Genomic DNA, 122472 nt, shown 5'->3' with positions numbered 1-122472 from the left:
AGATTGGGAGGAATCGTTTGCAATAAATGTATTTTGGTCGTTCCTATAGGTCATCCACCATCACAGTAGTGACAGTGTTATAGTGATAAACAACTCATCTAAGATATCAGTAAGATATCATGTAAGAGAAGCGTATTTCACTGCTGTAACCATAGAAGTTTGATGCTTTGAATGAATTTCCAATATAATAGAGAGCCTTTCTCACTAGGTGGGTGATCCAGCGCTACAAAAACATGGCCACTTTTCTCCCTACTGTTGTCAACAGTTCAGGTGCGGTTAAGCTCTATTTACTTCAATGGAACTGAGTTTTAAAACCCCACCCAAACTGGAGACAACAGTAGGGGGAAAAGTGGCCATGTTTTTGTAGCGCTGGATAACCCCTTTAAGATCCTGAGTGATGGAGGATACGCTGAGGAACCGCACCCCGACACAGATAAAGCCTACTGCTGACTCTAGACAGGACCTGACAATTCTGGGATAACTGCACTGAACACCAGTATACTCACTCCTCTCACTCACTGGAAGCTGAGCTATGGGGAGCTGTTTGTGGAGTAGTAATATGGATTTGTTCCACTGCTTGGTAATTTAGGGCTTGCATGCAGCTGCTCAGCCATGCACACCCATGTGTTGATGAGGTTTGGTCTCTGCAGTCATGGAGTCAGCAGTGCTGGTGACTTTTCTGCCTTAGACCCCTCAGCACCCTGTAACGTTACGCGGTTGTCGTAACGTAACCCTTCCACCGCTCACTATTCCAATACATGCATTGTAGATTGTGAACCTCAATGGGAACGGGGGCAATCTGAGCAATCTTTCCTTTGTTTTATTTGCCTTGTATCTCACCCATAGTGTGGAGCGAGATGGTGCAAATAAAGCCTTTTATGATGTCTATAAACTAAGACACGCCTCCATCTGTCACAAAGCAAAACTGCTGCAAATAGTTCAAATGCCTAATACACAGACGTGATAGAAGCAATGATACATCCCCTATACCTACGACCTGTAAGATTATGGCTATATTATAGACTATTGGTGATTATTATTACTCCGCCATCATGGTTACGGTGTATTCCTCATATATCAGCGCCTGGTGAGGACTTTATGCCCCCCCCCCTTTCTCCAGTGATTGTTATGGCTGAGCCCCCTCCTCCACAGGCCCAGCTCTGGGGCTCCACCAGCACTGTAATAACATATTACAGTCTCCTCTCAGGATTTTCCCTCCTCCCTTTGCTGCCTCAAGTGAAAAACACGGCTCAGTCACCATGACGTCACTGTTGTCATGACACCCGCAGAAGAAGACTCAGGCCAAGCCCAGCGCAATTCATCCTCCCGGAGTCTCCATGACAACGGGCGGGTTGCGGGGCGGGGCTCCCACGGAGTAAGCGCCATCTCCACCGGCCCAGAGCAAGGACGCGCGCAGGCAGCAACTGGATCCAGGGGCGTGGCTAAGAGGAGAGTTGAAATAAAAAAATAAGCGGGATGTTACATTAGCCCCTCCCGCATAGGCGGGGCGTAAGGACATTGCAGCCATAGCGCTATAGAAATAGCAAGGCTTTAACCACGCCCCTTAGTGTCGATCCCGCCCATTGGTTGGTTTTCCTCCCACATGCCATTGTTTCTGTTAGGGGGGCGTGTTTGTGAGAGGTGGAACCGCCTTTTGTCGTGATTGGCCCAGGCGCTCCTGCGGTCCAGCCCCTTGGGTGTGGCTCTGTCGTGTTGTGACGCAGCTCCGCCCGGCTTGTACTGCTCGGCTCTGGTGAGGGAAGCGCAAAATGGCGGACGGAGAGCTGAACGTGGATAGTCTGATCAGCCGCCTGCTGGAGGGTGAGTGACCCGGGCGAGCGAAGGAGGGGGCGGGGACCCGAGGGAGCACGGGGATAAGGCCCGGGTGTGCGGGAGCGGAGGGCGGCTGTGAGCGGGATAGCAGTGGGAGGAGGGCGGGGAGAGGATCCCGGACGAGAGGCCCGGGGCACCCGAGCTCCGTCACCTCCGCGCTCAGCGGTCTCCGGCCGGGGCTGTTACCATGGAGACCAGTGAAGGGAAGGAGGAGGGGCGGGGCAGTTAGGGCAGAAAGTGAGAGGTCAGGTGGCCTGGGGTAATAGAGCAATAGCAAAGACTGAGGTGGAGGGGACCCCGATAGTTTCTGGGGGGCAGCAGGCTGTGAGGTCACGTGACGGCGCCTCCTCTATTGTGTCGCTCCTGTCAGAGGTTGGCGCTGGGGAGAGGGCAGAGAGCACACGGGGGGCTATCACCTATAGGAAGGAGGTGCTGACAGACGCTGTGGTGCAGTACAAGGTGCAGCTAATACCTATTGTAATGCTGTACCCCAGACTCCTTACTACAAAGTACTCACACCCCCATCATCTCTAGGTCACTAATACAGTGAGTGCAGCATTAGAGATGGTGGGAGTATCTATCACAGGTGGATAAGTACTCACACCCCCATCATCTCTAGGTCACTAATACAGTGAGTGCAGCATTAGAGATGGTGGGAGTATCTATCACAGGTGGATAAGTACTCACACCCCCATCATCTCTAGGTCACTAATACAGTGAGTGCAGCATTAGAGATGGTGGGAGTATCCGTCACAGGTGGATAAGTACTCACACCCCCATCATCTCTAGGTCACTAATACAGTGAGTGCAGCATTAGAGATGGTGGGAGTATCTATCACAGGTGGATAAGTACTCACACCCCCATCATCTCTAGGTCACTAATACAGTGAGTGCAGCATTAGAGATGGTGGGAGTATCCGTCACAGGTGGATAAGTACTCACACCCCCATCATCTCTAGGTCACTAATACAGTGAGTGCAGCATTAGAGATGGTGGGAGTATCTATCACAGGTGGATAAGTACTCACACCCCCATCATCTCTAGGTCACTAATACAGTGAGTGCAGCATTAGAGATGGTGGGAGTATCTATCACAGGTGGATAAGTACTCACACCCCCATCATCTCTAGGTCACTAATACAGTGAGTGCAGCATTAGAGATGGTGGGAGTATCTATCACAGGTGGATAAGTACTCACACCCCCATCATCTCTAGGTCACTAATACAGTGAGTGCAGCATTAGAGATGGTGGGAGTATCCGTCACAGGTGGATAAGTACTCACACCCCCATCATCTCTAGGTCACTAATACAGTGAGTGCAGCATTAGAGATGGTGGGAGTATCTATCACAGGTGGATAAGTACTCACACCCCCATCATCTCTAGGTCACTAATACAGTGAGTGCAGCATTAGAGATGGTGGGAGTATCTATCACAGGTGGATAAGTACTCACACCCCCATCATCTCTAGGTCACTAATACAGTGAGTGCAGCATTAGAGATGGTGGGAGTATCCGTCACAGGTGGATAAGTACTCACACCCCCATCATCTCTAGGTCACTAATACAGTGAGTGCAGCATTAGAGATGGTGGGAGTATCCGTCACAGGTGGATACGTACTCACACCCCCATCATCTCTAGGTCACTAATACAGTGAGTGCAGCATTAGAGATGGTGGGAGTATCCGTCACAGGTGGATAAGTACTCACACCCCCATCATCTCTAGGTCACTAATACAGTGAGTGCAGCATTAGAGATGGTGGGAGTATCTGTCACAGGTGGATAAGCACTCACACCCCCATTATCTCTAGTACTACAGTTATTGTCCATATTATAGCTGCAGACTCCTAAGTATTCCCACCCCCATCATCTCTAGTACTGCACTCACTATCATTGTATCACAGGTGCCTTACTAACCTAATACAGTAAGAATAGTGAGCACTGTGCTGGGGATGATGGGGGGTGTGAGTACTTATCTGTTATACACAGTGAGGGTAGAGAGTGCAGTACAGGGATGATATGGGGGGGGGGTGAGTAGTTATCTGTTATATACAGTGAGGGGGTTGAGAGTGCTGGGATGATGGGGGTGTGAGTACTTATCAGTCTAAAGCCTCGGCCGATGGTTATTTAAATAGTATAGCCTTTTGCCTGTAGGATGATGGGGGTGTGAATATTTCTAGTCTCAGCTTCTGGTGTTAGTTACACTGCACATTGTTGACCTTTGGCTGTTGAGCTTACAGTCTAAGCAGAGGGATGAGATTGTGTGTGTGTGTGTGTGTGGGGGGGGTCACCTCTAATTTGTTATTGGTTCCATCATTCCCTGCTGTGTTCTGGGTGTCAGGCTCTTGCCCGCAGAGCTTGCTCTCAGGGTTGTGGTAACGGCAGATGTCAACAATACACAAAGGTCTTGGCTACAGAAGGAGGGAGGTGCCAGGCCCAGATCAGAAATGGTGGCCCCGGAGGAGGAGCAGTGACTGATGTACAGTAACAGGAGGGCAGCGAGGAGTCGGCAGACATTTGTCTCTTGGGGGGGCGGGCATTTTTCTTCGTACCTTAGTGAACCAAAGGGAACACTATTCCTGCACTGGGCCGGGTACAGTCGCATGCAGCAGCAGAGATTTCTGCGACTGCTGTAAAAGTGCATATATTCTCTACAAAAACCATCCCATTCAGGTGAACAGAATTTGCTTTCTGTTGCAGAAATATTGCGATTAAAATGCTGCGTGTGAATTACACTGTACAGAGGACAGGTGCAGGCCCTGAAGCTTGTGCTGCATGATGTAGAAACATGTCCGCGATCATTATATAAGTGTTCACTAAACCATGCCTCCACGGCTATTGCAAAACTACAACCCCCAGCATGCTGCCGGAGCCTGATACTTTATAACCGTAGGGGAATCGCAGGTTGGGAGTTGTAGGTTTACAACAACTAAAGAGCCACTGGCTTTCAGGGCATGCTGGAAGTCGTGGTTGTGTAACAAGATACACAGGTTGACAAGCACTGGGTTACATTGTGTATGCTTGGTTACTCCAGTCACCTGTAGTTTACAGACGGGGGAGGGGCAGTGCCTGATGAAGCAGGGGGTGCTGACAGCTGGGCTATTCAGTGTCCAGACGTCTGTTTAGCCATGTAAACTTTCTGTACCCCTCACGGCTGCTAAGTGTAGCTCCCTCTTATCTGTTGCTGTGGGCCTGGATACTTTGGTGTGGTCACGATCTGTAGTCTGGTGGTCTGTTATCATGGTGGTCCTTCTGCTCAGTCAGCAGTGCTGTGGTGGACGGTCAGATGCCAGTCTGCTGGATGACCTAGCACAGCAGGTGTATAACATAGATGGTACGACCTATCGGTGCTGAGCAGCTGTGGTGTCTGCTGTGCTTTGCTGCATAGCATTTTGGGGTTGTGGAGATGCGGAATGACTTCTCCAGACCCCCTCAGTCCTTATGACTGGAGCTCACCGGTGTGCAAGACCTGGGAGGTTCCTCCGCACAATGCCTCCATACATAGTTACACTGAGACTGTGCTGTAACATCGGGCCCCAGGCGTCTACTGCGCGGCAGGAATCGCTTACATGGCAACTTGCTCATTTTAGGGGTTACCTGCCTGGCTGTTATATTGGGGTCACTGAGACATTGTCCCCGAGAGCTGTTGTGGTTGACAGAAGGTGGGGAAGTGTCCTGTCTACATAGGGAAGATTGTAGCAAGGACTTGGCCAGGGTGGAGTATTCTGTTGGGAGTATACAGCTGTACTGAAGTAACAGGCTGTATATTGGAGCTCTGCTGCTCCAGGTGATCTCCACAGGTTGGGACTTTCGCCTTTTCGCCCAGGTTAGGACTTCCGCCATGTACAATGTACATTCTACCAAATAAGAATGGGTTCACACTACGGAATCCACGCGGATAAGTTCCAGCGGATCCTGTCGTGAGCGGGGATGAGCAACGGAATCCGTAGTCAGTCTCATTACTTGGTGACACGGCTGCATTGCTGACACTGTATGCCCCGACACTATGATCAATGGCTGTGTGACCAGTTGTGAGAATTGAGCTTCCTAGCAAGCACGGACACTACAACTCCCATCATGTTCTGGGGACTGCAGACATCAGTCTGATCCATTTATTTATTTTTTTTATTGACAATGTATCCTAGATACAGAGGGTAATGCGAGGAGCTCGGCAGCCATGGACCATGGTGTTCACAGGGTGTGCGCTGGGTGTGTTTCTTTGCTCAGTGACTGTTTAGTATGAGTAACACAGTGGCTGACTGATACCTGTGGTCATCTTTGATGCCTCCAATGAGTGTTCCCCAGCCTATGCCCCTCCAGCTATGGTAGAAATACTACTCCCATCATGCTCCAAGGACCTGCACGTCTTCAGCTCATGCAAAACTACCATCTTGCCTTGGCAGCCTGTGGATCTACAACTCCCATCATTCAAAAACCTATGGCCTTCCAGCTGCCCTGATGTCTGTGGCTCTTCAGTTGTGGCATACAGTGTCACCTGTGGATATTCATCTTAGAAAAACTACAACCGCTATCTTGGGAACCCATACCTTGCAGTGCCGCTTCTAATGCTTTGTCTATTGGTCTCAGAGTAAAATCTATAAGGACCCTTGTGCGTGTGCCCGGGACCCCCCTGTGACCGAGGAGCTGCACTCATTGTGGACATCACCAGTTACGTCACCACTACATAGAGATGCATATATTTGTGCATTCATTGATTTTCAAATTAGAGTAAACAGGATGACGGATGAAATATAACAGGACTAATGCCGCCAGGACCTTAAGGACGAGCATAGAAAGCTATTGATCTTCATCCTTTGCACCGACTGCAGTTTGGAAGGAAGTGACGTCTCTGGAGAGCTCGGGGCCGAATGTTCTCAGAAGGAGACGCTTCTACTATATTTGGCCATAGTTTGGAGAGAGCTGAGATTCCCTCACGTTTCACATCTCTGAGGTTTCATGTATTTGTCAGCCGTTCCCCTCAGTGTGTCTTTTCTGCAATAAGATTCATGGTGGTAATGCTGTGAGAGCGACTTTCTATTGTTTGTCCATCGAAAAGTAGAAAAATGTTCCTCAAAGTGAATGTGATGTAACTTAGTGATATGATAGAGCACAGAACTGAAGCTAATAGGATTTGTTGTGTTTTGGTGATATTCAAAGAAATCTCATTCTATCCGCCCCACGTCTTGTTACTGGAGGTTTAGGTTCTAGGGCAGGGATAGGGAACCTTTGGCCCTCCAGCTGTTGCAAAACTGCAATTCCCATCAAGCTAAAGCTTTGGCTGTCCAGGCATGATGGGATTTGTAGTTTTGCAACAGCCGGAGGGAAGAAGGTTTTAGGGGTAGGTACTGCAACTGTTACAAAACTACAACTTCCATCATTTCCACCTGGAGAGCAAAGGACTGTCAGGGTATGTTGAGAATTGTATTACAACCACTGGGCACCCCAAGGTAGTTAAGGTTTGATTGGAGTTGGGGACCACTGTTCTAGGGGAAGGTGACTAAAGCTAGCCATGCATGATCCTACGAGATCTGTGTCACAGTGCATATAGACTTATGCTAAGTTTACACGGAGCGATAATTGGCCCGATCACACGATTAACAATTTCGAAGTAACAATTTTTTTTTTATACCGATCCGATCGCCACCCCCGCTTATCTGATCGCCGCCGCCTGGGCCACGAGCATACGTTACCTGCCCCGCGTAGCAGGTCTTCAAATCCCGGCTCCCCTCTTCAGCGCATTGATTGGCTGAAGAGATGAGCCGGGAATTTCAAACTGCTCCTCTTTAGCCAATCGGTGCTCCTCTTCAGCACTGATTGGCTGAAGGGGAGCCGTTTTGAATTTCCCGACTCCCCTCTTCAGCCAATCAGTGCTGCCTTGCATGAGCAGAAAGCAGCTGCGGCTCTGGAGGACTCAATTACTATGGTGTGTATGTAATTCCAGATTTCTTCTGTAGTGGTGGCTGCTGCCAGATCTTACCTTCTCCATGTGAGGTTTGCTGATCTGTCAATGGCTACGCAGCAACTTTGGCTAAGTGGATTTGCATTGCATCTTCAAAAAGTGAATGGGGTGGTACTGCCTATAGCAGGTGACCGCTGTCTCCCGTCTTGCTATCTGCACAGACTTAGGGCCCTATTACACAACAAATTATCTGACTGATTTTTTTTTATTTTTTGTTTTAAGCCAAAGCCAGGAATGGATTTGAAAAGAGGAGAAATCTCTTTCCTTTTATTACCTGGCTTTGGCTCAAATAAATCTGTCAGATAATCTGCTTGTGTAATAGGGCCCTTAGGCTGTGGGCGCAATCACATGCGGGATGCAGCAGGATCTCATTCACTTTTGTTAGCTGCAATGTTGCGTGATAGATTTTGGCAGTACCAGCTATACCACCACACAGCCTAGTTCTTATTATATCCAGAGGAGACTGGGCCTCAATCTGTGCTTTTCTGACTGTAGCACAACCACAACTCCCAGCATGTATGGACAGCCAGAGGCTCCTAGATTTCTGGGAGTTGTAGTTTTACCTCAGCTGCGAAGCCTCAGGTAGAATTGCTCTAATAACTAGTGTGTCCTCCTGACCTGCTGGAGTTGCTAGTTCAGGGATTTCCTAAACGCTTATCGTGCAGTCTCCTATACATGACTCCAGTGTGAAATCTTTCCGTCCTCACTCCTTGGCCGCTCTGTCATCTATCGGTAAATGTCTGCTGGCAGGTTGGTTGCTCAGTTGTAGGCTTGCTGTGCTGTTTTTAGCCCGTCGGTGCGGGGTGCCCTTCATGCGGGCCGTGATGTCGCTGAAATGCAATCCTCCTGGTATATTTAGCCAGCAAGTGACCTCCATGTGTATTTGCTGCTGGCTCAGGGTCTTGCTTACCCGCTGGTGGGTTTTGTATGATGGCACAGGTTGTATGTTGTGACATGACACAGGAAGAAGCGGCAGTGCCCACTACTGACCTGGTGCCAGGTTCAGCGTATTATCCGGCCTCTATCAGGTCTAATGACAAAGTACAAAGTGCACCTATAAATGTCACCTGCAAAGATCAATGGAGGTGTAATCAGTTGTCATAGTAATATGGTCAAAAATACAGTGACACGTATACATGGATCATTATACAGATATATAACACCAGCTGGAGCAGGGGTCATACATTCAATACCCCTAGCTACCCAGTCCCTCTAGGTCTCGCATACATTAGAAGGCCCTCCTGGTTATATAATGCTCTCTGTGATGTCATGATGGCCATGTATGTGCAGCATTACATGTGTGTGCGTTTGCAGGCCATCAATAATGTATTAGGGCTTTAGCCGGCCCAGCTTTCTCCTGGGAACGCCACCTATGCGCCTGGTAATCCTGCTATGAAAGGAGCATTTCACTTCAGCTGATCCTCCAAGAACCAGGCTGGAATTCTTCCCGCTATTACTTATATAGATATTTTTTTTTTCTCTACCCATTTGTTTGTTCTGCACACGGGGAAATATATTTTTTTCACATTTCCCAACCTCTCGGATACAGATCCTTTTAGTTTCATGCAATGGCACAAATTAAAGGGGGTCAGGGACAAGGACCTTACTCAGCAGCTATGTGATCAGCGGATCGGCCTAATCTGGTAAACAGGTTCACGTGGCATCGGGTGTTTATAGAGAAGGGAAGTAACTGAACCTATAGGATTAGAGACTAAGTACCTGGTAGTGTAATTGGTTTATCCGCTTTCATCAAATCAGGTATCCCATTAATAGGGGCCAGGAAAGTATATAAATGCCATTCTATATACAGTGATCAATTACCTCAACTGAGTTACTGTGTGAAGACATTACTTATCCTGTACTGATCCTGAGTTACATCCTGTATTATACTCCAGAGCTGCACTCACTATTCTGCTGGTGGAGTAACTGTGTACATACATTACATTACTGATCTTGGGTTACATCCTATATTATACTCCACAGCGTAGTCTGCTACAAACCAGCCCAGCAGATGCCAGGAGTACACTTTGCAGTGTGTCACATCTATTGGGACAAGCACTGCAGCTTTATTAGTCAGAATTTTTTAGAATATTAACAATAAATTTATTAATTGACAGCTAGTGGAGTTCTTGAATAAAAAGGTAAATTATGAAAGCTTTGGTTGGTCTTCTGGGGGAGTAGACATGGCAGCCAGTATCCGCTTTTGGGGTCCCAACCATAGCTTGTGCTCCTGTTAGCTTACCACCCTGTCTAGTTGTTGTATCTCTGCTGACATCATTGTGGAGCTCCCCTTTTATTGTATGTCAGTGCTGTATATGCAGTGTTATGCCAGGGGTGGCGTGCCTTTGTAGTTAGCAGTCTGGGGGCGACGCGTCTGTACAGAAGGACGTTACGTTTTATACTGGAGGTGTGTATCGGGGTGACGTCAGATCCATAAATCCTCTGACCAGGCCGTCGCTTATTAAACTTTTATTTCCTGTCACACAAACTGCCTCCTTTGTTGTTGTATGTGTCACGTAACGCTGGGCGGCCATGTCTGTGATGGCGCTAGGTGATGGATCAGACCAGCTTACTCTTCTCCTCTTATATAATGGTTTATTCTTTCCTATTCCTGTGGTCCAGCATGGTAAAGTTCCGCTGTCTCAGCCAGTGATTTTCCAGCCGGCTGGACAGAACAATAGATTGGCTCATCCACTGCTGACTGGGGATAGTTACTCAAACTCGCAGGGGTTAATGCAAGACCTTATTGTTCTGGTAGGATGTGAATAGATCACTGATGTGAGTGTTATGCTGCGTTTACACGGAACGATTATCGTTAGAATTTTCGCAAAAAAACTCACATTTGAGCGATAATCGTACCGTGTAAACACAGCAAATGATCAATCGGCGAGCGAGAAATGGTTCATTTTGATCTTTCAACATGTTCTTAAATCGTCGTTCGCTGAAAATTCGCAGATCGCTTCGTGTAAACAGTCTTTCATCGATTTACCCTATGTAAAAGATGGGCTTAAGCGATCTTAAAAACCATCGCAATAACGATTTTTCTTACGAATTTTCAAACGATTTTTCTAACAATTTATTCGTCTAAACACTGATCGTTATAAAAACCAAATAGTTGCTTCAAAATCATTGGGCGAATTATCGCTCCGTGTAAATGTAGCATTAGGGAGGTGTATTACTAATCCAGGGTGTAAGTACTGCACAGGCAGCTGCTGCAAGGCCCCCGGAGAGAAGGGCTCAGTCCAGGCTGATCATATGGGATGGTGAGAACCTGCACTGGGACGTGGGCTCCTGACGTACTGCAAAGGTAGCAACAAAGTGTGCCAAAGTGGTAGAAAGAGGATGGGGGCACCAGGACCACCTGTCCTGACTGGTTAGAGGTTTGGCGTTGTCAAACTGCACTTTAAGTGATACTGTCACCAACCTCAGGGGCGTATTACACAGCTCGATGACATGATGTAAGCAAGCGCCGGTCTGTTAGATCTGCATTTGCTTACTGAGCCCATATACAGCTCAATAATCGTTCAGCAAGGTGTGTGTGTGTATATTATATGTATATATGTGTGTATGTGTGTGTGTATATATAATTAATTACAGGGCTCCAGACTAAAAAATTTACCTGGGAGCCATTGGCTCCTAACCTGAAAAATTTAGGCGCCAAATAGAATATTTGGTCGCCAACATTTTAAACCATGTAAAATTAATGTTATGTTAAATGGGACTTACTGTGTGCAGAGGCCACGGCAGCATCCTCCTTTAGATCATTTCTTTTCTTAGTTTGAAAACGTTCAACATGGAAACTTGCAACTTGACAACCATATACAGTCTGACTCAGTACTTCAGCTTCACTTGGCTAGCCTTTTAATGAGGCTTACTCTTCTGAACTTGAACTTAAAGGGAACCTGTCGACCCCCGTGCCGGGGTGACAGGCTCCCAACCCCCAGTTAGAACCCCCTATATTCACCTCATCGCGTCGGGTCCTGCTTCTGAAGATGGTCGGGTCACTGAGATCTCAGCCGCTGCAGCTCGGAGTGCGCTGAGAGATGAGTCCAACGCTCATAGAGAATGACAGGGAGAGTCCAGCGCTCCGTCATTCTCTATGAGCGTTGGACTCATCTCTCAGTGTGCGCGCCGGGCTGCAGCGGCTGAGATCTCCGTGACCCGACCATCTTCAGAAGCGGGACCCGGCGCGATGAGGTGAGTATAGGGGGTTCTAACGGGGGGTTGGGGGCTTGCAACAGTCTATACATACTGAGCTAGACTTATGACTGCAGCCATAGTGACCCCCCCCAAAAGATGTGTATATAAATAGATATATCTCTCACCTAGTGACTAATGCAAGTGACCCCTTACAATACAGACACCTGAGGGGCCCTGATAATAATAATTGTGCATATATCTATCTCCCAGTGTCTGCAGCCAGTTTGCCCTACACTTATAGATGGCCCCCTCCCCTTATAGAGGACCCCCTCTACCCCCATTATAGTTGCCCCCTCCCCCCCCCCCCCATTATAGATGCCCCCTCTTCTCCCCGGCTTATAGATACCCCCTCCCCTTATAGATACCCCCTCCCCTTATAGATGACCCCCTCTGCCCCCCCCCTTTCCTCTATGGTAAGCAGTATTTAAAAAAAAACAAACACACAAACTCACCTGACAACCCGCTACCCCGGTGATCCTCTTCTTCAGGCGCTGTCCCCGGCTGATGCGCGGCTGCCGGGGGTGTCCCGTCCTATCCCCGGCAGCGCGGCGCGTCAGTGAGCTCCCTGTACGCCGGGGCTGTGACTTCTGACACAGGAAGCGCCTCTGACGTGCGCTTCCTGTGCCGGAAGTCAGGGCCCCAGGCAGCTCACTGATGCGCCGCGCTGCCGGGGATAGGATGGGACACCCCCGGCAGCCGCGCATCAGCCGGGGACAGGATAGGACACCCCCGGCAGCCGCGCATCAGCCGGGGGCCCGGACTTAAAGAGACAGCGCGCCGCCACCGGGGACAGTCGCAAATGGCGCCCAGATTAATAAATCTGGGCGCCATTTGCAAAATGTCAGTCGCATTGGCGACCGTTTTGGTCGCCATCTGGAGCCCTGAATTAGTGTGTAATATAGTTTGTTAGTGATCCCTGGGCAGCCCTTGCCAAATAAGTTTAAAATGATAAACTTCTCCTTTCCTCTCCATGCTCCCTTATGTCCTGCTAGCTTCGGCCTGCTCTCCATGGTGTCTGAAGTGACAGGTCGCTCAGCCACGCGTGGGGAGTGGGCTGAAGCTCTACTATAGAAAGTGGGCTGAAGCTGGCAGGACATCAGGGAATTTATATTTAGGTATATAGTTCTTTTTTTTTTTTTTTTTTTTACACACTGCCATCGGCCACGCATTGCTATTACACGTAGTGATGTGCACCCAGCAGCCAATGATTTTAGGTCAGAATCAACACACACGATCAGCCGATAGCTGTCATCAGCTGATCGCTGTCTTTGTAAGGGTCCATTTACACAGAAAGATTATCTGTCAAAGATTTGAAGCCAAAGCCAGAAACAGACTATAAACAGAGATCAGGTCATAAAGCAAAGTCTGAGATTTTTCCTCTTTTCAAATCCATTTCTGGCTTTGGCTTCAAATCTTTGGTAGATAATCTGTCAGATCATCTTTCTGTGTAAATGGACCCTTACACTGAGTGATGATCTGCTGAATCCGCCCTTACTCTTGCTTCATTTCATCGATAGTGTCGCCTCGTCAGGGCTTCACGACAGTTGGGTCCCATCTCCCCGCCTAAGTGACACTGTCCTCCAATAAAATGAATAGATTTTAGAGCAGAAAGAAGACACTGACAAGTGGTGGTCAGGTATATATTGAATGTGCAGCTTTTAAGATTGTGTATAATGCGGAGAACTGCATATAGATTATGGGGGGGGAGGACAATATCACTTTAAAGGGGGACTTTGCTAATCTCCTTTTTCCTATGTGCTCCACTCATTGTAAATGGGGAAGAGATTTTTTTTTCCCCATGATTGACCCATGTAAGGTGTAGAATCTGCAGCAGTAGTGCCGGGTCAATGTTTTTGTGTGATATAAGGGCTTCTGGGAAACTTACAGGGCTTGTGTCCCCATTAATGCTTATGCTTTATCCACCCAGTAGTGGCTAAATGTATGATCCCCGCAATAGGCGGTCATGCATCTACTTTCTGGATGGAGGGGCGGTAATACCCCATGTGCCCTGCTGTCTATAGAAGTGTCAAAGATATCGGTGTTCATTTTGTGTGCATTTTATCTGTGGGGTTAGCAGTTAGGCACCCCTATTAAAGTGAATGGACTTGCTGTGGGTAAACTTTGGTATATACCACCTATAAATAAACAATGCTGGACAGTATTCTACATATAAAACAATTTTTAAACAATATAAATTTTCTTTGTATGTAATAAAGTATTTTTTGATATATGTAGAATACTGTCCAGCATTGTTTATTTATAGGTGGTGTGCATTATTTAGATGCTTATGGACATAGAACTATTGGTAGTTCAATTTTGTCGGTTAATTTAAACTTTGGTATATGTCTACGTACTGGCATCATCCACCACATACACAGAACTTTTATAATGTGAACATACCCTTACATTTTCTCCAGAAAGTAACAGTTGATCCAGCAATTTAGGGTTAACTTTCCAAACTTTATTAAATGTTCCTAAAAATCGAAAGATAACGCACACATGCAGACACCCCAGGCATCCTAGACGCGTTTCTGGCACCCTTTGTCACATTTCATCCCATGTTTGGGTAACACTGCCAGTCATATGTATGAAAGTTTGGGGTGGTGGGCCTAATGCGTTGCCCTGAGGTTGACGCCATAGGCTTTAGTCACACCTTTGAATGGTTCCTGTCAGGTTTAATTGGGGAAAATAAAGTACAGCATGCAGGGCAAATTTCAGCACTGTCTTGGTTTCTGCTATAATAAACTGATCCTTACAAGTGCTGTGAAGTTTAGTAACACACTTCTATGATAGATGACTGTATCTGCTGTTTGTGTATATCAGTTGTGTGGATGCACATGGGGTCACAATAGTTCTCAATTCTTATTTACCTTGAGTTGTAGATCTAGAGCCGCCCTAATATAGATCCTCAATAGCGTGTGTAGTGTCTGACCTGTCCCGGCCTGTGCACCTCGCCTTGGTGTAGGGTGTCCTCGCTGTATCGCTTACATAGCCCTCTGGCTGCAGGAAACACGAGGTGTTGCTATGGATCTGCCGTCCTGGGTTTATGAATAGCTCATTGTACTGCCGGCGTCCTGCCACACACGCAACTTATCTGCCATCTGCAGGAATGAATGCTTTATCGTGTGCCATACTGGAAGGTGCCAGCGCAGTAAGAAATAAAGGTGGAATTATCCCCTGTACAGAGGACATGATTGCCCACTTACATTATAGGTGTGGAGAATCCAGTGACTAAAAAAACTCTACACAATGGCGTGGATTTAACTGGTCTCATAGGATTGCTATGCTTTACTGGCTAATGGGGTGTGTACAGAGGAGATGTATAGGGAATGCCATATCGGTCAAGATTTTTTGGTTATTGATCGATGTTGTGTCTGGTTTGTCATTTACCCCCGGATTCACCAGGCTCCAGCTATAGTAATATATAATCTTTTATATCTCTTTTTATTAAACTTTCACAACAGCCATATTAAGAGTGTTCCCGCAGATTGGAAGATCTCGCTTTACACAAATATAAGACCTGGACCTATACTTATCGTTGTTCGTTCGCAAATTGTTCGCATTGAATAAGACATTGTTCGGTCGTTCGCAGTAGTGACGAGCGCTATAGCAGCAAGAAGATGACCGCAAGAACGATCATAAGTAATTATCGTTCCATGTAAATGGGTGAACGATTTCAGGTCTTTTGCAATAGCGGTCGATTGAGATTGTTTATTGTTAACGATTATACGAATGATAATCGTCCGGTGGAATAGGGCCCTAAGACTTTCTCCTGAGAGATAAGCCGCCACCAGAGGAACCTGGTATCTGCTTACCCCTCCCCATTCCCAATCAGAATACATAAACTTCCAGAGGAATTGTGAGGGGTAGCTGTCGGACAATAAGAACCTTTTTGTCCTGCCTCATGTGATACTTTGCTTAAGGGGGTTATCCGGGTTGTGAATGAGAATACAAGAAACAAACAGTTCCTTACCTCTCTGATCCTGTGCTCATCCCACATTCAGGCTGTGGTCGGCACCCTGGTATTTTCACTGCTGCATCCAATCAGTGACCTTGTTAGTCATGTGATCTGCAGTAATGGATGCCAGAAGGACAGCATGGGGTTGATTGGCTGCTGCAGTCACATGTTGTTCTCTTCAAAAGTCCATGTGGCACCTGGCGTCTGAGTGTAGGATGGGAGAGGTAAGTAACTTGATTTGTTGTTTTATCTTGTTGGGGCTCTTTTAAAAATGATTGTTTTTTTTTTACAACATGGATAACCCCTTTAGGGCTCCTTTCTCATTACATTTAGGGTGCCTTCACACCTACTGGATCCACAGCGGATCTCACTTCTGCGGATTCGAAGCAAGAACCGCTGCGGATCCGGTATTGATTTACCCCTATGATAGCACATATTCGCAGCGGGATTGACATCCCGCTTTGAATATGTGCTTTAGCTCCCTGGTGCCCGCAGCCCCGCTGTCGCATCCCCCATCCCCGGCGGCGGCACTTCTCCAGCGCGCGGCGGCGCGGCTGCAGTGAGGCTCCCGGCTCCGGTCCTGCTCAGCTGATGGGGGGGGATGTGGCCAGGATGGGGGGGGCTGCGCCGGGGATGTGACGGCGGGGCTGCGGGCACCAGGGAGTTAAAGGGAACCAATCACACAAAAATTGGCTATAAAGCTAAGGAAACGTGCTGGTAGATCAGCCAGCACGCTTCCTAACCATCCCCCTGTCCCCTCCGTCCCCTGTACATAGAGCCCGCAAAGTTAGTTTATTAGTCTCCCGGGCTCTAAGCAAATTACCTTGTAAGTAGTCACGGTGGGCGGGCGGCTTCTTCAAGTAGTCACTGTCCTAGGCCGGCTCCGGCGCTGTAATCACGCCCCTCTGGACGTGTGTAGAAAGCGCCGCATGGTGACGTCATTAGGGGGGGGCGGCATTGCACGTCGGCCTGCCTGACGTCTTTACTAAGCTGCGCATGCGCAGTACTGTGGATGAAGCCGCTGCTGTACTACGCCGCGCAGTACCGCAGCGTCTTCTCCGGTTGCACTGCGCATGCGCAGCTTAGTAAAGACGTCGGCCAGGCCGATGTGCCCCCCCCCCCCCCCCCCCCCCAATGACGTCACCATGCGGCGCTTTCTACACACGCCCAGAGGGGCATGATTACAGCGCCGGATCCGGCCCAGGACAGTGACTACTTGAAGACACCCGCCCACCGTGACTACTTGAAGAAGCCGCCCGCCCACCGTGACTACTTACAAGGTAATTTGCATAGAGCTCTATGTACAGGGGACGGAGGGGACAGGGGGATGGTTAGGAAGCGTGCTGGCTGATCTACCAGCACGTCTCCTTAGCTTTATAGCCAATTTTTGTGTGATTGGTTCCCTTTAAAGGGAACCATTCACCCCGTGGCCCCCGTTAGAAACAGACAAACAGTTACATAAAGGTCAATATACTTACCATATCGCTCCCGGTCCCGTCCCGGATCTTGTTGTTGACACGGAGAAATCGCCGATTCTTCTTCTCCCGCCCATTATGGTAATGAGCTGAGATGAGTCCAACGTCCATAGCAAAACGACGGACGAGTCCAACTTATTCATGAGGTCCTCTTCTCGTCGCCGCCCAACCACGCCTCCTGGAACTTGATTGACGTCTTCAGTCTTCAGTCTCCTCACGAATTCCCGCGCAGGCGCCGTTGCGAAGGTCTCGTCATCTCTTCTGCGCCTGCGCGGTAAACAGGATACGTGCTCGTGACGTTCCTGTGTACCGCGCATGCGCGAAGTCCAACACGTCACTTCAGCTCTGACAATCGGCGCACGCGCAGTAAACATTGAAGCTGTGGAGCGGCTTCAATTGTGAACTGCGCATGCGCCGAAAACGACCGTCACGGCGCCTGCGCGGGATCCGGCGAGAAGAAAGAAGACGAGGAGGAAGAAGACCCGGCGTCAATCAAGTGTCGGAGGCGGGGAGAAGGCTGGACTTCGGGCCGGCGGCGCTCATTATCATAATGGGCGCGAGAAGAAGAATCGGCGATTTCTCCGTGTCAACAACGAGATCCGGGACGGGACCGGGAGCGATATGGTAAGTATATTGACCTCTATGTAACTGTTTGTCTGTTTCTAACGGGGGCCACGGGGTGAATGGTTCCCTTTAAAGCACATATTCACAGCGGGATTTCAATCCCGCTGCGAATATGTGCTATCATAGGGGTGAATTGATACCGGATCCGCAGCGGTTCTCGCTTCGAATCCGCAGAAGTGAGATCCGCTGTGGATCCGGTAGGTGTGAAGACACCCTTACAGTGTACTTTTGCCATATCCATCAGGAAAGCTGTATGAATTGGCGCAGCAGACTGCACGATTTCATACAAAAACATCCAGTAACAAAAAAAAAAAAAAAATTCAGTGGGAGGCAAAAGACAGAGGCCACTATATACCTGATGTGGAAACAGAGAAACACAGCTTGGTAAGAGCCTGACCATAATGTAAAGGCAGCAGCCTCCGCACAGACATAATAAAACCAGTCACTGTGACGGAGGAGAGCGTACCCTCGCTGTGTAATAGACGGAGCTCTCGAAAAGGAGCCGGCCATACATGGTCATAAGAGCGCTCTCCAGACACTTTCCATACGCTATGAGACTGCACATATAATAATAGAGATTGTATGGTGGGTGGCTTTTGTTTATCTGTTATCCAGGACAGTATGTGCTGTCTATATGCATTGTCACTTGTCTTCCTGCAGCCAGAAGGGGAGAGAGCCTGTGGCGCAGTGACTCTAGTTGTTGTTTTTTTTATCATATCACTTTTTAGATTTTTTTTTTCACAGTTTAAACAATATACACACACACGTATTGGAAACCATCAAAACATACACACACACACACACCCACAAAATGGAAGAACTATAAACAAAAAGGGTACAGGGGGAAACCATACGTTCAAGTAGGAAAAGATGCACTTTTATGCTACTCTTATATGACAGGAACATTGGTACATGCATGCTATAATATGCTCAAAACCACATAGTTTGTGACGTTGCCAGACGTAATACGCTTCTTTACGCTAAGGAGTTGATCCACACGTGCATGGGTTAGGGTATGTTCACACAGGCGGAATTCCTTGGCGGAACTCTTAACCCATAAACGGGCTATGAGACACTGAGGCAGGAGGGACTCCGCAGCCGAAAGTTCGCCTGTTTTACTCGGTGTGAACATAACCCTTACATTTAATATACACTCCACGTTCCAGCCTTATCACCGTCTTCATTTTATTTATTAACTCTCCAGCGGCTGGGGGCTGCTGCTTTATCCAATGAGCAGCTTTATATGACATTCTCTGGACTGCAAGTTCCACTACTTCCTCAGTATTCTGGAAATCTAGTATGCTCGGTAAACATTTTTTGGATACGGGGGGATGGTGATGGGATACTCCTTCTTCTGTATGATATCTAGGCCTCTTTCCAGAACTCCCCCAGTTCCCGACATCTTCACATCATATCTACAAGATGTGCGTCTAGATCCCCACATCTAGGGCACTCGGAGGTGTCCCGTATTACTATTTTATACATAAATAGATGCGCCTTGAACACTGCAAAAAATACAGCTGATATACTTGTGCATCACACAGTGACACCCTAGGAGTCTCACCACTGATCCTCTCCTCCGTAATTTCTTCCAGATCCCCTTCCCATCACCACTATATCTGCAGTAAAAAATTGTAATAAATGCTGGCTCTGGAGTTCTAGATAGAGCAGTGATATGAAACCCTTTGTGGCATCTGACGACTTAATATAGTCCAGCACCGAATGAGATTGTACAGTAATTGGCGTAATTATTTGCGTCTAATAGGTGTCGCGTAGTTGCAGAAACTGATAGAAAAACCTCCTGAGGTAGCTCATATTTTTTATAGCTCATAGTTTGAAAGGACTTAAACCCCTTGCTATAGAATATCTGGGTCAGGAATAACACACAATGTTCCTCCCACGGTGAAAATCCCTCTAAGCAGAAATTCTCATCTCACTTGGGGTTTCTCCATAGGGGTGTAAAGGAAGTGAATCCCGTTATACCTAATTTTTTTAGCCCTATCCCAGACTGGCACCATGAGCAAAAAAGTCAGCAACGTCTTTAGCATGCTGTTTATCGCTACCTGCCTCCAACGCTGCCATCAAAACTATTGACCCAGGGCCCACGCAACCAGACATCCTGACTGACCCCGCTTCCTAGTGCCCCCCCCCCCTAAACCACACACACACACACACACACACACACACACACACACACACACACACACACACACACACACACCTACCTCCTAAAGTAATGCATCTGGGAGGCAGGGAAGTAAACCCATGGGTTTGGGAGTGCCAGCACACCAGGTTCCTTACCCCTTTGCAAAGTTTCTAATTTAATCCTTAAAGCCTTCTTCCTCCATACCAGTTCCAGAAATTTACTCTGAGCTTTATTAAAATACTTGAGGGGGATCCATCCTGACTTATGTAATATGTATAAAAGTTGGGGCATCTTTATCCGATCCCCTCTTCCCACTACTGACATGGGAAGCTTACACCACACCACCACCCTTTGTAGGAATCTATTCAGTAAGGGCAAAAGGTTATTTTTAATGTGATTGTAATGCCCAAATACTTAAATGTCGACACCACCTGCCGTCTAGTAAAATCAGTCTCATCACTTGGAGAGACAGGGTCTAAAGGCTGTATTCCACAGGGTGACTGGAGGAGCAAATGAGCGCTGTCAGCACTCGTTTGATCCTTGTTCCCCGCTTGGGTGAGTCCGGGAGGGGCCACGGGGGCTGCCCAGGTGATCGCTAGATTGTCCGGGCAGCCCACAGAGGATAGTGGCGGTCTGCCGCTCCTATTCCACGGAGCGGCAGCAGATTGTTGCCTTCTATTACACAGAATGATTATCGGCTGATAATCGTTCCATGTAATAGTGCCTCAAGGGCGGTTCTGGTTGTTGATGATGGGTTGTGTATAGAGATGAGCACGGCCCAAATATGCCAGTGTTTGATTACCGGTGGCTGAAGAAATCAACCCCAGGGAGTCCTGGAAATGGATAGAGCCTATGGTTGTATCCATGTTTTCCAGCACTCCCTATGGCTTCATCCAACTTTAGCCACCACTTAAGTGCTGATTGGTTGTACTCAAGCATGCTTAAGGGCCCTATTCCACCGGACGATTATCGTTCAGATTATCGTTAAATCGTTAAAATCTAAACGATAATCGTTCGGTTGAAATGAAGTTAACGATTAACGACCGAACGAGAAATCATTGATCGCTTTATAAGACGTAGACCAATTTTTATCGTTGCTCGTTCGCAAAACGTTCGCAAATCGTTCGCATTGAATAAGACATCGTTCGGTCGTTTGCAATAAATACGAACGCAATAGCGAATAAATAGCGAAGAAAAACTATCGCAATTACGATCATAAGTAACGATTATCGTTCCATGGAAATAAGTGAACGTTTTCAGGACTTTCGCAATAGTGGTCGTTTGAGATCGTTAATCGTTAACGATTATGCAAATGATAATCGTCCGGTGGAATAGGGCCCTAAGTTTTACTCCTAGTTGTGTAGTAACACCTTGCACATAACTGGTTCCACAAATGGCTGCAGGACGTTGCAGGACGCATCTCCTAGGTAGAAAGTAGTCTGCCCAGACATGAGCAGACCGTCCCGCAGGGGCTCATGCAGCATTTAGGTGTGTCTGAAAATCATGTTTATTCCTTGTATGGCTTAGAACTGGGCAAAGATCCTGTAAACTTTATGGAGTAAATGTTCCAATTTTCTGATATAATAGCACAGCTTGTTAATAAGACACTGTCTTTATTTTCAGGCAAACAAGGTAGTACATGGGAAGAGTCTGTGTTGACAGAACTGCCCATCTTATGTGTATAGGGGCTTCCCAACTGTCCCTTGAAGTGGAGGGACTAGCTTTTAGAATGCCTTTTCTCTGTTGGCAGCATATCTCCTTTTAAAAAAAAAAAAAAAGTGGTATCAGCTTACTTCTCCTATCCATTTAGAACGCGGGCACATTCACCCAAGTAGGAACGGATGAGGGTTAAGCTATGGACAGAACAATTGTCAAGTGACAGCTGTGTAATTTTTCCTATGGCTTTACACGGATATGGCTACCGTCCCAGTGACACTTTCCATTTTAAAATTTTTCTATTTTCCAGTCCCCCTTAGCCTAGAGTGAGTGCCCCATCCATGGTTGGCAGAAGTGTCGCTTTTTACCTTTCGGCTTTGGTATGCGGATGGAACATGGGTTGTTCTCTCCGCTGAGCCAGTTTTCCAGAAAGTGAAATGTTGTTGCTTTATTAGGCCGGGGTTTATTGACCTTGGCAGGGTTGTTGTGCCCGTCTCATTATATTGTATCACATGGCAGCGCCAACCTTTGTGGCAGCAGCCTGGAGATCAGTTGCAGTGAACAGACTTTTGCTCCGGCTGATGTGCAGTTGTCATCGAGGTCTGTCCCCAGCTGAAGGCCGGCTTCTTGGAACCATCGCTCTTCCAGCAGATGGGCATTTACCCCCTGATATCATATTTGCAATTTTTTTTGCAGAATTTTGCTGTGTGAGGCGCCAGTCAGGAGGCAACACGTTTCATCTCAGTGACTGGTTTAATCTCTATAAAATGTTTTGTAACTTTCTGATATACATTGGACCCCAAAAATTTACATGACTTGAGTTTTGGGCTTCTGCTGTGTTTAATGATCTACATCAGGGGTGGGCAATTAATTTTCCCATGGGAAAATTCCACATTAGAAATTGAAATGGTTTTCGAGGGCCAGACTGGTATGCAGGGATGGCAGTAAGGCGGGTGTGTGTTTTCGCGCCTCGGGGGGAGGGGTTTACAGCAGACCCTCACAGGTGACGTCTTCTGTGATCCGAGGTGTCCCTTTCCTTTTCCTTTCAATCTGGCCCAGGCCTCCACGATGATTTCTTCTAGCTACAGTTCATCTCTTCAGAGTCTGCCAGACAAACATCTCAGGCTCTGCACTTTTTCTTCAACTCCCTTCCCTTTTTCCTACCTATAGGCTCCCATACAGTAGTAATTCTGCTGTTTTGGTGTCATGTGTAGTAAAAAGAGTAGGTTTGTGGGTTACCCCCATATGTAGGATGCCCCATAGAGTAGTAATATCCCTTCTATGATTCCCCCATACAGTAATAATGCCCCCTGCTATGGACCCCCCACCCATAGTAATCTCCTCTTGTGTACAGCCCCGCCCCCCTCCTCCCACCAGTAATAATGCCCCCTGTTGTGCTCCAGCATAAAAAAAAAAAAAAAACATAAAAACCAAACACATGATACTCGCCTATTCCAGGCAGGGAGCAGGTCTCTCCAGCTTCTCTCCTCCAGTGTCTGTCAGTCGAATGGCTCCTCCAGCATCCGTGATAATGTCCAATCACTGCACCTGCTGGAGAGACTGTGTCCTGGCTGCTCATAGGCTACGGACACAAGATTCCCACAGCCTGTTACAATGAATAGAAATGCAGGAAATTGACAGGTCCTGCTGCTCTGTTCTCTTTATGTTCAGCCCGCTCACCCTGCAGTGAGCACACTGTATATAACAGCAGCCGTGCATGTGGCCGTACAGCTTCTAGGGATCATGAAAGGGCGAGGGCTGGGCCGTACTTTGCCCAGGTCTGGTCTACAATTTGACAAAACATAGACTAAACAGTCTACAGATGTGCCTGAGCTATCCATCAGCATGGTACACATTAATAAATCTGGAGCATTTTCAGATTGTCCTTCTGTTAAATCTGCGTCAGAACTCCCTTCATGGGGCTCCATCACAGATTACATTTCAGTGGTTATCCAAGATTTATAAAATCTTTCTTTCAAAAACAGCGACACATTTGTCCTTAGGTTGTGCACGGTATTATAGTACAACTCACTTCTATTATAGTACAACTCACTTCAATGGAATAAATCTACAAAAAATGCACCCAACCTGAGGACAAGAAGGGATCTGTTTCAGGAAAAAAGCAGCCATGTTATCTAGATCCTGGATAACCCATTTAAACATTGTGACCAGAATGGACAAAAAGTGCATGCGTTATTCAATTCAGGAACTCCAATGGGGTCCGTCTGGATATGTAGGTGTCCGCTGCATAATAGACCACCTAGCTCGGCTCTCCAATGGAATCTGTAATACTAAATGTGTGTGTATATCCAGAGGAAGGCAATAGCGATTTTATTCACTGACTGCAATCAAATCTTGAAAGGGAATGGAAGCGCAGTCTATTACATAGTTGTGGAGCTTTATTACATTATTAGGCTTCTTTTCCATAGACTAGTGACCCAGTTACATGATGAGATGTCACCCGTGTCCCGATCTGTTGTAGTCAGGATCTCCATTACTGTCCTGCAGACGTCTACACTTCTCCTTATGTGGCCTGGCTGGATGCAGAGCTTCTCCTTTATAGGGGTCCTTCTAGGTGAGCCACTCTATAGACCCTACTGGGGTGTCTGTCTTTCTTTGGCCTTTTTATTAAGCAGCCTTGAGCCTTAATGGTTTATATTAGAGGTGATGGTCCAAGTTGCTCTCTGATATCCCCAAAGCAGTTCAAGACCACCTGAAGGGAGTGTGCCATGGTCTCTTTAAGTATGCTGTCTTTTATGCCTGTGTTGTTCTTCTTGTTCCTGGCGTCCTGCGCTGTTATTGTCTCTCCTATTACCAGTTCTGTGATGCGTGAGGAGCCATCTGTCAGCGATCAGCACCTGTAGGATGCGCACGTGCACACTGTCTATAGGCTGCTTTCCTTCTTTTAGAAGTGAAATATTTCTGAGCGAGAATATGGAGCTCTGACTCTGGTGCCCAGTTTAATCCATGCCACTCACCGCACAATGGGTGCCAGGAGCTGTGCTGGACCAAGGTTCTCAGCTGGGAGGGATATAATCTATACAACTGACTATGTTAGTAAGGTAATATATGGATTATGAACAGTCATTGAGTTCACATGCCCGGCAGTTGTACCCTACTCATCAGATTATTGAATAAAGCGGACTGAGACACATTGATGGGTCTGTGTATTGTCTCTCATCCTCTACAGCCACACTGATGCAGTATCTCAGCTGGTAGGTCGCAGTTTGGGGAGCACTGCCATACAGTAATCTATAGGCTCAGGGCATGCTGGGAGTTGTAACTTTGCAACAGGAGAAAAGCCACAGGTTCTGGTTGGGGAGCCTTGCTTTAGAGCAATCTATTACCCCCATCTATAACCTTCATCATATCCTGACGGGTAACAGCTGGTTGCAGATTGGGGGTCACTCCTTGTAAGGCGGTAATCCTATTAAGGTTCATAACAATTTTTTGTAAAGATCGCTGTAAAACTGAACAGATTGAGACGTGCTTCAGACGTGCATCTGGGATTGGGGCAGAATTGCCCAGTCAGGGATGAGACAGCTGTGTTCCCAGTGTTTCCGTGTGACGTCTCTGTGCTTCTCTTCCTTCACATAGCTGATACGCTTCTGCTGGGCAGCTGCCCGGACTTTCAATCTGTCTAAAAATAGTCTGCTGGTCATCCGCATAAAGGTGAATGGGCCCCGGACAGACTGACAGGCGCTCTCCATCTCAAGCTAGACGCCTCTGAGGACGACTTCTGTCCGTTCAAGTGTCGTCCAGTCTTTAAGATCAGAGGCTGAGGTCATTGTGTCTAGAAACCATTGTATATTATACATGATTTGTATTGTGGCCTGACAGCGGGTCTGATTACTTGAACATGCAGCTGTCAGCTGGGGTTATAAGACCCACAGCTGGGCCACCACCATTGTCCATATTGGGCTACTGTGAATGTAGCCGATTCGGCAGATTATCGCTCTGTGTAATAAAGAGACCGATCAACTGAAGAGACGATATCGACAAATCATTATCCCTTAAACCTGTTTAAAAATTGCCTTCTGCGCATTGCTACGTGTAGTGGTGTGCAGCCGATGCCTGACTGTGTAAAAATAATAAAGGTTTTACTTGCCTATTCTCCCCCATTGCCCTACACCCTTTCGCCTGTGTTTCCCGCTCACCACTGACTCTATTGGACCCATCTCTAAATTGACAGGCCGCTCAGCCAATCACTGGCCGCGGCTCTGTCCTGTCTCTGATAGTGATTGGTTGAGCAGCCTGTTACTAGAGAAGGAGGGCCAGAAGCATCAGCAGGAAACACAGGCAAAAGGCTGCTGGACACCAGGGGGGAATAGGTAAGTATAAACTTTTATTTTCATGTCCTATGTCCTTAGTCCTTTTGTTACAGTAAGGTATTATATTCACATACTGTATTTGTAGTGGCTCAGCTTGTATCTGATATAGACCCCTGTATCTTAGGGCCCTTTCAGCATGTGGCACAGAATACACGTTGATCCTATATGGGCGTTCTCAGAATATAGGACACTGCAGGCACTCGGCACGTTTTCCTTCGCTGTAAACCTCACACTGTCTGTCTTTTTCTCCCTACAGTGCGAGGATGTCGCCCCGGAAAGATTGTGCAGATGACGGAGGCCGAGGTGCGGGGACTCTGCATAAAATCCAGGGAAATCTTCCTCAGTCAACCCATCCTGCTGGAACTGGAGGCCCCTCTCAAGATCTGCGGTAAGTTTTAGTTTAAAAAAACAAAACAAAAAAACTCCAGTAGGAGGAGACTTAAAGTGACACTGTCACCCCCTTTGTGCATTCTGACATCTCTACACAGGTGTAAACGGTAAATTGAACGTTTTTCATACCTTATTTCATATCACACGTCATGGTGTTTGTTCAAGTAAAAAGTTGTCCTTTTATCAACTGCAGATTGTATTAAGTGGGCGTGGCCTTACGGTATTAGCGCCACTTAGCCCCACCCACAAGGTACCATTGGACCCGCCCACTTGACACCCATTGGTTGGCTGGCATAAAGGGGGTGGGGTCTAGACCTTTCGGCCAGCCTGTTTCAATGGCCAGCGAGGGGGTGGGGCCAATTGTGCCGTTGTGGGCGGGGCTAAGTGGCGCTAATGCCGCAAGGTTCTGCCCACTTAACACAATCTGCAGTTGATAAAAGATGACTTTTTACTTGAACAAGCACCATGACGTATGATATAAAATAAGGTATGAAAACCGCTAAATTTACCCTTCACACCTGTGTAGAGAAGTCAGAATGCAAAAAGGAGGTGACAGTGTCACTTTAAAGTAAAATTGAGAAAAGGCAGACTGGGTGCGGGAAAATTATAAAGTGAAGTTACCGACACCTGTGTCTCCATAGCGCTGCTCCCAGGTCCTGCTGACACCCGCCGAATGTCACTTTCATCTGATATCTGGGTACGTCATCTACTCTGCTCTTTCAGCTGCAATGTCATGTACCCGGCTGAGCGACTACTCGCTAAGCATTCAATCAGTGACTGGGGTGGTGTAAGTGACATTGCAGAGGGAAGAGCTGAAGGTGGCTGTCGGCTGTCAATGGAACCTAGGAGCAGCGCTACGGGGCAGCAAAATACTTTAATATATTCCTGCACCCCCTGCCTTCCTCCCTTTTTAAATTTTACAGGACATATCTTTTAAGGGTTTCTGTTCTCACTAAAAAGTATAAACAATTTCCAGCTAAAGCAGTTTTGCAAGAACATCACTGATCCTGAGTATTATACTCCAGAGCTGTTCTCACTATTCTGCTAGTGGGGTCAGTGTTCATACATTACTCATACTGTATTTTATACTCCACGGCTGCACTCACTATGTACATACATTATATTACTGATCCTGAGTTACATCCTGTATTATTCTCCAGATCTGTACTGAAAATCGGAATAATGCAGGAGATAGTTCTTCCTACATCAGATAGCTGTACATTTCTTGGTGTAAAGATGATACATTCTAGAATGCTGACCTGAAAAACAAGTTCTGTGCTGACACACACTGGAAATGCTTGGAGATTTCAGCTCTGAAGCCTGTGAAGCGGCCACATAACCTACAGTATATATAGGTCTTTGTATACAGCTGTATGTCAGTAGTAGAGTCACCAGCCACTCGCTTGGATTAGATTCACTACCTTGCCCTGAGTAACCTCCTCCTGCCGGGCAGCATCACTACTTTGCATGTGGGAAGTTAATGGCTACTGATGTGTTAACTGCAGGCCCGGAGTTGTATACTGCTGTGGCTGACTGATCATGGGCAATAGGTACTGTTCATCCTACCAGGCATACTATGCAGATTTACCTCCATAAGAGAGCACCAGTGGCTCCTTCCTGCTCCCTGGGTTCAGCACTGTGCTCCCATTTAGTGTGAATGAGCCCCCTGCAGTGGTGTCATGTCTAGCATAAGAGTGACATGATGTTTAACCCCCTTCCAGCAGCCTCCATACATTTGCAGCCTATATCAGGTATACAGCACCACATAACTCCTCTCTGAAACCACAGCTCTCATCATCCTGAGCCTCCTGATTCATGAACTAAACTGCAATGGAGATCAGGACTTGCACATGTAGAATAGGGTTATAGGGGGATGTTTCATGTGAGTCTGTAGTTTTAGATTGCTTGTAACTCTGTTGTTGAGTAAAGCTGTTGCTCATGTAAAGGAAGTGCGTCCAGTCTGTCTGCTTCCTGGATTTCAGAGGTTACAGGGAGAGCAAGTAATTTGCACAATTTCCTACCTGGTAGCAGCCAAACTGGATAAACCACATAGCTATTAAAATTGCCACATTGTAACCAGTAAAAGTGGCCATAGACACAGGAGAGCATTCATGCTAATTTCCCCAACAGCGTGATGACACATACTTGTGATTTAATCTATCTGGATGTGTTGTGTAAGGCGCTATATGGGCACTGCACATCTCCAGTGGAGGCAAAACAATAGGACTGGTGAAATCCTAAACAACTTGGCTATGTTGCATTTTCATTGTAGCAAACACGTGAGAGACTTGTGTAGCTACAGATCTTGGTTCAAATAGGTTGCTGTAATGTCTCCTTTGCATGGCCTTGATTTGTAGTCCGTGTACTGTCTGCAGATGTGGACAGTATTGGATTATGGGTCAGTGCACCAAACCAGGGATTCTATAGGACGTCTTTTGGCACTCTGTGGGGCATCCATGATTCACAAACCTGTAATTTTTTTTTTTTTTTTTTTTTTTTGATTGCCTACAAGGAAGCCTAGTAGTTATGAATTCCCTGTAGATTTAGATGTGATCTGATGTTTCTACTCACAAAGACTTTGAAACAATGTAGATCAGACTTTCTTATTCACATTTAATATACATTTCTGACATCTCATGGATTGTTTGCCGCCTTTTAGATCCATCTCCACCTTTAACAATTTCTGTTTAATCTGATTTTCCCTTTTTTCCCCCCTTAGGTGACATCCACGGGCAGTACACAGATTTACTCCGGTTGTTTGAATATGGTGGCTTCCCCCCAGAAGCGAACTACCTCTTCCTGGGGGATTATGTGGACAGAGGGAAGCAGTCATTGGAAACCATCTGCCTGCTGCTGGCTTATAAAATCAAATACCCCGAGAACTTCTTTCTGCTCAGAGGAAACCATGAGTGTGCGAGCATCAACCGCATTTACGGCTTCTACGATGAGTGTAAGTCTATGGCCTCTCCCCAATCCAGTAAAACAGTGATGACTCTGATAACAGTGGGTGCCATGACCTAGAAAGATACGTAGGATAAGTATCATTACTTGTCCTGCCGTCCACGTAGGAAGCTGACAATTAACATTTTCTGAAAGTATGTATGTAACCTGGCAAAGTTCCAAGCTGTACCAGTGAGATGCCATGTTTAGTGACCGGCAGCTGTTGCCTGGATCCAGGTTGGCTTTTTTGTGGTGCATTTTTTTTTTCTACATAAGAACTTCATAGTATATCCACAGGAGAATTGGCCAGCTACATGGGGAAGTGTTGAGAGCGAACCTGTGAAACATGAATAGGTCCCCTGCTCTGCAGATACATCAGTTCTTTAGCTAGTAGATATATACAGACCTCCATCTGACCAATGGAGCAGCCTGCTTCAGCAGATTACACTCCCTAATCTATATACTGTATACATACCACTAATCCATAGCCTCTTCTTCAGTCACTATTTCTTCAAAAGCCTGCACTGGTACTGCTTCATCACAAGCCAGCACTGTGACCGACCCGTCTACTCCCTGAGGAACCCAGTGCTATCATCTGGGGGAAACGTGTCGGCAGATGACACAAGGTCATGACTGGTACACTCTAAACAGTGGATTAAACCACTGTCCTAGGCGAGGAAACATCCCCCATCAGTGCCCAATATAACATCTGGCCTAATGTTAGGCTACATTTAGCACTAAGCACCAGGTGCTATCCCTACACCACCTCATACACTGCACTAAGTACCAGGTGTCACCTCATTAGTATCCACAAAATACTTATAGGGACAGCCCCGCCTGGCTGAGGGGACGCCCACACCAGGCTGTCCTTAGATCTGTAGGCAGGGGCAAGTTGAAGAGCCCCTCCCCACCTTTTTACATTAACTGCTATGGAATTGTGTGTGTGTATGTATATCCTGATTGCCTTCTATATATATACTCAGTTTTTTGTAAATAATTACTAGGTTTCTTAACTCTTAGTCAACCATGGTTGTCATTTGTTGTTTGTTTAGTCAATAAGCACCTTATGTGATAGGGCCTTTTATGTTGTAGCTGCATTCAGAATTCTGCTGAATTTCACTATAATCCATCTGCTGACAGATGCAACTTAACAACATAGCTGAGTGTTCATAGTGCACTATATGATGTCATGTGTAAATATAAACTGTACATCGCCCACAATACACCACAACAAAGGAGCTCAATATTCTAGGTAGCTTTAGGGTCTGTGTACATGACCCTGTATATTGTGTCTGAAATAAAGCAGAATAAATCTTGTGACCATCCGAATAAAAAGCTGACTGGGTATAATAGACTTGCAACTTTAAGGGGAATTATATGAAGCACTTTGCTGATCGTGTTATGTTCCAGACCCGACTCATTATCAGAGATTTTACTGCATTAATAAACTGCTGATTCCTCCTCCCGTTACCTCACTGCGCTCGTGACCCACTTGGCAATAACAATACCTGACCACCATCTCTGCTTTTCTGTAGGTAAACGAAGATTTAACATAAAGCTGTGGAAGACGTTTACCGACTGCTTCAATTGCCTGCCGATTGCCGCCATCGTGGATGAGAAGATCTTCTGTTGCCACGGAGGTAAGGGAGGGCAGAGCTCAGGAATTTCCACAGCGGGCGGACATCCTGATCTCCCCGGGTCATGTCCATGGCTCAGGTCTCTAGCTATTTCTGGATCCTGACCTGTTGTGTTCTGCATGGCAGGGTCAGGCCATGTGGCAGCTCTGGACCTTAGAGGTTTGGTTTCTATTGCTCAGCAGTGCTGAAAGCGTGACTTCTAATGAGAAGTTTTCCATTGTTCCATAGGACACCAGTACTAATGTATGCACACGTACTGCCTGTGGGAATGTCATCACGTAGAAAGTGGACGCATGCTGCAGATTAGGAAGCTGATGTTTACGATCTGATATCCACAGCACATATTAGATTGGGGTGACCAAAAATAACAATCCTTTCCAAGTAAAAGATGCATGCAACCTGTGGTGTACAGAAATAACATGGCAGTCTCTTGAGAGTGCTGTAGATCTTGTGCTGGAGCTGCACTATAGGTAAACAGCCTCTGTGCTGCCTGTCGTGTTTGTCTCATAAATCCTGGTTGCTGAGCTCCTCGTCCTTTATTACGGGGACATAGTGTGAGGGAACACGCCAGACCGGTTCTCGCAGGACAAGCTCGCACTTAGTAACTGAGCCGTCATAAAGCCACAATAACACAGATCTGTTTGTAGTCTCCTAATAAAGTCATCTCCAGCTTGTGACTCTTCAGTTGTTGCAAAACTACAATTCCCAGCATGCACTGCAAGACCGGGACAGTAACTAGAGATCACTGACCTAATCTGTCCAGGGAAGACACTCCGCTTTAGCCCTGAGCATCCACCTGCAGGTCTAGTGGGATTTATGGGACATTATACCTTCTTGTGTCAAGTAGCTAAAAATAGTCTCTTCCTCTTGCCTCCCAGAAATTACTGTGTGTAGTGCCGCTGACTATGGAGTCACATCTGACACAGCCTTGTGAGCAATTAAGCGATGGTGGCAATGGGTCTTTAGTGGGATCAGTGATCCCAGCCTGTGTCTGCAGCTCATCTAGGTGGCGACATGGTAGATATTGTTGTGCACTAGACGTACCATTACTGACACATGGTGCTAGGCGAAGGACCATCTCTTTGTTTATGGATCCGGCCTCATACCTTGACGTTTAGCGTTGCCATGCATTTTTCACACTGCCTGTAGTATATGATCTTATTACTGATCTCCAAAGACTGTGCAGCCTCTAGCTTTATGTCTGCAGGGAAAAATATGGCTGCTCCCTCACACTTCTGTAATAGATAATGTGATCTCTCTCTGCAGCCTTTCTCCATGATTGATGCCTTTTAATATTGGGAGATCTATTAGGTTCTGTAATAAAACAAGAAAAGTTGCTGCAATTACACTTTCTAATTGACCGTCTGCATCAAAGGGGGTGAATGCAATACTGGGCTGCTTCCATGTAGATGAGCTAATGCTAAAGGTCATGGAGTTTGACCTTTTTATAGCTACCTGACCTATTGTTCTGACCTGGGCCTGTAGAACATGTGCAGTTCTCTATCTGGCAGGCTTAGTTTACCAGCATATCCATACCCATGATCCCAGTGCCAAGGCACAAACCCTGCAGGCATGGGTGGTATTTGTCCTGAGCTATTTGTAGCATCCCTTGTCTCTGAGCCTGTGGCTTGTCCTTCAGCTATTTCCTGTCCTGTGACTGACACTTTCCTTTGTGCGCTGATCATGTCTCCAGCCTGATGTGTAATAAGATAATTTCTCTTTTTCAGGTCTCTCTCCAGATCTACAGTCCATGGAACAGATTCGCAGAATCATGAGGCCCACAGATGTCCCTGACACAGGTAGCCTCCCTGAGAAGCCTTCAAAAACCACAAAAGGGTAGATCAGTAGATGTTCTGTAATCCAACACCCAGTGGTCCAGAAATGCTACTTGTCACTCGTGGGCCAAAATAATTCCCAAATCTAGTATAACTGGAATATAACATTGTCCATAAATCAGGAGATGACAACAGAGGGGCAGTCTGTTCTGATGCCTCTGACATTGGGGTATTGGGAGAGAAGAGGCCAGGTGACATTTACCATATTGCCTAAACGTAACGACTTTAAGGCCTTGTAAAGTAGTTCTGTACTCACTGTGACTAGGCATGACCAACCTAGAGATTTAAGATTCTCAGTTGGGATTTACCATAATAAGGTAATGTAAAAAGCTGCTCTCAGGTGTGCAGAAATACAGAGGTCCCATTGTAGTTCAGGAGAATGCAACCCCTTACTGCTATTGATTAGCCTATGATCTGCTAATGAACAAGAATTCTCTTGTTTATCGGCTGATCACATCTTTTGGACAGGCATTAAAATAATTGGTAGATTTATCATGAGTTTAATAGACTACTGGAAGAATTATGCAATAATAGTTTGTAGGGCCCGGCTGCAGGATTGCAGACGAGTGCCAATTTCACTACTTTGTGCTCACTTGCGACACTACATTGGCCTGTGTAAGGCTGCATCTACACAGAGATCTGACAGATTTTTGAAGTCAAAGCCAAGAACAGACTATAAACAGAGAACAGGTCATAAAGGATAGACTGCTATTTCTTTTCTTTTCATACCCATTCTTGGCTTTGGCTTCAAAGATCTGTCGGATAATCTGTATGTGTAAAAAGACTCTCAAAAAAATCAGTCTCTTGGTGTTATTACACCCGCTTAGGCTATGTTTTGAGTTGGGGCAGACAAACTGCATGTTTTCTGTAGAAGATCCACGTTGTGTGACCATATCCTAATAGGTGCATAATTCATAAGGTTCCTCTTACTATATTGTAGAGGGACATACATACATACATATTAGAAAATCTGCTAAATCAGAGTGGAGTCCTGTGGGCTTTGGTGTAGAAATGCTACAGTTCTTATCACTAGGAAAAATCCACAACATAAATCTGTTGCGTGTAAAGAACTTGCAGCTTCTGGAACACGCTTTCTTGCAACGTGTAATTTTTGCACCCAGTTGTGCTGCAGCATTGTGATTAAGGGATTAATAGTAGAGACTCCTTGAGAAAGAACTTGCCTGTTACTATTTTTCTGTGATTTAGTAAAGGATGACTGGTATTTCCTGTTAATAATTCAGCAGAGGTGAGCACCATTCCTTGTTTACCTCATGGGCTGATCAGCACAGTCTTTCACCTGAGTTCCCTGTCTTCTCTCCACCTCCTCTTGGCGTCCTGTCTGTCTACATGTCCCTGCTGGTTTAGCTTGCTTCTGCCGTCCTGTATGGACCGGAGCCTGGTTGTGGGTGTGTATACTACTATTGCAGCTGCCTCCCCTTGTGAACACTCTGTACTGTGTGCCTGGAATTCAGGGACAGGTTGTTATTTACTTCAGGCGATCTTTTTATTTCACTTTTTTGCTTTCACAGATGTTTCTTGCGTTCTTTGTCCTGATAGTCTTCACTGACTGACAGTATATAGTAACATAATAGTAGTATAAATATGCATTCTAAATGTTACTGGTTATAGAGACCCACATCTAATAAGCAGTGTCCATTTCCAGCTCTAAGTGCCATTGCACTTTATAGGAAGGAATCAGATGGATAACTTTGTTTCAGTCAGCTGACAGATTTAGTTCTGTATTCTTACACCCATAGCTTGTGCCACAATTTAGTGCATTATGTCCTGTTTAGTTCTCACAATTGAGCGTTAGATCCTATACATGTCAATTGTAGCCATCGCCCTGGAGTCCACCATTAATATGATTTCAACAAGTTCTCAGCTGTGTAAGTGTTAAATGGAGGGCGGGGGGGGGGGGGGGTACAATACCCACAGTGATGTACCTGTTGGTACATTCGCTTTAAGCTTTTCTTAAGTATAAACTTGGTACATCCACGTTTACCCTCTTGATAACCGGTTTCCTATTCAATGACAGTAAGCAGAGGAATCAGAAATCAAATTATTAAAAAGTTTTTTATGATAAATGATTTATTTATAGAATATAGAGTGAGATGACCCCAGGTCAGTGTCCGAACACCTCAGTGCTATGATGCCTGTAGCGTTGTCATACACGCAGATGGAACATGTACCAGATTAGTTATTAGGGATTGAAAGCTTAATGTCACAGTCGTCCTTATGTCCTGGTCACACACAGGTGTGGATTACACGGCCTTACACGTTTCTCCTATCTGCTACTGACCTTTCAAGACACTTGTGTAATCTAGGTCACACAAGGCACCGATTCCTGATGATATTCCCGTCTTCTTCCGGCAGGTTTGCTCTGTGACCTCCTGTGGTCAGATCCTGATAAAGACGTGCAGGGCTGGGGTGAGAATGACCGCGGGGTTTCCTTCACCTTCGGAGCAGATGTGGTTAGCAAGTTCTTGAATCGACACGACCTGGATCTGATATGTCGGGCTCATCAGGTAGGTCAGGTGTACAGAGCAATATTACTGCTGCCAAGTTACAGTTCACTAGGCAAATACTTAGAATTCTTAATTCTATCACATACTAGTTATAGCGTTGTCTAGGAAAGCTGGGTGACTACTAGTAAAGGGGTTGTCATAGACTCTGCAGATCGCACTATGGATGTACATCCGCAGTTGTCTGTAATGGATCACTAATAATGAATATAGTCGAGTAATAACTAGATATCTGTATGGTAGTAGATACACATTATTTCTTGCTAACTTGCACATTCTGTTTCTGAGCCTTTATTATCCCCATCAGTAATGTAGGTCCATTATGTGAACGCCTGGTTACTATGTTGTGGTTAACGTCTGCTTCTTATTTTTGCCCATACACAGGTAGTAGAGGACGGCTATGAATTCTTTGCCAAGCGGCAGCTGGTCACCCTGTTCTCTGCACCAAATTACTGTGGGGAGTTTGATAATGCTGGCGGCATGATGAGTGTGGATGAAACCCTGATGTGCTCCTTCCAGGTAATAGATGGCATAAGCACTGTACACTGACTGTACCTGTGCCCAGTGTAGGATCGCTTATAGGGGTCCTGCCTGTCTTTCCTAAAGTGCTTGTGGCAAGAAACTGTTGTACCTCGCACACTAAGGGCCAGTGTGGCATACATCTTGGCATAACGTAGGCCAGCTATAGATGGTCTGTTAGATGACTGAAAATATGGTTCATGTGTAGTCTGTCTGAGACACTCTAATCTGCTGCATTTCAAGGCCACCTTTACAACTACATCTGGCCGGCAATTGCTGTCCTGTGTTTTGTTTTACATTTTGGTAACGCACATGGCCGCCTCTGCTTTCTCCTTCCTCCAGCACTTATTTAGCGCTGGAGGAAGCCTGTCATAAAGCAAGGAACAGCTGCCCGTCCATTAGCAGAGGCTCAGGTCACATTATACATCTAAATGAACCTTAGGTTCTGAATTAATAGTAAGAGGAGATGCACACCATTGTCCCCACACTTTATTACTTGTGCCTGGGCATTCATAGTGTGAATCATCTTTAAATTATCTCTAGTGGGGAAATGAACACCCAGACCCTGACTGATCAAAGCCTTTGATGTGTGAAGCTTTGTTAAATGACAGGGCCACTTCAAACTGTACCTCCTGCTCTCAACATCAGATCACTATTAGGTCCACAAGTGTGAGATAACTAAGGCCCTATTCACACGTCTGCAATTGGGGACAGAACATAAGACAAACAGATTTCAGTAGCCCAGTTCACACACCCGTACATGTGTATGGGGCCATGATCTGTGCCGGGGGGAAAAAAAAAAAACACTGGAAGACTTATCAAACATGGTGTAAAGTGAAACTGGTTCAGTTGCCCCTAGCAACCAATCAGATTATACCTTCCATTCCTGGTTGCTAGGGGCAACTGAGCCAGTTTCACTTTGCAGGAGGAACTGTGGGGGAGACTTATTAAACATGGTGTAGACAGAATGTGCCGCACGGATCGCTGTTCTATGTAGTGGTCCATGAAGCATGAAGCACTCATGCACATTGATAGGGCAGTCCGCCATTATGGGCTGCACTATGAATGTGTCAATGAGGCCTTAGTCAGTAGGCCGGTATACACTTACTTACTGCATTCAGATTTATTATACTTTATAGACATTGTGATATTTTTATCCCCCCCCCCCCCCTTCTAGATCCTGAAACCCTCAGAAAAGAAAGCAAAGTATCAGTACGGGGGATTAAACTCAGGGCGCCCTGTGACGCCTCCCCGGACAGCCAACCCTCCCAAGAAGAGGTGAAGATCATATCCTGCCGATGAGACAGCACCAGATCCTCCATCAAGACAAGCTCCACCTTATAATAAGTGTGCACTGTTAACATCACCCAGCCATTTTGACCCCTTTTAAAATGTCGCACGCGTTTACCTTCACGAGACAGGTAAAAGGATTCCGGAAAGAGTTAATGTCCAAATCCGCTTCATAAGCCCCCATCCCCAAAACAAACAAGTATATTATGCACATAACATATTAAGCCCCAAACAACATTGCAAGAGGTCCATGTTTCTAGTAATGCAGCTAGTCCCCCGATCCCAACCCAACAAAGGACCCGGCTAGACACGCGGGGTCAAACCGCTGCCTCGCTGTCCATGTCCTGCTGCAGCGGTGTTTGTCACGCTAACCCTTTCAGTGCCGGCTGGATCTGCAGGACTTAACTGTGCTAAATACATTTTACAGTGCAACATTTCTCCGTTGCTATATCCAAAGCCAGGGTGCAGCAGCCCCCCCCCCCCAATTCCTCCTGGCATTGAAGGGGTTACACTTTACCTTTTGTCTCTAAACCTTCACTGCTTTTATTTTCATTTTTTTTTATAGCGTTAGTTGTATATTCTGACTTCTGAGAAATGAAACAAATAATCATCACCCATTGTGTGTGCCCTGTGGTATTTTCGGCTTCCCACGCTTTTAGCATTTTTTTTCCGTTTATTTGCTCCTCCCCTATTTCATTTTGTTGACAGACGACCACTTTTTTTTTTCTTCTGTTCTAATCTGCTTTGACATTAAAGATGACTTTTCTTGGTACATATGCTTTGTGTACAGCTTGCTTTATAACATGTCGGCCTGTCGCTGGTACTGCAGCCTATCTATCCTGTAATGTTCATTAGATGTTTCCACAGTTTTTTGATACTGACATTCTGTGTCCTGGGGCATCTGTGGTCAAATGTCTCTCTCCTCATGCCTCCTCATCCTCTATTTACCTGTTTCAGTTGCAATCTATTACAGCATGTATAGAATAAGTGTTGGTTTGCACATAACAAACACCTCTACGTTCCGACGGCACATCCGCACTTGCACTTCTTCTGGATGCGTTTTCTGGAGTAATGCTGCATTCAAGCTCCGGAACTAGAGTTTAGAAGTGACAAACTGTATGTGCTGCTAGTCTCCTCCTGCCCCAATGTCAGGGTTAAAGGGTGCATGTCGCCTACACACACTGGGAGAGCACTGTGAGACTACAGGTCACTGGGGGTATCGGTGCCCTGCGCCCTCGGGCAGCAGTAATAGTAGCAGGGGATGCCAGTACAGCTCATATATGGGGCAGCTTTCACTGTGTGTAGGCTCTATGGACACTTTAATTTATTTGCCAGCAGCAGTCACTCTATCAACGGTAAATTGTATTCTTTACAAGCAATCTACTAACTGCTTTAAGTATCTTTTTTTTGTTTTTTTGTTTTGTTTGTTTGTTTTTTTTTAATTTTTTTTTCTTTCCGTTTTAATTCAATAAAATGTCATTAGAAACAAAGCTTCCTGTCTTTCCTCACTCCTCTGGCTTCCAGCTAGAAAACTTTGGTTTTCCACATCAAAGTGATGTGTTGTAGAATTTATATAATCTGTATTATCAAATGTTCTGGATTATTAAACAGATGTTATCAACACTTAGTACACTTTGAAGGCAAACTATCCAGCTGTCACTGCTTGGCGCTTTAGATTTCATCTAATGAAATATAGGATTCTCATTTTGAGGTCACAGTCATTTATGTTCTGAACTTAATTTAGCAAATTGCATATATACTGATAAGAATTGTCTATACTGTATTGTACTTCAGAGCTGCATTCACTATTCTGCTGGTGGAGTCTCCGTGTACATAAATTACATTACTTATTCTGTACTGATCCTGCGTTACATTCTGTATCATACTCCAGAGCTGCACTCACTATTCTGCCAGTGGGGTCACTGTGTACATAAATTACATTACTTATTCTGTACTGATCCTGCGTTACATTCTGTATCATACTCCAGAGCTGCACATCTTCTACATTGAATTCATATATTTAACTAAACAGCATCCGTGTAAAATTTGCATGGTGTCTAGTCTCAGGGAGGGGGTGCCCGCCCGGCACAGATCTGCAGAACACGGTCAGTGAGCGTCTCTCATCTGCCATGCTGGCCTTGCTATTTTGGGAAATGCAGTTTTAATTAGTGCCCTATGTGGATTTCATGGCTGTCTTCTCTCTTGTGGACCAAATTAGGCATTTTTATTCTAAACCAGGGACGGATTACATTGTGCTGGGCAGGATGCCAAGGAGTACACGCAGATTATGTAACTCTCTTGTATACAGGGCATTTGTTACTGCTCCCCTCAGACCTGGACCAGTAGCTCAACAAAGCCTCATTACTCCTGTTCTGAAAACATGCTGCAGAATCAAGACTGATGGGTCTTGGGCATCACAGGTACATCCAGCTCAGAGAGGCTGCATGCTAAGTGCAGACTGGTAAAGCTGCCTGAGGGAGGGTCCGCTGCACAGAAACAAGGCCCAGTGTCCGTGCTTAGGGTGCGTTCACACGTACAGGATCTGCAGCTAATTTGATGGCGCAGATTTGAAGTTGCATGTTTGCGTTGAATCTAATCTGAGCTATCCAATCTGCTGCAGATCCTGTATGTGTGAACGCACCCTTACAAAATAACAATGCCACATGCCCAGCGTCACACCTTACTCATATTTAAAGGCGTTATCCAGCGCTACAAAAACACGGCCACTTTTTTTTCCCGTCTGGTCTCCAGATTGGAAGGGGTTTCAAACTAAGTTCCATTGAAGTAAATAGAGCTTAATTGCAAACCACACCTGAACTGGAGACAAGAGAGGGGGAAAAGTGGCCATGTTTTTGTAGCGCTGGATAACCCCTTTAATTCCAGAGACTGGATTGGGTCTGTTATAGTGAAAAATTCTCACACAGTCCTTGGCAAAAAAAATAAAATAAATAATAATGCACCCAGGTTGCTACGAATTTCAACCTGTATCAATTGGGCAGGTATGTAATGTTTACAGCCGAGGTCTGATTATACTCTGGGTCTTGCCACGAAAGGGGGTACGAATGCTAGAGCAAGATTTATTGGCAATCCAGCTTTTACGGCAATCTAATTTAGGTAATCTCTTGGAGTGTGCAAGATCTACAGGACCAACTGCAACATCTGTGAATAAATGTGCCACACTGACTGAAGATCTGAGACGGGGGTCAGCACGTGACAGGTATGTATAGCGCACCACACTTCCGGGTATACGGGTGGGGGTGGTGGGACACGGGGAAGGGGGCCATTCACAGGCATAACATACATTACAAAGTTGTATAACTTTGTAATGTGTGTTATTCTGTGAATAATTATTTACCGCCGCACTACCCCTTTAAGCTCCGTTTACTTCAATGGAACTGAGTTTCAAAACCCCGCCCAAACTGGAGACAACAGTAAGGGGAAAGTGGCCATGTTATTGTAGCGCTGAATAACCCCTTTAACTGCTCCAATCTTAAAATGGCTGTGTTCAGACCATGGTGACCCTACACTTACGCCTCATCTACAATACAAATGTTAATAGGGGAAACTCCCCTTATTGTAAGCCAGAGCTATTCAGTACTAGGCAAATAAAAACTGAATATGAATGAAGCTTATTTGTTTGAGGGTTGACAAGGGTATCTTGGTATGTGTAGTTTCCCTAACACGGAGATACTTAGCGCTAACCTGTGTCTATAGTTACTATGCTGCGGCAATGTGACTGGGGAAAGCAAAACTAAACATATATAAGATATGTAAAGAATGTTTGTGGCGGCTGCAGGCGGTCTGAACAGCAGCCGGTGTGTGGACAGCTGCCGCCCATGACTAGCTGGAAGCCATCTACATCATATCAAGTGCTGACACTGGAGTATTGGTAAAATGCAGTAATACAGGGGGGCACACATTCTCTCTTTAAAGGAGAAGTCCGGTGAAAATTTGTATCAAAGTATTGTATTGCACCCCCCATACGTTATACAAATCACCAATATACATTTATTATGGGATATGCACATAAAGTGCTTTTTTCCTGCACTTACTACTGCATCACGGCTTCACTTCCTGGATAAAATGGTGATGTCACGACTCGACTCCCAGAGCTGCGCGGGCTGTGGCTGCTGGAGAGGATGATGGCAGAGGGACACTGAGCATCCCTCTGCCATCATCCATGAAGCCCCCTGTGCTTCATGCTGGGCTAATGCTTGGGAATAGACTGGCGGCAGTTAAAAAGAAAACAAAGTGATGTACCTAGAGGCACATTGGCTTTAAGGGTACGTTCACATGTACCGGATCCGCAGCGGATTTCAGGCTGCGAAATCCATTGTCATTCAACCTTATTGACATTACATACTCGCAGCGGGATTGACATCCCGCTGCGAGTATGTTGATTAACACCCCCCTCCCCACCCCCCCCTGGCGGCCGGAGCGCAGGGGCACCCATCCTCCTGCACAGAGCACTGTTAGATCATGCAGGCTCCGCTCCGCTGTTCTTCTGCTGTCGGGCACGGCTCTCTCCTCACAGCTCGGGACGCTGCACACATTGCTCCAGCTTGCTTCGGTGGGGGGGGGCATGCAGCGTCCCGAGCCCCGAGCCGTGAGGAGAGAACCGTGCCCGACAGCAGCACAGTGGAGCGAAGCCTGCATGATCGAACAGTGCACTGTGCAGGAGGATGGGTGCCGCTCCGGCTGCTGTCAGTGCTACGCTCCGGCCGCCGAGGGGTTAATTAACATACTCGCAGCGGATGTCAATCCCGATGCGAGTATGTAATGTCAATATGGTTTAATGACAATGGATCCGCAGCGAATTTCGCTGCAAATTGGCAGCGTGAAATCCGCTGCGGATCCGGTACGTGTGAACCTAGGGTGCCTTCACACATAGGGTATCCGGCAGCGGATTTCTTACTGCGAAATCCACTGCGGATACTTGCCTATGCATTTGAATGGGCTGACATACTCGAAACGGGATTGTCATCCCGCTGTGAGTATGTGAAACTCAGCGCCGTTAACTCCCAGCCCCAGAGCATACATCACCTGCTCCAGGCTCCTGCTCACTTCGGGGCCTCCCGGCATTTCCCAGGCAGGTGATGTATGTTCCGGGGCTGCGGGGATTAACGAGGCCCATTCAAATACAGAGGTAAGTATCCGCGACGGATTTCGCTGTGAAATCACAGCAAGAAATCCGCTGCGGATACGCTACGTGTGAAGGCACCCTTAAGATGAAAATTATAGGAACCATCTGTAGGAACATTACGCATAAAACATTGGTATTATGCTAATTCCACATCCTAAATGTGTACAATTACACACATGTTGTTTCTAAGCACAGCAAGATTAGACATGGCTTCAACAGTAGCCCAGGTTACAGTTTCCATCATGCTTTGCTGGAGTTCTCCAGGCTGTCAACCTCCACCTATATTTTCCTTTTTGCTAAAGAGCTTCCACAGTATTCTGCATTGTATATTGTGCTCCCTCATATTAGTTTCCATCCTTTAAGGCCCTATGCCACGGAACGATTATCGGCCGATATCGGCCGCTACGGACGATAATTGTCCCGTGGAATATAGTGCAACGATCAGCCGACATCGTTCATGTCGGCTGATTGTTGCAGTCGCTTGTTTTTCAACATGTTGAAAAACAAGCGAGTGATATAGCAGCGATCTGCTGCCGTCGCTCCGTTGAATAGGAGCGTCGGCAGCAGACGCTGCTATATCCTATGGGCTGCCCGGACAATCAGCGATCACCCGGGCAGCCCCCCCCCCCCCGCAGCTCCCCACACTCACCCAGCTCCCGCACTCACCCGTTCGCTGCTGCTGCGTTGAATAGCGGCGGCAGCGAGCAGGAAACGAGGAGCAAACGAGCGCTGACACCGCTCGTTTGCTCCTCTATGACGACCCGTAGAATAAGGCCATTAGTTTCATAAACAGCTCAGCCTACTCTAACTCCTAGTAACACAACTGAGCATGTGCAAACTAAACGCCTAACTATAGGTTCAAACCTTAAGGGTACAAACCCACTTGCCGGATCCGCAGCGTTAACCCCCCTGCTGCCGGAGCATATACTTTTTACCTGATCCCGGCGCCGGCTTGCTGAAGACACCGAGAACCACCAAAGCAAGCCGGAGCCGGGATCAGGCAAAGTATATGCTCCGGCGGCCGAGGGGTTACCGGGGCGGGCTGGGGATAAACTCGCAGCAGAGATGTACATCAGCCCAGGTAAAAGAGCAATCAGCCGGGAAAACGCCCGATCCTCAGGCTGATTGTGTCTTTTATTTGGACTTTATCGATCACACGTCTTCCATTGCAAATGTGAGATTTGCATATATCTGTGCTATCCGTTTCCGGATCACACAAGCAATGCATACTTACCTTCTGCGCTGCTGTGTGACCTGGCTCTCCCATCTTGCTCTCTACCCTGTATCTTCAGATGCCCAGCTCCTCCGGAATGATAGCTGGAGGGGGTGAGGGTGGCCAAGATACAATTAATGACCAGAAAATGGGAATTCCAGATCACAAAGCAGTGGAGAACATATGTATGCACTGCATGTGTGATTTGGAACCCAACAGCATGGATGTATGCATATCTGTGCTGCCAGTTTCCATGGCCGCACAATTATTGTGCTGTGTAATTGCACTGCAAACCAGCGGCGATCTCGCTGATCAACACTTGTTTGTGTCCTTGCCAATGGCCCATGTCTGGCTTTTACACTTGAATATCTTCAGACTTCCCTGGCTGGAAACAAGTGCAGATCAGCGACATTGTCACTCAATTGCAGTGTCTTTACATAACACAATTACTTGAGCCGCCAGGCAGTGCATACTTACCTAGTTCACAGCTGTGCAATCCAGCATGCTGCTCTCCGGCCCCCGCTGTATCTTTAGGCCACCCTAGCTCCTCCAGCCATCAATCATTCTGGAGGAGGCGGCAACGGCCTGAAGATACAGTGCCAGACAAAGCTGGAAGGGAGAGTGAGATGCAGGATTACAGACAGCGCAAGTTGGCAAGTATGCACTGCATGTGTGATCTGGAAACTGACAGCACAGATACATGCACATCCATGCTGTCCGTAGAGATTATCGAACAGCGGAAAATCTTAGGTTCTATAGAACTCGAACCTTGTTGGACCTTCCGCATTTGATTCCCGATGCCTTTCTGGTCCGTGGGGAAGGAGGAGACAGCCTGGGAACCGCCTAAAATTCAGGATTAAGCCTAGGTAATAGGCTGTATCCCGGAATTCCAAGTGGGACCCGGGCTGTTTCCTCCTTCCCCACGGACCGGGAAGGCATCGGGAATCAAATGCGGAAGGTCCGACAAGGTTCGAGTTCTATAGAACCTAAGATTTTCCGCTGTTCGATCATCTCTAGCTGTCAGTTTCCCTTTGCTAATGGCCGCACATCCCCCGTTTACACAGGAAGATGTACAGCTGACAGCGATAAATTTTAAATCGGCACTAAAGATGCGATCAGCCGAGAATCCCATTGTCACATAGGACGATTATCAGCCGAAGGAGCGTTTCTAGAGACACTCCTGGATGATAATCGGCCTATGGGAAAAAGCATTTAGTGTTATGAGCACATTCTTGGGTTTCCTGCAGAAGTTAGCTACAAGTCTAAGGAGTTTGGCGCCATCTGCTGGCACCATTAATAAAGGCAACTAATGCAGGATGGAAACTTAATACTGTACAGTATATTACATCTGAAATAAGTAACAAACAGTAAACAATGTGAGCAACTGATGACAAAACTTACCAGTTGTGTGGGTTCAAAAGAGTCATTTCCCTATTGAAGCCTCATTCCATCTGTCTGTTCTAAGACTCAGCTTACACCATGTGTGGTGCGCATGGGCAACTTGGGAAAATTCGCCATTCCCTCAAATGACTCGGTTATGTATTTATTATGAATCTCCGGCTATAGCCTGGTAGGCAAAGAATTTGTCAGTTCAATCTCCCTCCCTGTAATGTATTATTATGATCACTGAGGCTGAGCTGCAGTACCAGAAACAACCCATGGACAGGTGTGGCGCTGTTTCTAGGAGAGAGCGCCAAGTTTTAGGATGTTTGACTAAAACCCATGACAGACAGAATAATGGACTAATATTTGTTAATTGCATATACACGCTCATGAAGGCCAAACACTGACTATGTTGCTTATTTTTACCTGTTTTGCCTATATCTGCCTGAGTCTTCCAATCCTTTCACAATTACTTAATTACTTAAATTTCTTCATGGCGTTTCCCACAAATTCTTATACTTCCATAGTTACAGGTACTGCAAACACTTCCCACACTGGCTGCCAATGAAATGAAAATTGTGGCAACCAATAACGAACTGACATTATAAAATATTCATGTTTAATTCCATGCTACCAAGATTAGGGACCCACTAGTTCATGTTAAAACTGCCCTGTTATCCTACCCGTATGAACAGCCAAGACCGAGTCTCTAAGGTCAGACAATATGGCGGCCGCAAATCCCTGATGTAGCCGCCATATTGTCACTTTCCCGCCTCCTCTGCGCACCTCCCTTCTTCACAGACGCCTCTAATTGGCCAGCGGTCACGGCTAGCCGCTGCTGATTGGTTGCCATGTTCTACCGGGATTGTGATTGGTGGATTCCACCACGCTCTTAGCCCCGGCTCGTAGACGCTATTTTGTTATCGGAACAGTCTGAGTGACTATGGAGTACGTATGTGTGGCCGCTGTCGGCACTATCGCGACCTGACCGGTGATGAAAACGCTCTTTGTGTATAGGATGAAGTCTAAATTCTTTTAAATACTATATGTGACCTTCTTAGTGACGATTTTTCCGGATTTCTGTCAGGCAATTACCATAAAAAAAAGGTTTGAAGCTATCGCCACAAGAATATAGAAGAATATTATATATATATATATATATATATATATATATATATATATATATATATATATATATATATATATATTCAAGTCATTTTCTTATAGACTGTTTTTGTAACAGGAGTTTTCGCTCAGCTTTACCCAAGTCCTGAATGGCTTCTGCTTAGCTGGACAGTAATGTATCTCTAGGATCATTGCAAAACTACATAGATTGGTCATTCAGGATCCAGGAAAAGCTGGGTGACAGCTACTAAGGCGGTTGTCATCTCACATGGGCAGTATTGGCGGTCACCCAGCTTTTCCATAGACAGGAACCCAGAATGCCCCATAAGGTGACTGACCCTTGGGGAATATTCTGGAAACCACACACAGAGTCTGATAATCTGGAACATTTGAGATTGTTACTATCAAGTATGGTACCCCCATAATACTGTCCAAATACCAGTACAGCACACAATAACGCCTCCGTTTTTTAGCTTACACAAAAACGCAGTGGAGGTTTTATGGGTACGCTAAAGAATACATTATTAACAAAGCCAAGCTTCGTTACGCTCAGTCAACATTTTATCAGCCACCTGCCTTTGAACTTCGCTCTATTTAAGATGTCTGGAAAAGCTGTATGCAGTCCTGGAAGATTTCTCCGAGGACTTCATCCAGATTTTCCAGGCATACAGAGGCAGCCAGCTGAGCATAACAGGCTTTGCTTTGTTAATACTGTAGCTTCATTCATTTTTTATGGGGAGTATTTAAGTAGGAAATCTAGGACAAAGTACAATCCATTATATGCAAGCAGGGGTTCAGCCACATCCTTCACATGCTGCAAAAAACACTTCCATGTAGATTTTCGACTGTAATGTTGATATATTGAAGATAATGCTCTGAAAAGTCAAGGATTAACCCCGGATTGACTGACAACAGGGCTAATCCTTGTGTGAATCCCCTGCAGTTAAAAACTGCACAGTCATGACAGAAATGAGGAGGTATGAAACCTCAAGTGAGTCCAGATTAAAGGTTATTCCCTTCTTGACATTTATGACCTGCCCTCCTATCTAAAAGGGAACCAATCACGCCAAATATGCCCCTACGCTTCCCAAACATCCCCCTGTACCCTCCGTGCCCTCCTTGTTTACGCCGTATTCTTACATTTCTGAAGTCCCGCGCTGTATGGTAATTAGTTGTAAGTAGTCACGGTGGGCGTATGTAGTTACGGTCCTGGGCGTAGCTAAGCATGGTCCTGGGCGGTTGTGAGTGCTGTAATCACGCCCAGAGGGGCGTGATTGAAGACCTGCGCTCCGCTGACGTCACCCGGAGCCTGCGTTTCACGTCAGTGGCGCAACGACGTCTAGCACGCCGTGCAAGCGCAGTACATCAGTGTCTTCTCCTGCCATACATGGGCACCAGACCACGGGTGCCTATTCCGCGCTCCGGGGATGGGGGGGGGGGGGGGGGGACAGCCTCTATTACAGACCAAAAGCTTACAGCGGCAGCCCCGCGGTCCTGGACTTCTCTCCGGGACCGCAGGGCTGCCGCTGTGAGCTTCCGGCCTGTAATAGAGGCTGTCTGTGCTCACCCCGGCCCCGAAGCTGCATTGTGGGGGGGGGACACCTGCCCAGCCTGCCCCCCGGCTGCTCCCTCTTCCCCCAGCCTCTCCTGCACCCCCCAGCTGCTCTCCCTGCCGCCCCCCCCCCCCAGCTGCTCTCCCTGCCCCCAGCTGCCCCCCCAGCTTCTCCCTTCTCCCTCAGCTTCTCCCCTGCCCCCCCCCAGCTTCTCCCCTGCTGCTCCCCCAGCTGCTCCTCCTGCCCCCCTGCTGCTCCCCTGCCCCCCAGCTTCACCCCTGCCCCCCCCCCCCAGCTGCTCCCCTTTCCCCTGTGACCCCAGCTGCTGCCCCTGTCACCCCAGCGGCTCCCCCTGCCCCTGTCACCCCAGCTGCCACCCATCTTCGCCCTGCCATCCTAGCTGCCCCCCATCTGCTCCCCCAGCCTGTCACCCCAACTGTCCCCCAGCTGCTCCTCCTGCCTCCCATCTACTCCCTCTGCCCCCCAGCTGCTCTCCCTGCCCCCCCCAGCTTCTCCCCTGCCACCCCAGCTGCTCCCCCTGCCCCCAAGCTTCTCCCCTGCCACCCCAGCTGCCCATCTTCTCCCTGCCACCTTAGCTGCCCCATCTGCTCCCCCTGCCTGTCACCCCAGCTGCTCCTTCTGCACCTCATCTACTCCCCCTGCCACCCCAGCTGCTGCCCCTGCCACCCTAGCTGCTTCCCCTGCCCCTGTCACCCCATCTGCTCCTCCTGTCCCCCATCTACTCCCCCTGCCACCCCAGCTGCTCCCTCTGCCCCACAGCTGTTACCCCTGCCCCCCAGCTGCTCCCCCTGCCTCCCCAGATTCTCCCCTTGCCCCTGCCCCCCAGCTGCTCCCCTTGCCTCCCCAGATTCTCCCCCTGCCACCCCCAGCTTCTCCCCCTCCCCGTCACTCCAGCTGCTCCCCTTCCCCTGTTACCCTAGCTGCGCTCCTGCCCCAGTTACCCCAGCTGCCCCTCTGCAGATGAGTTGTGGTCGGAGAAGTCTTCATGATGGCTGCGCCAGATGGAAAAGAAAGCAAAAAGTGAGCGACGGCAATTGGAGAAGACGTCACCTGTGAGTCATTAGTAACTGCACTGTAATCACTTCTATAGCGTGCAGAGCCTGTGTACCATTGAGGTCTAAAGGGGTCAGTGTATTGTTTGCAGTAGTGTACTGACACAGTCCCGCGGTCACTACAGTACACTAGCGCAAACTTTTAAACTAGGACCCAACTACAAGAGCTGCAGGCACTACAACTCCCAGCATATCCTGAGGGCTGCAGACTGTCAGTACATGCTGGGAGTTGTAGTGCCTGCAGCTCTTGTAGTTGGGTCATAGGTGCATTATACACTGGATGCTTTGTGGCATATAAGAATACATAGATCTGTGGGGGCTTAGTGTAGGGAAGTGACCCCAGAACATCACTAATAGGGGATAGAACAAAAACATCTCCCCCTATCCCCTATTAGTGATGTTCTGGGGTCACTTCCCTACACTGAGCCCCCACAGATCTATGTATTCTTATATGCCACAAAGCATCCAGTGTATAGGACCCAACTACAACAGCTGCAGGCACAACAACTCCGAGCATGTACTAACAGCCCTCTGGAGATGCTGGGAATTGTAGTACAGTAGTACAATTCTCTGATAACTGCCACTGTAGACAGATGTATTGCTGGACCTTCAGGGCTGATGGTTGTCACCCACAGATTGCAGCCACCAGGAGCCTCTGCACACAGTGATTTATTAATGGGTTGTCCACTGAGAAACTACAACTCCCAGCATACCCTGAGAGCTTTATAAATGTAGGGATTTGTCACAGATACAGATGAATCCAGGAAAAGACAGGGTCAGCATGTCATGTCTCACTGGTTCTATATTGGTGGGCCCCAAGGATCATTTCCTCTGGTGGGTACCCTAGTCCGACACTGGACAGAAGTGGTCCCTAAACTAAAATGTCCCCGGCCCCCTTCCTTCCTCCATCACGTAAGTTTGATGAGAAGAGCGGGCCTCAAGCAAAGCGGCACCCAAGTGCCAAGGTATATACCATGCATGTAACCAGCCAGTGCCGGGGGGGGGCTTAGCATGCAAAGTGCCTAGTGAACTTTAAATTCAGGCTTTTTGGTGGCTTGAAAGGCAAATGCAGCAGGGTCATTAATGGGATTTGTGCAAAGTAGAACCGAGCACTATGTTGTAATTAATCAGTGAGCCCCTCCAGTCAGGTGTGAACAGTACAGTATTGCGGAGGTGGTGTGGGGAACGTTTTCTTGGCGCACCCTGGTTCCTCTGATACCTGAAGATAAATGTTTGAACAGTAGAGTTATCTAAGCATGACGGCTCTTTCCCCTATAATAGTATATGTAGTGTGCAGGGGAAGAGAACATGTAATATTATATGTAGGCTCTTTCCCCTATGACGTAGGAATAGTATATAGGCTCTTTCCCCTATGACATAAGGAGACTTTTATCACCATCATGGATTGGCTCCAGGAACATGACAGCAAGCTTCTGTATCTCTCTCTGGCCTTCACAGTCCCCAGATTTTAAAGCAAATGTACCATCAGGTACATTGTCGTATGCTTTTTATATCAGTAGACTGTTAGCGCAGTGCGGATGTCGGTGCCGCTGTCTTTTATTTAAACCGCTTCTAATCCTGGGTGTGGCCCGGCCTGAAGCCCACTGCCCCAGTGTGACGAAATCCCCTCCCCTCTGTGACACAGCTCCATTGATTCTAATAATCCTATAAAGCTTCATCTAACCTACCTGCAGAATGATATCAGCACTAATGGGATCTGTGTCAGGAGAAATTGCTGCAGTTCTGAAGTCCAAAGAAGGTCAAACAGACTAGATGTCACCCACATGTTTGTTTTTATTTTAATAAAAAAAGCTTTTATTTTAGCTATAAATATTGTCAAGGAGGAGGAGCCTATTGTTTCCTGGGCCCTAGCCCTGCTCAGCCTCTTTACATAATCACATCTGAGCACTATGCATACAGTACATTAAGAAGTAGCAGCACTAGGGCCCATGGAACAATAGGCCCCGCCTCCTTGACACTATTTACAGGATAAATAGAAGCCTTATTTAATGACAATAAAAAAAAAATAGACACAGGTAACAAAGGCATGTTCTCAATTTGTATGATATCTATTATGTCACCAGTTCGGTAAGTGTCATTTTAAATTTGAAAAGATAGGAGAAAAGTCTATAGAAAATCGTGCTACAGGTTCAATGCCCCTGTGGATTTACATCCCATTCTATCAATGAGAATCCAAAATGTTATCCAACTGATGCTTCCTATAAAGAGATGCAGATAGGTATTGTCCTATTCAGTAGGTAATAGGTGAATAGATGTTAATAGCTAATTCATGTTTCTTACAGTATGAGGCACATTCAGACCTATTATCAGACGCCTGAGACAATCACAGTTCACATGAAACCTGCCTCCAGATCTATGAAACAAAGCAAACTGAGGCTAAAACGTCAATTTTATAAGGGAAATGTGTATAGCCGTATAGCAACACATGTCAGAGGGCCGTGTCTGATCATCAAAAGACAAGAGATGGCGGCTTTCTTCAAGTTATTTGGTAGGTAACATAGAAGCACGTTCAATGACCTGTCACCAGTACTGTCTATATTTGCTTGTGCCAATCATTTTATAAAATGCATGTTCAGCATTGTGTTTTTCACATATAACCTACAGTGATCCCCTTAAAGTTACTAACTAGTTTTCAGAAGCCTGACGGGGCCCATAAAGTCTCTCCTCCCCATATGAGAAGGCCAGTGCCAGTGCTTATAATAAAGCATCATAGTTGTTGGGGCTTTGCCTTGTGACAGATTTTTGCAGAGGAGCCCCATCAGCTTCAAGTTACACCTCTGCATGGTTCCTTAACCTAATGAACATAACACTGGGCAGTGACCACTCCAGCTATAATAACAGGCCCTTGGCTCTGAGCCATGCCAAATAACGGCACCACACCAGTGTAAACAGATCACAAGGCTCGCCTTTCCATGTTCTCCCAGCCAGTAGACAGAAAGAAGCTAGGTATTAACCCTTATGCAGTGACGTAGCTACTATAAGAGTAGAACGTGCCACTGCACTAAGGGGGGGCTTAACTGTCAGCGTATGTGATGAACGCTCACAGTTTAAATGCTGCAGCACTCTGACCGACAGAGCAAGAAGCCATTTGCTTCCTGCCCTGTCAGTTTCCCTTGTCACCAGAGGCAGCACTGCACCTCCGCGAAGGCAGCATTGCACCTTCAACCACAAGAGGGCCTCCCCATACACATAGTAACCTGTCCCAGCACAGTCCCAGTTGGGAGAACGAAGGAACGCCAGGCCAGGTGAGCATAGTAGGGCCATACAGGGTTCATGGGGCCCCATGAATCCCAGCAACAAACCCTGCCCTTGTGCAATCTCTTGCTAGTTAAAAACACCTTGGCCAGTGGAGTGCTGGAACCAAGGCTAAATAAAAAAATAAGCAAACAAAGGGACATATTTATCATTCTATTTGCGTCATTATTTTGGCTAATTTGTTTTTTAACACAATGTAAAATTTTAAGTAGCATTTATCAAGACATTTGGGCTATTTTTCAAACAGTTTACATTGGCTGCGCCTTTTTACATTTTTTTTTATTTGGAGGGGGCATGGTTTCATGTTAGCTACATTATTATCCAGATTTATCATGTATGATGTTTTAGTTTTTGTGCAAAATATTGTGCAGCAGTACGGTACTTCTACCTTGGAGTAGTCTTTGATCCAAGTTTTATTAGCCAAAACATTGTGCAAGCACACAAAAAATGTGCAAGATTCATCGAGGCCATAATGCCTAATGATAATGATAAATTCTGAGCAAGGTCTGTGAGTTTTCGCACAGCCTAGAAAAAATGCACAAGCGCAAAAAAAATTGCATTCTTTGGGGCACATTTATTGTCTGCACAAATGTTAGGCCCTGTTCACAGCAGGTTTTTGTGCTTCATTAGGCTAGGTCCACACTGTGTCAGAGGCTTTATTTGGAGCCTCTGCCGCAGCATCCGTTGCATGCAGCATTTTCTTTGTCCCTTTAGACCAGGGGTACTCAACAACTTTTAGTGAAGGTCCACTTACCGGGGTCTATTGTCAGGTGAAGGTCCGAGCTGAACATCAGTAGGAAACGTGTTTTGTTACTTTGTCACAAACGTTCAACTATTTATATACAGAATTGCTGCTTATTAGCGGGAAAATTGGCATTTTTTTCTCTCTCACCAGGCCTTTGATATTAGGTACAAAGGGGGTGACTGCCCTGGTAGTATATAGCCCCCCTGTTGCTCCCCCAGTAGTGTATAGCCCCCCCTGTGCACTCTCCTTCAGTAGTATATAGCCCCCTGTTGCTCCCCCAGTAGTATATAGCCCCCCTGTGCGCTCTCCCCCTGTAGTATATAGCCCCCTGTGAGCTCCCCCCAGTAGTATATAGCCTCCCCGTTTGCTCTCCCCCTGTAGAATATAGCCCCCTGTGAGCTCCCTCCAGTAGTATATAGCCCCCCTGTGCGCTCTCCCCCTGTAGTATATAGCCCGCTGTGCGCTGTCCCCCAGTAGTATATAGCCCCCTGTGAGCTCCCCCCAGTAGTATATAGCCCCCCTGTGCTCTCCCCCTGTAGTATATAGCCCCCTGTGAGCTCCCCCCAGTAGTATATAGCCCCCGTGAGCTCCCCCCAAATAGTATATAGCCCCCCTGTGAGCTCCCCCTGTAGTATATAGCCCCCTGTGAGCTCCCCCCTGTAGTATATAGCCCCCTGTGAGCTCCCCCTGTAGTATATAGCCCCCCCATGCGCTGTCCCCCTGTAGTATATAGCCTCCTGTGAGCTCCCCCCAGTAGTATATAGCGCCTCTGTGCTCTCCCCCCAGTAGTATATAGCCCCCCTTGTGCTTTCCCCCTGTAGTATATAGCCCCTGTGAGGTCCCCCTGTAGTATATAACCCCCTGTGCGCTCCCCCAGTAGTATATAGCCCCCTCAGTAGTATATAGCCCCCTGTGAGGTCCCCCCTGTAGTATATAGCCCCCTGTGCGCTGCCCCCAGTAGTATATAGCCGCCTCAGTAGTATATAGCCCCCTGTGAGGTCCCCCCTGTAGTATATAGTCCACCTGTGCGCTCTCCCCTTGTAGAGGCCCCCCAGACAGAAAAAAAAAATAACAAAAACAACTCACCTAGCACCTCGTTCCCCGCTGCGGCTGTCTTCGTCTCTTCCCGTCGGTCCGGCCCCCAGCTGATACGCGCTCTGTAGGGATGTCCCGGGGATTCCCCAGCAGAGCGCGCATCAGTGACCTCAGCGTACGCCGCCGGCCTGCACTTCCGGGAAGGACAGGCCGGCAGCGTACACTGAGGTCTGTGGTGCGCGCTCTGCTGGGGAATCCCCGGGACATCCCCAGAGAGCGCGTATCAGCCGGGGGCCGCACCGACACTGCCCCCAGCCCCACAGGCGTACTGACATCTAAGGACAGTACGCCTATGGGGCGGGAGGCAGTGCGGTGGGGAGCGGGACGGACCGGATCCGGGGTGGTTAGGAGGTCTGACCAGGGGTTCGGACAGCTGGCCTCTGCGGTCCGGGTTCGGACCGCGGTCCGCCAGTTGAGGACCCCTGCTTTAGACTTTGTTAAAATGCTGAACACAAACAACACCCAACAGAATCCATTGACTATAATGGGGTCAGTCACTTTTCATAGAGTTTAACAGGAGAAAAAAAAAACAAAAAAAAACGTTGCAGATTAGGGACCCACATGAATGAGGCAGCCATGAAGTGGCACATGGACTTATACAATGTGATCAAGATGTATACCAACTACACAATGTTAGTATTTTTATTAAGCTATAGATCAGTGTATAACATGTGGATGTGTGGCCATCCCTATAGAATTAGGGCCCTATTCCACCGTACGATTATCATTCAGATTATCGTTAAATCGTTTGAATCTAAACGATACACTGTTCAACGGCCAAGAAGGTTCCGACATGAAAACAGTTGATCTTAACTAATTTTGGCGTGCTGAAATCGAAAATGATGTTCAAATTTTGAAATTGGCTCTAATTTTCAAGATATACATGCTTTCTATATTTCTCACAGCCTGTGATACAATACTAGGAAAAGTTTGCATCATCAGTATTGCATCATCAACTGGTATATTGCATCATCTTAGAATGACCAATATAGAAAAAAGGTATCAGGGTAAGGCCAGGTTCACACTGCGTTTTTTAAATCCGTTTTTTTTTTTGTTGCAAAAAACGGATGAAAAAAACGTATGCATTTGTGTGCATCCGTTCTTCCATTGACTTCCATTATAAAAAAAAAAAAAACGGATCAAAACGGATCAGTTTTTTTGACGGACACAAAAGTAGTGTCAGCTACGTTTTTGTGTCCGTTAAAAAAAAAACGGATCCGTTTTTTTTTACAATGGAAGTCAATGGAAAAATGGATTAAAACAGATGCACACAAATGCATCCGTTTTTTTCATCCACTTTTTGCAAAAAAACCGATTAAAAAAAACGGATTGTAAAAACGCAGTATGAACCTAGCCTCAATAGAACCCATCAATGCGTGCAGATTACTGTTGGACAGTTATCAGAGACAATCCCATGTATGAATACAAAAGACATGTATAAATGCACCGAGAAGCCATGGAATAAGGACCTACATTCCAGAGTTCAATAAACATAATTAATTTGTAAAAATTCTTAGATATTCCTGTATTTGGCCGATGTCGCCTGTTACGGCCGTGGAATTGTCCCGTGGAATTGACAGCAACGATCAGCCGACATTGTTCATGTCGGCCGATCGTTGCAGTCGTTTGTTTTTCAACATGTTGAAAAACAAACGACTGATACAGCAACGATCTCCTGCCGGAGCTCCGTGGAATAGGAGTGTCGGCAGCAGACACTGCTGTATCCTATGTGCTGCCCGGACGATCAGCGATCTCCCGGGCTGCCCCCCTGCAGCTCCCCGCGGCCTCCCCCCAGACTCACTCGCCTGCTGCAGCCGCGTGGGATAGCTAATAGCGCTCGTTTGCTCCTTTCAGTAGCCCGTGGGATAGGGCCTTAACCCTTTGAGGACCAGGCCCAAAATGACCCAGTGGACCGCGCAAATTTTGATCTTAGTGTTTTCGTTCTTCCCTCCTCCCCTTCTAAGAGCTCTAGCACTCTCAGTTTTCTATCTACAAGGCCATGTAATGGCTTGTTTGTTACAGGAATAGTTGTACTGTGTAATGGCGTCATTCATTTTACCATAACATGTATGATGGAATTCCAAAATTATTATTTATGAAGATATAAATTGGTGAAATCGTAAAAAAGAATGCAATATGGTAACGTTTGGGGGGTTCCTGTGTCTACGTAATGCACCATATGGTAACAGCGACATGATACTATTATTCTATAGGTCAGTCCGAACACAACCATATGCAGGTTTACACAGATTCTCTAATGTTATATATGTATTTTTTTTTATGAAATCCTTTTTTTTGGCAATTAAATATTAATAAAATGGGCCTATTGTGACGCTTATAACGGTTTTATTTTTTCACCTACGGGGCTGTATGGGGTGTCATTTTTTCCGCCATGATCTCTAGTTTTTATTAATACCATATTTGTGAAGATCGGACGTTTTGATCACTTTTTATTGATTTTTTTAAATATATAATGTAACATAAAATCGGTAATCTGCGCACTTTTTCCCCTCTTTTCGTGTACGCCGTTCACCGATCACAATGATGCTTGTTATATTTTAATAGATCGGACAATTACCCACGCTACGGAATATTATATGTTTATCTATTTATTTTTATATGTTTTATTTATATAATAGGATAGGGGGGGTTATTTCAACTTTTATTGGGGGAGGGGCTTTGGGGTAGTGTAATAGTGTTTTGAACTTTTTTTTTTTTACACATTTGAAGTCCCTTTGGGGGACTTTTACATTCACTAGTTTGCTTTCTACACTGATGATTGCTATGCCATAGGCATAGCATTGATCAGTGTTATCGGCGCTCTGCTCATTGAGCCTGCCTGTGCAGGCTTAGTGCAGCAGATCACCGATTGGACCGCACGGAGGCAGGTGAGAGACCTCCGGTGGTCCGTTTCAACGATCGGGACCCCCGCAGTCACACTGGGGGGGTCCCGATCGGTAAGTGACAGCGGACTCCCCCTGTCACTTACACTTAAACGCCGCTGCAGCGTGTCATTACCGGTGAGGTCCCGGCTGCAGAGCGCGCTTCATAGCGGGAGAAACACCCAGGACGTAGAGTTACGTCATGGGTCGTCTGGGGACAGACTTCCATGACGTAACCCTACGTCCAGGGTGGTCTAGGGGTTAAGACCTGGACCTATTTTTATCGTTGCTCGTTCCCAAAACATTTGCATTGAATAAGATGACCTTCGGTCGTTCGCAGTGGATACGAACGCAATAGCGAAGAAAAAAATATCGCAAATAAGATCATAAGTAACGATTTTCGTTCCATGGAAATGATTGCACGTTTTCAGGTCTTTTGCAATAGTCGTTTGAGATTGTTAATCGTTAACGATTATGCGAACGATAATCGTCCGGTGGAATAGGGCCCTTAGGCTGTCTGTCCAGAGTATTTAAAAAAGACAGTTGAAAAAGGCACATTGCCGAAACGTGTTCTGCTGTTACACTGTTCACACTTGGTTTATGGAACCGAAATAAATCTATACTATATGATGATCTAGTGGTGAGTTGCCGGGATTTCTACTTTTTTGATTTTGCTGGGACTACGCTCCTTTCCTCGTGCACCACCCATTTACCACAGAGTGCCGCTCTGATTTTTTGCATGTCCAGAGTATTTGTCAGGGGACTCCCAGATGTATGCCTCTGCTGTATAGCCATGACAGATGCCATCATACATAGACTCCCATATTAAAAGAATATATACTACATGGTATATATTTTTCACAGTATCTTGCTTTGTACTATTCCAGTCAGCAGAAAAAGTGAATCTTGCTGGAAACCAAAAGAACTCTTTCCTGGCTTCCGTGGAGTGATTTTAGTCTGTGGGTACATTTGCTGTATGTGCTGGCAGACTTCCTTTTGCTTATAGCAAATGGACACCACTAAGAGCCTAACCGCTCTGTTCACCATACATAGGCATACATAGTTCCCACTACATACTAACAACGCCCGTTCTTTAGTGCAGCCGAATTATTGGTCATGAACAACTGCTGTTTACGTTCATCTCTATGTAGTGAGAACATAGCATTATAACGTTATCTGTCACATCTCTATTGGGGTTTTATGACTCGAATAGCACAATATGCAAAACTTAGTCTATTGGGGAGGGCAAAAGTTCTATTTTTTGGCGTAAAGAGACTGGTGCAAATAAATTTATTCGCAAACACCCAATAATTTTATGCATCTGTCCCCTCTACGCCCCTTGCGCCAGAGGGGAGGGGGTGGAACGGAACTCTGGTCTCTGAGCTGGCGTGGGTTTCACTCCAAGTGCACAGGATTTATGTAGAGGCAGTGCGCCTCTACATAAATCAGCAAACCATCAATGCTGTGGGGACATTTTTAAGCCCGACGCAAAAAAACATTGGACTTGTCCCCTATGTGTATAAATACACAATATTTTGGTCCTCATCTTGGACAGTATTTTTACTGAAACCAGTGGAAGTGGAAGTGTAGTAGAAACATTTTTATATTTTCTGGACCAAAATGAAATACTGCCTTTGCACATAGCCTAACGTAATGTGAACTTTATTTTCTTTTTCTTTAAAACTATTTTGGGAAATTTTTATTTCAGATGACGATCTAATTCAAGATTTCTTGTGGATGGATTGTTGTTGCAAAATAGCAGATAAGGTAATATATTTATAGTATTACTATAAGTTATGAATATTCCTTACATACACTTCTGTGAAAAAAGGATATCAATTTAAAGGGGGCATTTAAAAGGGAGGGAAATCTCCAATAATACAAAACTAAGTTTGCAATATTGTTATACCATTATACCTTGTGTAGAATCCTGTCTTGCCATTTGTTCACGCAGGACCATGGGAGCAGGTGACTGCTTATCGGACTATAATGTGTCTTCCATGATGTCAGTGAACAGTTGTGGTTATGTGCCTCCCTCATGCTCTGATGAATTGTCTCATATATATACAGTGGTACCTTGGTTTAAGAGTAACTTGGTTTAAGAGCGTTTTGGTTTAAGAGCTCATAGTTTTTCAAAATTGTGACTTGGTTTAAGAGCATTGTTTTGGTTTAAGAGCTCCCTGTACTGGGCAGGAGGGCGAGTGGGGGAGGGGCTTGGCATGCACAGTGGGGTCTACAGCCCTGTACTCTGACCCAGGAAGTCTCCCTCACCTTCCAAATCATAGCAGATCCACTTCAGGTTGGGGCTTGCATCAGGGGACAGGACTGTGGAGGTAATCTCTTCATAGCTGTAACCCCTCTCTCCCCGGACAGAGAGCGCTGCATGTATGTGCCCACATCTGCCCTGCTCATTCCTTCATGCTCCCTGCAGTCTCTGTCAGCTCTGATTGGTCCATGCTGAAAATACCCCCTTTCCCATTGCTGTCATGTGACCACACAGACCTCTGACAGCAGCCCTCCTTCTCTATTCGAGCCTGTTGTACTACGCTCCTGCATTATGGGGATCTGCAGTTCCATTCTGTATCTACAAATTGCGGCTGTGTTTCAGGTTTCTGCACTTACTCTATAATATATTATACACCACATGCTGATTTCCATACTGTACTGTATATAAATTTCCTATTTTTGGGGTGTGGAACCAATTGTCTGCATTTCAGTGATTTCTTATGGGAAAACTTGCTTTGGTTTAAGAGTGGATTTGGATTACAAGCACAGTCCCGGAACGAATTCTGCTTGTAATCCAAGTCATGGTATCCTCTATCAGAATTTATATATGGCAACATTTTTCCATAGAATAAACTGCAACACAACCCAAATGTTTCAGATCAAAATTGTGGAAGAGAGAAGTTGTGCTCAATTATTTCTAGATATCAATGGAGGTCCCAGGATCACACACTTTTAAGGCCCTATTACACCTAAAGATATTTTACAGAAGTGGGCACTGACAGATCGATGCTTACCTCCCTGTCATTGCACAGTGCTATTTCACACACAGACATAAGCAGGGAGCAGCCCATTAAAGTAAGCGGTGGTCTGATTGCTACCTTACAACATGTGCTATTACACTAGACGATAATTAATAAACCCCAAGTAGGGCCGATAATCGTTCAGTGTAATACATCCTATAACATCAATGTTTGTGATGAAAAAAGTCAGCAATTAATGACATTGGAACGTTGAAGGAATTAGGAAGCACTTTTATATTTGGCTTTAGCTGCATATTAGGACAAATAAAAAAATCCTAATCCAGATACTAATAACAGGATTGCACCTTTCCAGTAAAAATGTTTACAATGCTATATATGTGCTCTTTATAAGATGACATTTTATGATTTTTTATTTATTTATTTGCACAGTATCTATTAGCGATGACCTTTGTTTATTTCAAGAGAGCTGGATTCAATATGAATGAGTACAACAGAGCCAATTTCTTTGTTGGTTTGTGAGTAAATCCGTTCATTTTACATTTAGAGTAATGACAAGAGAAGATTCTTTACACGGGGTCCAGTCTGTTCTTATGTCAGTATAAGGCTATGTTCACACTTTGTAAGACAACGGCTGTTCTGTGACCCGGCCGGTGTCAGAAAAGATCATCCCGACTGGTACTGCAGTACCCGCCGGATGATCTTTACTGCCACTGTATTCGGATGGGGGCGCATCCATGCGTGCCCGCATCCAAATTTCCTGCTGCTCATAATGGAGCGTGCGGCCGGAGCCACGCGCTCCATTGTGTGAACTGACAGGGTTTTTTGCGGCCGTTTCTTGAAGCGCCGCTAGGTATCCCGGCCAAAGTGTATACTATGTGTATACACTCTGTCCGGGATTCCCTCAGCGGCAGCACTACACAAGTACCATAGTAATGACAGCCGTGATGAACAACAGCAGTGATCACTACGGTACTTACGTAGTATGAACATAGCCTAAGGCCTCATTCTGTGTTCTTTTATTTAGAATAGGTAATAGATATTAGCCCTCCATATACTGACTGCCTTCTGAATGTATTCGCTATTCAGCAGTCAGTCATAATAAACAGGGCTGCAGTGTGAAGCATGTGGGATTACAGAGCAGTGTAATTCTCTGGTGAGAGATGGGGTTCAACTTTTTCCTAAAAGAGCCAACAAAAAAAAATAGCATATAAGAATTATCCAAACATAGAACTGTAGATAATTTTTTTTAAAGAGTACCCTTCATTATAAATAACTTTTGACATCTCATAAGGAATGTCAAAAGTTAGTGATCTCAGCGGGTGCCATTGCCGAGACCCACTGCGATACGAAGATACAGTCAGGGAGAGAGCGTGTGTGTTTGACTCCTAGGATACCCACTAGTTCCGACACTGTACCCTCATACATAGCCCATAATGAAGGGAAAATGTCGAAGTTAGCCAGCCGCCAGGGAGTTGAGTGTACTGCTGCCACGCTCCCTCCCCGGCTGTATCTCAGTGAGTCTTAGCAGTGAGACCAATAACTACTGAAACCCCTCATGACATAACAAAAGTTTTTTTTTAAAGTTGGAAACACGGCACTCGGGGGGCTCGGGCAAAATTTTGGAGGCGGTTGTGTGAGGTGCGAACAAGGGGGGAGCACAGGTGAAAGTCATGGGAAAATCAGAGGTTGCATGAGGGACAGTAGCAGGATATCAGGTGAGAGATGTACGGAGGGGACAGGTTGTGGACGGCCTTGTATATATAAAATGAATTTGTTGGGCAATGGGGAGCCAGTGAAGGGATTAGCAGAGGGAAGAGGTGGATTAGTCTGGCAGCAGAGTTAACAGGGTATCCTCCCAAGAGCCAAAAAATAAAATGCCCCTAAACCTAGCTGGTCTCACTTTCCAAGTCCCCCTGAGTATTTTAAACCGTCTCTAGTCTTTTTAGCTGCTGCCATTCTTGAGTTACAAGTTTTTCTAAAAGCGCTGGCAGGGAAACTACATTTCCCATCATGCATTGCTTCTCCCAGATGATGATGATATAGCAGCAGAGTTGATGATGTTGTAGCAGAGCGGATGATGATGCAACAGAGCCTTTGATGTTGTAGCAGAGCTGATGCTGCAGCAGAGCCGATGATGTTGCAGCAGAGCCGATGATTTTCTGATGTTGTAGCAGAGCCGATGATGCAGCAGAGCCGATGATTTTGTGATGTTGTAGCAGAGCCGAAGATGCCACTGGTGGATCGTGTGAGTGTGTGTGTGTGTGGGTGCCGCTGGCGGCCAGCATCGGGAGAGTCGCGGAGGGAAATGGGGTTACACACTGTGGAGGGGGGGGGGCTGCTGTCAGAGAGGGAGACAGTGATCAGCAGCAGCTGACACTGTCCCAGTGTCCTCCCTCACTTCAGTGGACTGGGTTAGAAGCGCTAACCCAGCCCATTGAAAAAACTGAGGACATGTGATCGCGTCTTGGAGGGTCGGGGCCAGGAGAGGTGACAGGTTGGACTGAGATTTTATGATTCCATGCGTTTGGTGGGGTTAAATGCATCTAGATAACAGCAAAACTGCAGAATCCATAATAACTTTATATTGGAGAGATGGAAAGCTACGGGTGGGCAATGTATTAATGCAAAAATAATTTATTTATACCCCTTTAAGCATAGACTGGAGGGAAGCAATGGTGTTAGATGGAAAGCCAGAGAGGCAGATGTTACAGTAGTCCAAGCAGGAGATACTGAGAGAATGAGTTTTGTTGAGTCTGGGTTGAGAAAAGAGCAGATTTGGGAAATATTTTTAAGGAAAAAGCATCAGGAGGTCGTCAGTATCTGAATGTACGGTTTAACACATTTCCTGTAAATATAAGGTACTGCAGGATGATCTTTCCTGCCGCAGAGTTCTGATGCGGGCGCATCCGTGCGTGCCCGCATCAGAACTCCCCATGGCACACTAGTGAGCGTGCAGCCGCAGCCACTCGCCTAAAAGTGTGCACTGACAGGGTTTTCTGTGGCCGCTATTCAGTGAATAGCGGCCGCAGAGAACTGACATGCGGCGCCGCTAGGGATCCCGGCCGAAGAGTATACTATATGTATACGCTCTCCGTCCGGGATCCCATAGAAGATAACGCAGTGTTTTTTTCCTACAAAGTATGGCAGTTGTTGCCGGTTGCAACAACGGCTGTACGTTTACGAAAAGATACGCTGTGGGAACATAGCCTTACAAAGAAAAACATCTGAAAATTTCAGGCATTTTTTTTAAACCATTTTTCTTTTGCAGTTGGGTTGTTTTCCAGACCTTTTTTCCTACATGCATGTTTGCTAAAATATGATTTTTTTCGCATTCCCAGAAAAACCTAAAGACTGTGTTTACATTGCAGATATCTAGCAAATACAATGGAAGAGGATTATGAAGAAGCAAAGTACGAAATCTTCCCATGGGCTTTAGGAGAAAACTGGCACAAGCTCTTCACAGGTTTTCTGACATCAAGAGATCACTTATGGTCTAGAGTAAACTACAGGGCGGCTGTGAGCAGACGCTGTTGTGATGAGGCTAGTTACCACTATTATCTGCGCCCTACAGATGTCACTATGAAAAACACATACTTACTAAATACTTTTTGGTCAAAAAAATTTTTTTTATTCTTTTAGCTTTCAATTGCTTTAACTCTGCGGGCCAAAAATGATCTTTTCAGAGACCGGCAGGCCTCTTACGCCATGTGAACATGGCCTAAATTTGCAGCAAAATTTATGGTGTAAAAAAATTCTCCAGCTGTGGACACAGTCATAACTTGGCTGCAGTTGCCTGTATTACAGATCCAGTCATTTCCTGATTTTGTGTCTAATAACTGGAACTACTAACATCATATAGCCTTATATGCTTTAAGCTCAGGTTATAAGACCCATATATGAGCCAGGACGTTCTGCCATAAAAAGACGCTATATTGTGGCTGCTTTACAACCAGCTGAAGAAATCCTTAATGTCCTGTTGCAAATAATTCAGATAAAAAAAACAATATTTTAAGCAGTAGTATAACAGGGGTTTTACTTGCAGGTCATGGCAATAGCACCAACACACTACATCTGGCGGCGTGAACGATCTGAACGACACAGCGGAGCACTGAGAACCTACAGTAGTAATGACTTCAGCATCCCCCGTGGACCTTGTGCCACACCACAAGACTGCCAACTCTGTGGTAAGAAAGGACAGTTCTTAGGCCAGGGCCTGTCAGACTGTGCATCATCTTCATCTGATACCTCACTACCGATAAGAAATCAGAGAGGGCTACAAAAGACTCCAGACTCATCTGAAGACAAAATGCTGATTGACCCTCCACAGTTCTGTCACTACAAGCAAGGTTTGTTTCTGGGAAACCTTATAATATTACGTAATGTTCTATGCTTATTTGAGAACAGGAAATATTAAAGGGGTTGTCGGGGCAATATAGATACACATACAAAGAATCCTTCTTCACTCCTGTACCATCACTGGTATTGCTGAGCTTTAGTCCCTGCTGTGCAGGATTCAGGAACATAATGCCACATGCCTACCCAGCCAATCTCTGCTTGCCGTGATTCAATAGAAACACTTTTCTTACATTGAATAAAAGATTGTTGATGTACCTGTAACAAGCCGCTTCCCGGATGATCAACTGACCTAAACATAGGAAAGATACTCCAAAATACATTCTAATCTCTTACTGTCCGATGATGAAGATGCACATTATGGGCGGCTATCAGTAAACTGGAAGCAAGGCTGTAACCACACATCACATACTCCTTGTAGACTTTCGCTTCTGGAATTTGCCTACAATTCTGCAACAAAGTGCAGTACAATAATTCATTCACAGCATAAAAAGGTCCGCTGCAGCTGTAGTTCACACCACAATCAGCAATAAAATCCACATGGTACAAACACATGGGGATTTTACTTTGACATTTGTAATAAATTTTTAGTCTGGTTCCACAGCATAATTTTACAGGATATGTACCAACCGTAATACACGGTCCTGCTCTTGCTGTTATTGGAAAAAGGGGGGTTAAGTGGGTACTCCAGAGATTTTTTTTTACTGAATTGCTTAACTACAGTTATTTGGTATGTTTCAACTTTTTTTTTTTTTTTTTAAAGTACATTTTTTTATTTACTTACTTTACATTTTGTGTAACAACAGAAAAAAACAACACAAGGTTCTCTGCTATCATCAATATTTTGCTGGTTATCACTACTTGCTCTGGTAGCGGATGAGCAGGGACCAAGACATGAGCAGTTCCCGACACAAATGGTAGTGGCAGAGCAAATAACCCATGCAGGCTGTTACTGCTGCCACACAATTTGTAAAAGTAGATACACAAAAATTTTCCTTTTTAAATAAAATTATATTACAAAGTTGTGTAACTTTATTAAAGCAGTGTATTAAAAAAAGGAAACAATTTCAAAATACCCCTAAAACTATGGGGAATACAGAAAAGGGGGTTAACTGCTGGGATTTAGGGTAAAGAAATCATCAGGGGAAAAACTGAATAAACTCCTTGGCTGGGGTTTGTGAAGAAATGAACATAGTATACTCACTTTTTCTAGTTGCCCTACTGCTGCCACACCTTCTCTGGTCACTACTTTGTCAAAGCTGTGTGTCCTCCCAACCTCATAGGACCTGCTGCTCGGCCAATCAGTAGCTGCCGTGAGGTCCCACCTCAGTCACTGATTGGCTGAACAGGCAGGTCCTGGGTAGTGTGGGCATAGCAGCTGGGGGTATAGTAAGAGTATTGTATGTTTATTATTTCTTATTTTTATACAGTCCCCAGGCTGGGAGCAGATTTTGCTTTTGCCGCCTAAACTCTAAACTGGCATAGAGAAATGCAGAGAAAGAAAATGCTCATTAGGACACACACTTTTTCATTCACAACTTTCTACACATTTGTGTCAGAATCTAATATTACTGACTTGTTCTTCTGTTATGACAAATAAAATATGCTGCTCTATAATTTCTATGTAAAACACAGAAACCTCTTTTCTACTCCTTCAGATAACCAAACTAACAGTGGGACAAGACGATGCATCCGATTACCAGACAAGTCCATGGAGTGGTTCTCAAGCTGCGAGGAGTAATGCTGCTTCATTCAGAAACCGATGCCTCAGATAATTACAAGTTTTATATTAGGTTGAATGTTCCAGCAAAAGTATTTGACATAGTTATTGACCAATACGTGTAATATCCAACACACAGGGAGAGATTTATAGTGTTTTACAATAACAGCAACAAAGAACATTGTTACTTTAAGACAATGCGATAAATCTCCCCCATAGTAATTGATGTGCATTGTCCTCAGTATTAGCTGGTGTCTGCCTGGTCTCTATGTTCTGCTGCTGGTTTGAATTTTCTAAGTTGCACCAGAAAAGCTGGAAAGCAAAAAAAAAGTTTTATGAATTAAAGTTCTAAAGTATTCATTTGATTTAAAAAAAGTGAATATTTTACCCCATTATTAATACTGTGCAAAGTACTGTAATTTTTACTTAAGGACACATTTCATACCCTAGGGCAAAAATTTTTTTTTATAAAATATAACCTTTATTAGATTAGACTAAAAACTCATCATATAAAAAACAACACTCAGTGATTCAAAACAAAAAGGAAAAAACGTGCTAGTGAACCCCCCCACTTAGTGATAGATGACGAGGATATGTAGATAGGGAGGTTAATACAAGAATCTACATATAAATGGCCAGGGGAAGGAAGAAGTGCTCTCTCACAGCTACAGTAGGATAAATATATATATACTCGCCCTGCCTTTTGGGGTGACCCACCTCCTTAATAGGGTGGCCCCAACCACGATGTCAGTCCCTCCCTTAACGCTAAGTGCAGGGAAAAAATAATAAACAAGTGACAACAAAACACGTGACTTAACTGAGGTTCACAACAAGGAACTAGCTGTATATAGATTACTGTATATAGGGTGATGGTGGGGCTTGTTGTGAACCTCAGTTAAGTCACGTGTTTTGTTGTCACTTGTTTATTATTATTAATTATTATATGTAGATTCTTGTATTAACCTCCCTATCTACATATCCTCGTCATCTATCACTAAGTGCGGGGGTTCACTAGCACGTTTTTTCCTTTTTTTTTTTTGGAGCACTGAGTGTTGTTTTTTATATGATGAGTTTTTAGTCTAATCTAATAAAGGTTATATTTTATAAAAAAAAATTTTGCCCTAGGGTATGAAATGTGTCCTTAAGTAAAAATATTCAGTAGTGTATCATACCATCGAGCGCTCTGTGTACATCTTGGGTTGCGGTAGCCTAGTTTACTATATAACCGCAGTGAAAATTGGCAAAGTACTGTAAATAAGAAATTGTTCAAAACCCTACTGACGGCAGGTTAGAAAAACAGGCGAGGCGGGTCAGATTGGTGCACTGAGGGGGGTAGTCTGTGCCGAAACCGCTGCTACTCCTTTTCATCCTAGACTGCTGGTATTTTGTTTATTCTGGGCAGGTTGAACATAGCTTTTTTTTTTTTTTTTAGTTAAACGGACGGCAAAGACGCAGTATGAACCGTGCCTTACAGGCGATTTTTACCTCCACTTGTTTGTACATTTACAGTGGTTTTAGCTGTATGTGTCCAATAAAGATTCATTTTATGTGAATTATTTAGGAATTTTTTGTTTTTTTAGTCTACATATATCTGAGGTATGAGATAAATAGACATTTAGTGTGTCTGTCTGCCTTTGTTGTATAGTAGATATACTTTAAATGTCTTACACTGATGTTAAAGTGTCACTGTCGTGAATTTTTTTTTTGCAGAAAACAATAGTCCAGGCGATTTTAAGAAACTTTGTAATTGGGTTTATTATCCGAAAAATGCATTTTTATCATGAAAAAGCAGTTTGAAGCTCTCCCCCCTGTCTTCATTGTTCTCCTATGGAGAGAGCTAAAGAAAAGACAAAAACAGGACAACAAAGAATTAATCTACAAATCCTTCACGGGATATCTCCTGTGACCATCACCAGTGACCTGTCTGAGCTCAGATTACCGCTGTCACCCAGCTCAGTGCCTGTAATCCTCTGTTATCTGCTTTCTGCTGCCGGCTAACTCCCTCCTTCCTCCTCCCCCCTCCCCTCTCCCTAGAGCAGACAGGGTACGTCTCCTGCAACAAGTCACAATTTTCAGATTTTTCAGAGTGGATGAAAAAGAGGAAGGAGGGGGGGACCTGGGAAAAGGCTTTTTACATGCAGATAATGGCAGATTTGGCTAATAAACCCAATTACAAAGTTTCTTAAAATCGCCTGGACTATTGATTTCTGCAAAAAAAAAAAAAATACGACAGTGACTCTTTAAAGTTATGGACAATGTTAGTATATGCAAACATCACTGACAACAGTATAGCGCCACCTTGTGGACCAACTGCCACGTAGGAGATAAATGTATATAAATGTTTTCTGGTATATACCACTTTTTCAGTGCCTATATAGATTATATGCATAAATTAGGTTCCAATGCAGTAAACATAACCCCATGTTGTGTCCAGCATGATAGTAAGAGACAAAAAACATATTTACCTGTGTGACCTATCTGCCAAGGCATCGGCCGCGCAATGTAAGGCACCTGCCCAAAAGGCTTTGATTCCATTGCAAAATTATCATCTAGAGAAAATAAAACATCATATCAGTAGATGTTAGGAGAGCTACAGAAACTTTTCTTTATGTTATCACTCCATATACCGATCACCGCCTGCTAGTCATCTCCTTGTACAGCTGACAGACTGTGGAAATTTATCTGTGGAAAATTTGATAGGATGTTTTGATCTTTAAAAAAAAAAAAAAAAATCAACCCTTTCACTTCTGGTTCACACTATAGAAACACTGAATTGTTCATACATGTCATTTATGTCTATGTATATTATCTCATGTCAGCAGAATTAGGCCAAAAATCTCTATGACCCAGAAGAGGACTTATATACCCCATTAAATTGACTCTATACCCACAATCTGACCCCCCCCAAACCACTTGTACCTCCAGATAGCTGCTTTTAATCCAAGATCTGTCCTGGTGTCCGTTCGGCAGGTGATGCAGTTTTTGTCCTAAAAAACAACTTTTAAACTTGCAGCCCTGAGTCAAACGGCCGTTGCCTAGAATATCTGTGCCCTAACTTTGCACCACCCATCCGTCCTCCCTTCCCACCCTCTTCATCATTAGGAATGCCCCTAGAACATTTTCTCCTGTCTGAACATTGCACAGGTGCCTTAACGACCCAGCCCATGACACAGGTGATGTATAGTAGGAAATATGCCTGGAGCATTCCTAATGATGAAGAGGGTGGGGAGGAGGGACAGAGAGGTTGCGCCAGCCTAATGCATACACAATCTAGACCACGGCCGTTTGGCACAGGGCTGCCAGTTTAAAAGTTGTTTTTTAGGACAATAACTGCATCACTTGCTGAACGGACCCCAGGACACATCATGGAGTAAAAGCAGCTATCTGAATGTACAAGTGGTTTGGGGGGGGGGGTCAGATTGTGGGTACAGAGCTGCTTTAAGTAAATAGGTGTGATTGGTAAGAGGGTGACACTCATACAAAAAATTATTTTATCACCTGGGGATTACTTGTGGATGCACAGGTGAAAAGGTAACAGTAACAGACTGTGGTTGGTTCCATCGGTCAGCACCTGTCACGCTCATTCATCTCACAAAAATGCTCAGTGACTGACAATGTTTGAGTTGGGGGCCTAAATAGCTAGTGTGCCGCCAGATTTCTGCAAACAGAATAAGCTTACTATCTGTCTTACTTTCATCATCATCCTCATCATCATCTTCTTGTTCTTGAGTTTGGGTTTCCGAAGACCCATTCCACCGCGGTTCCACCCTCTTGGAGACTCTGCCATCCTTACGTAGGGAGGGGGCCACCAGCCAGTCAGTCACACTGACTTCCATAACCTTCTCACATAATAGAGGAAGTTCACAAGACCGAATACCCTCAAGGAGATCGATCACCTGTGTGATGCTATACAAGGTAAAAAAGTTTCTTATTAGGATGGAAGATTCTCGGCCAAAGTTAAAAAAACAGTGTAATTTTATAGCTCTATATGCATTTTAAATATAGCATCATTAGAGCGAATATCGAGCATGCTTGAGTTCGTCCGAACCTGAGCATTTGGCATTTGATGAATGGGGGCGGCTGAAGTTAGATATAGGCTGTATCCATGTTTTCCAGACAACATTAGGGCTTTATCCAACTTCAGCAGCCACCACTACCGGTAATCAAATGCCGAACGCTCGGGTTCGGACGAACTCAAGCATGCTCGATATTCGCTCATCTCTAAGCATCACATATAGTGGGATTCTCGAGCCTTTGTGCCATAGGGAACAAGTTGCAGTAAAGACCAATGTATTACAATGCAACTTGACTGGAACTAAGAAATACACTTCTGCCTGAAGCACAGAAGCAAATACAGCAGCTTTTGTAAACTGTGTGGAGAGATAGTCTGCAGCGTGGAGCAGTGTTCTGCAGCAGCTCCGGGTGGGAAATTGGCAGGAGTGCTATGGGAGAGCAAAGTATGGTAGAATGGTTGTGATGGAGAACAGAATGTAAAATGATCAAAAGACATATGTACCAAAAATACTTCCAATAAAAATATCCTCCCCTCTCACAAAAAGAAAAATGACTGTGAGGACTTATGATCGGTATTACCAGGCTCCATCATGTGATCAGTATCACCAGCCTTTATCATGCGATCAGCATTACCAGGCTTCACCAGATTGTTTGATGTTGGTTAATCCATACTTTCGTATATTTGTTCTTGCGGTTGCCTGGTTATTCAGCAGGACTATAAGTCCTGGGGGTAGCTGAGTACTGGGAGCCACAGGCAGAATCCAGGAAAGGCAACTGCGATAGGGGAAACCCAGTTCTGCCATCTAGTGACCCGCTGTTGTTGTGACACCTTGTTGTATTACGTTACAAGATATTATAGTGGATTCGAAAGCCTTGTGTAGCATCAAAAAATATCTTCTACATAGAAGAATGAAGGTGAGCCACCGCAGATCCAGTCCAGTGAACAGTATATGGCATGATGACTATGGTGTATGATAAACTACAGCTACATACTGGCGTATCGGTTATGATGACCCCCCACTACTAATAGAGCCCCATGAACCCTTATAGGTATTATATAGGGCACATTTTTACACACTGCTTACATAAACTTCAAAGTAAAACCTAGAAACACAGTGCTAATGTGTGTATGATGTGTATCTTCAGTATCTACTTACTTAGTAATGTACACAGCACATACAGCCCCTTGCTTTAGATTTCCGATTATTGCTGGTAATACAACTTGTGGGTTTAACATATCCAAAGCCACCTATAGAGACAAAGAGTAACTGTGAGCCTGTAGTGGGCGACACCACAGGGGACCCCATGTCTGCAAGTTACTTACTGCATCTAATCCCACAGACTGGAGATCAGACATGGCGTCCAGCACATCCTTGTTGATGAAGTTCACATTATCCGGCCAAGTTCGTCCACTTCGGATTTCCCACGCTGTCTTCCATCTTAAGAAGTTCCTCTTAGATACACTGTGATGGTCAGAACGTACTTCAATGCTATGGACACGACCCTCGGGCCCCACTGGTAAGGGAGGAAGATGGAATTAGTAATAATTGTGATTTATAGGGAAAGATTCAATGTAATACAGTAATACCTAGGGGAGACTAGACGGATGTAGTGGTCTTTTTCTACCGACAGTCTTCTATGTTTCTATGTCTATCTCTGTTCTTGAACACAATCGGTTCTGGAAGGCTGTTCCAGAACCAAGCAGTTTGAAAACTGAGCCGTGTGTTCCCATAGGGAACAATGTAAATACATTTAATTGGTCTTTACACTCTGTGGGTCAGATGCAAAGCGCCCGGCGAACAGAGTGTAAAGAGTCACTGTCGTTAAATTATTATTTTTTTTTTGCAGAAATCAATAGTCCAGGTGATTTTAAGAAACTTTGTAATTGGGTTTATTAGGCAAATATGCCATTTTCTGCATTTAAAAAGACTTTTCTTAGGTCCCCCCCTCCTCTCTTTTCTGTCATCCACTGCTCAGAATCAGGAAATCTCAATCAGTCGGATCCTGTCTGTGCTATGGAAAGGGGATGGAGGAGGAGAGACGGAGAAGAAATGTCAGCAGCAGAGAGCAGAGAACAAAGGATTACACAAGGGCGGGAGCTATTCAGAGTGCTATTCAGAGGTCAGATAGGTCAGTGGTGACATCAGAAGAGCCCGGTGATGTAGCTTTAAATAACTCTTTGTTGTCCTGTTTTGGTGTCTCATTTCCCTCTCTCCATAGGAAAACAATGAAGACAGGGGGGAGAGCTTAGAACTGCTTTTTCATGATAAAAAATCTTTTTTCGGCTAATAAACCCAATTACAAAGTTTTTTAAAATCACCTGTACTATTGATTTCTGCAAAAAAAAATTTTAATGACAGTGACACTTTAAGTGGTGATCCAATAGCCTGGGGAGGGAGGACGTCACTATGCACGGATCTTGGGTTACCCCCAATACACCAACAGCATCCTCCTTCATACTTCCAGCAGTCCATCAGTCTTGTGCAGGAGAACAAAAACAGCCCCGGAGCTCCTGCACGATGAGGATGTACTTGGGGGATGCTGTTAGTGTATTGAGGGTGACCCGCGCTCAGTGCAGTGTCGTCCTCCCTCCCGAGGTGGCCGCATGTCTCCTATGCGGACGAGCGCACCGGATGCCTGGAGTGGAGGACATTACTGTAAAGGAGCTCAGGGTCACCAGAAATGCTCTATTTCCTGCCGCCCACCGGTTGAGAGCGAGTATTCCCGTCCTGTAACCTTGGTGTCTGAACACCTCAATAACTCAAATGATCAATAGTTCAGCAATTATCTGCCCTGATTGTGTTTGGATATCAAACATTGTTCAAGTACAGAACAAAACTTCAGGGGGAAATGTGGCTCCAATGCCAAAGTGTTCCGGAACCAAGGTACTACTGTATACATTAAAAGCTACAATATATATTATACCGTAAACCTGCTGCTTTCCATCTGTTGCACAACTACAACTCCCAGCATGCCCTGACAGCTTTCATACTTTTTCCTTCACATCAGGTTCTGAATAAAAGTAATGACATACCTACCAGCACGTGACAAGAAGAGGCTGAGCCCTCCCGAGCCTGATCCCGCTTCTAGTATCACATCCCCGGGATTCACGTCCATCATCATCAACATAGAGGCAATGTCCTAGAAGTGGCATATACTACAGTATATATACACACACACTGTTGTACATGATGCATTGTTGGGTTATAGTCTGTACATTTATAATTATCCTGACCAGTAATATAGATAACAACATCAACAACAAGGTACACAGGGCAGCAGGAACATACCAAGCCACGGTTGTATGTAAATATTTAAAGGGAATCTGTCAGCTGAAATTTACATCCCAAACTGCTGACACTGTCAGATGCTGTTAGGACACTGAGACACATGGTACTTTTCATATATCTATCTGTGCTTTCAGAGCATAGAAAACTGATTTTATTCTATGATAGTGTCCCAAGGCTTCCCAGGTTCTTCTGCTCAAACATCACTTTTAATATGCTACTGCCTATGGTGAGTCTAACAACTCATACCATACTGGTCATTATCTGTTCAGTCTCCTTCCCCCAGTTCTGAGCAGCTGCTTTCTGCTGAAGGCACAAAAGTCTGTGTCTTTCTCAAGGCTGAGACATTTCACCAGAGAATAAAAGCATTTTTCTACATCCTGGAGGCACAGCTGGATATATGAAAGGTACCATGGGTCTCCTTATCTTAAAGGGAACCTGTCACCCCCGTGCCGGGGTGAAGGGCGCCCGACCCCCCTCTAGAGCCCCATATACTTACCCCATCTCGTCAAGTCCTGCTCCTGGAGCCGGTCCCGGGACGGAGATATCCTTGTCGGAAGCCCGGCGCGCACACGCTGCAGGGCAGCCACCGATGCCCATAGAGAATGACGGCTCCATTCATGCTCTATGGGCGTCGGACTCATCTATGTAGCGTGCGTGACGGGCTTCCGACAAGGATATCTCTGTCCCGGGACCGGCTCCAGGAACAGATCCTAGCGAGATGGGGTAAGTATCCGGGGCTCTAGCGGGGGGTCGGGCAGCCTTCACCCCGGCACGGGAGGTGACAGGTTCCCTTCAACAGCATCTAACAGTGTCAGCAGTATGGAGCCTGAAAGCGACTCTGTACCCACAATCTGACCCCCCCCCAAAAAAAAACAAAAAACCCACTTGAACCGTCAGATAGCTGCTCCTGAAAAACAACTTTTAAACTTGCAGCCTTGTGTCAAATTAGTGTGGCCTGGAGTACCCATGCCCTAGGATTGCGACACTCCTCCGTCCCTCCTCCCCATCAATCATTAGGAATACCCCTAGAACAATTTCTCCTATTCATCACCTGTGTGAACACTGCATATGAGCTGGATGGCACCTGTGCAGTGTTCAGACTGGTGAGGAATAGGAAAAATCCTGCCCAGGGGCATTCCTAATGATGAAGAGAGCGGGGAGGAGATACAGAGGGGTGTCGCAATCCTAGGGTGCGCATACTCTAGGCCATGCCAATTTGACACAGGGCTGCAAGTTTAAAAGTTGTTTTTTAGGACAATAACTGCATCATTTGCCCAATGGAGCCCAGGACAGATCTTGGATTAAAAGCAGCTATCCGAAGGTACAAGTGGTTTGGGGGGGGGGATGGGGGGGGCAGATTGTGGGTACAGAGTCGCTTGAATTTCACCACACATTTCCTTTAAAGGGAACCAATCACCGACAAAACGCATATAGAGCTTTTGAAATGTGCTGTTAGAGCACACAGCACACTTGCCACACGTCTTTCTATAGCCTCCGTGCCTTCCCAGTGTAAGCCGCAAAGTAACTTTATAAAACTGGCGCCCTGTATGCTAATTACCTGAGGTAGTCACCTGGGCGGTGTTCGGCTAGCAGGTAGTCACGGTCCTCTGGGCGTTCTTCCGCTGTAATCACACCTCTGGGCGTGATTCAAATGGCCGAGTAGCTGTGACATTCTGATGCCGGACGCCGCCGCACATGCGCAGTGCAGCCGCTTCCATTCCGGCGGTACTGCGCCTGTGCAGAATAGCCTCGAATAGCCTGTTAGCCGGAGTTCGAGGCTATTCTGCACAGGCGCAGTCCAACCGGAATGGAAGCGGCTGCACTGCGCATGTGCGGCGGCGTCCGGCATCAGTACGTAAGCGCGCCGACGTTGGGCACGGCGCGCTCCCGAGTGACGCCACAGCCACTCTGCCATTTGAATCACGCCCAGAGGGGCGTGATTACAGCGGAAGAACGCCCAGGGGACCGTGACTACCTGCTATCCGAACACCGCCCAGGTGACTACCTCAGGTAATTAGCATACAGGGCGCCAGTTTTATAAAGTTACTTTGCGGCTTACACGGGGAAGGCACGGAGGCTATGGAAACACGTGTGGCAAGTGTGCTGTGTGCTCTAACAGCACATTTCAAAAGCTCTATATGCTTTTTTCCAGTGATTGGTTCCCTTTAAAGCGAATGTAGCATCAAGTACATTCACTTTAAAGGGGTTGTCCGGCGATAAAAAATTATTCACAGAATAACACACATTACAAAGTTATACAACTTTGTAATGTATGTTATGTCTGTGAATGGCCCCCTTCCCCGTGTCCCACCACCCCCACCCGTGTACCCGGAAGTGTGGTGCGCTATACATTACCTGTCACGTGCCGACCACGGTCTCCGATCCTCAGCAGTGACGTCTTCTTCGGGAGGCCGGCGGATCTTCCCGAGTGCCAGCCGCCCTCTGCAGCGTCAACCGAAACTCAGCCGCGATTGGCTGAGCATAACTGTGCTCAGCCAATCGCGGCTGAGCGGCTGATGACGCGGCCACGTCATCAGCTGCTCAGCCGCGATTGGCTGAGCACAGTTATGCTCAGCCAATCGCGGCTGAGCTTCGGATGACGCTGCAGAGGGTGGCCGGCACTCGGGAAGATCCGCCGGCCTCCCGAAGAAGACGTCACTGCTGAGGATCGGAGACCGTGGACGACACGAGATGCGGTGAGTATAATGCACCACACTTCCGGGTCTAGCGTGGGTGGGGGGAAACACGGGGAAGGGGGCCATTCACAGACATAACATACATTACAAAGTTGTAAAACTTTGTAATGTGTGTTATTCTGTGAATAATTTTTTATCGCCGGACAACCCCTTTAAGTATTACCCATGTATAGAATGGCACCAGCGTGGGGAAGCCAGTGCCACAGTCCTTTTTTTGAATCGCGACCCATTTCCCATGCTTGGCGCCATTCTATTTACGAGTATCGGGCAGGGGCTTAAGCACTGAAGGCGGTCCGGCCCGCCCCAAGTGGGAGGAAACCCCCTCGCCTCTATGACGCGGCTCTATTGATTTTCTGTTCTATGCATGGGCAATACTGATGGAGAAAAAAAGGTTCAATCTCCGGAGGCGACAAGCCTTCTTTACCATGAGAACTGTAAATCTGTGGAACAGTCTTCCACAGGATCTGGTCACAACAAAAACAGTAGAGGGCTTCAAAACAGGGGGAGACAAGTTCTTAGACCAAAGTAACATAAACACATATGTATAGAACCTATCATCATCCACCCCCTTCCCTGCATCCATCCCCTCCTTGTATATCCCCCTTCCCTGTATCCATCCCCTCCTTGGTTGAACTTGATGGACATGTGTCTTTTTTCAACCGTATTAACTACGTAACTAAGTAACATTTGCTTTAAAGGGGTAGTGCGGCGGTAAACAATTATTCACAGAATAACACACATTACAAAGTTATACAACTTTGTAATGTATGTTATGTCTGTGAATGGCCCCCTTCCCCGTGTCCCACCACCCCCGCCCGTGTACCCGGAAGTGTGGTGCGCTATACATACCTGTCACATGCCGACTCGTCTTCGATCTTCAGTCAGCGATGTCGTCTTCGGACGGCCGGGCCGAATCCCTCCGGCCGTCCTGAGTGCCGGTCGCCCTCTGCCGCGTCATAAGCTGCTAAGCCGCGATTGGCTGAGGCAAACTGTGCTCAGCCAATCGCGGCTGAGCATCTGATGACGCTGAAGAGGGCGGCCGGCACTCAGGACGGCCGGAGGGATTCGGCCCGGCCGTCCGAAGTCGACATCGCTGACTGAACATCGGAGACGAGTCGGCACGTTACAGGTGAGTATAGCGCACCACACTTCCGGGTACACGGGCGGGGGTGGGGGGACACGGGGAAGGGGGCCATTCACAGACATAACATACATTACAAAGTTGTATAACTTTGTAATGTGTGTTATTCTGTGAATAATTGTTTACCGCCGCACTACCCCTTTAAGAGCTTTTCTGGTTTGGACAATTCTTCACCATAACAAGCCCCTGCTGACCAGCTTTTGGGGAAGTATTTTATGATGCTCATTTAAGGGGAGGGGGGTGTCCCTTGAAGTGAAGGCGTATCACTAGGATATCTCATAACTTTATAATGGGTGGGGGCCAAGACACACAGGAATGGCATTCTCTGAATTCACTTTAAAGGGGTTATCCAGCACTACAAAAACATGGCCACTTTTCCCCCTACTGTTGTCTCCAGTTCAGGTGCGGTTTGCAATTAAGCTCCATTTACTTCAATGGAACTGAGTTTCAAAACCCCACCCAATCTGGAGACAACAGTAGGGGGAAAGTGGCCATGTTTTGGTAGCGCTGGATAACCCCTTCAATAGCACCATGCTGCACCTGGGAGGGGGGAGGTTCTGCAGTAAAAAACCATTCATAGCAAAATCCGCTGTGGATCCCTCACCTTTCTATGAGAAGACATACTTGATTGACATCCCGCTGCGAGTATGTAAATGACAGCCCCAATACCGCCCCCCCCCCCCCCCCCCGCGCGCCGGCCGGAGCATACATCACTTGCTCCTCCACGCTCCGGCTTGCTTCGGGGGCTCCCGGTGTCTGGACGTCCGGCTCAGCCAATCCGTGGCTGCAGCGGGGCAGTGCATTAATTGGCTGACTAAGATGTCCAGCATGTGCAGCAGGTACAGTAGGCTCTGCAGGTGTGCAGCAGGTACAGTAGGCTCTGCAGGTGTGCAGCAGGTACAGTAGGCTCTGCCCGGCAGGGGGTTAAGGGGGCTGTCACTAACATACTCGCAGCGGGATGTCAATGCTGCTGCCAGTATGTCTTCTCATAGAAACTAATAGGCAAAGAACTCTTCACTTCTAATACACAGGAGTGAGAGCAGAGAAGTCTCCAGACTGGATCTGTATTCTCTTATAAGTAATATGGATAAACACTACTTAAACCAGACAACGCCAGTAATATACTATATACTACACCGTCAATAAGTGATTGAAGGGGCTAAATTAGAAACATCAGCTGATTCTAGGAAATGTGTAGGGCGCCTCCTGACTCTCCTGTTAGGGCCTGTTCACACAGAGCTAATTCGCCTGCCTCAGTGTCAAACAGTGTGTCTATAGGAGGGCTTGTGCGCCTCTGCTCTTTGCTCAAAGAATTGACAGAATTCCGCCGAATTTGCTCTATGTGAACATGTCCTTAGGGTCTATTCACACGTCAGTATAATTTTCACTCTGCATATTTTCTATTAGCGATCCGCGAATTTCCATCCGTATTTTTTGCTGATCCGCGAAAAATGGAAAAGTGTGGTTAATAATAATCTAGTCACTATTTGTGGATCCGCATAGCCTGCTATTGGTGTGTCTGTGGAGGAATTTCAGTCCACGCTAGGGCCTGTCCTTTTTTTTTTTTTGTAGTACGGATCACGGCCCTGTACACAACTACAAATGTGTGAATAGGGTCATTGAAATCCTATTTTCTCGCGATAATTGCGGATCCAGAATTGCGGACGTGTAAATAGGACCTAACATGTTGGGAAAGTGAAGGATCAAGATGAAAAAGAAAGTTCTGAGGATTTCTGCATTGTCTATCAGGGAAACATTCTTGATTACAAGCAAAGGCTGAAGCCCCATGGTGACCTGGTGTAGCAGCTGTGATGTCTCAGCTGTCCGGTGTCAGCACGGCCACTACTCCCCTCAGCTGTTTATACACAATAGGTCTGTGTGTGGATCTGGCTATGGGTATAGACATAATGGACAATGACCATGGACCGGTCAGACTACAATGGTCTCCAATCTGTGTCTCAGCTCTTAGTACTAATAAATGAGCGATTTGGCTACTAATGATCGTCACCAGGCCGTGGAATTATATCACATCTGCGTTGATCCACTAAGTGGGGTTCACTCTGGTCCAGTGATCCTTTGCGGGTCACACGTCTGCATACTCTTAGTACTGTAACACATGTTGTAGGCGACAGGTTGGAGACCACTGCAGTAAAGTTTGATATTTGTAAAAGGACTAGACGGCTGTATACATGAAGACCCCCCGAGGATGTGAGGAACCGGACAGGTGCAAACCTTTGGATAGGAGACGGTAGGCCCCCTCTTCATGTAGATGACATACTCATCCAGCGAGGGTCTTCTCAGTAACATCTGGTGCCCTGTGGACGTCCTGATTTTCTCTCCCGGCAGTCTGCCCAGCAAGTCCTGGTAGCTCATGGCCCCCCAGTTGCTGACAAGTTTGCCTGAGTTTTTTAAGATGAACATCTTCCTGAACATGGAGTAATGTCTTCTCTTGAACTCCGCTATGAGAAGATCGCCAGGCTGCATGGGCGCCCCCTGTGGTGGGGCAAAGTTCTGCGGTGTTGAGAACTTAGAGGGGCTGTGTAGATCTTGGGGGGATAATGAAGGTTCTGGGGTAGACGGATGCTCAAGGCTGCCATGAGGTCCAGTCTGAGGAAATGATGGGGGTCTGAGCTGCTCTGGGTGGTCCTGAATGTAAGATGATGGGGGTTCTTGGGGTCTGAGCTGCTCTGGGTGGTGCTGAATGTAAGATGATGGGGGTTCTGGGGGTCTGAGCTGCTCTGGGTGGTGCTGAATGTAAGATGATGGGGGTTCTGAGGGTCTGAGCTGCTCTGGGTGGTCCTGAATGTATGATGATGGGGGTTCTGAGGGTCTGAGCTGCTCTGGGCGGTCCTGGGAGACTGATGGGGGTTCTGGGGGTCTGAGCTGCTCTGGGTGGTCCTGGGAGACTGATGGGGGTTCTGGGGGTCTGAGCTGCTCTGGGTGGTCCTGAATGTAGGATAATGGGGGTTCTGGGGGTAACTGCAGGTCTCTGATCTCCTGTGAGATGAACTCTGGTGGGATGATGCCACTCACTCTGTCCAGGGGAGACAGGACCCTCCTCTTCCTCCATGGCCGTATACCTATGGGACTGATAGACTGGGGGGCTTCAGGTTGGCCCCGTCTCCCCTGACCTTCCTGTGAATCGGAGCAGCACTTGATACAATGTTGCAGCTGCCCCTGCATTCTCCGCGCCAGCAGACTCCTCGCACTGCCAGCAGGGGGCGCCCGACACCACAGCGCTGCGGGGCGCAGCATTCTCCGTGCACACAGCGCTGACATCCCGGGGGAGCCTGAAATCCCCCCAAACCCCGGGATCGGTGATCAGCACGTCATCAGCCGGCGCCGGGCAGGAAGCTGCAGCACACACGTGGGAGAAGCGTCTGCGCATCCTGCTCTGCGACCCCACGTGCTGCCCCGAGCACTGACAGCAGCACATACAGCACTGACTGCACACAACTCTACTCACACACATATACAGAGCACACAACTCTACTCACACACATATACAGAGCACACAACTCTACTCACACACATATACAGAGCACACAACTCTGCTCACACACATATACAGAGCACACAACTCTACTCACACACATATACAGAGCACACAACTCTACTCACACACATATACAGAGCACACAACTCTACTCACACACACATATATAGAGCACACAACTCTGCTCACACACATATACAGAGCACACAACTCTGCTCACACACATATACAGAGCACACAACTCTGCTCACACACATATACAGAGCACACAACTCTGCTCACACACATATACAGAGCACACAACTCTGCTCACACACATACACTCACAGCACACAACTCTGCTCACACACACATACAGAGCACACAACTCTGCTCACACACATATACAGAGCACACAACTCTGCTCACACACATAAACTCACAGCACACAACTCTGCTCACACACATATACAGAGCACACAACTCTGCTCACACACATACACTCACAGCACACAACTCTGCTCACACACATATACAGAGCACACAACTCTGCTCACACACATACACTCACAGCACACAACTCTGCTCACACACATATACAGAGCACACAACTCTGCTCACACACATAAACTCACAGCACACAACTCTACTCACACACACATACAGAGCACACAACTCTGCTCACACACATACACTCACAGCACACAACTCTACTCACACACACATACAGAGCACACAACTCTACTCACACACATATACAGAGCACACAACTCTACTCACACACATATACAGAGCACACAACTCTGCTCACACACATACACTCACAGCACACAACTCTGCTCACACACATACAGAGCACACAACTCTGCTCACACACATATACAGAGCACACAACTCTGCTCACACACATACACTCACAGCACACAACCCTGCTCACACACATACAGAGCACACAACTCTGCTCACACACATATACAGAGCACACAACTCTGCTCACACACATGCACTCACAGCACACAACTCTACTCACACACATATACAGAGCACACAACTCTGCTCACACACATACACTCACAGCACACAACCCTGCTCACACACATACAGAGCACACAACTCTGCTCACACACATATACAGAGCACACAACTCTGCTCACACACATATACAGAGCACACAACTCTGCTCACACACATACACTCACAGCACACAACTCTACTCACACACATACAGAGCACACAACTCTGCTCACACACATATACAGAGCACACAACTCTGCTCACACACATACACTCACAGCACACAACTCTGCTCACACACATACAGAGCACACAACTCTGCTCACACACATATACAGAGCACACAACTCTGCTCACACACATACACTCACAGCACACAACCCTGCTCACACACATACAGAGCACACAACTCTGCTCACACACATATACAGAGCACACAACTCTGCTCACACACATACACTCACAGCACACAACCCTGCTCACACACACATATACAGAGCACACAACTCTGCTCACACACATATACAGAGCACACAACTCTGCTCACACACATACACTCACAGCACACAACTCTGCTCACACACATATACAGAGCACACAACTCTGCTCACACACATACACTCACAGCACACAACTCTACTCACACACATATACAGAGCACACAACTCTGCTCACACACATACACTCACAGCACACAACTCTGCTCACACACATATACAGAGCACACAACTCTGCTCACACACATATACAGAGCACACAACTCTGCTCACACACATACACTCACAGCACACAACTCTACTCACACACACATACAGAGCACACAACTCTGCTCACACACATACACTCACAGCACACAACTCTGCTCACACACATATACAGAGCACACAACTCTGCTCACACACATACACTCACAGCACACAACCCTGCTCACACACATACAGAGCACACAACTCTGCTCACACACATATACAGAGCACACAACTCTGCTCACACACATACACTCACAGCACACAACTCTACTCACACACACATACAGAGCACACAACTCTGCTCACACACACACATACAGAGCACAACTGCTCACATACATACATACAGAGCACAACTCTGCTCACACATACACACACACATACATACAGAGCACACAACTGCTCACACACATATACAGAGCACACAACCCTGCTCACACACATACACACACATACATACATACAGAGCACACAACTGCTCACACACATATACAGAGCACACAACCCTGCTCACACACATACAGAGCACACAACTGCTCACACACACACACACATACAGAGCACACAACTCTGCTCACATACATACATACATACAGAGCACAACTCTGCTCACACATACACACACACACACATACATACATACAGAGCACACAATTGCTCACACACATATACAGAGCACACAACTCTGCTCATACACATATACAGAGCACACAACCCTGCTTACACACATATACAGAGCACACAACTCTGCTCACACGCACACACATACATACAGAGCACACAACTCTGCTCACATACATACATACAGAGCACAACTCTGCGCACACACACACATACAGAGCACACAACTCTGCTCACACACACACATATACAGAGCACACAACTCTGCTCACACACATATACAGAGCACACAACCCTGCTCACACACATACAGAGCACACAACTCTGCTCACACACACACATACATACAGAGCACACAACTCTGCTCACATACATACAGAGCACAACTCTGCTCACATACATACATACAGAGCACACAATTCTGCTCACACACATATACAGAGCACACAACTCTGCTCACATACATACATACAGAGCACACGACTCTGCTCTCACACACACACATACAGAGCACACAACTCTGCTCACATACATACATACATACAGAGCACAACTCTGCTCACACATATACACACACACACACACACATACATACATACAGAGCACACAATTGCTCACACACATATACAGAGCACACAACTCTGCTCATACACATATACAGAGCACACAACCCTGCTTACACACATATACAGAGCACACAACTCTGCTCACACACACACACATACATACAGAGCACACAACTCTGCTCACATACATACATACATACATACATACATACAGAGCACAACTCTGCGCACACACACACATACAGAGCACACAACTCTGCTCACACACACACATATACAGAGCACACAACTCTGCTCACACACATATACAGAGCACACAACCCTGCTCACACACATACAGAGCACACAACTCTGCTCACACACACACATACATACAGAGCACACAACTCTGCTCACATACATACAGAGCACAACTCTGCTCACATACATACATACAGAGCACACAATTCTGCTCACACACATATACAGAGCACACAACTCTGCTCACATACATACATACAGAGCACACGACTCTGCTCTCACACACACATACATACACAGCACACAACTCTGCTCACATACATGCATACAGAGCACAACTCTGCTCACACATACATACATACATACAGAGCACACAACTCTGCTCACACACATATACAGAGCACACAACTCTGCTCACACACATATAGAGCACACAACCCTGCTTACACACATATACAGAGCACACAACTCTGCTCACATACATACATACATACAGAGCACACAACCCTGCTCACACACATACAGAGCACACAACTCTGCTCACACACATACATACAGAGCACACAACTCTGCTCACATACATACAGAGCACAACTCTGCTCACATACATACATACAGAGCACACAATTCTGCTCACACACATATACAGAGCACACAATTCTGCTCACACACATATACAGAGCACACAACTCTGCTCACATACATACATACAGAGCACACGACTCTGCTCTCACACACACATACATACAGAGCACACAACTCTGCTCACACACACACACACACACACATACATACACAGCACACAACTCTGCTCACATACATGCATACAGAGCACAACTCTGCTCACACATACATACATACAGAGCACACAACTCTGCTCACACACATATACAGAGCACACAACTCTGCTCACACACATATAGAGCACACAACCCTGCTTACACACATATACAGAGCACACAACTCTGCTCACACACACACATACATACAGAGCACACAACTCTGCTCACATACATACATACATACAGAGCACACAACTCTTCTCACATACATACATACAGAGCACAACTCTGCTCACACACACATACAGAGCACACAACTCTGCTCACATACATACATACAGAGCACAACTCTGCTCACACACACACACACATACATACAGAGCACACAACTCTGCTCACATACATACATACAGAGCACAACTCTGCTCATACACACATACATACATACAGAGCACAACTCTGCTCATACACACATACATACAGAGCACACAACTCTGCTCACATACATACAGAGCACAACTCTGCTCACACACACATACATACATACAGAGCACACAACTCTGCTCACACACATATACAAAGCACACAACTCTGCTCTCACACATATACAGAGCACACAACCCTGCTTACACACATATACAGAGCACACAACTCTGCTCTCACACACACACACATACAGAGCACACAACTCTGCTCACATACATACATACAGAGCACAACTCTGCTCACACACACATACATATAGAGCACACAACTCTGCTCACACACATATACAGAGCACACAACTCTGCTCGCACACATATACAGAGCACACAACTGCTCACATACATAGAGCACACAACTCTGCTCACACACACACACATATACATAGCACACAACTCTGCTCACACACATATACAGAGCACACAACTCTGCTCACACACATATACAGAGCACACAACCCTGCTTACACACATATACAGAGCACACAACTCTGCTCACACACACAAACACACACACATACATACAGAGCACACAACTCTGCTCACATACATACATACAGAGCACAACTCTGCTCATACATACATACAGAGCACACAACTCTGCTCACATACATACATACAGAGCACAACTCTGCTCACACACACATACATACATACAGAGCACACAACTCTGCTCACATACATACAGAGCACAACTCTGCTCACACACACACACACATACATACAGAGCACACAACTCTGCTCACACACACACACATATACAGAGCACACAACTCTGCTCACACACATACAGAGCACACAACTCTGCTCACACACATACAGAGCACACAACCCTGCTTACACACATATACAGAGCACACAACTCTGCTCACATACATAGAGCACACAACTCTGCTCACACACATATACAGAGCACACAACTCTGCTCACACACATATACAGAGCACACAACCCTGCTTACACACATATACAGAGCACACAACTCTGCTCACACACAAACACACACACATACATACAGAGCACACAACTCTGCTCACATACATACATACAGAGCACAACTCTGCTCACACACACATACATACATAGAGCACACAACTCTGCTCACATACATACAGAGCACAACTCTGCTCACACACACACACACATACATACATACAGAGCACACAACTCTGCTCACACACACATATACAGAGCACACAACTCTGCTCACACAAATATACAGAGCACACACACATACAGAGCACACACACAGAGCACACAACCCTGCTCACACACACACACACACAGAGCACACAACCCTGCTCACACACATATAAAGAGCACACAACCCTGCTCACACACACAGAGCACACAACCCTGCTCACACACATAAAGAGCACACAACCCTGCTCACACACAGAGCACACAACCCTGTTCACACACACACAGAGCACACAACCCTGCTCACACACACACAGCACACAACCCTGCTCACACACACATACAGAGCACACACACAGAGCACACAACCCTGCTCACACACACACAGAGCACACAACCCTGCTCACACACATATAAAGAGCACACAAGCCTGCTCACACACAGAGCACACAACCCTGCTCACACACAGAGCACACAACCCTGCTCACACACAGAGCACACAACCCTGCTCACACACACACAGCACACAACTCTGCTCACACACACAGAGCACACAACCCTGCTCACACACATATAAAGAGCACACAACCCTGCTCACACACACTCAGAGCACACAACCCTGCTGACACACATGCAGTAGTTGTCAGCTGAACAAGCGGGTATCTCTGCCATCCCTTCATACACATACTCTCTCAGTTTGGCCAAGCATTCATGTATCTTGACTAGGGACAGGAGAGAAGTTGCTGCTCTTATGGGAAACCACTTTAGCTTCTTCGTTACCTTGCATCAGCAATCTTAAACTCAGCCCCCCAGCTGTTACAAAACTACAACTCCCATCATGCCTGGACAGCCAAAGCTTTAGGGAACAGCAGGAGGCCCAGAGTTGGACACCGGTGTTGTAGATTGTAAGCCCTCACTCCCTATGTACCAGGCTGCCATTTACCTTATCATGTAATGTGATTTTTTGTAACTTTTTGTTACGCTCTGGAATCAAAGGCACTTTAAAAATATATATAATAATTGTAATAAAAATCAGTTGAACTGGCTGTTTTACATAGTTTAAAGGGGTTATCCCCTCTCCACGGGACACTGGATAAACAGACCTGTCCTGAAAACTGAGCACCTGGGGTGTGCGGCCAGCGCTCTATTCATTCTTTATAGGCCGGCTGGCATTTACAACCTCGGTAATGTTTGGTCGTCCTACCGATTGTGCATGCTGGGTGCTTCCTATTTATTATGGGAATAGTTGTGTCCCGTTCTCAGGATTAGTGGGAACCCCAACAACCAGCTGGTGATGTAGTAACCTATGGACAGAAAATGACCTTGGAGTACCCCTTTAAAGGGGTTGTCCACCAACACATTTTTTTTTAATTGACTGGTCACAGAGATTTGTAATTTACTTCTATTAAAAAATCACAAGTCTTCCAGTATTTATCAGCTGCTATTTGTCCTGCAGGAAGTGGTGTATCCTCTCTAGCCTGGCACAGTGCTGTCTGCTAAATCCTTTGTCCATGTTGCGAACTGTCCAGAACAGTAGCTAATCCCCATAGAAAACCTCTCCTGTTCTCCAGACTGGTAAGAATTCACCACTTCCTGCAGGACATACAGCAGCTAATAAGTACTGGAAGACTTGAGATTTGTTAATAGAAGTACAAACACAGTAACATCTGTATGAATTTTGCAAGTTCTCCAGTGTCCTCTAGTTTCCTCCACCTCCAAACACATCCCGTTCTGGTGCGGTTTGCAATTAAGCTCCATTCACTTCAATGGAACAGAGCAGCAAAACCCCGCCCAAGCTGGAGCCAAGAGTGGGGCTGTCTCTAGAAGAAAGTGGCCATGTTTTTGTAGCGCTGGATAACCCCTTTAAATTGAGAGGGGGACAAAGACGGATGTGAACGATGGTAATCCCTGTACAGCGCTGCAGAATATGCTTGTGCTATCTAAGAGGCAGGAAGTAAATGTTGGAATCGTACCGCTCAGATGTAGATGTATAATGTTTCCACATTTAGTAGTCTCAGTCCATCTCCTCGTTTTATATTAAAACATTTCGGAGGATTTTATTATACAACTTTTATTAGTCAATGACACATTTACCCATTGTTGCCTAGTAACAGCCGGTGTCAGAGGTGACCACCACCCCAAAGCTCTGTGCTCTGATGGAGATCGGAGTGGTCACCGTCCACGTTATAGAAGTAGAGGGGTGTGTACGGCTAATAATGGCGGTGTGTGACATCATCAGGTCACATGTCCACGGTGACAGGACACACAGTCACACACTTTGTATAACACACTGTATATCTAGAGGCTGAGATTATCTGTCTGTAATGTAAAGTATATTGATGTTTTTGCAAGTGGTGAATGAAAGTGATTTTGCTATAATCCAGATTAAGTGAACTGCAGCTCCTGCCTCCCTGTAGCATGCTGGGGCTTGCAGTTCCTGAGACCCTCAGTTCTATCCCAGCTGAGCAGAGGAGGGGCCTGCAGCAACCCACGTGGGGGCAGCGTGCTATGCTATGTGTGCGCATTTCCTTATACGAGCTAGTTACCTAGCTATAAAAATGTACTGATGGTGGCCATTTTATTGTAGCTCATTGTAGAATTACTTTATGGGCAGGTCTCCGGAAAGATGGCCGCTTCAGCTGTAAGCAATATTTCTGGCCACAGTTCGTTCTCTGAGCATAGGCTACACGCCTAGTACGACATGTAGGCGGGGTGATTGCGTCACGTCGGAGGCGCGGCCTGCTCGGGAAGCGCCTCCCTCGATCGCTGTGCGCATGCTCCGTCCTTAAACACGTGGCTACGATCGGAGCGGAGCAATGGCGGCAGCGGGCGGCGTGTATGAGCCGCTCCCCCCTCCCTGCGCCTTCTCGCCGAGGAGCCGGGACCTGCTCGCCCTCTCCGGTGTGGATGGGAGGATACAGGTGTGGGACACCCGCGGGGCCGGGCTGAGGAGAGAGTACGTGCCCTCCGCGCACCTCAGCGCCACCTGTACGTGTCTGGCCTGGGCGCCGGCCCGGGGGATCCAGGTGAGGACTGCGGGACCAGGGCTGTGCTTCTGGGGGGGCCGGGGACACCGAGGACGGCTCCGGGGCTGCGGCCGTACCGGGATGTGCGTGTCACGTGCAACACGTGTGTGCGGCCCGGGCACGTCCAGAACACGTGTGTGCGGTACCGCAACCTGTCAGCTGTGATCACGTGTGCGGCATACGGAGGAGAGCCCCTGTGGGGTGCAATCATGTCAGGGGTGCAGAATAGATGTTACCCCCTCACTGTGGACATGTCACATGACTGGGGACCCCCGTATTATACGTCATAGCCTCCAGATCCCACAGGTGACCTGATCACACCTATGCATCCCATAAATCCTGGTACAGGGGGCGCTGGTGACCTCATCACACCTATACATCCCATAAATCCTGGTACAGGGGGCGCTGGTGACCTGATCACACCTATACATCCCAGAAATCCTGGTACAGGGGGCGCTGGTGACCTGATCACACTTATACATCCCATAAATCCTGGTACAGGGGGCGCTGGTGACCTGATCACACCTATACATCCCATAAATCCTGGTACAGGGGGCGCTGGTGACCTGATCACACCTATACATCCCATAAATCCTGGTACAGGGGGCGCTTGTGACATGATCACACCTATACATCCCATAAATCCTGGTACAGGGGGCGCTGGTGACCTGATCACACTTATGCATCCCATAAATCCTGGTAAAGGGGACACTGGTGACCTGATCACACCTATACATCCCATAAATCCTGGTAAAGGGCACGCTGGTGACCTGATCACACCTATACATCCCAGAAATCCTGGTACAGGGGGCGCTGGTGACCTGATCACACCTATACATCCCAGAAATCTTGGTACAGGGGGCGCTGGTGACCTGATCACACTTATACATCCTATAAATCCTGGTACAGGGGGCGCTGGTGACCTGATCACACCTATACATCCCAGAAATCCTGGCATAGGGGGTGCTGGTGACCTGATTACACTTTATACATCCCATAAATCCTGGCATAGGGGGCACTGGTGACCCCCCCCAGGCTCAGCACCAATTACAGCGCCAACTGCGCCAGTTGTGTCTCAGGCTACATGGCAAGTGTCACAGCCTGGTATCAGATGGTCGGTGCACAAGGACGGTTGGATGGTGAGAGGGCACACTGCCAGGTGATAGGAGGAGGGTGAGAGGGCACACTGCCGGGTGATAGGAGGAGGGTGAGAGGGCACACTGCTGGGTGATAGGAGGATGTGAGGATGGTTAGGGGGTCACACTACTGTATAATGGAGGTCTGTGAGGATGGTAAATGGGCACACTGCTGGGTGATAGGAGGATGGCGAGGGGGGCATACTTTCCGGGTGATGAGTAGGTCTGTGAAGATGGTGATAGGAGGATGGTGATGGAGGAGGTCAAGTGGATGGTCAGGGGGGAACACTGCTGGGTGACGGAGGTAGTCTATGTGGATGGTCAGGGGGGCACACTGCTGGATGACGGAGGTCTGTGAGATTGCTCTAGGTCACATCAAGGCTTTAGCTGTCCGGGTATGATGGGAGTTGTAGTTTTGCAGCATCTGGAGGGCTGTGAGTGACACCACTAGTCTAGCAGGATGCAGCTGTGTGATTGGTGATGTCTGTATGGTTGGGTGGGGATTGGCTACTGGGTGATGGGGACATCTGTAGATGGCGTCACCTCAGGAACACTGATGTATGACTGTGGGACAGTGTCCTGTGGCCTCAGGAGGGGGCTCTATCGCCTCAGCTGTGATCTCATCATCTCCATTAGGGAAGTGATATCAGAAGTAACACAAGGAAGACCCCCAGCGGCCAATCAGATGACACAGCTTCTGGATCCCTCTGCGTTGATCGGCTTGCACCTTATTGGACACATTTCCTTACACCCCTGTCTGATGTCCTCTACTTGCCATTTGCAATCATGCATCCTGCTGGTTTGTCTGTCTGGAGTCCTGGATGTTTGGCTCACACAGGATGGTCACTGGGGATGAGCGCACCTCGTGGATGCTCCCATCCAATCCTGCATTTCATTACCAGTAACTGAGTTGGATGCCGCCGTAGGGAGTTCTGGGAAACATGTAACCCTAATGGTCACCATTGTAGCAGAACTTCACCTAAATCTCGGGTCTGTTCTGTTTTTGTCCTAGGCAGAGCACATACATGCGGGTGTCTATGTAGTGTGGTTATTGTAGCTAGTTATTATAGGAGTTTCCCCCCAGGATAGCTGAAGATTGGTTATTATAGAAGTTGCTGCTCCCCAGGATATCCGGAGATTTGTTATTACAGTATTTTCATGGACGTTCTAGCTTGCCCTTTCCTAACCCCATTTCTCTCCCCTTCCTCTAGGAGGCGCACCAGAAAAAGCGCAGAAAATCAGAGACTGCAAATAAAGATGAACAGTACGACCTCCTCACCATCGGCACGGCCACCGGCACCATATTGTTGTACAGTATCGTCAAAGGGGAATTACAGAGCAAACTGGTGGGTGTCCTCTGATCCTCCTCTCAGGACTGATATAGTAATAGAAGTGTCCCCCAATCCTCCTTTCAGGGCTAATGTAGTAGCATGGGTGTCCCCCAATCCTCCTTTCAGGGCTAATGTAGTAGCATGGGTGTCCCCCAATCCTCCTTTCAGGGCTGATATAGTAGCATGGGTGTCCCCCAATCCTCCTTTCAGGGCTGATATAGTAGCATGGGTGTCCCCCAATCCTCCTTTCAGGGCTGATATAGTAGCATGGGTGTCCCCCAATCCTCCTTTCAGGGCTGATATAGTAGCATGGGTGTCCCCCAATCCTCCTTTCAGGGCTGATATAGTAGCATGGGTGTCCCCCAATCCTCCTTTCAGGGCTGATATAGTAGCATGGGTGTCCCACAATCCTCCTTTCAGGGCTGATATAGTAACATAGGTGTACCCCATTAATCCGAGGGGGCGCATTTGGATTCTGCACTTCTGTCCCCCTCCTATAGACACCATATTATAATAACCCTTACACTTCTTCCTGCAGGACGGCGGCCATGACAGAAAGGTGACCTGCATTCGGTGGCATCAGGATAACGGTTGCTTGTATAGTTCTTCAGAGGACAAACACATTGTGGAATGGAACACACAGACCTACAAAGTAAAATGGTGAGCAAGACACACAGGTAGCAGTCACACCTGTCCAATCACATGGAGAAAGCACTAACAATAACTTCTGTTGCCTGAGATGTGCTAAACTTTTCCTAAAAATTTCAAACTAGAGTGATTTGCAACATGTTGTAAATCAGCACTGTGGGCGGAGCCTCCTGTGATGACACAAGTAATGGTTTCGCTCTATTCTGAATAGCAATGAAGCGATCTCCACTTGGCTGTCTGAGTACGTCTCTCCCCTGCCTATCACAGGGCGCCATGTTTCTTCCTGAGGATTTACTGACAGTTCTCTCGTTTGTTCTTATCCCCAAAGCAAATGGAAAGGCGACAACAGCAGCGTCAGCAGTTTGTGTATAAGTCCAGACGGGAAAATGTTGCTGTCAGCAGGACGGACGATCAAACTGTGGGATCTGGAAACCAAAGAAGTCACCAGGGTAAGTGCCTGCCTCGGATGTGTAGGGGCGGGTGCCATGATGCTGTGTATACCAGTATGTATGGTTATTGGAAATGACTCTTATATGTCCGAGGGTTCCTAAAATGTCCTAAGCTTTTGTGGCTCTAGATTGGCGCTGGTGTTAGGGGAGGAGGAGTAGTGTCAGGTTCATATAATAGGAAATGAGATCCTGCAGATCCCAGCCATGCAAAACCTCAATTATATAGAAGCCAATCTCCCTCATATTGGGGCGGGATAAGGATCAGCAGCAGGAGGGGGGGGCGTTTCAGAGGATCCGGGGTCAAATATTCTTCCTCTTTCAGCAATTCACAGGTCACTCTACAGCGGTCACCTCGCTAATGTTCATACCGCTCCGATCGGCTGCGGACTCCCAGACGCCTCCTGACACCACCGGCCTATACTTCTTGTCTGGATCTGTTCACGACCGGTTAATAAGTGTATGGTAAGTCTTCTACCTCTTACCTTAACGGGTGTGGATGGCGGCCGCTGTGATGATACCCAATATGTGGTTTCGACTGGCTGAAATCTGTGAAGACAACTTTTCCTTGGCTGTGTCTGAGCGCCGTCTTCATGCTCTATGTATCCATTCTGTAATGCAGGATACATGCGGGGTCCTGCTAGCAGCTAGTATTTCATGGAGATGCTGCAGCCCCCTGGTTATATATTAGCCATCCATGTAAATAGCAATGTGTAACACACAGGCACAGTCCTCCCCAGAATGGTCTGCCTCTTCTCTAGAGCTCAGGGGTGATATCACCCCTCTATTGTTTATGTGCATAGACTAAAATAAAGCATGCGCCCAGGAATGCAACAAGCCATTTAATTATATAATGGAGGTTTTTCCATTTCTAAAACTTTAACTCAAAGTTTTCAAGATCTTTGCTTTATCAGCGGATGAGTCACTTCTTGTATACATCCAGAATGTGACCGTGCATGCTCTGTGAGCTAAACAGTGCGAAGTGCAAGTTGCCAAAATGCAAAATTGCTGATTTTTTGTTTTTTGTCATATAAAATCCAGAAAAATTGTAATAAGTGATCAAAAAGTTGCATATATGCAAGTAAGGTACTAATAGAAAGCAGATAACCAAAGTAGAAAATATGCCGCCATTCACTAAGGGCTATGGCTGAATTGCCTATGGGGTGCTCCTTCTACGTAGATATATGCATAATTCAATGTACAAGAAAGGAAGATGAGGGCACTCACCCATTCGTGGCAAAATTCTTCTTTATTCATAAGATGTGCAATTTAAAAGTCCATAAAGACATCTCTCATGCGGGCAGACGCCATACCACCTTTACGGCGTGTACATGATGGCCATTTCGTGTGCATGCGCGCTTCAACGGATCCGGGGGAAAGAGGTGTGTTTTTCTGGGCACAGCGCCACTCTACTGTATCTCTTCAGCTTGCTCTGCCCTTGATACAGTCGCAGCCTACGGCGGGGATGCAGACGTTTCCGAGCTCTCCCCATGTATGAGAAGACCGTAGAGTCTCCAGTCTTCCAACGTTTTTCAGCACCTACCCTATAAAACACCTGGCGTATAAGACGACCCCTTACTTTTGAGTTGATTTTCCTGGGCTAAAAAGTCTTATACACAGGAAAATACTGTGTGTATGTATGTATGTATGTAATATATATATGTTTTTTTTTTTTTTTATAAAGTCCTGCAGCACTCCTCAAATGAAAAACAGATGGTGCCAAGCGGTTAGCACAAGGGACCAATCGTGCAAAATGTATAAAAAATAGAAAACCGCAGCACTCCAGATAAATTCAAAAAACTGTGGTATTTATTTTCACCCAAAAACTTGCGACGTTTCGCTCTCACTGAGAGCTTTATCAAGCTTGATAAAGCTCTCAGTGAGAGCGAAACGTCGCAAGTTTTTGGGTGAAAATAAATACCACAGTTTTTTGAATTTATCTGCAGTGCTGCGGTTTTCTATTTTTTATATAATATATATATTATATATATAAAATTTATTTTAGTTTTGCTGCATATTTTATGGAAAAAGTCTTCCATTGCAAAGTACAATTGGTGTTGCAAGCAATGAGGGTTCATATGGGTCTGTAGGTGAAAAAATGCAATGCTGTGGCCTTTTAACCCCTTAAAGGGAACCTGTCACCCCCCGTGCCATGGTGACAGGCTCCCGACCCCCCGTTAGAGCCCCCTATACTTAATACCGCCGGGTCCCGCTTCTGGATCCGGTCGGGTGATGAAGATCTCAGCCGCTGCAGCCCGGTGCGCGCGCTGAGAGATGAGTCCAACGCTCATAGAGAATGACGGAGCGCTGGACTCTCCTGTCATTCTCTATGGGTGTTGGACTCATCTCTCAGCGCGCGCGCCGGGCTGCAGCGGCTGAGATCTCCGCCACCCGACCACCTCCAGAAGCGGGACCCGGTGGGATTAGGTAAGTATAGGGGGCTCTAACGGGGGGTCGGGAGCCTGTCACCCCGGCACGGGGGGTGACAGGTTCCCTTTAAGGACAGAGCCTGAAATGGCCTTAAGGATCGGGCCAATTGTACCTTTTGCGTTTTCCCTTTTTCCTCCTCTCCTTCTAAGGCCCATAACTTTTATTTTCCACCTACAGGGCCATGTGAGGTCTTGTTTTTTTTTTTTTTAGTAACGTGTACTTTGTAATAGTATCTTTCAGTCTGCCATAAAATGAATGTAAGAACCCCCAAAATATTGTTTATGGGGTGAATTTGGGTAAAAAAAATGCAATTCCGCAAATTTTTGTTGGGGGGGTTCCATGTCTTTGTAATTAACTTCACGGTAAAACTGACATCTTTTTTTTCCTTTATTCTATAGGTCAGTCTGAACACAGCGATATGCATAGTTTTACTAGGTTTTAATAGTTTACTAGGTTTTCTAATGTTTTCTAATGTTTTACTATTTTTATTAGCAGTAAAACTTTTTTTGTTTGCAAATAGGTGTATTTAAAATGGCCCTATTGTGACTCTTATAGCACTTTTATTTTTTTCACCTACGGGGTCTTATGGGGCATCATTGTTTGTGCCATGATCTCTAGTTTTTATTAAAAAAAAAAATCTAAATCTGACATTGATTTTATATAAAAAAAAATTTATACATAAAATGTCATTTAAAAAAAAATCTGCAGGTTTTTTTCTTTACAGCTTTTTGTTTACGCCGTTCACCATGCGGGAATAGTATTTTTATTTTCGGAAGATTACGCACGCTACGGTATATTATATGTTAATTAACTTTATTACTTTTATGTATAAAATGGGAAGGGGTGATTTTCACTTGTATTGGGTGGCTTTGGGACATTTTTTAAAAACTTTTATTTATTTAAGCGATCAGTAAGTGACGGGAAATGCTCCTGTCACACTTAAACGCCATGGCCCGCCATTAACGGTCAGGGCCTGGCTGCAGATAGCAGTTGGTCCTCACCTGCTATGGAGCGAGCTCAGCTCTTGAGCCCGCTCTATAGCCCGGGACCGTGGCAGGGAGCACATTTACGTCCTGCGCCAAGGCCCAGGCTGCGGGGGCGTCAATGTACGCCTGTGGTCGTTAAGGGGTTAAACATGAGGAGGAAAAGGCAAAAGTGAAAGTTGGTCTTACCTGAAGAGATTAAAGTTGTATGAAATTCCCAGTGTCTTTCCTTTGGTGCAGCAATTCTCTGAATAAATTGTGTATTTTAGGCAGGTCAGGAGTGAAAAGAAAGAGAAGAGTGCGGTCCTCTCCTTCACCCTCACAGAATCTCCCGTTTCTGTAGACCTGGCACCAGCCAACAGCAAAGAGGAGGTAAGATCCCAGCTACTTGTCAGTCAGTGCGGTCACAGTCTCTGCTATCCACCTTCTCAGGGCTGTCGCTCCGTACAGTCTCTGTGTGTTCTTGTGATAGCCAGATCACTGTGTGGGCTCTACTGAGTTGGCATATCTCACTGTGGTATGCTGATATCAAACATCCCACCACATGCCGTACCCGCCCTGGGGGTGTGAATAGAGCTATACTACAGTATTGTTCTCTACTTCACTGTTTAGTACGTATACATGACTGTGTGATTCTGGTTGCAGCCCCTGAAGCTGGCTGTCGTCTGCAGGGATGGTCAGTTGCACTTATTTGAACATATACTGAATGGGTAAGTGACCTATATGAGCTGTATATAGCTGTTTTACCATACTGGTGTCTGAACTATGTCTGTGACCTGGCCTCTCCTGTTAGGGCTCCTCACTTCCTGCACAGGTTGCTGTATGTCTCCTTTCTCTGCCCCTCCTGTAATACAAGACTGATACTTTGATACTTTATTACCAGATATCAGATATTACCCCATAGTTTATCCCCTTGGCCTCACTCTTGCCCCTCTGCTCTAGTGTCCATGGGTTTCGATGGCAGTTGCTGTGATGATCCCCAAATATGTGGTTTCATCTCACTGAGTGTTACGTGAGGACGACATTTCCTTGGCTGTGTCTGAGCTCTGCCATTATCCCATTGATGCTCCATATATGCTTCAGCTTTCCCAGACTCCTGAAAAGTGCCGCTAAAAAGTTTTGTAGATATGATTGCTGAGATTTTTATTTTTTTCCCCCCATCGTAGGACTCACAAGAAACCTCTCGCTCCCACTTGTACAATACAGATAGCAACGCCAGGCAGCGATGAGGATTCCACGCCAAAGCCGGTGCCCATCCACTCTGCTGGCTTCTGCCCAGACAAGCAATCTGTGGTGCTCTATTATGGCAGCACTATGCAGCCCCTCATGGAGAAAGTGGTATGTTATATAGGGAGACCCTTACAGTTCATAAGTTTTAATAAGTCCCCTTGCACAAGTCTGTAGACCACTATCCGCATACTGCACACAGTATTGTATTCTATGGGCCAGTGCACATGACTCGCACTGGGTTCTTAGTTGTGTGCTTGCTAGAACAGATCACTACAACTGCACAGTGTACTGACTTTGCTGCAATAAGTGGTGCGGAAATTAATAATACAGCCTATATAGAGTACCATATGTTATAACTCCTGGTCTGTTCCATTCTGAAGGTCTTGAAGACAGAAGAGCCTCACATATGCTTAATCCGAGATGTCCAGAAGACGCTGACACTCAGGAAAGAAATGGCGGTGACCAAGGTGAGTTACCCCTACCCTCCTGCATCAGTAATTGTTGCTGAGAAATATAAAATCGAAGTGTTGGATCTTCATTATCCAGCAAAACTATAACTCCCAGAATGCCCTGGCAGGCTTCAGCAAGCTGGGGGTTGTAGCTTTGCAGTTTGTAGAACATGTCTGTAGCTTATGTATTCCTCCCAGGATGATATCAGTAGCTTTCTTCATAGAGTTGATGAACGCTAGCTTCTGCTGCTTTGGGTCCTGCAGTGGCTGATAACAGAACAGTGGATTATACAATCCCTTCAGCTGGACTCCAAATTGATGGAAACAGTAGTTTGTCTCTTTAAAGTGGATACTAACATTGATTTGTAGCTTACAGCTCAACCCTCCTGCGCTGCCGCACTGTGCAGAATGTCAGCTGTGATGATATGAAGAGAACGGTTTCGCATCTTCCCTGATATGTGGTGATGTGTCATCTCTTGGCTGTCTGAGCTCACAATCTGCCCAGGGGGGGTGGCCATTAGATACCAGTAACATGTCTAGGGATCTGGATTCTAACAAATCTGCTTTTCTAACAGGTGAAAACTCCAGTTGTCAAGGAAGCAGAAACCAAGGTTCTTGTCCCTGGAATCCCAGGCCACAGTGCGGCGGTAACGTCCTTGTCGTCCAAATCACAGAGGAGAGAAGGGAAGCGAAAGCCTGGTGACAAGGAGGTGAGCTAGTTGTACAAAGACTAGTATAGGAATCTAACACTGTACTGATCCTGAGTTACATCCTGTATTATACTCCAGAGCTGCACTCGCTATTCTGCTGGTGGAGTCACTGTGTACATACATTACATTACTTATCCTGTACTGATCCTGAGTTACATCCTGTATTATACCTCAGAGCTGCACTCACTATTCTGCTGGTGGGGTCACTGTGTACATTACTTATCCTGAGTTTCATCCTGTCTTTTACGCAAAAAGCAGGAACTTCTGATAGATTTCAGCTTTGCAGTAGTGTGAATGCCGCTCTGGAGTAAAACCTGGGTTACATCCTTTTGTACCACAGCACATCTTGGGCTCAGCTATGATGATCTCAGTCTGGTTTCGCTTGTGTCTGAAATCTGGTGAAGACGCTTCTCTTGGCTGGCTGAGCAGAGCTGTGGATGTGCTGTGGGGTCCCTGTCCCCTGGTTTTGCGTTACACTGTGGCCTTATGTATAGTATTAGACCCGGATGAGCGATTTATAATTCTGTATATATATATTAATCCATGTAGGAACGCTCCTCTGATCATCATCTTGTTTCCTGCAGGTCAGCATTGAAGACAGACTTGGTGCTATGGACATCGACCTTCCTAAAGTCCCCACCAAGAGCGGCCTGCCGCAGACAGACAACTTCTCTGTGCTGCTTGTTCAGGGTCTGGAGAGCAATGATGCCAGCATCTTAAATGTAAGGATGGTGCTGAGCGTGGCCGTGTGACTCCGCTCTGGTCTTGTACAGATTCTTATACCACGCGTTATTGTCCTTCACAGAAAGTCCTGCAGACCAAGAACGAGACTTTGATCAAAAAGACGGTGGCAAGGATACCGGTGTACTCTGTCATACCACTGGTGCATGAGGTAAGAGTGGGATCTGTACATGGAATAAAAACATGGCCACTTCTAGGGACTATAAGTTTAATAGTTCTCTCTGAGAGCAGAACTTCCTCTCAAGATGTTATAAGCGTTTCATCCTTTTCATCCCCTCTGCTTGCTGGCAGTAGATAGAGGCCAAAAACTGCACACACCTGGTACTTTTCACAGAGCTGAGGGTTTTTTATCTGGTCAAGAAAATCTTATAGTAACTTTAACTGTCTCTTGGGAAAAACAAAAACACTTTTGGTATCTTTTTTGTAAGTTTTTAAACCAATGGTTAGAGGTCTACAGAGCCCAGCTCCTGCAGTCACATGGGTCAAACTGCGCACTTTTGTGTAGTGTGACTTGTCAAATTTTTTTTTTTTTGTAACATGCTGTAAACTATGGGCAGCACAAATCTCTTTTCCTGGTGGTCTGTTGTATTGTATCTGCCAAGGTAAAATAAGTAGAATGAGAGTCTGATCTAATGGCACATGCTTTTTATTTTTCAGCTAACGAAAAGATTACAGGGACATCCCAATAAGTAAGTTCTGGTTACTTTTGTATGAAGACAGTTGCACTTTTGCAGTAATCTTGCCTCCTGGCGATCTGCTCCTTTCACTATGTAACACCTGAGAGCAGTACACACAGTACTCTCCTGAAATACTCTGTGCTGCTGGGGACCCTGCCTTTTCCACTGTGTAACTTTAACCCCCTCCCCCCATATGTAGATAAGCATTCTGCTTCTTTCATTATTCACTATGTAACTCAAACAAGATACACTACTTTTCCAGTTCTGCAGGGGGTGCGGCTGCTTCCACTATGTAACTGACCTCCCTATAGATAAGCACTCTGCCCCTGAAATGCTCTGTACTACTGTGGGGACCCCGCTGCTTTCAGTATTTACTGTTAAGCAAACTTCTTTCCTGAATTCTTTGTGCTGCTGTGGGACACTATTTTTTTTTTCTCTTGCATTTACCTGTCTGTCTTGGTTTTGCAGTGCGATCTTAATGGTGCGTTGGATAAAGGCAGTTCTGGTGCATCACGCGTCCTACCTGTCCACTGTACGTATCACATCTCCTTACAGTGTAACTTAGTAATGGTTAGGAAGTCCTGGTATATGTCCTGACAACTCTGGTTTGTTCCGTCCTGCAGCTACCAGACTTGGTGCCTCAGTTGGGCTCGCTCTATCAGCTCATGGAGACGCGGGTGAAGACCCTCCAGAAGATGTCACGTCTGAATGGAAAGCTATATCTTCTTATCACACAGGTGAGGGCTACGGAGGACAATGGGGGATTATACATTCATTCGGAGGATGTATTGTTTCAACTCTATATTGTAGGTCTATCATAAGCAAATGGCTGATGGCAGGGAGCAGTACATTGTATTAAAGGGGTTCCCTAGAAATACATGAATGCTTTTCTCCAGAAACAGCACCATTCCCATTCACCATTTTTCTTTTTTCTTTTTTTTTTTTTTTTACTTTTTGTGCAGTATATCTGCTCCGTTTGAAGTTGAATACCGCACAATATTGATGATATATGAGGCGCTGTCTTTGGAACACGGCTAAGTACCTTTAATCCTGGACAACACCTTTTTTAAAGTCTGCCTCTCCCCAGCCTAATAGAAGGGCTGCAAGATACTGAAATAGGCTCCAGGACCTGTGCAGAATGTCGGCTGTGATGATCTGAAGAGAACGGTTTCGCATCTTCCCTGATATTCAATGATGTGTCATCTCTTGGCTGTCTGAGCTCACAGTCTGCACAGGGTCTGGGGCAGCAGGTATTTGGCCCCTCAGGAACCCGAACTGGGATGATGATGTTGACCTGAGAGATGGTCTGCGGGAAGTACATAGTGTTTATAGTGCTGTGATCAGGGCGCTGATGTACGTGTCCCACTAGGTGCTGATTTCTCATGTTGCAATTCCCTTTCTTCCCTGTAGGTGACGTCAGCAGAGATCTCGCAGAGGATAAGAGTCAATCAGGAGGCAAAGTTGGTGTATGAGGAAGGTAAGAACCTGTGATGTGCTACTATAGGGAAAATAACTGTGTTCTCTAAACTGGCTTGTCTGCTGTGCTGCAGGTTATTGGGTAACTTGTAATGTCCCCTCTGCACACCCCGTCCTCCTAGTATAATGGGGTCAGTGCTTGTCTTGGCTTTCAACACTAATATACATTATGTGATGGGAGGAGAATTACAGAAATGTTAGTAGCCCGCATTGTTTTACATTGATGCCTAGCTCTGTTTGTTGTAGACCTTAACTTATTACCGGGGTTAAGGAATCTTGTTTTATATTGCAGAATCTTCAGACAATGAGTCCGGAGATGAGGAACACAACACAGACTCAGACGTAAGTACCAGTGTGTGGAACTACAACAGCCAGCATTCTGGAGCTTTGCATGCTGTCCAATCTGCTCTGACTTTTTTTTTCTTCTTTATAGAAGATATAGCTATAATTCATGTTTCAAACTGCTGACAATGGAAAGGTACCACCAGTCTTCTTGTCCTTACAGTGTCAGCACTTTGGAACTTAACTTGCAGCTGACAGATTCCCTCGAGAGCTGAGGGAAATAGGGTGGTGAGGGGGGAAATCTAGATTAGTCAAGTCTAGTAATGGTAAGCTGCAGATAGGTGTAGGCCTTGTGAGGTAATACTTATACATATTTCATACCTATTGAATTTATTGCAGTTATTTCATAAAATTATAATGGGCTATATGGCAGCGCTCTTTAACCTGTGGCTCTCATGGGAGTTGTAGTTTTGCAGTCACTGTTAAGGCAAAGATTGGAGAACATTTATATGCAAATGATTGATCTACAGGCCACTGTTTCCATAAGTAATGATTCATATCCCCCAGCCGTAGATGTATGTACCAAAGGCTTTCACTAGGTTACTGTAGGTTTCTATTGTGACCAGTCTCAAGTCCTGACCAAATTTTCTCTCATTAGGATAACTGGGAAGAGGGTGAGGAAGAAGAGGATGAAGCTGAAGAGTCTGAGGAGGAGAATTCAGAGGAAGAGATGAATGTGGACAAAGTTAATGGTGATTCAGACGCTGATCTTGGAAATGAAAGTGAAGAAGAATAAGAAGTTGTCCCATGTGGCGGTGGGCAATGGCGCTGTGGTGCCCAATCTTCTCTGTGCAGACTGTGTACGCAGCTGTGTTGGGGGAAACTGGTGTCAGGATCGGGACCTAGCGCCACCAGAATGTTCCTATAACCGTGTCTGCCTTTCTGAGAACCTCCGCCCTCCACGTTCTCCGGGTCTTCTCAACAACTAGTCACAACGTCCGCAGATGTTTTATGTTTTGGAATAAATTTCCACCTTCCATCACTTGTTAATTTTTTTTATTTTTTTTCCCCCCCTTAACTTTGGGTCTTACATAATAGACAGGAGACGCATATTCAGTGGCGGCAGCGTGAGTGTTTTTTCTATTTTTTTTTTTTTTGTGACACAAACCACTTCTGATAAGAAAATCAGAAACATTTCAGAGTGATCGATGGCGGCCATGGCACGGACGAATCAGAGCAGACTAGTATAAGACTGCATGTGGTTCTGGCGCCAATCACAGGTTGAGACGTTCAAATCGTATAATCATTTCTCGCCAATAAAATATTTTTTATGATTTCGCTTTTTTTAAAACCGGATCCGAACATAATTCCACTTTTTTTGTTTGTTTTTATTTTAATAAGACAAAAGTTTTCTCAACTTCTGGAACCTTGTTTTTTCGAGGGTTAAGTTCACTTTTAAGCGGCTTCGGGCTGCGACGCTTGCTAACCGGTATAATGTACAGTATATTTGTCTATAAATGAAGATGTTAATGGCAGGTTAATATCGCCACCTTTGTAAAGTGAATAAAAAAATATATAGTTCTCCTTTACCCCCCGGGTATGTTCTGGTATTGTGTGCAGCATTTATACAACTTTAGGGCAACAATCCACAGGTGATCTTCAAACCATAAACCCTGTACAAAGAAGTTCTGTACCTTTCCAGTTTGCTCTGTGGAACATATCTGCATTGCATTCACAATGGCTGTTATTGAGCGAGGGCTTTCCTACAATTATAACTAGTTTGGGCAATGCTCTGTGAGCATTCCCAGACTCATTGCTGATTTATTGTAGCACACAGGATTGATGTGTTATGCAAATGTATCCTTAGGCTGAGATAGTATAGCAGGCAGAGATCATGAAGATGGTGGCCTGAGTTATACAGTCATGGCCAAAAGTTTTGAGAAAGATACAAATATTGATTTTTACAAAGTATACTGCTTCAGTTTTTAAAATGGCAATTTGCATATGCTCCAGAATGTTATAAAGAGTGGTCAGCTTAACAGCAATTACTTGCAAAGTTAATATTTGCCTAGAAAACTTTAGAGAACTTTATCCCCCAAAACACATTTCAACGTCATTGCAGCCCTGCCTTAAAAGGACCAGCTAACATCGTTTCAGTAATTGATCTCCAGCCCTGTCCTCATCAACACCCACACCTGTGTTAATGGAACAATCTGTCATGATTAAGTAAGAATGACACTACTGGACACTTTAAAAGGAGTCTGGTGCTTGGCATCATTGTTTCTCTTCTGTTAACCATGGTTATCTCTAAAGAAACACGTGCATTCATCGTTGCACTGCACAAGAATGGCCTAACAGGGAAGAGTATCGCAGCTAGAAAGATTGCACCTCAGTCAACAATCTATCGCATCATCAAGAACTTTAAGGAAGAGGTTCCATTGTTGCCAAAAAGGCTCCAATGCGCCCAAGAAAGACCAGCAAGCGCCAGTACCGTCTCTTAAAAGTAATTCAGCTGCGGGATTGGGCTACCAGCAGTGCAGAGCTTGCACAGGAATGCCAGCAGGCAGGTGTGAGTGTATCTGCACGCACTGTGAGGCGGAGACTCTGGGAGCAAGGCCTGGTTTCAAGGAGGGCAGCAAAGAAGCCACTTCTCTCCAGAAAAAACATCAGGGACAGACTGATATTCTGCAAAAGGTACAGGGAGTGGACTGCTGAGGACTGGGGTAAAGTCATTTTCTCTGATGAATCCTCTTTCCGATTGTTTCGGACATCTGGAAAACAGCTTATTCGGAGAAGACGAGATGAGCGCTACGACCAGTCTTGTCTCATGCCAACTGTGAAGCATCCTGCAACCATTCATGTGTGGGGTTGCTTCTCAGCCAAGGGAATCGGCTCTCTCACAGTCTTGCCTAAAAACACAGCCATGAATAAAGAATGGTACCAGAATGTCCTCCAAGAGCAACTTCTCCCAACCATCCAAGAGCAGTTTGGCGATCAACAATGCCTTTTCCAGCATGATGGAGCACCTTGCCATAAAGCAAAGGTGATAACTAAATGGCTCAGGGAACAAAACTGAGATTTTGGGTCCATGGCCTGGAAACTCCCCAGATCTTAATCCCATTGAGAATTTGTGGTCAATCATCAAGAGACGGGATGACAAACAAAAACCAACAAATTCTGCCAAAATGCAAGCATTGACGCAAGTGCAAGAATGGACGGCTATCAGGATTTGGTCCAAAAGCTGATTGAGAGCAGCCAGGGAGAATTGCAGAGGTCCTGAAGAAGAAGGGTCAACACTGCAAATATTGACTTGCTGCATTAACTCATTCTTACTGTCAATATAAGCTTTTGTTACTCATAATATGATTGCAATTATATTTCTGTATGTGCTAAAAACATCTGACAAACACATAAAAACCAGAGGGCAGCAGATCATGTGAAAATATAATATTTGTGTCATTCTCAAAACTTTTGGCTGAATAGACTAGCTGTTTAGGAAGAAGCTGCCATTTTTTTTTTTTTAGTTTCAGATCTACAAATAGATGGTCCGATTACACATTTGAAGCATTTACGGTCAGTTCTAGTCTTTGTGTTAGTCAGTGCTAGTTGTAGAACAACTCCCAAAATGTCCTGACAGCCTGTACTCTGGGATTCATGTAAATAAAACTCAGCCTTTGTATAAAGAACTTAGAGACTCTATCAGTAGGTTTATGGTGTCCTAGCTAAGGGTAGCATAAACTAGCGCTAGAAAAACTGAACAGGATGATGTATCACTTACATTGTTCTGTGCAGCTGATCCAGAGATATCTTTCTGTATAACATGGACAATAAGTAGCCCTCTCAATTATGTGCATGAGCCATGTAGTCCTCAATATTCATGAGAAGCAGAAAACTCTGCCCGCTAGCTGCTGATTGGCAGTTATCTATCCATGTGATTGTATAAGCAATCACCTGTCAGTCAGCAGCTGGAGGGTGGGTTTAAGTGGTCCTGCGAGAATCCTATTCTACATATTAGGAGACTGGCTAAAAAGAATGATGTAAGTAAGACAGCGATCTGTTGAGCATTTCTGTCACTTGTTAATGCTGCTCTCTTTTGAAGTGACATAAACCTAGTGACAGATTCCCTTTAAACAACTTTTTGTACTTTGTTTACATTTACATCACATATAAACTATGACTCCAGTTAAACAAAGCAAAGTGACTTCCGGTTCTGGCGCGGCCATGTTGAGGAGCCCTGCGGCTGAGCTCCCGGGAGACGGACGGCACCTGGCACTTACATAACTGCCGATCCGGCGACTGACCAGTGGGGAGACAGGAGCGACTTACAGAGGTACCGGGGAGCAGCTCCATGGATCGCTACATCATCCAGAGAGCAGTGAAACCGCTACCAGCTGAGAGCGCCCGGCCCGGGGACAGCCAGTGTGGACAAGATGGTGCTGGAGGACACTGTAATAGACACCCTCCTTTCACTAGATTTCCAGCACATGGCTGCAGAAGTGACCAAACTTATTGTACCAGATTTCCGGAGGCTCCTGGAGGAGGCTCTCAGAAATTCTCTCACACAAGTCCATAAGGACATTTCTGCTCAATCAGCTAGACTAAATACTGCAGAGCAACGTATAGCTGCACTGGAAGATGAAAATGATTTCCTGCGCTCTAAAGTGCGCCGGATGGCTGGTGATTTTGATATATTTGCTGATAAACTGGACGATTTGGAAAATCGATTCAGGCGTAACAACCTGAGAATTGTGGGGGTGAAAGAGAGCGTGTCGGCTGCAGACCTGCAATCCTTCTGTGAGAGAGATGTCCCCAAAGCCCTTGGCCTGCCACATGCCTGCAAAGTGGAGCGTGTTCATCGTTTAGGCCCCAACCCCGCTTTCCGCGGTGACCACCGTGATAATGTCAGCCCCCGTCCCCGACAGGTGATTTTACGTCTGTTAGGTTTCAACGACAAAACAGCAATTTTGAGGGCCTACAGAAAAAGGGGAAAACCACTGGAAGTGAAAGGCATGCGCCTGCTGATCTTCGAAGATTTCTCCGCAGAAGTAACCAAGCGACGGCGCGCCTTCAGCTCGGTGTGCACGGCCTTATATAAACCGAAGAAAAAGTTCCAGTTGCAATACCCGGATATTCTTAGGGTGTTTCACTCGGATGGATCCTTGTCCACTTACACTTCTCCCCGTAAAGCCGAGGACGCTATGCAGAATTTACATTCACTGTCACCGCAGACAGAGAGAGGAGTTCGGCGTCCCTTGCAATCTCCTGAGAGGAATTCCCAGAGATCTTTACAAAAGGGGGATGTGTCTCTTCCCTCATCGCAATGGCGCAGAGACCCCTCACCGCAAGGACAGCGCCGCAGGCGACGACGGTCCATGACGGCCGGGGAGGTTCCAGATCTATGTCACCTGACTGAGTAACATTCTTCTTTACCTTACTAAGCCATGGTCAGAGTGGTTTGATTACTCCTATTGGGATCCTGCCCTGAGCACCGGTGACCAGTGTTTGTTTTTATGGGGGACTACCATGCAGCGAACTTCCTTTGTTTGTTCCTCTTTTCTTTGCTGGCCCCTTGTTACCTTACCTGGCATACAACATGACCCTCCCCCTCAACACCTGTGGGTTATTATAGACGTGTTCTTTGTACGGTTAGAGGTGCCCCCAAGAAGCTCACCATATGGCTGAAAAAAAGCAAAGTCTTTCACTCTGTAAGTGGGGTTAGATACTGAGATCTGTCTACTGCATAAGAGTATTTTGGTTAGATGTTGGTTTTTCTGTTTAAACATTCTTTGTTTGTTCTTATTCTGCATGGTTTTAAATTGCTTTATTATGTTGCTTCAGACATTCGCCTCTGGTATGCCTCTAAAGTAAGCTTGCAAGATTGGGAGCCCGGATGCCCTGCCGCCCTGTCCACTCACAGTGCACCTGGTGGTTCCACTGACACTTCAGGTATTTCATTGTCCCTTTTAGCCCCTATAGTCTGATCATTTTCGTAAATCTAGTATGGTCACGTTTATTACATGGAATGTAAAGGGACTGCGGTCCCCTCATAAACGTGTACAAATCCTTCGCTTTCTCAAGCCTTTTTTACCCAGATATCGTTATGCTGCAGAAAACCCATCTGGCAGTTGATGACTTGGTAAGAATGCAGCGGATGTGGGTGGGCACGGTGTACGGGTCTCCCGCAATTGAGGGCAAAGCAGGGGTGATCACACTGATTAACAAATCTTTTCCATTCTCACTAGTTGCTCATACCCATGATACAGAGGGTCGCCTCTCACATGCTATCTTAGACCACCAGGGGGACATCTTCAGCTTCTATAATGTTTATGCTCCAAGTGGGGAAAACCGACCTTTCTTTACAGACCTGGCCACTAGGCTTGGGGGGGACCAAAATCCATGGAAACTGTTAGGCGGGGATCTCAATACAGTGGTTGACCCGATTGAGGATAGAAAGAGTTTTCTTTAAGCCATTCCTACTCCCCGGTCCAGAGATAGAGTCCTTCCAGGTTTTCTGGAACAGGTGGGCCTGGAAGATGTATGGCGCTTATCCCACCCCGCGGAACGGGACTTTACGCATTTTTCCCATTCCCACCAGTCCTGGTCCAAAATTGACTATATCCTTACCAGCCCACTAGTGAGTAGGAGGGTGTCCTTGGTGGAACATAAGGATCTGGTAATTTCCGATCACGCCCCAGTTCTAATCTCTTTATTTCCCACTAGCCCTAGAGGGAATGAGTATATATGGAGATTTCTCTCTTTCATGACCCAGGACAAATCCTTCCGGGAGCTTCTCCAAGCTTGGTGGGTGGAGTACGATTACTACAATAGTGGGCACAAAGAAAACCCACAGCTTTTCTGGGAGACGGCCAAAACAGTCCTAAGGGGCAGGGTACTAGCTCATGTGTCTAGTTTAAAAAAACGGACGGCTGAACACTTCAGAACTTCTAGGGAAGCCCTTAGGTTGGCTTACACGACCTTTTTACAAGACCCCTCTGTGACTAATGGGAATAAATGGAGACAGGCCAGAGAGGACTATGAGCTATGGTTGGACAGGAGGGATAGACTGTACCGCACTCATCAAGACGCTGACTTTTTCCGGTTTGGTAACAAGGCTGGCAGGCTGTTGGCTAGGTTGGCAAGGACCAACTGCCCCCCCCTCTCATGTCCTGGCGCTAAAAGACTCCTGTGATGTTTTACATAGTAACCCAGCTGACATTAATAAAATTTTGCGTAATTATTATGAATCTCTTTACTCCCCCCCCCCTCCCTCAGATCCGGGACCCTTGTCAAATTTCCTCCATGATTTTCGTCTGCCAATGTTGACGGACGAACAGCAGGAAATTTTAAATGCGGATATCACCGAAGATGAGGTGCGTTCGGTCATTAAATCAGCACATAACGGTAAGGCCCCCGGACCGGACGGATTCACAGGGGAAAGTTATACCTAAACCAGGGAAGGATCCCCTAAACCCAGCCTCCTATTGCCCTATTTCCTTGATCAACCAGGACATTAAGATGTTGACAAAAATCCTGGCTGACAGACTTTCTATTTTCCTGCCAGATATCATAAAGGATAACCAGGTAGGTTTTGTACGTAACAGGGCTGCTGTAACTAACATCCGGAAGGTACTAACATAGTTCTAGTTCTAGATAGGGTTTGGCATCGCCCACAGCCAGGGGAGGCTCCGGCATTACTTACCCTTGACGCCGAGAAGGCTTTTGATAATGATGGGACTGGCTGTGGGCGGTGCTAAACAAATTCGCAATCCTGGGCAGATGGCAGGTCTTTCTACGGGGGTTGTACACTGATCCTATAGCGAGAGTTCATACCCCTGGGCTGTTGTCTGACCCGATACATTTATCTAGGGGCACTCGCCAAGGATGCCCCCTTTCGCCCCTTCTTTTCGATCTTGCGATCAAACCACTAGCACGGTTTCCTGACGAATCGGACTTGTATGAAGGAGTACGGGTGGGCGACCAAGAAGTGCGTTTAACGCTCTTCGCCGACGACGTTCTGCTCTTTATTAATGATCCCCTTATCGCCATCCCTAAGATCCTGACGGACTATGGGCAACTCTCGGGATAGTAGATTAAGATTAGTAGATAGAAGATTAATATGGACAAAAGCAAAATACTCCCCATTGGTTTATCTACCCCTACTTGGTTACGTTCTGCAGCTACTTTACCCGTCAAAGTAACGACTGCCTACATTACTTTCTTGGGGATCAAGGAAGGGAAAACCCCAGATACTTTATATTCATTGAACTACCCCCCTCTTATAACCAAAATACTGGCAGAATTGAAAAGGTGGGCGTCTCTGCCCTTGGCTTTTTTGGGGAGATGTCACCTAGTCAAGATGGTTCGCTTCTCTAGGCTGTTGTATCCGTTACAAACGCTCCCCCTCTTGCTGACACATGTAGACGTTAACAAACTACGGCAGGTATTCTCCAAATTTATATGGGCGGGTAAACGTCCCAGAATTGCATTCTCCAAGCTGGCATTGTGTAAACCTCATGGAGGACTGAATTTCCCCAATATTAGGGGCTATAATGTAGTTTGTTTATTCAGGCATCTTATAAATTGGATCCATAGCTCCTCCTTTTACTCCAATGTAGCTTTAGAAAAAGCCTTTGCTCACCCTTGGGATCTCACTGCCCTGCTACACTCCTCTCTCACATGCATGCCGTCATTTGTTAAGAGCTCGATCATGATGAGGGACACCATCATGGCATGGCGGGAGATTCGCAAACTCTCTGGTTTACCTTTCATGTTGTCTAAACGTATGCCCTTGTTTGGCTGTCCCGGCATGCCATGGGGATGTCACCCCCAATGGGAAACTTGTTGGGTAGAGCGGGGTCTGAAGACTGTAGGGTCTTTAACCCCTTTGTGCTGCAGCTAGTTTGGGCCTTAATGACCAGGCTAATTTTTCAAAATCTGACCTGTCTCACTTTATGCTCTTATATCTCAGTGATGCTTTAACGTATGCTAGCGATTCTGAGATTGTTTTTTCGTCACATATGGCACTTTATGTTAGTGGCAAAATTTGGTCACTACTTTGTATGTTTTTTGTGAAAAACATCAAAATATCATGAAAAATTTAAAAAAATTGCATTTTATGAACTTTGAAATTCTCTGCTTCTAAAAAAAGAACATCTGTAGCACATAAATTAGTTAATAAGTCACATTACCAATATGTCTTCTTTATTCTGGCATAATTTGGTAAACATATTTTACTTTTTTAGGGTGTTATAGGGCTTAGAAATTTATCAGCAAATTATCACATTTTCGTGAAAGTTTCCAAAACTGATTTTTTTAGGGACCGGTTCTTTTTTAAATGGATTTATAAGTCTGGTATCCTGAAAACCCCCATAAGTGACCCCATTTCGGAAACTACACACCTTAAAGAATTAATCTAGGGGTATAATGAGCATTTTGACCCTACAGGGGCTGGAGGAAAGTATTCACAATTGGGCAGTAAAAAAATGGAAAATTAAAATTTTCCAATAATATATACTTTTAGAATAAAGTTTCTCATTTTCAAAAGGAACAAGAGAAAAAAAGTACCCCAAAATTTGTAACGCAGGTTCTCCTAAGCACAACAGTACCCCATATGTGGGCGTAAACCACTGTATGGGCACACAGGAGGGCTCAGAAGGGAAGGAGCGCCAATTAGCTTTTTCAGTGCAGATTTTGCTGCAGAAGTTTCCGAGCACCAGGTGCGTTTGCAGTGCCCCTGTAGTGTCCGCAGAGTAAAATCTCGCCATAAGTCACCCCATTTTGGAAAGTGCACCCCTCAAAGAATTCATCTTGGTGTGTGGTGACCATTTTGACCCCACAGGTATTAGAGGAAAGTATTCAAAATTAGACAGTAAAAATGAAAAACTCAAATTTTTCCAATATTATGTTCTTTCAGTTTGAAATTTCTCAATTTTATGAGGAACAGGAGAAAAAAAGTACCCCAAAATTTGTAACGCAGGTTCTCCTGAGTGAAAAGGTACCTCATATGTGGGCATAAACAACTGCATGGGCACACAGGAGGGCTCAGAAGAAAAGGAGCGCCAATTAGCTTTTTCAATGCAGATTTTTCTGAAGAAGTTTCTGAGCGCCAGGTGCGTTTGCAGTGCCCCTGTAGTGTCCGCAGAGTAAAATCTCCGAATAAGTCACTCCATTTTGGAAAGTACACCCCTCAAAGAATTCATTTTGGGGTGTGGTGAGCATTTTGACCCCACAGGTATTAGAGGAAAGTATTCAAAAGTAGACAGTAAAAATGAAAAACTCGAATTTTTCCAAAAATATGTTCCTTTTCTCAATTTCACGAGGAACAGGAGAGAAATGTCACCCTAATCTATGTAACGCAGGTTCTCCTGAGTAGAAAGGTACCCCATATGTGGGCATAAACCACTGCATGGGCACACAGCCGGGCTCAGAAGGGAAGAAGCGCCAATTAGCATTTTCAGTGCAGATTTTTCTGAAGAAGTTTCTGAGCGCCAGATGCGTTTGCAGAGCACCTGTAGTGTCAGCAGAAAAGATTCCCGCCAAAAGTCACCCCATTTTGGAAAGTGCCCCCCTCAAAGAATTCATCTTGGGGTGTGGTGACCATTTTTACCCCACAGGTATTAGAGGAAAGTATTCAAAATTGGCCAGTAAAAATAAAAAACTCGAATTTTTACAATAATATGTTGGTTTAGTTTGAAATTTCTCAATTTGACGAGGAACAGGAGAGAAAACGTACCCCAAAATCTGTAACGCAGGTTCTTCTGAGTAAAACGGTACCTCATATGTGGGCATAAACCACTATATGGGCACACAGCAGGGCTCAGAAGGGAAGGAGCGCCAATTTACTGGAGCAAAACCGCAGCTAGTAATAGTTATTAGAATAGCGCAGTTACTAAAATAAAATAAAAAAAATTAGATTACAGGTAATGTGGGGTAGTTACGGACAACATGGGGTGGTCACGGGCAACCTGCTGTTGTTATGGCAACCTGGGGTGGTTACAGGCAACCTGGGGTGGTTACGGGCAACGTGGGGTGGTTATGGGCAACGTGTGGTGGTTACGGGCCACCGGCAGTGCTTACAGACAATCTGGGGTGGTTACGGGCAACATGGGGTGGTTACAGGCAACGTGGGGTGGTTACGGATAAACTGAAGTGCTTATAGGTAATCTCGGGTGGGTACCTGTAATCTGGCATGGTTACCGCAATCTGGAGGGGGTCATTGGCAATTTGGGGTGGTCAGAGGCAACGTGCCGTGGTCAGAGGCAACCTGCGGTGGTCAGAGGCGACGTGGCGCGGTCAGAGGCGACAGGCGGTGGGTCACGGGCAACCTGCTGTGGTTACGGCAACCTGGGGTGGTTACAGTCAACGTGGGGTGGTTACAGGCAACATGGGGTGGTTACGGGCAACGTGGGCTGGTTACGGGCAATCTGCTGTGCTTACAGACAATCTGGGGTGGTTACGGGCAACGTGGGGTGGTTACGGGCAACCTGCAGTGCTTACAGACAATCTGGGGTGGATACGAGCAACGTGGGGTGGTTACGGGCAACCTGCAGTGCTTACAGACAATCTGGGGTGGTTACGGGCAACGTGGGTTGGTTACGGAAAAACTGAAGTTCTTATAGGCAATCTGGGGTGGGTACCTGTAATCTGGCATGGGCACCGCAATCTGGAGGGGGTCATTGGCAATTTGGGGTGGTCAGAGGCGACGTGTGGTGGTCAGAGGCAACGTGCGGTGGTCAGAGGGGGGGGGGGGGGGGGGGTTAGGGGTAATTTGGGAGTAAACTGCAATTATTACTATAATAAAAAGTGTGTTTTATTTTTTTGTATGTTTGTCACTTTTTGTACTTTACATATTCATTTTCACTGTATTACTATGATTACTGTGATATTTTCCATCGCTGTGAACAGACATTAGTCTCGCGGTCACTAAGGGGTTAATGAATACAGAGACTAAAAATTGGTTAATTCGCTTCCCCCCACACATTTTCTTTATGTGCAACAGGTACGCTCTTTTTGTTATGCTCGGGTGAAAGACTTGGGAGTTGAAGCGACATCTCATACCTTGGACGGTATTGTCGGTGACTCTGCACATAAATTATCTATTTCTAGTCTTTATAACGCCTTCAGAAATACATTCCTAAAAATTGATCCTAAAGCTATCTTCCCCACCTGGATAAGGTGGACTGGTGATTCTCAGATTCTGGAGTGTATTCTTGAAGGCTGGAAGCTGGTGAGAGCATGTATTATTAATGAGAGGTGGAGAGAAACTTATTTTAAGCTGGCCCATTGTGCTCTCTACGGTTTTAATATACGCCCCTCCCCGAATTTTCCAGATAGAATTGTTGCCTGTCCAAAGTGTGATATGCCTCTCACGAATTTGTGGCATGGGGTGTGGGACTGTAACCATTCTAAAACGTATTGGCGTTCAGTTTCTACCTATATTAACAACCATTGGGGGCTTCTGATACCGGATACCCCGCAGGCATATCTTTTCCACCAACTGAGGCCTCCTGAAGATGAGGGCACTGTCAGCACAATCCCTGAGATAGTCCACATTGTATTACATGTCGCTTTACGATGTCTGTTTCAGGTGTGGCTGGCGAAGAATGTTCCAGAGATATCTATGGTGATATCCCAACTTAGGGTGCGTTCACACCTACAGGACCTGCAGCAGATTTGATGCTGTGTTCAGTTATTTAAATGAAATCTGCTGCAGAAAATCAGCTGCAGATCCTGTAGGTGTGAACGCACCATTAAACTGCTTTTTGGAATAGATAGGCTTTATGCAGAGCAGCGTAAGAGCCTAGGCACCAAAAAATTCTTTAAAAGATGGCAGTCTTTCCTGGAAACACATTATCAGCCCCATGAAAACCCATGAAATTGTATTTCCCTTTCGGTGTACCGATTGGTACTGCCAGAGTGATCTATCAGGAACGTTGGGATCTCTCCATCTCCCGCCAGCCAACAAGCGAAACAGAGCAGAAATTGGAGGGGACTGACTCAGGTTGTCGAATTTTGGATATTATTTGCTAGGGGGACAGGGTGGGGCGTCTTCAATCTGGAGGGTGGATGGGACTGTGACCGGGAACCTTGAGGTTTCTTTTACCCCATATATGATTATATCAGGCAGAGGCGAGTGTCTGGAGATATTGGGATACTACTCGTATGTCTTTTTGTCTGTCATCAATGGAATGATGTTAAGTTGGTTTTTTTGGAAAAGTTTAAGAAAATTCGAATAAACATATTTGTTAAAAAACAAAACAAAAACAAAGTTGTATTCAGTGTAGACAATGCTCTATGAGCTAAATAGCCTGGACTCCAGACTGATACATTATACAGCTAGTCCTGCTCTCAGCTGAGAAGTGATACAATTGTATCCATGGTAGGCAATGCTCTGTGAGCTCTACAGCCTGGATACAGTAGTATCCACCCCCAAGCTAAGAACAGGACCAGCTCCATACATACTTACTGCCTCTAAACTGCCTTTTCATTTACCTGCAATAGGCAGAAAAAAATTATATATATATATATATATAGAGAATCCTAGAAGGGGTGGAGAGGTTTTTAAACTAGGGATGTGGAGGGAGGACAATGTAGGATGTAATATAGTGGCAGATAGGGGACAGAGGGGGGACAGAACATTGAGGAGAGAGTAGAAGGGTCCTGTGGGGGGGAGGATAAGAGCAGCGGATGAACAGTGGGGACGATTGTAGCCACAGCACAGTAATAAATCCCATTTCTTATAATGAAGCGGTTAAACTCGATGGTAATATAAAGTGTATGGTTACTAATGCCAGAAGTCTAGCCAGCAAGATGGGGGAGCTGGAGGCCTTGGTTCTTGAGGAGTCCATTGATGTGGTTGGTGTGACTGAGACATGGCTGGACTCCTCACATGACTGGGCTGTCAATATTCAGGGATTTGCGTTGTTCAGAAGGGACCGGGTGGGCAGAAGGGGAGGAGGAGTATGTCTGTATGTCAGAAATGATATTAAAGTGAGTGTAAAAGATGCAATAGTGGGCGATGACTGTGATGATGTGGAAGCATTATGGGTAGAACTACAGAAGGAGGAAAAGAGGGAAAAAATTATTCTTGGTGTAGTCTATAGACCCCCCAACATTACTGAGGAGGTAGATGGCCAGTTGAATAGACAAATAGAGCGGGCTGCCCGGGAGGGGACAGTAGAGGTAATGGGGGACCTCAACTACCCTGATATAGATTGGGGTCACGGTTCAGCTAAAACCACAAAGGGGAGGGAATTTCTTAACCTCCTGCAGGATAATTTTCTGGGCCAGTTTGTGGAGGAGCCAACTAGAAGTGATGCCTTGTTGGATCTGGTTATTTCTAACAACGCTGAGCTGGTTGGGGATGTCACTGTCCATGAACACCTGGGTAATAGTGACCACAATATAGTGACTTTTAGCTTAAAGTGTAGAAAAGAAAAACATGTTGGGAGGGCAAAAACTCTTAATTTTAAAAGGGCCAATTTTCCTGGGTTAAGGGCTGAACTTCAGGGCATAGACTGGGAGCGGCTGCTGTCACATACGGATACAGCTAATAAATGGGAAATCTTCAAATCCACATTAAATAACTGTACTGCCAAATATATTCCTATGGGTAACAAGTATAAACGACTAAAATCAAATCCTACATGGCTTACAACCGAGGTTAGAGGGGCTATAAATGAGAAAAAAGGGGCATTCAAAAAATACAAATCAGAGGGGTCAGCTGTAGCATTTAAACATTACAAAGAAGTCAACAAAACCTGTAAAAATGTAATAAAAGCAGCAAAAATTCACAATGAAAGGCAGGTAGCCATAGATAGCAAAAGAAACCCCCAACAATTCTTCAAATATATTAATGCAAAAAAACCAAGATCAGAGCATGTAGGACCCCTAAATAATGGCGACGGGGAATTAATAACTGGGGATCAGGAGAAAGCTGAGTTACTTAATGGCTTCTTCAGTTCTGTATATACAAAAGAAGAGGATGGAGCTGTTGTGGGTGGGGCCAGTACTGAGGTGGGTGGGGCCAGTGCTGCTAACACATGTAATGTACTGAACTGGTTTACTATAGATATGGTCAAAGATAAATTAAATAAACTCAATGTAGCCAAAGCTCCAGGGCCTGATGGATTACACCCCAGAGTTCTTAGGGAACTCAGTTTTGTAATTTCTCTACCCTTGTATGAAATATTCCATGATTCTTTGCTTACTGGTATTGTGCCGAGGGACTGGCGTAAGGCAAATGTAGTGCCGATCTTCAAAAAGGGCTCTTGAACTTCCCCAGGTAACTATAGACCTGTAAGCTTAACGTCCATTGTGGGGAAACTATTTGAGGGGCTTATAAGGGACTACATCCAGGAATATGTAGTGGCTAATAGTATTATAAGTGATAACCAGCATGGCTTTACTAAGGACAGAAGCTGTCAAACCAACCTAATATGTTTCTATGAAGAGGTAAGTAGAAGCCTGGATGGTGGCGCGGCTGTGGATATCGTGTACCTGGATTTTGCAAAAGCGTTTGACACAGTTCCTCATGGACGTCTGATGGGTAAGTTAAAGTCTATCGGTTTGGAAAATTTAATGTGTAACTGGATTGAAAACTGGCTTAATAATCGTACCCAGAGAGTAGTGGTCAATGATTCCTACTCCGAATGGTCCCCGGTAATAAGTGGTGTACCCCAAGGGTCAGTACTGGGCCCTCTTCTGTTTAACTTGTTTATTAATGATATTGAGAATGGAATTAACAGCAATGTTTCTATCTTTGCAGATGACACCAAGCTTTGTAGTACAGTACAGTCTATGGAGGATGTGCAGATGTTACAGGATGACTTAGACACACTGAGTGTTTGGGCGTCCACTTGGCAAATGAGGTTTAATGTGGATAAATGTAAAGTTATGCACCTGGGTACTAATAACCCGCATGCATCATATGTCCTGGGGGGAGTTACTCTGGGAGAGTCACTGATAGAGAAGGATCTGGGTATACTTGTAGATAATAGACTACAGAACAGCACACAATGTCAGTCAGCTGCTTCTAAGGCCAGCAGGATATTGTCATGCATTAAAACAGGCATGGACTCACGGGACAGGGATATAATATTACCGCTTTATAAAGCTTTGGTGCGGCCTCATCTGGAGTATGCCGTCCAGTTTTGGAACCCGATTCATAAAAAGGATGTTCTAGAGCTAGAGAGGGTACAAAGACGGGCAACTAAACTAATAAGGGGAATGGAGCATCTTAGTTATGAGGAGAGATTAAAAGAATTACATTTGTTTAGTCTGGAGAAGAGACGTTTAAGGGGAGATATGATTAACTTATTTAACCCCTTAACGACATCGGGCGTAAATTTACGCCCTGATGCCGGTAAGGACGTTCAGAGCGGGGCCGCGCGGCGACCCCGCTCTGAACCGCGGCGGTGCCGCTTGTAGCCCGGGACTGTAGGTATTAGCGGGCATGGTCCGATCGCCGTGCCCGCTAATACAGTAATCAGATGCAGCTGTCAAACATGACAGCTGCATCTGATTACCGGATTCAGCCGTTCCCTGGTGTCTAGTGGCGGAGATCGCTCCCCCGGGATGTTATCCCGGAGGAGCGATCTCCGTTTCTGAAGCCGGTCGGGGACCGCTCCAAGATGGCGCCGTCCCCGACTCGGCACTCGTTTACTTCCGGCTGCAGCAGCCAGAAGTAAACGAGTGCCTATCTCATGGATCTCTGCAGCATATCTATGCTGCAGAGATCTCTATGAGAGATCAAAGCACTTATACTAGAAGTCCCCCAGGGGGGCTTCTAGTATAAGTGTTAAAGTAAAAAAAAAAAGTGTTGTTAATAGTAAAAAGCCCCCTCCCCTAATAAAAGTCTGAATCACCCCCCTTTTCCCCAGGTTATAAATAAAAGTAAATAAATAAATAAACAAACATGTTTGCTATCGCCGCGTGCGTAATCGCCCAAACTATTAATTAATCACATTCCTGATCTCGCACGGTAAACGGCGTCAGCGCAAAAAAATCCCAAAGTGCAAAATTGCGCATTTTTGGTCGCATCAAATCCAGAAAAATTGTAATAAAAAGCGATCAAAAAGTCGTATATGCGCAATCAAGGTACCGATAGAAAGAACACATCATGGCGCAAAAAATGACACCTCAGACAGCCCCATAGACCAAAGGATAAAAGCGCTATAAGCCTGGGAATGGAGCGATTTTAAGTGACGTATATTTGTTGACAATGGTTTAAATTTTTTACAGGCCATCAGATACAATATAAGTTATACATGTTACATATTGTTTTAATCGTAACGACTTGAGGAACATATATAACAAGTCAGTTTTACCCCAGGGCGAATGGCGTAAAAACACATTTCCCCCAAATAAACAAAATGCTTTTTTTTTTTCAATTTCACCACACTTGGAATTTTTTTCTGGTTTCGCAGTGTACTTTATGCAAAAATTCAGCCTGTCATTGCAAAGTACAATTAGTGACGCAAAAAATAAGGGCTCATGTGGGTTTCTAGGTGTAAAAATGCAAGTGCTATGGCCTTTTAAGCACAAGGAGGAAAAAACTAAAACGCAAAAATCGAAATTGGCTCTGTCCTTAAGGGGTTAAATATATAAATGGCCCCTACAAGAAATATGGGGAAAAGATGTTCCAGGTTAAACCCCCTCAAAGGACAAGGGGGCATTGCCTCCGCCTGGAGAAAAAAAGGTTCAATCTCCAGAGGCGACAAGTCTTCTTTACCATGAGAACTGTGAATCTGTGGAACAGTCTACCACAGGATCTGGTCACAGCAAAAACAGTAGAGGGCTTCAAAACCGGCCTAGACAAGTTCTTAGAGCAAAATAATATAAATGCATATGTATAGAACCTATCACCCCTCCCCCTTCCCTGTATCCATCCCCTCCTTGGTTGGACTTGATGGACATGTGTCTTTTTTCAACCGTATTAACTATGTAACTATATATATATGAAAAAAATTGGTGCATTTTGTTCCTTTGTACATGAAATAAAACCAAAAACCCCTTTACAGGTAATTTCCACCTTTAGCTACCTACTGATGGTTTCCTAAACTTTAAAAGATTTATGGTTTGTGTTTCATTGGTTTTATCTCTGTTGATAAAATCGATGAATATTTTAAGAATAAATCCACCCTCTCTGTGGTTGCGGATCCTCTTCCCCTCCTCTCTGTGTTGTTGCTCTGTTACCTGACTGGAATGTGAAGAATATTAACTATTTGCTGACAGTCACCCAACTATTAATTCTGGTAATTACTATTCCTATCCACCCCCAGCTTCCCAACAAAGCCCCTGCTAGTGGTGCCCCAGGGGTGGATGTGGCAGCTATTCAGCATCCAAAGTTTGGTGAGGAAATAGTTAATATTCAACTCATTCTTCATACTGAGGGGGGCCGTGAGATGATTTACAGCCATGGGAACGGTTGTCAGGGCCAACCACTAAATAACAGACCCCCGGACTGCTGATGGGCCATCAATGCCCCGATTAAAACATAATAAAGAGTAGACGGGCAGTGTCTGAGAACACAAGACCCTGGACATGGTCAAGTGGAGGGGCTACTACCAGATCCAGGGACTATGTGAGACTCCATAGCTGCTTTAAGTGGATGCCGTACAATGCCAGGACTCAGGTCAGTTCCCTGTGTGATTGTAGAAGAGGTTCAGAGTTCATGTGCTCAAATCTATTACATAGATTACAACATTATAAAGTGTAATACTGTCATACTACAATAACATGTAATGTCTCATCATAACTGATTACTGGTAGATAATGTGGTGTCCTATCCAAGTCATGTAAGAAGTATTGGTGGTTTATTGATAAAAGTGAGACAGCAATATACAATATACAAGAATATAATAATACTGCCCCCTATATACAACCATATAACTACTATAATACTCTATAAGAATATATATATATATTTATTTATTTATTTATTATAATCTGTAGGATTTGTGTAAGTTGCTGTTGGTTGATGATTTCACCTTTGTTTGTCTACAAGTCATTACTGTGACAAGACAAGACATCGATGTGTCTGCATCAATGTGACTGATCCATCCTGTTTCCAAGCCATTATTTGTCTACTAGGGACAACTAATTCAGTGATGTGACGGCTACTACCTGCTGTGTGCATGACCATCATGTACCTCACCCAATGACATGCTGGTTCTCTGGTATATTATACATATCCTTCATATAGTGAAATGGAGCATGCTAGTATAACCTGGGTGTCTCCTGTATATATTATATATGTTCAGCTGGTATAAGTGGGTATAATAGTTCCTGTCATAGCAGCTCCCCCCCACCCACACACATCTCCAGTAGTTCCTGTCACAGCAGTCCCCCACATCTCCAGCAGTTCCTGTCATACCAGCCCCCCCCATCTCCAGTAGTTCCTGTCACAGCAGTCCCCCACATCTCCAGCAGTTCCTGTCATACCAGCCCCCCCACATCTCCAGCAGTTCCTGTCATACCAGCCCCCCACATCTCCAGTAGTTCCTGTCACAGCAGCCCCCCCCCACATTTCCAGTAGTTCCTGTCATAGCAGCCCCCCCACATCTCCAGTAGTCATAGCAGACCCCTCACATCCCCAGTCGTCACAGGTATATGAAAGGTACCTGGTGTCTCCTTGCCCTAACAGCCTCTAAGGGTGTCAGCAGTTTGGAATGTGAACTGCAGCTAACAGATTCCCTTAAAGGAGAAGTCCGTCGAAAAATGTTTATTAAAGTATTCTATTGCCTCCTAAAAGTTATACAAATTACCAATATACACTTATTACAGGAAATGCACATAAAGTGCAGAGGAAACACTGAGCAACCCTCTGCCATCATCCTCTTCAGCAGCCACAGCCCACACAGCTCTGACATCACCATTTTATCATTTCATCCAGGAAGTGAAGTGCAGGGAAAAAAAACACTTTATAAGCATTTCCCGTAATAAGTGTATATTGGTGATTTTTACAATACTTTAATAATTTTTTTTTGCCAGATATTCTCCTTTTAAGGACTGGGACCTATTATGACCACTGTAGAGAAGGATGGTAACTGCTTTAACTGTTGGGGATATGGAGGGACTGCTGTGGCTACTGGGGAATAGAGACCTGTTATAGTGACTAGAAGGGTGGAAAATGACATCTTAACGGGGGATGTAAGGGACAGGGACCTATTGTGACTTCAAGGAGGAAAGAAGGTGACTATGTGGTGGACACACTGGTGATTCCCGGTGATGTTGTGTCAGTGGATTGGCCGGTCATCTGCTAGATGGTAGTGTATGACGCCACTCCGGTGGTGTTTGGCAAAGATACAGCCGAACCTTAGGATGTTACTTTGTGATGCCAAAGCCAGTGAGGCACACAGATGTGGGGGCACACCTGCTTTTAGTTTTGGAGACCGGCTGTACCTTTTTCCCCTGTGGTCAGTGTCCTGCTGGGCTGCTAAAGGGTCCCTTGGGTTAGTGTAGTCACGGATGGCCAGAGTGGCGTAGTGACCCTCCCGGACTATTGGAACTGCCACCCACAGAAAGGGGAAATGTCCCAAGGCTATAGTGTATGCTGTGTCTGTGTGGGGTGAAGAATCACGGAGGCTCTTTATCATAAAAAATTTTGGTTTTACTTGAAAGGTACTTGTGTGCAGCAAGACATACACTTGGCAGTTCCCTTGATAAAGCACTTGATAAGACACCTGATAATACGAAAATCAGGCCTGCAACAGGAATTGAGTGAGGAGTACACTTGTGCTGACTGAGTAGCGTGTTGAAGGATACAAAGAAACAGAGTAGCAGAGAGGAGGATGTCGTGAGAGTCTCAACCCAAGTAGTACTGTGCTCTGCCTGG

General features: G+C 45.9%; 4 protein-coding genes, 2 non-coding genes and 4 pseudogenes across 10 annotated transcripts; 9 read left to right on the top strand and 1 right to left on the bottom strand.

Moving 5' to 3' along the window:
* Positions 1-1682: 1682 nt before the first annotated feature.
* PPP1CB (protein phosphatase 1 catalytic subunit beta) lies at positions 1683-37926 on the top strand. Its single transcript, XM_069955437.1, has 8 exons — positions 1683-1821; positions 26437-26568; positions 29290-29520; positions 31046-31150; positions 32875-32946; positions 35356-35511; positions 35893-36023; positions 37201-37926. The coding sequence occupies exons 1-8, from the start codon at positions 1770-1772 to the stop codon at positions 37303-37305; spliced, it is 984 nt and encodes a 327-aa protein (XP_069811538.1). The 5' UTR covers positions 1683-1769; the 3' UTR covers positions 37306-37926.
* An 8004-nt stretch (positions 37927-45930) lies between these two features.
* On the top strand, positions 45931-66307 carry SPDYA (speedy/RINGO cell cycle regulator family member A). 4 transcript variants are annotated; one of them, XM_069955295.1, is made up of 7 exons: positions 45931-46000; positions 51107-51312; positions 58510-58568; positions 60218-60303; positions 63157-63328; positions 63831-64134; positions 65800-66307. In XM_069955295.1, exons 1-7 carry the CDS (start codon positions 45996-45998, stop codon positions 65880-65882), a joined length of 915 nt encoding a protein of 304 aa, XP_069811396.1. In that variant the 5' UTR covers positions 45931-45995; the 3' UTR covers positions 65883-66307. The 4 variants fall into 4 exon arrangements, with proteins under 4 accessions (XP_069811396.1, XP_069811397.1, XP_069811395.1 ...); XM_069955296.1 differs by having other exon boundaries at positions 45954-46043; XM_069955294.1 differs by lacking the exon at positions 45931-46000 and adding an exon at positions 46032-46063.
* TRMT61B (tRNA methyltransferase 61B) lies at positions 64927-80338 on the bottom strand. 2 transcript variants are annotated; one of them, XM_069955292.1, is made up of 7 exons: positions 79235-80338; positions 72914-73016; positions 71200-71390; positions 71033-71124; positions 69541-69767; positions 68327-68410; positions 64927-66173 (listed from the first exon to the last, which is right to left on the bottom strand). In XM_069955292.1, exons 1-7 carry the CDS (start codon positions 80279-80281, stop codon positions 66106-66108), a joined length of 1812 nt encoding a protein of 603 aa, XP_069811393.1. In that variant the 5' UTR covers positions 80282-80338; the 3' UTR covers positions 64927-66105. The 2 variants fall into 2 exon arrangements, with proteins under 2 accessions (XP_069811393.1, XP_069811394.1); XM_069955293.1 differs by having other exon boundaries at positions 69553-69767.
* An 8503-nt stretch (positions 80339-88841) lies between these two features.
* WDR43 (WD repeat domain 43) lies at positions 88842-103225 on the top strand. The gene is made up of 18 exons (XM_069955291.1): positions 88842-89097; positions 91445-91579; positions 92103-92224; positions 92541-92661; positions 92984-93123; positions 96341-96443; positions 96717-96781; positions 97238-97409; positions 97682-97768; positions 98326-98460; positions 99045-99182; positions 99266-99352; positions 99859-99890; positions 100347-100410; positions 100502-100615; positions 101289-101355; positions 101647-101696; positions 102295-103225. Exons 1-18 carry the CDS (start codon positions 88888-88890, stop codon positions 102430-102432), a joined length of 1980 nt encoding a protein of 659 aa, XP_069811392.1. The 5' UTR covers positions 88842-88887; the 3' UTR covers positions 102433-103225.
* On the top strand, positions 92380-92457 carry LOC138774636 (small nucleolar RNA SNORD53/SNORD92). Its single transcript, XR_011360349.1, has one exon. It is a non-coding gene; the product is annotated as a small nucleolar RNA SNORD53/SNORD92 (small nucleolar RNA).
* Positions 93165-93244, top strand: LOC138774630 (small nucleolar RNA SNORD53/SNORD92; annotated as a pseudogene).
* Positions 97036-97118, top strand: LOC138774632 (small nucleolar RNA SNORD53/SNORD92; annotated as a pseudogene).
* LOC138774635 (small nucleolar RNA SNORD53/SNORD92) lies at positions 98163-98242 on the top strand (annotated as a pseudogene).
* Positions 98814-98889, top strand: LOC138774629 (small nucleolar RNA SNORD53/SNORD92). Its single transcript, XR_011360347.1, has one exon. It is a non-coding gene; the product is annotated as a small nucleolar RNA SNORD53/SNORD92 (small nucleolar RNA).
* On the top strand, positions 101021-101100 carry LOC138774634 (small nucleolar RNA SNORD53/SNORD92; annotated as a pseudogene).
* Positions 103226-122472: the final 19247 nt, after the last annotated feature.

This window comes from Dendropsophus ebraccatus, chromosome 15 (assembly GCF_027789765.1).
Source record: "Dendropsophus ebraccatus isolate aDenEbr1 chromosome 15, aDenEbr1.pat, whole genome shotgun sequence".
NCBI classification, from domain to species: Eukaryota; Metazoa; Chordata; class Amphibia; order Anura; family Hylidae; genus Dendropsophus; species Dendropsophus ebraccatus.
This window is presented reverse-complemented; position numbering and strand designations above follow the sequence as displayed.

Coding starts and splice junctions, on each gene's coding strand:
- PPP1CB (XM_069955437.1), top strand. CDS start 1,770: ATGGCGGACGGAGAGCTGAACGTGGATAGTCTGATCAGCCGCCTGCTG. Junction 31,151..32,874: donor GATCTTCTGTTGCCACGGAG/GTAAGGGAGGGC, acceptor TCTCTTTTTCAG/GTCTCTCTCCAGATCTACAG. Junction 35,512..35,892: donor ATGTCGGGCTCATCAGGTAG/GTCAGGTGTACA, acceptor ATACACAGGTAG/TAGAGGACGGCTATGAATTC.
- SPDYA (XM_069955294.1), top strand. Junction 51,313..58,509: donor GGCTTTCTTCAAGTTATTTG/GTAGGTAACATA, acceptor TTTTTATTTCAG/ATGACGATCTAATTCAAGAT. Junction 63,329..63,830: donor GCAGACGCTGTTGTGATGAG/GCTAGTTACCAC, acceptor TTTTACTTGCAG/GTCATGGCAATAGCACCAAC.
- TRMT61B (XM_069955292.1), bottom strand. CDS start 80,281: ATGTCAGCGCTGTGTGCACGGAGAATGCTGCGCCCCGCAGCGCTGTGG. Junction 73,017..79,234: donor CTACCGTCTCCTATCCAAAG/GTTTGCACCTGT, acceptor TGCCACTTCTAG/GACATTGCCTCTATGTTGAT. Junction 71,125..71,199: donor AGTCTGTGGGATTAGATGCA/GTAAGTAACTTG, acceptor TTGTCTCTATAG/GTGGCTTTGGATATGTTAAA.
- WDR43 (XM_069955291.1), top strand. CDS start 88,888: ATGGCGGCAGCGGGCGGCGTGTATGAGCCGCTCCCCCCTCCCTGCGCC. Junction 96,782..97,237: donor TTTGAACATATACTGAATGG/GTAAGTGACCTA, acceptor CCCCCATCGTAG/GACTCACAAGAAACCTCTCG. Junction 100,616..101,288: donor TATATCTTCTTATCACACAG/GTGAGGGCTACG, acceptor TCTTCCCTGTAG/GTGACGTCAGCAGAGATCTC.